General features: G+C 43.2%; 1 protein-coding gene across 1 annotated transcript; it reads right to left on the reverse strand.

The window, feature by feature from the left end:
• Nucleotides 1–3,264: 3,264 nt before the first annotated feature.
• Nucleotides 3,265–112,772, reverse strand: ATP8B1 (ATPase phospholipid transporting 8B1; the record flags this gene model as incomplete). The annotated part of the gene is made up of 28 exons (XM_081096587.1): nucleotides 112,416–112,772; nucleotides 58,093–58,295; nucleotides 49,253–49,350; nucleotides 47,614–47,727; nucleotides 45,237–45,335; nucleotides 45,059–45,120; nucleotides 42,728–42,800; nucleotides 42,554–42,624; nucleotides 41,015–41,097; nucleotides 40,741–40,899; nucleotides 40,482–40,570; nucleotides 38,235–38,425; nucleotides 35,164–35,372; nucleotides 33,719–33,762; nucleotides 32,935–33,091; nucleotides 26,067–26,255; nucleotides 23,855–23,967; nucleotides 21,772–21,936; nucleotides 20,930–21,041; nucleotides 19,859–19,934; nucleotides 16,903–17,035; nucleotides 15,438–15,726; nucleotides 10,655–10,878; nucleotides 9,321–9,404; nucleotides 8,046–8,291; nucleotides 7,593–7,731; nucleotides 4,998–5,128; nucleotides 3,265–3,489 (listed from the first exon to the last, which is right to left on the reverse strand). Exons 2-28 carry the CDS (start codon nucleotides 58,271–58,273, stop codon nucleotides 3,265–3,267), a joined length of 3,756 nt encoding a protein of 1,251 aa, XP_080952713.1. The 5' UTR covers nucleotides 58,274–58,295; nucleotides 112,416–112,772.
• Between the last annotated feature and the right edge of the window lie 9,124 nt (nucleotides 112,773–121,896).

Below are 121,896 nucleotides of genomic sequence, written 5' to 3' on the forward strand. Positions count from 1 at the left end.
CAGCTGCAGCGGCGGGAGCCTCTCCTGACTCTGGCAGCACTACCGAGCAGTGGTGGCAGCAGGTGCAGCGGGCTGGGATGAGCGCTAGCAGCATGGCGCCCAGCCAGGGCTTTGCTCCTCTCTGGCTGCCTGCCACTTGGCGCACTCTGCATCCCCCGAGAGGTCCCAGATTGCGAGAGGGCACAGACCAGGCTGAGGGACCCCCTCTCTCCCGCACGAATCTGTGCACTGGGCCTCTAGTATATATATGTATATATATATATGCCCAGCTGGGGTGGCTCAGAAGGTCACGGTTCGATTCCTGGTCTGGGCATATGCTGGGGTTGTGGGGCTCCATCCCCAGTAGGGGGCCTGCATGAGGCAGGCAATCAGATTCTCCCTCATCATTGATGTTTCTATCTCTCCCTCTCCCTCTCTGAAATCAATAAAAATATATTTTAAAAAAATGTTACCCAGGCTTTTCTGAAGGCAAAGGAAACTTGATTGCATATAAATGGCCTAACAAGCCCACTGCTCAGTCTATAACCATGAACAGGATGCTACCCAGGTCACCCAAAGGGGCAAAGTAGAGAGCTATGGGTTGCTGCTCTAGAAATTTGTGGGCTAGGGAGATTCTAAGTTTGAGAGGATTTGTAATATTAAGTGGGAAAAATACCAACTCAAACTACCATATTTTTTTTTGGCTTAACCATTTTTTTAAATGTTTTATTGATTTTCTACAGAGAGGAAGGGAGAGGGGATAGAAAGAAACATCGAAGAGAGAGAAACACCAATCAGCCGCCTCCTGCACCTCCCTCACTGGGGATGTGCCCACAACCAAGGTACATGCCCTTAACCGGAATTGAACCCAGGACCTTTGAGTCCGCAGGCCGATGCTCTATCCACTGAGCCAAACCGGTTCTGGCTTAATAACCATTTTTATTGTTATTTAATTTTTGGAGTTGATAATATATTCATATGGTTCAAAACTAAAGAAGTATAAAAAGAAAATTCAATTTTTTAAAAGTCTCACTACCCACCTCTCTCTCTCTCTCTCTCTCTCTCTCTCTCTCTCTCTCTCTCTCTCTTTCAGCTTCCTTTGAAGTATAAATGATACACAGGCCTCCCTTGTTGATAGTGCAGGCTTGGTTCCAGAGCACTGTCATAAGAGAATGTTACAATAAAGCAAGTCACACTAATTTATTGGTTTCCCAGTATGCATAACATAAAAGTTATGTTTACACTATAATGTAGTCCATTAAGTGTGCAGTAGCATTATATCTAAAATAAAACAAAATAATATACATACCTAAACTTAAAAATGTTGCTAAAAGAAGGCTTACCATCACCTGAGCCTTTAACCGGCTGCTTGTGGTGGAGCTCTTGCCTCCAGGATGAGGGCTGCTGAGTGATCAGGGTGGTTGCTGAAGGTTGGGTACCACATCTATTGACGCTTCCTTTCATGAGCGATTTCTCCTTATCAAGTGATGCTCATAGCATGAGACCCACAGTAAAATTTTTTTTTAAATTGGAGTTAATTCTCTCAACTCTGCCATTGTTTTATCAACTACGTTTATGAACCCATACCCTGAGACTTCAAAGTCTGATCACCGTTTCTCAGTCACTTCTCCCCTAACACCTAGTACTCTGCCCCTACCTTTATTTCTCACCACCTGAGGACCCCTTAGTTCCTGTAGAAATTTTGCAGGCTTAGATTCTTATGTCATCTATACAACTGTAAAATAAATAACCCAACTTAAAAGATATTTTAAAAGATTATATTTTCCAAAGATTTTACTAAATCATTTATTTTTTAAACAAAAATATACATTAAATCTCAGATTTACAGAATGTAGAAATAATTTATCCAAAGCAATTTTAAAATTGTTAATATTGCACCCCGCAACATAAGTCTTTGACACATTTGCATTCTCAACCTTTCCCACAATTCACAAAATGGGAGAGAAATCTGAAACAATTACACAAGCTAACTTTTCTTTACAAACACACACACAAAAAAAACCACTTACAATTTTTAAAAAATTTACAAGATAAAGAGAAGTTGTAAACTTTCAGAAATTTGCTTCCATAAAGAGCCATACATTCTTTTATCATACCTAGAAAGTGAACGATGTACATGCTGAGATTTCCTCATAGGAATTCAATGGGACAGGTACTGTGAATGTTCACAGCCTAACAAACAGAATCATTGAAAACACTTTTGCATCTTCACGAAAATATGGACACTGAAAAACAGAATGAGAAAAGCTTCTGGAAAAATAACTTTTGCCTCGCAGTATTAGAAATGTAGCTACCAACAGCCCTTTTCTCTCAAGATCTAACAAGTATAAAAGAATGAGGTCTCTGTTAAATACTTTACATATAGTAAAGTCTCTTATAAAATACTTTACATATAGGTAGGCACAAAGTTTGCTTTTCAAAAGAAAGCTTTGCAAAATATTTTTCAATTTATCACTGATATCCTCAGTTTTTTTTAACTTTTTTTTTTAAAAGCCCATACATATTTAAATCCTTTTTTTTTTTTTTTTTAAGAAAGTAGGGGACAAACTCACCCAGAACTACAGGAAGTGGCTAAAGTAATATGGAATAGTAAGAGTAAAGGTATGCAATGTGCTTTTTTAACCTCGTAGTAAACTAAAACAGACTAAAACCTTGTACTTATGAAATCTGAAGTCATTTTCTTTGATTGAATTATTAAACCAATTTGAGAACATGAACCATTAGCCCCTTGACAATTCTGAAAAAGCCATGGACCACTGAGCTCCAGGTGATGAACATTCATGAATCTTTTCTCACTACCATCATAAATGAAAGATCTTGGTTAAAAGGTGGCATATATATATATATCTATATCTATATATCTATATATATATAGATATATAGATATATATATATCCCTCAGGGAAATTCTCGTTGAAGATCCCAGACTGAAATATCGAATTCAAATTTTATGATGCAATACCATTTGAATTGAAATACAAGACCGTTTTCTAATTCTGTTCTAGATTGAGACTGGCTTACAAATTTCCCTTTGAATCCTAATGAACATAAACAGTTGAACACTAGGACTTTTAAAAAGGTATTCTTGGCTTTGCTATTGCTTAATAGTCCAACCCAAGTAGTTTGTCAACAAGATTATGTCTTCAAAATCCTTGTGACAAGTTCAGTTTTTTAAAACTAGTCCTGAGAGTTTCATACAAAAACAAAAAGCAAGACGTTTCCTCTGGGTGATTGTTTTGCTCCAGGCAGTTTGAGGCCGGTGCATCAACTCTCCACGGTTCGCCTGTACTCTGCCGTCCCATCAGCGATGATTGCGTCCAGGGGCGAGCGCTTCTTGCGGATGCTGCGCCCGGTGGAGATGAGGTCCGCGTAACCCCGCTGGTGGGAGAAGGCGTAGGCCGAGCGCCTGGAGGACATGCCACGACGGAACACGTATGGCCGCCGCTTCCACTGCTCTTCTGCTTTTAATCGTTTGCGATGCTTCTGAATCTACAGAGGGAGAGAGATGGGTCAAGGCTAAACGGAACGGGCTGATGGAATGGAGATGAAGGCAGATGTCTGGCTAACAGGACAGGGACAGGATCAAATGTTAATGGAGGACCTATAACAGGCTTTCCCACAACATGCTGAGGCGGGCATCACCACCCTCACTTTATAGATGAGAAAATGGGGAGGAAGGGAGGGAAAGAGGGAAGAAGGGAGGGGGGAGGGGCTAGAGATAGAGAGAGAGATAGATTAGAAGTGTTACGTGAGGATGTGAGGTTTAGATCTTGGAGCTAGAAGATGGGTAACCTAAGCTCCTGGGCTCATGCTCTTTCCAATTCCTAAATCAGACTGATTCGGGTTCAGGAGGAAATTCTTTCCCTCGTTGCTACTGCACACACTTGTCAGTGGAAAAGGGAGATCCAGGGGTTATGCAGGTTGCCTACCTAGCACCTACTCTCTGATGGAAACTGAATTCATTCAGGTACCCTGTGCTCCATACAGCCGCATTCCTCCTGCGACCTGTGCCACTCCCAGGGCTGGGACTGACTGATCTCCCTTGCTTGGTACAGGCCAGGAATGAGCATGTGGCTTAATTCTGGCCAATGAGACTGGAGGAAAGTGGGCCGGCCCTTCCAGGAAAAATCTCCAGGCTCCTAAAGGGAAAATGATAGAGTAATTCCCTGGATATAGACATGTCAGGATGCAGCGATGCTGGAACTGCTGTAGATCCATCCTTTCACTTCAAGATGAAAACAGCAGAGGGGAGAGATTAAAAGAACCCCGGTACTTTTTGATGGCATTAAATTGCTCATCCACAGAGCCCAAAGCCTGCTAATTATTATGCGAGTAGTTCAGCCACATTATTGTTCAGCCACAGCTTTCGTGTATCTCAAAGGATCTAGCTACAAGGTGACATTTTTCTTTAAATGAAGAAAGAAACCCGAACCTATTTGCATGGCAGAATGTTAGTAGTGCAATTGTTACACTGAGAGATAGATATATGGGGGTTCTATGCCATTTTTCCTTGCAGGTTTGATAATTTTTGTAACAAAAAGCGAGCAAACAAAAATGCCTACCCCAAAGGACTTATTTGCGAGATTGTGTTAAAGAAATAGTAGTCATAAAAAAATGTTCATACCAAACTTCCGAAAAGCTTAGACTTGTGTAGGAAAGCTGTTTTTAAGTAATGCTTTTTTCTTTTAATCCTTACCCAATAATATTTTTCCCATTGATTTTTTTTTAGAGGGAGTGGAAGAGAGGGAGCAGAGGAGAGAGAGAAACATCGATGTGAGAGAGACACATCTCTTGGTTGCCTCCTGCTCGTGCACCGACTAGGGCCTGAGATCTAACCTGCAACTGATGTATGTGCCCTTGACCTGGAATTGAACCCAAGACCCTTCTGTCTGCAGGCTGATGCTCTAACCACTCAGCAAACCAGCCAGGGTAGGAAATGCTGTTTTGATTTTTGTGAGGGGCACTCAGAGCTAGGACAAAGAGTATTTTTTCTATACCTTATCACTTTCTGATGGCCAAATGGTCATGGACAGGAAGCGGATGGCAACGACAGGCAGTAAGCACACTGCCACGGTCAAAATGATGGTCAACCAAATGTATGGCTGTCTCAGAGCATTTGAAGCTGTGCCTGTAAGAAACATGGAGAAAGAGTCACAGGGGTCCTCCCATCCTAAGGACACAGGTCCTGTTCCATAGTCCATAAATGGATCCCCTGTTGAAGTTTTTTTTTTTTTTTTTTTTAATATATTTTATTGATTTTTTACAGAGAGGAAGGGAGAGAGATAGAGAGTCAGAAACATCGATCAGCCGCCTCCTGCACATCTCCCACTGGGGATGTGCCTGCAACCCAGGTACATGCCCTTGACCGGAATCGAACCTGGGACCCTTCAGTCCGCAGGCCGACGCTCTATCCACTGAGCCAAACCGGCCCCGGCCCCTGTTGAAGTTTTACAAGAAGCAGATTACCCTTCCAAAATGTCCCATCACTGCTTACGAAATCAACATTTTAAAATCAGATTACCTACAAAATTTTGCTTTGCTTAAAGTCTCTGGAACAAGACAAATGTGCATAAGTGAACAAATAAGGGGGAAAAAAGTACATTTGTTGACAGGGTGCATTGATTAAAAATACAGAATTAGGCAATCTACACTTCTGAATATTTTTAGGAACTTAAAACAGCACTTTCCTATTTACAGTTTTGGTTTGAAACTCCAAATACTAACTAATATTGCCACTTGTGTGCTAGGCTTTATCTTAGGTGTATGACATGATCATGGCATATAATCAGTTCTGAGAGATGAATATTCCCTTTTTGCGATGGAAGGGAATTGAGTCATGAAGAAGTACCTTGCCCAAGATAAGAGAACTAGCTATGGCAATTCCCGAATTAAGACCCACATTCGACTGGCGAGATCCAGGCATTTTCCACTGCAATTCGGCTTCTGGTTGATGTCAGAGGAAGTAACAATTCATTTCAATAATACAACCAGATCATCACAGATACTACTCAATTTTAAAACTAGAGCCAAATTTTTCACACAACATTGTACTTACACTGTAAGTTTCTAAAAATAATGGTCTTTTTTTAAAATTTATTTTTTATTGAATATACATATTGGGGTGACATTAGTTAATAAAATTATATAGGTTTCAGGTATAGTTTTTTAAATGTGGTTTCTACACTGAAAAATGTGTCTGGGTTTAAAAACTAATCCCCATGGGAATAGTCTAAGTCACTAGATACTAAAATTTTAAAACCAAGTCACTGAAGAAAAATGTAATCTTAAAAATGATCTCAATCCCAAGAAGAAAAGGGTTACCACAGCAACCGCCTTTTACAAGCCAAAACTGGTTGTAAAAAAAAAAACAACTAATCTTTTACAGGAAACCGAGTTTATGGGGATTTTTTTGCCATTGTAAATCCAAGCTACTCTATTCAAAATAAGAAGTTCATAATTTCCAATTCATGATATTTATTTATAATATTTATATTTATAAATTCAAATTCATTCCAGCATTTGTCAATTTGTCCTATATTTTATACAGTTGTAAACTATTGTATTTTCTGTAACTATTTATTGCTCCGAATACATATCTCCAATGTAGCCCACTTAAAACAAATTTTTTTTTAGTCTTAGCTGGTTTGGCTCAGTGGATAGAGCGTTGGCCTGTGGACAGAAAGGTCCCAGGTTCGATTCTGGTCAAGGGCACATGCCTGGGTTGTGGGCTTGATTCCCAGTGGGGGACATTCAGGAGGAAGCCATTCAATGATTCTCTCTCATCATTGATGTTTCTATCTCTCTCTCCCTCTCCATTCCTCTCTGAAATAAATAAAAATATATTAAAAAATAATTAAAAAATTTTTTTTCAGCAAGGAAAGGAGAGGGAGAGATAGAAACATCAATTATGAAAGAGAATCAGCAATTGGCTGCCTCCTGCACGCCCCTCACTAGGGACTGAGCCTGAAACCTGGGCATGTGCCCTGAATGGGAGTTGGACTGTGACCTCCTGGTTCATAGGTCGACACTCAACCACTGAGCCATACCAGCCGGGCAATGTAGCCCACTTTTGAGTTCTGGAATTCTATCATATGGGATTTGTACTTGGATTAGCTGATTTTATATTCTTAGGTCTTTGGGTTATTTCCATTTTCAAAACATAATTAGAAATGTTGTGATACAATGTTTGTACAGATTACCTTTCCAAAATTTGATGTGTTTTACCTTAGAGTATTTTCCCCAAGTGGAAATACTTGTCAAAGTGTACAAAAAATTGAATAGTTCATTTTTTCCCCAGATAGTGTTTTGGAATAATTAAACTGTATTATTGTGCTACCAGCAATACATGTATTCTGTTCCCCAATAAGCTACCAATATTAGGTTTTACTGGGGGCAGGGAGCTTTTATCTAACTTAGCAGATACACAATTATATCTTAAGTTTATTTTAATTTGCTTTCCTCACATCACATTACCACCCTTCCAAATATCACCATTCAATTTCTTCTCAGGACATTAATTTTCCCTAGTAATAACTTACAATTTGATATTTTTCTGTACATTTATTTTTGGAATTTATAAAGAAAATACCAACCTGTAAATTTAAATGCAGCCGGAAAGAGCACATGTATTCCAGCACTATGTAAGTCAAACATGATGCCAAAATAAAGTGCAATGCTTCCAAAAATTGAAAAAGCATTCACAAAAGTCCAGTAAGAAGTATCCAAGCCAATCTGTTGGGAAACCAGAGAAAAACAGAGCATTCACTTTGCGGAGTTAACAAGAAATAAAGGATCTAAGGATTCTGAAAAACAGAATTCAGCAACTTAGGCATGATTTGACTGGAATACTGACCAATTAAACTATCCTTGGCTCAAGCAAGAAGTAGGAAACGTGTTTGGTTATCAGGAGTGAAAACAGCATTCATATTATGTAAAATGGCAGAGGCTCAGTTGGAGGGAGAGTGGGAGCTAGCTGGACGTGCACACTGGTCTGTAGAAACACAGGTGCCAACAGATACTGAAAACAGGTGACTAAAACCACATACCTGGAAATTGACTGTTATCACGAGAGCAGAGGCAATTGTGACAGCAAAAGATTGGTAATCGGAAGGCGCCTCTCCATCCTGTCCCACGGTTTGTAGATAAGCTCCCAGAGGTATGAAGAAGAGGATCATTGATGTTAAAACCCCATGCAATAAGCTTACGAAGAATCTCTTATAGTTGAATAATAAATCTCTTTGTCCCACTACATATAATCCAGGGAATCGGAGACTCAGTTTGTCACTCACATCCTTAAGGGGGAAATACAAGAAGAGTTGTGTACTGTCCATCAAGAATCAAAGAGCTCAGAGAAAACTTACATGCTTACATGTCACAAGGTATTTATTTATTTATTTATTTATTTATTTATTTATTTATTTATTTAATTGAATTAGAGAGAGGAAGGGGGGGAGAGAGAAAGAAACATGGATTTGTTTCACTAATCTATGCATTCATTGGTTGCTTCTTGTATGTGCCCTGTGACTGGAGATCCACCCATAACCTTGGCATATGGGGACAATACTCTAACCAACTTAGGTTTTATGAAGGCAAAAACTAAACAAGATAAGTCATGAATAGTTTCACTGTACAGAGATCAACATCATTACATTAGTCTAAGGAAGTATATTAATTTGCTATTTATGGAAAGAAAACAAATAAATAATGTCAAAAAATGTAGGGAGGCTATTTTTACCTCCTCAGAGAATATATTGTTTCTAATTATTTGGGAAAGTATTTTCAAATAAAAGTTGATGAGCTCATTCCCAATTATTCTTTTTACTAATTAAAGTACTTTCTCTAAGAATTACTACTAGATAAAATGTACAATGTAGTAATCTGGGAATTAAACGCATAAGATTTAGAAAGTTTTAAAATAATTTATTTTAAAATGAATAGGTTAGTATAGAGATATACTACTAGTATACTGTCAAGTGTCTTATCAAGAAAGTCTTAGTGTCCAAAGGAAGATTATCAACTCCAGTCAGTGATTCAACCCAGGCACAAAACTTCTCTTTTCTGACCACTCAGCAAGAAGCACAGCAGTTACTCTTGTTGCTGGACACCAGAACTATAATAGGGTTTACTCAGAACCAAGTGAAAACCAAAAGAATGCACCAAAATATTTGCTTTGATTCTCTCTCATCATTGATGTTTCTATCTCTCTCTCTCTCCCCACCACCCTTCCTCTCTGAAATCAATAAAAATATATTTAAAAAAATATTCGCATTGACCTTCTTTAAGAGGCGTACAGAGTGTCCCTGTCACCATGAGGCCCCTACCTGGTCGAGCAGCCCCATGAGGAGCACGGGCAGGCTGGAGTACAGCACGTTGTAGAGGGTGATGAACCAGTCTTCATATGCAGTCTGGGAGGAGATTACAGAGTGTGTTACCAACCAGGAAACACTGGCAGCCTAGTCAACATGCATTCATCTGCTCTGTCAAAGCAGGGATATTCCCAGGTTGAGTGGGACTTCTGCCCTACATCTACACCTGCAGATGGCATAAGTCTGTTTCTATGTAATGGGCAGAATAAAAAACCATTCCACAGAAACTACCCCCTAAATAAGTGGGGGGATGTACCCCAACAAATTTTGGGAAAGGAGTCTATTCTAATAAAGTTGGAAACCAAGTCAGTGTTTGAATTCTTTTTATGCCCCTTAATGAATGAGAATACATAAAACCCGTTCAAAAGCACATAAATACCATACAAATCTTCTTTACTCTTATCTTGCAAGTCCAGTATTGCCATTCAAACACTTTCTAAAACAGAATTCGGCTGAATATAAGAACTATGCTTCTGAAAGGGATAAGTAGGGCTGTGCACACACCCATCCTCAGGGTGGGACAGAGGAAACGGGTTTACTCAGCACCCGCAGTTGAATATACAGTCCTGCATGGAAACAGGAAGAAGGCTCCAGCCCTGTTCAAGGTCGCTCCTGGCCCGGGTTCCTGAGGCTGTTCTGATAACCATTTGTCTGTGACATAGCGTCAAAGAGGTTTGGACAATCAGAGACACTGGCTTAGGTTCATTTTTCACTAATGATATTTAACATGTTAAGCGCCCTGCCTGTTTTGTCTTCCGGACGGAAAGTATAGTGTCAGTCACCAGTGACTGACTGGGCACGTAATGTGTTAACTGCTGTATCACTATTTTGACATATTACATATGCCCACCATTTCTGTTACAGCAAAAACTAAAACTCCAAACAAATGAAGACATAATAGATCTATGGTCATCTAAAATTTGCATAATGCCTTTAGCCTTGGTCATGATATAATTTTATACTTGCAAAGTTGAACAAATTGTTATTACTGTTCTTTAATGGCAAGGTAACCTAGAAAACATTTAGGGTAAAGGCATAGTCTCTGTCCCCTGTATTTAATCACTTCCTGCTTAAAGGACCTCAAAGGGTCTCTTTCCTGTCCTGCACCCTGACTGACAGAAAAAAAGCCAACAGACCAGGAACAAATTCTGCCCCTTTAAAGGCAAAATAAGACATTGTTAAAGTACCAGAAACACTTTAGAAAAGTAATCCATATCTTAATCTGTGCCTCAGCTATTAAGAGACAGAATACCAAAAACTGCCAATCATATAAATAATAATGATATTACCTGTGCAGAGTACCCGTTGAAGAAGGAGTACCAGAAATGAACCAAAGTAAATGCAAAGTTTTTATAAAAGAAGTATCGTAGGAACTTGCACATCCTGATGTAAGACCACCGGCCATGCACCAATAGCAGTCTCTGCAGGTATCTGAACTGAGCAAAGGAATAGTCACTGGACATGACAGCTTGCATGCCTTCTTGTCCACTTATTCCAACACCGATGTGAGCAGCTATGGGGCAGAGGGAGAAGATACTGTTAGTCATAAACCTATTTGAAGGCAAAACTTTGAGGTGATAATGTTTCCATGGCAAAACAAAAAGCTGACATTCATGGAATAATAAATATGAAAATTCTAGCTCTCTAGCCTCTACTCCACCTTCTGAACTAATTTCAAAGTCAGAGGTAGTAGTTATCAAATAGTGCACATGGTTGGGCCTTCATGAACATTTGTGAAAGGATCTCAGGTGAATGCGGAATTCCAGTCAGATTATCTGCCCAGCTCATAAACCATCCTTCTCACCCAAAGGGTGAGCCCTAATGTGTCTCTGACTCCCCAGCCACAGCTGAGTCAGCCATGGGCAGACACATAATCTGAGGTGGATACTATGAATTGATTCTCAACCTTCATTCCATCCTGTTCTAATTGAAGATGGGAATGCCAATAAACACCCTACATTGCCCAGACTCCCTTACCGCTAGGTTCTTTGTGAATTAAGTTCCACTGTTTTGACCCCCTTGATAGATGGAAGAAGTGAATCAAAGCCCAGCATCACTTCCTATTTTGGCATTTCTACAACAGAGTTCGTGTCCATTCTCCGCTGTCAGATGTTGACTGAAAGAGGTTTGGACAATCAGAGACCTCTTAGGTTCATTGAAAGCTGCAGAGGCTTCTTATTTGAAAAGCTCTGCAGAGGATCCTCACAGCAGAATCTCCTCTAATGAGGAATACTAGATGTTAGACACGCAGCCTAAATCCAGCTTTTTCAGTCCATCCAGAGCTTTTTTGAGTACTCCGGCCGCTGTATTAATCACTTTCTGCTTAAAGGACCTCAAGGTGTCTGCTTCCTGTCCTGCACCCTGGCGGACAGAAAACCCAAGCTGGACCCATCAGTCTCTGGGCATTTGGAATGAGGATTAGGATGTGTTTGTGTTTAAAACTTTAACATGTAAATTCTTGAGGTGTGGGATGGATATATTTCTGAGGGGTTCTGAAGGCAGAGAAATGTCATTTAGAGAGAGGGAGAGACAGACAGAGATGGGGTTCCTGGTGAAACCTCGGTTCCTGGCTCCAACATCTTCTGAGGCCTGGCCTTCTTGGGCAGCATGAGACATCTTTGTATCTTTTAAAATAAATTTCTTGCCCTGACTGGTTTGGCTCAGTGGACAGAGTGTCGGCCTGCGGACTCAAGGGTCCCGGGTTTGATTCTGGTCAGGGGCATGTGCCTTGGTTGCGGGCACATCCCCGGTGAGGAGTGTGCAGGAGGCAGCTGATCGATGTTTCTCTCATCGATGTTTCTGGCTCTCTGTCCCTCTCCCTTCCTCTCTGTAGAAAACCAATAAAATATATATTAAAAAATAAAAATAAATTTCTTTTGTCTTAAGCTAGTGTTAGTTATTCCCCAACACAAGTAATCAAAAGAGTTTTGACTAAGTTACTATAAAACTTTCAAAAACTTATTTATAGCCTATCATTACCTTAAGACACTTTTTTTTTTTTTTTTTTTTTTAATGTAGTGGGGAAGGTTTCCGGAATAGATAAAAAACGAGTCACAATTTTATCCATCGTTCCAATAGTCTTTAAATTGTGTATTCAATGTAGAGAATTACACATTTTTTCTAGGTCTCAGAAGTCATGAGAGGAAAGACAGACAGTGAGATCATTCAAGAGAACATGTGTTTGGAGAACACAACCTATTACTCAGACCCTGAGAAGTGACTGCCAACCCAGCAGGGTTTCCAACTAAAAGAAGCTCCAAAAAATCCTTCCCCATTTGCAGAACACAAGGTCTGACAAATTCAAAATGGAGTCATTTGTGCAAACCAAGGTTTTCAACAATATTATGCAATTCTAAAAAATTGAATAAATTGCATCTCATTCAATATATATGACCTCTTTCAACGCATGCAAATAGTTCACTTGACTGATCATGATTACCAACCACTCTTTCCTATCCAACCACGGCTTTCTTTCCTGAACAAGCCACAGAGGGAAATGTTGAGATTATGCTGGAGCTGAGGCCGAGAAATGCCTGCCAAACTTTATCTTCTGAGCAGACCAAGGACAGTGTGTGAAATGATTCACAGGGTGATTCAAGGCAACTGAACAGATGCACTTCATAAGGCCACACTGGCTTTCCCCCTAAAATCTAAATATAGATTTTTCTGAAGTTCCAAATATGGTTTTAAATGCCTCTTCAAAAGACTCCATAATTCCTTAACAAACAGATCTTTTCCTCAAGCTTGTTCATTCTCAGGGTCTTAGACCAAGAAAAACCACCCACCAATCAGTAGACATCTTTAGGCACAAGAGGAGAGGGCAGCATATGAGAGTCCTAGGATCCTTGCTAGGGGAAGAAACATGGTGGGTTGCAATTTCCTCTGCTTCTACTGCACTTACTGCTAAACATGAAACCTGTTAGCCAATGGTCAGATTTTTTCTGACACTTAAATTTCACTCTACTTTTTTTTTTTTTTAAATATATTTTATTGATTTTTTTACAGAGAGGAAGGGAGAGAGATAGATAGTTAGAAACATCGATGAGAGAGAAACATCGATCAGCTGCCTCCTGCACATCCCCCACTGGGGATGTGCCCGCAACCCAGGTACATGCCCTTGACCGGAATCGAACCCGGGACCTTTCGGTCCGCAGGCCGACGCTCTATCCACTGAGCCAAACCAGTTTCGGCCACTCTACTTTTTTTATAAACAGCAAATATCCCCCTCACAACTGTATATTGTTCTCGATGCAGTTGAAAGAAATTAGTTTTCTGCAAAGTACAAAAAGGCACTAAAAATACTTGGATAAAGCTACTGACTTCCAAGGAGACCTCAGAGTTTCCTTGATTTTTGTTGCAAATGGATGCTCCATAGGTTATATTAAAAGCACCTGCCACATAACAGCTTAAAAAAATTGGTAAGACAATTTAAGAAAAACGAGTCTCTATAAGATCTATGTTGACTTCTGTGATCCCTTTGCTATCAGTTGGTGAACTCAGAGGAACAAAACATTTTCAAGTCTAAATCGCAAACCAGAGGGTAAATCTGTAAGGTAACCCTTCCCGCCTCTCCAAACATCTAGGAGTCTGCAGTATAACTGAATACAAATCATGTTTGAGTTTCTTGCTCTTTTTGGCACAGCTAGTTGAGTTACTGATATATAATGGAAGAGAAAGAGCTAGGTGCAGAGGAAATAGATCTAATTCAGAGCAAGAAATGCCATTTGCATGGTAGCACAAGCACATGCAAAACACAGTACAGAGGACTTAAACTGGTAGTGGTGAGAGACACATAATAAAAAAGCAAGAAGACGTACATCATACAGCTGACTCCTGTCGAAGAAGATAAAGTCGGAATACCCTTAGTATATGTCAAGGAGAGAAGAGACTCTAAGAAAAGAAAGACAGATTCATGAGTCACAACACAGGCTGAATATAAAATCTAGTTATACATAATGCATTAAGATACCCAGCACAGCAGGATGTGCATATACACATCTGTAATAATAAAAATGTAATATGCTAATTAGACTGGACGTCTTTCTGCATGAAGCCGGGGCTGCAAGGGAAGCCTGGGTCCCGGGTGCCTGCCAGCGGCTGGAGGAAAGCCCAGGTCCCGGGTGCCAGAGGGAAGCTGGTGCCAGCAGCTGGGGGAAGGAAGGCCTACTCTTGCATGAATTTTGTACATCGGGCCTCTAGTGTAGTCATATAATTGCTCATCCTAATAACATCACAAAGCTGGAGGTGACATCAGAGATAATTTTCTTGTTTTCAGATGAGCATGTTGGCAGTAGGATGAGAAATATTCAAGTCTCCCTAGTTTGGGTATTTTCATTACAAGATCACCCTGAAGTAATATAGGGAGGGGAAAAAGGACCAGGATTCAGACATGTTGATGAGGTTTGGTTCCACATCCTCTAATACGCACACAACTGTGTTTCTCTGTATGAATCCTTTAATTTGTGGGAACCTAGGGTCCTCCAACAGCAGGAGGACCCTTGGCAGTATTTCAGGGAGGTCAAGAAGCCAGTGAGACCATTTTGGAGCTTTGCTTCAATGCCAAATGTGTTACTCTGAGCTCACTGCAGGTCTCCCAATGGTGAAGTTCTAACAGATTTATCAAAGGCAAGAAGAAAGCTTAGGGGAGGGAGAATAATCTCAAAACAAATACCAGAAAGAGTTCAACAATGTATACCAAGCTTAGCAAAATTTTTAACAAAACTGACTAAATAGCAGGACTTTTAATAAGCCCCAAAGAAACATGGGAGAAGTTGAAGGAGAGGAAAAAAAATCCAAACACATAAAAGGAAACAAGGATAAATTCACCCATATGGAACTTGTCTTCTATTTGGCATTCTGCAAGGAGCATTGTCATGCCTGCTCTCTCCTACTCGATGGGCTGTAAACTACCTGAGGGCAGGGTCACAGGTGTAGCCATCCTGGTAGGGCACCTTTATTAAATATCTGCTTTAGGAAAGCCCGAGCAATAAGCTTGGAAAAAACTACCCTCAAATCTGTTCCTGCCATCAATTTAGTAATTTGGGTTGCATTGGCTGTCTGTGTAAGACTCACTTTTGATCATGTTTACATCATTGGCTCCGTCTCCAATCGCCAACGTGATGGCTTTCTTGTACCTCTTCACCAGGTCCACCACCATGGCCTTCTGCTTGGGGGTGACCCGGCAGCAGATGACCGCACTGCACTCGCAGGCCAGGTCAACAAAGTTCTTCTGCCTCTGTTCTTTTTTGGCTTCCAGCCTCCTTTTGCTTTGCGTCCGCATTCGTCTTTCTTCTTCTGTCCTTGGGAACTTCAGCTTCAGAATCTTACTTGTCTTGGTCTTTTTCTCTAGAAGAATTTCATTCTGTGAAATCACAAAGGGAAAGAATTACTACCATTTTAGTTTTTATATCAAGAGTCCCATTTCCTGCCCTGGCCAGGTAGCTCAGTTGGTTGGGCATTATCCCATACACCAAAAGGTTGCCGATTTGATTCTGGTCAGGGTACATGCCTGGATTGCAGGCTTGGTCCCTGTTAAGGGGCATGCAGGAGGTAGCCAATCGATGGTTCTCTCTCACATGGATGTTTCGCTCTCTCCCACTCTCTCTAAAAATCAATAAACTATTCTTACCACAAAAAAAAAAAGAGTCCCATTTCCCAAGGTTTTGATGATGGGAAAGGGTAATTGATTACATTATTCTATTTATTAAAAATCTACTATAAAAAATTAGGAAATAGAGATCAACCAAAGGACTTGTATGCATGCATATAAGCATAACCAATAGACATAAGACACTGGGGGGTAGGAGAGGCCAGGGGATTGTCAAGGGCAGGGGGGGGGGGGATTTCTTGATATGAAAAAAAAAGAAAAGAAAATATTACTAGCAAGCTTATTATAAAGGCTTAAGTAGAAAAATATAATTAACGCTTCCATAATCAATCTTCTGAAATACTTGGGATAAAACATATATGTCTCAGTTATAATTATTTATCACTTTGAATTATACCTATGCTTTCTCAAAATATAAGCTTTTTGTTTCTTCATAGCTTGAAGAGAAAAGACAGTTATTATCCCTCTATCGCCTTCAGATATTTTTGGTCTGGGCATGATATATAATCATCTGTGTGAATTTTAAGTGAACAGAGGGAGAAAATATTTTAAATGGGGGAGTAAGGGAGGCCAGGGGATTGTCAAGGGCGGGGGGGGGGGGGAAAGGACACATATGTAATACCCTTTGTAATACTTTAAGCAATAAAACAATAAAAAAAGGAAAAGCAAAAAAAAAAATGTACAAAGAAGAAAATTTAAAATAACCATAACCATTGATTGATAAATCAGGTATAACCACTATTACCAGTTTGCTGTAATTCCTTTCATGTACCATAGAACATTAAGTTTCAAACTTGGGAAACTGCATTTTCATTTATTGGCTAAAAGATTTATGGGTTGGTAGTTAATATGGCAAACCACCTAAAATTGGTCCATAATGAAGTGCTTTAGTTTGAGCCAAAGGCACAGACACCCTAATGATATACGTACCAACCAAGAGCCAGTGATTATTAAGGCACGGTTTCCGCCGGGTGGAAAAAAAGGTTCCTGCACCTGGGGTACAAATTTTGCATATACTCCACCTTTATTCCTCTGGTTTTCTATTCTTGTGTTAAGAAGAGCACTGGGGGAAAAAAATTTAAGTGTTTAAAGTACAAGGCTATAAAAAGGCCCTTCACTATGAGATAATTTTGGCATACTAATATAATTTCTTTTTAACATTTTGGTAAAAAACATAACATAAAATTTATCATTAACTATTTCTAAGTGTACAGTTCAATAGTGTTAAGTATATTCACATTGTTGTAGAACCAATATCCAGAATTTTTCATCTCTCAAAACTGAAACTCTATACCCATTAAACAACTCCCCAATCCTCCTTCCCCCAACCCCTGCTACTTACCACTCTACTTTCTGTTTCTATAAATTTGACCACTCTAGATAACTCATATAAATGAAATCATACAGTATTTCTCATTTTGTGACTGGCTTATTTCACTTAACATAATGTCCTCAAGGTTCATCTATGTTGTAGCATTTGTCAGAGTTTCCTTTCTTTTTTAAGGGTGAACAACATTTTGTGTATCCATTCATACATTGATGGACATTTGGCTTGCTTCTACTCTTGGCAACTGCAAACAGTGCTGCTATAAATATGGGTGTGCAAATATTCTCTTTGAGTCCCTGCTTTTAGTTCTTTGGGATAATACCCAGATGTGGGATTGCTGGATCATATGGTAACTTCATTTTTAATTTTTTTAAGGAACCATCCTACCATTTCCATAGAGACTGCACCATTTTACATTCCTACCAGCAGTGAACAAAGAGTCCCAATTGCTCCATATCCTTGCCCACACTCAATATATATAATAGCTATCCTAATGGTGTGAAGTGATATCTTATTGTACTTTTAATTTGTATTTCCCTCATGATTAGTGATGTTGAACATATTTCATATGCTTGTTGGCCATTTTTATATCCTCTTTGGAAAAATGTCTATTCAAGTCCTTTGCCCATTTTTTAATGAGTGATATACAACCCAAGTTTTAATTCCTCCACTATGGAGGCACCATGTTCTTGGTGCTTCATTATTTGCCAAAAACAGCACAAGAAAGATACAATTGAAAATATATTCACAAAAACACAGAAGGAAGACAATCTTAATCTGAATTATAATACTGGGGTGAAACCTACTGTGTTATGAATGAGGGCTGTTTGGCAGAAAGGAACTGATTTCCGCATAAAGTCTGGTTTAGAGAAATGCTCAGTGCTCTCTATCAACACATGCTTGAGAAGCCCGCATATAGCACATTCATGTGATGGCCAAATGAGCACAGGGTTTGGGACTGGAAGAGACTGTAGTTATCTTATCCAACCTCTTCATGTTACAAATAAGAAAAGGAAGCCTGGCAGAGAGGATATGATTTGCCTGCAGCAGGTTGATGGGAAAACAGGAATGAAGACTCGGGTCTCCTAACTCTCAGCCCAGGGCTTTCCTCATTACACACACTGAGCCATTACTTTTCACCTTCAAGAACAGCTTTCTCAGCCTCGACACTATTGCAGTCTCAGGCCAGATCATTCTTCGTTGAATGTGGCTATTCATTGGTCTGTAGGATGTTTCGAGCACCCCATTGTGATAACCTGACTCCAGACATTGCCAGATGTTCCATGGAAGGCAAACTTGCCCCCCACTGAGAACCACTGCACTAGGGGATTAGTTATCTACCCATTTTCCACATTAATTTAATTTTTATTTTCAAGTTGAAATAAGGAGTGATCCCTAAAAGGCTGGAAGAGAAAAATATGAAGTTACCCATTCAAACTATTCTATAGGATGGTGCATCTAGATTCTAGAAAGATGATTAATTTCTGTAAAGGTAAATTGAGCTAAGAACATGATCATAAAATCTGCTACTTGCATTCACTTTATCTTCTAATTTAGCTCAGAGCCCAACTTTCAACACTTTTAAAAAAGAGAACAGAAATATATTAAGTCTCCTATCTATAAGAAATAAACAAAACCATATGGTAATTTAGTCAGATTACCTGAAACCAAGAAACTACTTAAGTCAACATATTAGTATTTATTTGTCCATTGCTATTTTTCAAGACCTAACAGCACAAAGAGGCATGATTTATATACCTCTATTCAAACAGAACTGATCTACTTAAGATTATAAGGCTACCGGTTTTGTTTGCCTAATTTAGCAGTGTGCCTAATACACGGGAAGAACTCAGAAACTCTATCATCATCATGAGAAGGAAGACTAATGACAACCATCAACTCCCTCATCATCTTAACAGACTAGGCTGTATGTTAAGAGCTTAGTTAATAGGCCTTGAGGCATCGTAAGGAAACGTCTTGAGGAATAAAAGGAACTAACTCTCAAGCCAGAGGCAAACACATCCTGATAACTGTGTACAGCACATGTGTAGCTTCATAACAAGTCAGGGCTTTTTCCTTATACATTTCCAGGTCCACTGCACTCTTATTTAGGGCCAATGAGATACTTCAACTTTGAACTATCAGGCCTGCCCAACTAGACAAGACTACAGATGTAACCAACCCAAAAATTTCCCTCCAGGCAGGGTTGTGGGGGCTTTCTTCTATTTTCCCTCGGAAAGGTACAATTCCTAGAAAAGACAATACATGAATGTAATTCACATTAATTTGTATCAGCAGACAAGTCCCGAGGACGTCTAAGGAATGGGGAACGATGGCCCCTGGAAGGGCAAATAAAGGCCCCAAGCTTCCCTACAACATAAGGCCCTGTGGTACAACCGTGGTAACGCGGAGCTGCCTGTTGTTCTTTTGCTTCATGTAAATAGAGGAAGCTGCCTGAAGTGACAATCTAGCTCCTATCTCCGTATCTGTGTCGTCTACACCTAGCCTTGTGTTTATAAAAACGAGCCATTATTCGCATCCTGTAGGCTTGTTACTTACTTTATATCTTCCCCATAGCAGATAGTAGTTTCTTCAGTAAGAAGTTCACAGGCAAATCCTATATTTTCAGCAGTTTCTACAGCAGAAAAAATGAAGTCAGATGTCATTCCTACTGATGAACTTAATAATCAACTTTATCTAGTAATAATGATTTTTTTCAATTAATAAAATAGGCAGATTCAATCAACTCTGCTGTTTTTCCATAACAATGTATAGAAATCACAGTTAAAAAAATCCCTCTTTCTGTAATAAAGTAAGTGTAACTCAGTCTGGTTTGAAATCTTTTCAATAATAAAATGTGCTATAGCATCAAATACATTTATTAACTGATTATTTAATAAATCATTGTTCACTGAAATCCTAAACACATTCGGTTCATGTGGTTTAATCATTCTGTTATGGGGGGTGAGGAGATAACCAGTTCCATCAACCTTCATTCACACAGGCTCCTATTGAAGACTTTTTCCCCTTTTGTATTACCATCATTGGTATTTTTTTAAGATTGGGACTGTGCTTCCCGGAGCCTAGCAGAGTGTGGGACCCACTGCTGTTGTAAATCAAAGCAAGAGAAATTATCTGGTTTCCCGTGGAATGCTGGGGATTAAAGTATCAACCCCAACCAACTCTGTTCATTTCTAAATTTAAAATCTTCCCTTGTGTATGAAATTTTAATTATATTTTCAAGGAATAAAACAAGCAAGAAAATAATAGTTGTTCACTGTTTGTTATTTTAACCCATGCCAACAAATGGCAGTGCTGGGACGGACAGAAGGGACACGAAGGACGGCCCCTCAGGACAGCAAGCCATGTCTGGCTGGAGAGATAAGACTGACCACAATCAGCAAGATTCAATCAGGAGCTCAAGTACAAGGAATAAATGAGGGAGTATGGGAAAGGACACAGGGTGGGCTGGGATAACAGAGAAAGGTTTCTTAGGGAAAGTGTTCATGTCCCAAAGAAAGGCCAGTGTTTGTGCAGGATGGAAAGTCTGAGAAGGTCATCTCAGGCACGGAAACAGGAACTCTGAATATTTGCAAGTAACCAGACATGCTTCCCTACACAATGAATTACCCTTTTTGTCTCCAGTAAGCACCCAGATCTTAATGTCTGCTTTTGCAAGTTTTGAAATGGTTTCTGGGACTCCGTCCTGTAGCTTGTCTTCAATAGCTGTAGCTCCCAATAGCTGCAATGAACATTAAAAACAACAACAACAATGAATTAGCAAATAAGCAATATGTTCTGTAATAACAATTTGCCAACCTACATAGAGAAAAAGGGCTAATTATGTACCCTAGTCAGTTCTCTACTGGAGTGGATGGCTGGCATTAATAGGGAGGGTTGCTGTGTTTCACACCCCAAACCAAAATAACCAAAATAGTTTTTCCTAAAGTAACTGACCAAGTCAACAATGCAAGAACAAAATCAAGGACAATAAAAACACACTTTCATTCTGTATATGTTACTTTAAACAGACATAAGTCAATTCTTGCTAAAGGTCATTACTATTTGCTGGACATTTTCCATTAATCTAAACTGTACAGGCAGTGTTTAACTCTGAAAATTTAATTTACAAATGGTATTTTTTTCTCGTTTCAAGAGTTTGCAAAATAGAAATTATTTCAGTAATTCTCACTATGTACTAAGTATAGTCTTGCTTGTTACTGTGTAAAAATCATAATTTTAATAAGTGATATAATAATCAGAATAGAACCTGTTTTAATGCTTTCTGTTTCTCATAATGGCAACTTGTATTTTGCTTGCTGAGGAAAAAACACTCAAATGACCTAATTTCATTGTACCAGTTTCAAATACTGAAGTTAGAATTATCTTTCAAGAATGAAACCAAAACTTAACTAAAATTTCTAATTTTGTTTAGAATATCAAGGAGAAAAATTATTAAGGTTAAAACTCACAACTAAGTCTTTTTCAATCTCCTCATACACTTTATCCAGAGCTTCATCCCGGTTGGTTGAGGCCACACTGGCAGCCATGAACTTTTTATTCCATTCTTCAAATTCGTTTTCTTCAATTTCCTTGTAGCAAAGGCACAGGGTTCTAAGAGTCTCATTTGCAAAGACCTGTTTTATTTAGAAGACAACCATCCACACAAAGAATAGTTAACTTTGTGTAATTCAAGATCAAATTTGAAATCTTACTTAAAATAATACAATAAGAGAATTTAAAAAGAGACCATGAAAAAAATAATGGATTTGGACAAATACACTTTATAGAGGAGATTAAACAAATACTTTGTTTTTCCAAGTATCTGTAGGACCCTAAATTAGTTATTTATTTCTAGTTCCCAAATTATTAAAGGGAAATGTAAACCTTTCTTCTAAATAAAGTCACTAGAGTAAAACACACACACACACACAAAACCTTTTTCTTTTCATGACTAAGAAAATAACAGCCAAAGAAAGATGCCTTGCGGGTGTTAATGATGTTGTAAACACAGGACTGACAACTTTATAATCTGTTCCCACAAGCTGTGTTACAAGCCCAATCAACTATGCGCTCTCAAGTAAGTGTTATTACCTCAAACCAATTCTGAAATACACGAGCCACTGTTAAAGCTGCCATGAAACATTTTAATGAAAAGGAGTGTCTGAAAATGTAATCATAGAGAGCAGATTTAAGCTATTTTAAATGGTTTATATATGAGCAGTAAAAATGTTTCATTATTTCACACTAACATGGGTCTAGCCAAGATGGCAGAACTGGTTCACCCAACTAAGTGTCTGCTTTCTAAGGATCTTTGGAAGGTTCTGCATTTGTTTGATTAAATTTATATCCTCATGAGAAATAATTACCCACTGTAACTGCTTTCATAGCATATCTAATCTCCCCCCCCCTCTTATTTTTATTAATTTCAGAGAGGAAGGGAGAGGGAGAGAGAGATAGAAACATCAATGATGAGAGAGAATCATTGACTAGTTGCCTTCTGCATGTCCCCCACCGGGGATCGAGCCCACAACCCGGGCATGTGACCTGACCGGGAATCGAACCATGACCTCCTGGTTCATAGGTTGACACTCAACTACTGAGCCATGCCAGCCGGGCAACAGCATATTTAATCTTAAAATGTGACCCCAATTAGTAAACAACATATTCATCAGGCTTCTTTCTGAAGGATCTCTGGGTGGCTTTCAAACTGAACCAGACCCTTAAAGTAAAGGGAATAAACTACCCTTTATTAAGCATTTACTAAGTGCTGGGAACTGCGCAAGATACTTTCCCTTGCAACAACCCTCCATGATAGGAATTATCTTCTTCCTCTTTCAGTCAACAATTAATGATTCATCTGAGACATCAACCACCTTCCTTCCCCAAGGACATAAAACAAGTAAAGAGAAAGAATTGGAACACCAGGTCTGATGGAAATCCTCCATACTTCATTGCCATCCTTATATAGAATAAAAAATACATGAGGATTGGTAGGCAATTCCACAAGATAAATTTCCAGAAGCATTCTGAATAATTGCATTATCACTGGACTAAGTTCATAGTCCTCTTAGATAACAAGTTTGAAGGAATGAGAACCAAACCGATTCCCTAACCAAGGTATCAGAACTCAGTTATCCAACACATGGCTCTGTCATGCTTTGTTACACATGAATGCTTTCTTCCCTTCGGTATATACGAGGAGGTTGGTGGAGTTCTTAGGATCCACACAGATATTAAGACTACAGCTCATTGTGGTTGTGCAGCTTGTTTAAGGCCACTGGAAGAGAGCCCAGTCACTCCTGTGGGCCAATCTTGCCATTCCTGCTGACCTGAATATTGGGAAAGGGCATGGTCCATGGTCATTTCCAGGAAGTCAGCAGCAGGGGCAGAACGGGAGCCACCAAATGTTCCTACTTTGGTGTTCTTTCCACTCAACCACACCAAGACTAGGGAAGCATCAACAGTTAACATACAGCTTTCACTTGTGCTTAAGAAACAGTAGCAGAGAGTGAGTTTGGAACCTGCGGCATAAAGAGCGAAGGTGAGACTTACATCCAGGGCATCCTGTGTCTCCTGTTTGGTAGGATTCATTCGATGTAACCGCTCGTAAATCACCGTGTCAGCACCTTTACAGTAAAGCCTGATACTGCCTTCAGGGGTTCTTACTAGCAGCGAGGAAAGGAAAAGCAAAGAATAAAGTTAGGTTTGATTTCTTAATAGAAAACTACATTGATAAAGTTAATTTAACTATCACTCTGCTAATAATGCACTATTAGTTTAAACTCATCAATGTACCTGGAAAAATGTTGCTCTCAACAAAGTGGGTAAACCACTGCCTACACAGAATGTACTAGTGAAGTAAATATGAAAAGATTTCTTTGGCCACTTAGCTTTCCATGTCCTTATTCTTCCAGCAAATACTCACTGACTCCATGCCCTGTGCTAGTTTCTCCCGTAGAAGCTTCTTTGTCCATGCTAACCAATAGGACTCTTTCTTGCCTGTAAATTCTTATTGCCTTTGATACTCAGACCATGACATGACTCCTCATAACCTTTTTTTTGTTGTTAATCCTCACCCAAGGATATTTTTTTCCATTGATTTTTAGGGTGGAAGAGAGAAAAGGAGGGGAAAGAGAGAAAGAAAGAGAGAAACATCGATGTGAGAGAGAAACATTGATTGGTTGCCTCCTGCATACACCCCAAACAGACTGGGGATCAAACCTGTAACTCAAGGTCGTGCCCTTGACTGGGAATCGAACCTGGGACCCTTCAATGTGTGGGTTGATGCTCTAACCACTTAGCATACCAGCTAGGGCTGTGACTATTTAAAAATTTTTTTTAATCTATGCAGTAATTTAACTATAGAATGTGCCTCACAGTTAACTAGATTTTAAGTTCTCCAAGGTAGATGCCAAGCATGTTAATCAGCCCAAATCAGTGCTAGCCACACAGGAAGTACTCAGCAACATATGCCTAGACAGAGTTCAGTAGGCAGTTCTGTGTCTTTTCTTGGTTGCAAATTCAGTCTCACAATGGAGAAATCTTGTGGCACCACCTTACAGAGTGATCGAAAGCTAACATCACCAATAACTATGTGCCTTCTGATATGATATGCCGGGAAGCACACAGCATCATCTATATATTCATCCTGCCAACTATGCGTAAGCTGAATCCAATCATGGGGGAACATCGGACAAACCCAAATTGAGGGGCTTTCTACAAATAACGAGCCTGTACTTTTCAAAACTGGCAGTGTAGGAAAGATAAAAAAAGGGTGAGCAACTGTTCTAGGTGAAAGGAAACCAGAGTAACAATCACCTAACGTAATGCGTGATCTTGGGTTGGATCTTGAATACAAAAGACAGAAAGACAAAAGAAAGGAAGGAAGAAAGGGAGGGAGGAAAAAGGGGATAAGGGTGATGGAATGAGGAACATTTCTGGTAAAATTTGAAAACATTCCATAGATTAGATAATAACATGGTATTACATGAAATTTTCTGATTCTTATCACTACTGTATATATGAGTGACTGTTCTTGTCCTTAGGAGATACCCACGTAAGTATTTAGGGGAAAAGGCATTAGAGCTGCAATTTGCTCTCAAATGGTTCAGAAAACAAGAACCTCTGTAAAATACAAATGACAGGGGAAATGTGGTCCATGCTAGCAGTTGGTGAATATGGAAGAGCATAAAGGAGTTCTTCAACCATTCTTACAATTTTCCTATAAGTTTAAAATTATTTCAAATCATGGCTTAAAAAATGTCACTATTAGAAAGCAAGCTTCATCTCCATTTGACAGCCTATTGTAATGCGCCTGGACTGGAGGTACGATTTTTTTATTCCTAAGCACATCCTTGCTGCACTCAGAACTCCTCTCCCGCTGAGTTCTTCCTCCTCTGACACCAAGTGCAGACCACAGGTGTTTGGAGAGGCTCACACGGTAAAAGCACATGTGGGCCATGCTGCCAGCTGTGCAGCTGCCACCCTGAGCACGCTGCATCTGCCACCCCAGACTTAGCAGCTGCCAGCCCGCATCGTCAGAGTGTCAATCAACACTTGCAAGATTCAGATCTCCTGCATTGTCTCTTGGGCAATGGACATCAGCAGAATGAAGGAAAAACACTGGCTTCAGTAAGTCTGCGGAAATCTTCCAGGAGCCTAGTCGTTCATTCCTTGGCTGCTTTCTCCTGATGTCCTAAAGAAAATGTGTGACAGGCAGCATCTGAATGAGAGACTCACAGACATACCCTTGAGAGAGACCTACCAATTATAGACATCCGCTTCCGGTCACTGTTGAAGTCTAAAATGGCAAGAACCGTGTAGGTCCTCTCGGTGCCCATCTCACTGATGGTGATGGTGTTCTGGGTCCGGGCGAGGAAGGCAAAGCCAAAGTCTCTGGCGGCGCTTACCAGAGCGCCCTCGTCAGGAGAGGCTGCCTGGTAGTTGAGCTGACCTAACAGAGGAGCAGGGAGAAAACCAGACAAGCCGTAAGACCCAACGCAGAGCTTACCGCCAACAGTTCCCCCTGAGGTGTACTATGTGGGGGTGAGGATGAGCTGCAGAGTCCAATATTCCCCAAGAAAGGAGTGTGACAATATTAACTTTCACGGTTTATTTCTAACTATAAACAGTAACTTAAACTAGAAGTTTAAAAAAATTGGCCAAGAATAGGAAAAATATTCCCATCATCCACTTAAATTAGAGGAAAAACAACACCGACATTTTGTTACAATTCTTTCCAGTTCTTTTGAAAAAGCCTATAGCTTTTCTTTCTTTTTGTTTTATTATTACTATTATTATATTTTTTAAAATCTTTATTGTTGAAAATATTACATTTGTCTCCTTTTTTCCATCGACCCCCTCCAACTCACCCCAGCCCCCCACCCCAGGCCCTCACCACCCCACTGTCTGAGTCCATGGGTTATGTATATACGCATACAAGGTGAAAAAGCCGATTTCTGTAATAGCTTCTATCATTCTGAATATACACTTATATCCTGAATATTTTAACATTATATTCGAGTATGTTACCATAGCTTTAAAAATTTGCTCTAAACATGATTTTAGTGAAAGTTAACATGTCACCATATTCTTATTTTCAGGTACTTAGTTTACTTTCAAAATTTTTCCTTCTCAAAAATAACACTGCAATAACCTTTTGTACGTATGTATAAAACCTCTGGCTTTATATTCTAACTGAGCCACACTTAGTATTTCTTAGCAAAATACTGAGCTAGAAAATATTGATAATTTTTAAGCCTATTAGTATATATGACTCATCTGTTTTCCAAAGAGTTGTTCACATGTATCTGCCCCTCTAGAAGAGTGTATTTATATCACTTTAGCTATACTCTCATATTAAAAACACACACAAAACCTCACAATTCACCAATATTTTTAGTATCTTTATGTTTTAAAAGTTACATAATGGAGCCCTGGCCGCTGTGGCTCAGTTGGCTGAAGCATCGTCTAGCACACTGAAAAGTTGTGGGCTCAATCTCCAGTCGCGGCACATATGGAAGGCAGCTGATCTATGTTCTCTCTCACACTGATATTTCTTTCTCTTTCCCTCCCTCAAATCAATAAGCAAATCCTTGGGTGAGAATTTTTTTTAAGTTACATAATGGAAAACTGCCTTATAGTCACAATACATTTCAATAATAGAAGTCAGTCTCCCCATGTGGAGTGACAGAAGCCAGATGTGCAAGTGCGTACTCTCTAGCCCCGTGTACACAGACCACAAAGCTGACCAGGCCAACCTGTGCTATTCAGAGTCAGGACAGCAGTTACCCTTGGAGGGGCAATGACCGGAAGGGAACACAAAAGGAACTTCTAGGGGAGTGATAACGTTCTGTTTTTAAAAATCTTGAGTATTTGTGACAAAAGAGTATTCAGTTTGTGAAATTTCATTGGGCTATACATGCTTATCTCTGTATACATGTTGCACTTAAGTAAAAAGTTAAAAAAAAAAAACTCCACGACTCTGCCTATCCAAGAATTTCTACTCTATTTTTTTTGCTTTTTTTTTTCTTTGAATTTATTGGGGTGACATTGGTTAATAAAATTACACAGGTTTCAAGTGTATAATTCTATAACATATCATCTGTATATTATATTGTGTGTTCACCACCAGAGTCAAGCCTCCTTCCATCGCCATTTCCCACCCTCAATACCCTCTTCACCTGCCTCCACCCCCTATTTTTCTACTTGAGTTCTTCTGCCTCAAAGCAGGAAAAAAGTATTTCTGTGGTCAGATGAATTTTACAGAAAAAGGCATTTGGTCTTCCAACAAGGTTTGCCGAGGATGCAAGCCATGGGTGGATGGGCAGCGTTCCCCACCGTCAGTCCACGTGGAAGGGGAGGAGGCTGGGGCTTGAAAGGCTGGAGGTAGAATTGAACACCTCTTCCCTCCCTCCTTCCTTCACAATGCTGCACAGATGGTTCCCTCTAATTAAGTCAGTATTAATCACTGCCCAATTAGTAATTAAAATGATACTTTAGGTTCTCTCCCTCTCTATTTGTTCACCCAGAAAGTCATACAGCAGGAGTGACGAATGGCACTTACTAAACCCAGCCATTCTACAAACATACACACACGCCAGAGGGCATATTTAACCAGAGCTAAACAAGCAGCAGTGAGAACACAGCACCGCCCCCCGCCTCCTCCACCAAGCGTAGCAGGAACGAGATATGAATATTGCATCATATGGATGGCAAACTTATTTCCAACAGAGGAAAGAAACACAATGATAAAAGGTGGTAAAGTTCCCAAGAGTAAGAATCATATCTGGAGCAAACACTGATATTTTTATCATTAAAGAAAACCCTTCCATTTTGTTCTAGCAATGGAACCACAGAATTACAGACTAAGAGAGGGAAGAACTTCAGAGACCTGGTCCAAATTCCAATTTTATGTTTGCAGGAAGCAACCAGGACTGAAAAATGATCCTCTGAAACCATTTCTGAAAACTATTTACTGGACACTCAGAGTCAACCAGAAAGAACTTTTCTTTCTTTTTTTTAAAAAAAAATGTTTTTATGGATTTCAGAGAGGAAGGGAGAGGGAGAGAGAGAGTTAGAAACATCAATCATGAGAGAGAATCATTGATCGGGTGCCTCCTGCATGCCCCCCACTTGGGATTGAGCCTGCAACCTGGGCATGTACCCTGACCAGGAATCCAATCGTAAGAACTTTTCTTTTAAAGATGCAACTGATGGAAATAAAAAAATGCTCACACTACACAAATCCTATTTCTCATGACACCAATTTCATAGCTTCCTCCGGTTAGTAACAGCACTCCCAGTATTCTGGTCACCAGCCTTGAAACCAGTCACCTTTCAGATGACTCTTTCCCCTCAATCATACCTCTCTCTTCAAATCACTTGTCAAGTGTCCCCCACTGTCATGGCTTTCTCATCTTTCTCAAAGCCCCACACTAATCCAGGCCTTCAACTTGTGTTTTAGGACCTAAAACATAGTTGTCAAATCCTGGTGCACCCCAACTTAAAGACTTTCGGGTAAGGAAAGGCCTCCAATTCTTTCACTCTCTGCTCTTATGTGGCCTCCGAGGGAGGCAGGAATCTAAGATGGTCGCAAGGTTCCACACACCTCTTCCAATGATTTAACCCAGTGGTCGGCAAACTCATTAGTCAACAGAGCCAAATATCAACAGTACTTCAAAATAGACTCGTCCAGGCCGAAAAACGACTTCTGTGCATGGGCCACGAAATTTCAATCACACTGTACGCGCACTCGCGTGTATTTTGTGGAAGAGCCACACTCAAGGAGCCAAAGAGCCGCAGTTTGCTGACCACGGATTTAAGCAAACACTAATGTAGGTACTGCTGGGAAGGGATTTTGCAGTTATAATTAAGATAAAATCAGTTGACCTCAAGATAGGAAGACTATCTGGGTATTCCCAACCCAATGAGGTAAATCATTACAAATGACAGGGCACCTGGCCAATGTGGCTCAGTTGGTTGGAGTGTTGTCACATATACCAAAAGGTTTCAGGTTTGATTCCTGGTCAAGGCACATACCCAGGTTGCAGGTTCCATCCCTGGCTGGGCACGTGTGGAAGGCAACTGATAAATGTCTCTCTCTCTCTCTCTCTCTCTCTCTCTCTCTCTCTCTCTCTCTCTCTCCATTAAAAACAAAAACAAAACTACAGCTTTTCTTAGTGAGAGAGCTTCAAAGCATAAAGGGGTTTGATGGAAGGGAGATACTTCACTGCTGGCTTTGAAGATGGGGGGAGGGAGACCTTTAGGAGCAGAGAGCAGCACTGACAGCCAGCAAGGATATGGAAACCTCAGTCCTACAACCACAGGAACTGAATTCTTCCACAAGCTCACCTCTTCTAACCTCCTACACTTGGAAATCCAACTTGTCTCCATTCTCAGTAACTAGAGCAAATGCCTGTCACATACAGCTTGGAAGAGGACACTGAGCTCCAGATGAGAACATGGCCTGACCTGATTTTATGAGATCCTGAGCAGAACACCCAGTTCTGCCATGCCCAGATTTCTCACCTAAAGAACTGTGAGCTAACGAGTTAAGGCAATTTGCTACATAGCAATAAAAAAACCAGTGCAGCCTCTCCACAATTCAATTCTGTTGTGCCCCACATGTGTTCAACACTAGGGCCACACAAACTCTGCTGAACTAGTCAGATATTGTGGTAACATATATGTAAGGGTTTCCTCCTTCCTCTTGTTGATGTTATGTATAATAAAGGCTAACCAATCTCTATTATTCTTATAAAAGAGATAAAACAGCAGCAAAAGACCAAAGACACACCAGCATAGTGAAATTCAAAAGAGGACTCAACTAGAATAATGAGTAGGTGCTCAGGCAGTTCCCTATACTTTCTGGGTCTGAACTTCCTTCCCTATAAAATTTGGAGGAGTGCCCTCAAGATCCCTTCCAAGGGAACCTTTCGAGGTATCAATGCCAAACTAATTATTCTTTTAATCTTCTGGAAATCCAACTTGTCTCCATGCTCAGTGGCTAGAGCATTTGCCTAGCATCTACTGTGTGAGGAAGGATTCCTCGGGATGCAAAACATCCTGCCTTAGCAGAAAGTGGGACAGAGCTGCACAGTGTTAGGTGGGAAGAAACTCTGAACTCCTGCCTTCTTCCTGCAACACAGAGGAAGCTGGTGCTCAGACAGAGACCCTCTCTGCACTAAGTGTTATGACAGGAACCCAAACTGGGAAGGCCCATCTCCAGCACACAGTCCAGGACTCTTCCCATTATATCCCGGAGGGAGGGGAAGGAGGAGAGGAGAAGAAAATAGAGAAGTAAGATTAATGCACAGTTGCCTCAGTTGGCTGGTTGGCGCTGAAAATGACACCACCACACACGCAAAAAAACAAAAACAAAAAACAACAACAACAATCCTCAGAGAACCAAGCTGCTTAACAATATCATACTTGATCCCCATTATAGGAGTGAAATGTGCTTGGCTAGTCAAACAGACTTTGACCTCCGCTTCGGTCACCGGATGTCATCCCTCTTTATCTACCCCACTTTGCCTGCTAATAGCCCTTTCCATGAATCTACCCCAATATGAATTCTACTGTTATCTCTCTTTATTGCCCTATTAGATTCATCCTTGGAGAATGGGTTCCTTAGAAACTTACTGAAAGATACTACAAATGGCTTCTATACATTTAGTCTTTAATGCATAGTCCTTCTCTGGAGTTTTAATACCTGCTACATATGACACCCCAGGGCCGGAAAACAGAAAGGGACCTTCCTATGCTGTGCTGATGAAAAGTGGAGAGTTGACAGGCAGACATGCCAAAGGGTTCCTTTTGCTCTTTCTATAAGGTACATGTCTTTCCAGATAATTTGTCATACATTCACGTGTGAGAAAACGACTAGTTTTCTTAGACTCTGGACGAATTTGCTGAAACAAAGCTGGCACAAGCTGCATTTCATGCATTTGAGAATTCTGCAAAGGATTTATAATTTATGTTTAATATTACAGGGATCTTTCTGAACTTTTTACTGGAAGTGAAAATCTTGGGTCCTGATTAATTCTAATACCAGTATTACTATCAGCAATAAAATTAACCAGTAAAGTTTTAAGATTTCTTTGCAGTAATTTTTGTTCTTAGAATAGATTCCATTAAGGATATACAGATGGAATATTATAGTCAACATTCACTTGGAATACCTTTTTCTTCTGTATGGATCTTACCCATACGAAGTAGAAACAGGCCTTTTAATTAAAAAATGTAAGCACAAGCAGTGTTAAGAAATTGTGTTTAGACTCTTAGACACTATTTAACTGTTTTTATAACTATATTTGCAACAATTTTGTAGGTAAATATCTTTAAGTATATGTTTGAATTCTTAATGTAGACAAAAAAAAGCTGTTGCTTCTTCAATTTAGTGCATAAAAAACAAAAATTGCTTAAATATTTTGGGGGAGCACAGGATACATTTTTCTTCTGTTACTATACAATAGTAACATATAATCATCATACAAAAATAAAAGACTACAGAAAATAAAAGTAAAAAAAAAAAAAAAAAAAGAAGAAGAAGAAGGACTTCTGCAAAGGAGCTTATAAGTCAGCTTTGCTTGTTCCCGGGCAAATGCACATTCATTTTGCTCCTTCAAATGAGAAACAGGCACCTTAGAGAGGGGCTCTGACTGGTATTATGTTTCAAACCCTAAACATATCCGAATCTAGAAAAGTCTGTCTCTGAAATTATCGTGTAGAAAAGATCGTCCATGTTTAAAGTCCACTTATGATCCAGATAAGATTTGACTCTTCATTCTCAATAAACCATGTAAGTAGTAATACAGCTAGAAGGATTTTGATCCTCCTATTATAATTCAAGAGTCAACCATTTCTTCCAGTGATAAGATTTCATTTACAAAGTGATAAGCACATCTGGAGCTACAGCTGTGGAGAAGATGCCAGTTCTCAGAGGCCGTGACCTTTTTCATGCTTTGCTACCCCATCTACCATCTAGCGGCAGGTGCCCCTGAGTGCTCACTGCTCGAGTGTGAGACAAACTTCTCAAACTGCTTCATACACATTTGAGTCCCAAAAGCACGAGTTACCTGTAAACTAAAAAAACTGGTCTTTAATATCTGAGGTGCAAAGAAAACACCTACCATCAATTCTATCCACCATGACAGTGTGGCAGATTGCAAGCAGGAAGAAGAATTGTCGCACTTCCGGCTCCTTCCCTGACTGGATTTGCTCGATGAGATAATGGTCATAAAAGGCGAGCTTCCCATCTGCATATGTGTTCCAGCTAAAATCAACTTGCTAGAAGAAAGAAGTGGAACAGGAAAAGAAAATGTGATTTAAAAAAAACACACAATTTGGGCTTAGCAAATGATATGAACTTTTATTTGAAGCTAAGTCTTTATGCAAAAATCACTGCAGGATTTCAACACATTCTTAACTGTCAAAGGTTCACACCTGTCTTAAAGCTAAAAGATACCTTGTGGGTTGGAACTATGGCTCCCAAAAGCTATGTTGAAGTCATAGCCCTTGCTACCTGGGAATGACCTTATTTGGAAAGAAGGTCTTCGAGGATGTAATCTAGTTAAAATGAGGTTATATTGAGTTATGGTGGGCCCAATCCAAAGGCGGGACATTGGGACACACACGGGGGAACACCGTTTGATGACAGAGGCAGACATCTGCAACCCAAGGAAGACCAGGGATTGTAGGCAACCATCAGAAGGTGGAAGGGGCAAGGAAGGGCTCTTCCCTAGAGCCTTCTGAGGGAGTGTGGCCATGTGGACACCTTGATTTCAGATTTCTGGCCTCCAGAGCAGTGAGAGAAGACATTGCTGTTGTTGTAAGCTATCCATTTTGTGGTATTTGTTACAGCAGCCCCAGGAATGAATTCACACCACCACCGATTCCTTAAGTTAAAGGACTCACCTCTATTTTGCTATGATTGTGTTGAGAAGCATCCCGATGGTCTCCTGAAAAGCAAACAGAACAAAACCAGCTGAGTCTCCGCCTGTGTCCAGAGTTCCCTCTTCACCTTGTTTTGGGTCTATCTTGGTTGTGGTTCTATGGGTCTCATAGCCTGTTTCTGGACAAACCTTGAGTCAAAATGGTTTTTATTTATATTTTTCAAGAATTGTAAAAAAAAACCCAAAATATAACAAAGAAGATGATATAGTCTGCATGTGGCCTGCAAAGGCTAAGGTATCTCCTATCTGGCTCTTTATAGGAAAAGTTTGATGACTCCTGGAAGTTCAAACAGGGTGCCTGTGTCCTCTACACTGCAATGTCCTCTGGGCCCAGACCATGTCCTTTGAAGTTCTTTACCTCCCCCCCGCTCAGAAGGCACTGTCAGTGGGCACACGAGAATCACTTCCTTGGCCCCCCACCCCGCCCCCATGTCCCACCTTTCTTATGGATGCTCATCAGTAAGAACACATTTCCAGTATAAAATTTGCTATAAGTGGAAAGCATACAGTGTTCTTAAAGCTTTTTTTAAAAAAAAAACTGTATTAAATAAAAGAGCACTCTAATTGAATATAGTATTAGCCTTAATATTTTTATAAGTATACAGCACATTTCAAAATGTTAAAATGGAAATCAACTTAAAAATAATTGTGGTAAAAAAAAATAATTGTGGTGAAATACGGTACACATAACATAAAATTTACCATTTTAACCATTGTTAAATGTACAGTTTGGGAGTATTACGTGGTAAACACACTGTTGTGCAACCATCACCACCGTCCATCTGCATAGCTCTTCATCTGGTAAAACTTAAAGTCAGTTCTCATTGAATAATAACTCCCTCTCCCCGGCAACCACCATTCAACTTTTTGTCTCTAGAAATTTGACTACTCTAGATAAGATACTGCATATAAGTGGAATCATACAGTATTTGTTCTTTTGTGACTGGCTCCTTTCACTGAGTATAATGTCCTCAAGGTTCATCCTTATTGAAGCATGTGTCAAAATTTCTTCCTTTTTAAAACTAAATATTCCATTGTGTATATATAGCACTCTTTATCTTTTCATCCATCAACTGACACTGGGGTTACTTCCATGCTTTAACTATTGAATAATGATCCCATGAATATCGGTGTGCAAATATCTCTCTGCATCAATCCCTGCTTTCGATTCTTTTGGGTATATATCCAGAAGTGGGATTGCTGGATCACATGGCAATTTTGAGTTTAATTTCTTGAGGGATGTGTGCCTATTTCTGACTGCTGACCTCGCCCACCATGTGTTCCCGATGCCACCAATGCTCTGGCTTCAGGATTCAGCCTAGGATGAGCACCGGGCTCTGCATTGGGAGGGCACCAGCAACGCTGGGAAGGCAGGCTCTCAGGGGCTGAGGAACGGCTTCCACTCACCATATATTTTTCCATTGATGCAGCACTTTTTAAAGGTCATGATATTTTGTGTGAGAGTCCCTGTTTTATCAGAGAAAATGTAATGGATCTGCCCAAGCTGCTCATTCAGCGTAGTGGTTCTTGCCTTTGCAGGCGTGTCCTTCTCAAAGTAGTACATCTGCAGGTCCCAGTTTATGAAGTAGCTCTGTCCAAGACGGATCACTTCCACACTAGGAAGACAGAAGATTACTTTCAATAGAATTCTCAGACACGAGTTGGCAGATGGTGGATTTTATCCTCACTTGTACGTACAGGAGTGAGCTGCTTACCTACAGAGACACAAGCCAGGCAATAGCCCATGTGCCCAGCTTCTGGGTTCTCCTGAACAAACATACCTTTCTCTAGGTTTAGGGCCAAAGTGCCCTTCTCATTCCCACTCACTCCTGAGCACATCCAGCCATGGCCTCAGTGCCCCATGTTCCAATACAACTCAGTGGGGCGGGTGACATGGTGGCATGCAGAGGGCACCATGTGGCTATTCTCACTCTCTTTACTCTCATTCTCTACTGTACTTGGGCACAACTGGAATGGCCATGTTTACCATTACCCCAATTCTAGAGCAAGTTCACCAAAGTTACAGACCCAGCACTCTCTCCAGAAGGGAAAAGGGCTCTTGGCAAATAACTCCTAAACTGTGATTCCACACTCTGAAAAAGCACAGTTTCCCCCTAAATTCTTATAGGGCTATTGAATGTCCAAAATAAGATATTCTAAGAGGATCATCTCAATTCTAAAACCCTAAATGATTACATATATCCAGTTATAAGGAAACTGTTTACATATCCAGCAAATGTTAAGTGGGCAAAGATGCCTTATAACAAGTTCAATAGATGGAAGGATAACTCCCTTCCTCCTTCCATATATGCTTCCTGAGTGCCTGCTCTGACCAGACACCATTCTAGGGACAGGGGACACATTAGTAAATAAAGCAGACAAACTCCCCACTCTCAAGGAGGTTACCTTCTACTGGAATCAGATAAATAAAAAGACAAGTAAACACATATCAGGTGGTGAAATTTCTCTGGAGAAAAATCAAAGCAGGGTGAGGGGAGATGGAGACCAACAGGAAACAGAAGTGACATTTAAGATAGAGTGGGTGGAAAGGCCAAGTGATCATATGTGATAAGAGAGCAGAGACCTGAAGGAAATGAAAGAGGAATTATGTAGATACGGACTGAAGGATGTTCCATAAGAACAGGCATGAAGGGGCTAGCACCCCGGAGCATATCAAGGAGGCGAGAGTGGCGGGAGCCCAGGAGGTTTCGGTTGGAGGTGGAGGAGGGCAGAACCTCAGATCAGCTGGGCCTGTGGGTGATGGTGTGGCCTCACTGAGTTTGTTCTGAAGGTAACAGAGCTACTGCAGGTTGAACACAAAGCAGAGATACTATCTGGAATTACCTGATCTGACTCATGCCTTAAAAGGGCCTTTATTTCCCAGAGAAATAAAGAAATCCCAGTAGTCACATGACATGACTTTTTTAAACCAATAACTACACATACAGCTTATTTTATAAATTACATTTATAGTTTTAGACAAAATAATCTGTATATGAGTTCCCTTGACAAAGGTAAAACTCACCTCAGAGTTTCTTTCTTTTTTAAAAAAATATATTTTATTGATTTTTTACAGAGAGGGATAGAGAGTTAGAAACATCAATGAGAGAAAAACATCGATCAGCTGCCTCCTGCACACCCCCTACTGGGGAGGTGCCTGCAACCAAGGTACATGCCCTTGACAGGAATCAAACCTGGGACCCTTCAGTCCACAGGCCAACGCTTTATCCACTGAGTCAAATGGGTTAGGGCTCATCTCAGAGTTTCTTAAAGCCATCTGCAAACAGATGGCTCCCCTGGGCTTTACTTCATGTTAAAAGAACAACAATAACTACATGTAATAAAATTAAAAAACACACAAATGCACATGTAATAAAATTAAAATAAAATAAATGCTTCTAATTACAGGTGCGTATCTGACCCTGTGTGTCTCTGGGCTATTATCTACTGGAACTAAAAGCAGACTCTGGCTGCTGAGTACATTTCAAGACACAATCCTTCTCCCCAAGGTCTAAAATCCAACTGACCAGTGACAATGAACTTGGATATTAAAGAAGGAAAAAGTAGCCCTCGATGGCATTGCTCAGTGGTTAGAGCACCAGCCCACACACCAAAGGGTTGCTGGTTCCATTCCTGGTCAAGGGCATATACCTGGATTGCAGGTTTGATCCCTGACCCCAGTCAGGGCACAATGAAGGAGGCAACCAATCCATGTCTTTCTGACTGTCTCTCTCTCTTCTCTCTCTCTCCCCCCATTCTAGTCCCTCCCTCCCTTCCACTCTCTCCAAGACAACAATGGGAAAAATATCCTCGGGTGAGGATTAACAAACAAAAGAAAGAAAGAAAAAGTAAAAACGGAAGAAATAGCACAAAACCAGGAGGTTACCATTTGTCAGAGGCATGAGTCTGCCCCTTATTGTGGCTGGGATCAAGATTAGTAACAAAACATTTTGAGAGGCTTAGGGGGACAGGGAGAGTGGCATTCCCATGGGAAGATCGTGGACTGGAAGTCCAATGAGTTTTACAAGGAATGGATGTGGCAGCGTCAATAGGGGAGGGGAGGGTAATCAGGGAGAGGCAGATGAGACTTTAGGACGGCTCCTAAAAAGGAGGCAATTAAATTTTCCCATGACATCCTAAATCTTCACTTTCTCCCAGGCTCTTTCTGAAGCTTGGGTTTTGGAGCCCACAGAGAAGGGATCTTACTAAGCGAGTGATTACAGGAGGAGGGTTCGACCTCTGAACTCTAGTAGTCTTATCGGTCAACAGGCTGAGATACAAGCTGAGCCTGGCACAAAGCAGACAATCAACTGTTCACTTCCTTTCCCTGCATTACCACCCATTCTGAAATGAAAGTTACTTTCTTACTTGTTCCTTATGACCTTTGAAACAACTATTGCTAGAAAGAAAGGCTCCAAGTTGCAAAAACGTACTGTGTTCTTCCTTAAAAGCAAAGGCCCAAGTGTAGACAGCCTTACCTGACATAGAGAGAGATGGGCACCATGGTGTTCAGAACAATGATGTAGCCCCAGAAATTGAGGAACCCACGGTAGGAGGGGCTAGAGTCTTCTCCATCATAAAGGTACCAAGAATAATTGGCAACTTGAGCTTCCCAGTAAGCATGGCCAATGGCAAGACCAGCAGAAATCAGGCTCAGAAGAACAAAGATCTACAAGAAATACAAGATTGAAGGGTAGCATTCTGCAGGATTTCCCACTCGCTGCATTTCATGGATACTAACTACTTTACATATTTATGATAATTTAGTAGCCTGTAAAGACAACACAATTAAAATAGAAACAGTGCCATAAGAATGCTTTGAAAGTCTATTTGATTTCTATGAATGATTGATTTATCCTACATTCCATATATGAGGTGAGGTTTTATTCCAAAATTATATTTCTGAAGAGAAGATAGCGTCTTACAGTCAAATCCTTAAACACCCTCATATTGTACCACATTCTCTCAGTTACTTTTATTTTAAATAATAACACACTGGGGAAGATACCTTACCTTAGTATGAAAGATTTTCAAACATTTAATTAGATGCTTATAGCTAATGTTTAATGGAAATGATTTTTTTTTTAAGGCAAGGAAATTTCACCCAGATTTGGGTAATTATTCTTGAAAGTTTAATGATCACTTTATGTTTAAGATCATTTAAGAAACAATATAGTAAGTATTCTGTTGTGGAAATTATGATTATATATCTAAGGGATGAATAAAAAGTCAACTGTTTAGTAGTATTTGGGTACTTGTGGTAGTAATAAAATTTCCAAGGACAGATTAAATTTCTGGACAGATTCCCAAAGTCCTACATCTCAAAACAAATTGCCACAGAGGAGAGATGATGAGCTCATTGTGAGTGCTCCAGCCTTAGTCAAGGCAAGATAGTGAAGATGCACATGAAAAATTCAAATCAAGTTTTCATGAAATGTGAGAGCAGGGAAAAAAAGAATTGTTTCTTAAATTAATATATTATTTTTATGATTTTAAATATGTATATGCAAGTAAAGTATTATAAGTATTATTTCTTCCCTATAAGTATATATATTCAAATTAAACAAAATACTTTAAAAAAATTAGTTCTCTTTGGGAACCTGGAGGAGCACTTAGTATTTGGGGCCACCCTAAGGAGCAGGACTGCTTGCAAGCTTGGTCTTAGCTGGCATCTGGGAACCTGGATATTGGGGAAGTTTTCTGATTCCTTAATTCTTTCTCTTTTTTTAATTAAAAAAAATTGATTTGAGAGAGAGAGAGAAAGGGAGAGGGAGAGAGAGACAGAAACATCCATGAGAGAGCATATCGATCAGCTGCCTCCTGCATGCCCCCTAATGGGGATCAGGCCCACAATCTAGGCATATGCCCTGACTGGGAATCGAACCAGATCTCCTGGGTGCATGGGTTGATGCTCAGCCACTGAGCCACACTGGCTGGGCCTGATTCCTTATTTCTTATGCTCTGATAAGAATGGCTCATCATGCCTCTTTGTGTATGTTTTATGCTGACCATGGCTCTCCTTCGGGGAACCTGGAAGTCTGGTGATCCCAGGCTGACAGTGCCTACGTGACCAGACCCCAGTAAAGCCCCAGGCACGGAGTCTCTAATGAGCATCTCTGGTGGAGGCAACATTTAACATGGGCTGTCACCAATTGTTGCTGGGGGAATTAACTGTGTCGTGCGTGTGACTCAACTGGGAGAGGACTCTGGAAGCTTGTGCCTGGCTTCCTCCAGACTTTGCCCCAGGAGGCTTTTGCCTTTGCTGATCTTAGAGTAATAAGTTATAATAAGTCAGAGCTGGGAGTACAACTATACACTGAATTCTTGGAGTCCTCTTTGTGAGTCATCCAATCTGGGGGTATGTCTTGTGGATTCTCAACACACCTTAGATTTAGGCTTGCTTTATATTTGGATTTATACAGCGTATGTTGGAAAAAAGTTTGCTTTTAACAGAACTACCCTTATGGGAAACTAACCGTGAAATCAACCCTACCTTGACTTCAGGAGCCCAGACCCCCTAACGTATCTAGCCCCCTGGTTTAGAATGTGGCCTTTCTGAGAAGAAGCGAGGGAAGCCTCTCTCCCCACTCCAACCTTGAAGTGACTCGTGCCTTTTCCACCTGGCCTGCAGAGGCCGGCTTTCTTTGTATTAGGAAAACATACAACAAACTTAGAACACAGGACAGCAGTCTGGCCTCTCCTCCGCAGAAAAAGAAAATAAATACCGTATAAACCATGTAGTTCATCAGGTAATCAATCTTAGTTCTTTTAAATCTGGTTTTCCCACTATTCCTCATTATTTTAGTGTCGGCACCTGGAAACGGAAAATTCAATATGATCAATAATTGGAAAAATCAATGCACCGGCCTGTGGATAAAATTACTCTTCCGTTGGTTTCCATGGAGAAAGAACAGAAGAGCAATCCCCTCCTTTAAATCTTGAAAGTACCTATCATATCAATTTCCCAAGAAACTTCGAAAGTACCTGCAAAAATGACCAATCCATGACAGAAATCGGTGTTCCTAATTACACAGCCACGTAACAAAATTTTATCAGCATCCAAAGAAAAACTTGTGTTTCTCCAGAAGAGTGTTCCTGTAAACTTATCTAGTCGGTTATTGGGTTCTTCGCATTCAACAAAACCTTTAAAAGAGATATGATTCACATAAATACTCACACAACATTTCCTAACTTTAATGAATAGGGACCGAATCAAGGAACTAAAATTTAAAACAAAGGAAGATGTGTTTTCACAAACCATCAAACGTTGCCAATGAATTTTCTTTTTGGAGATATTGGTGTGTGGCTTCAAGTGCCATTTTGAACTTTAAATTGGTTTCTCTAGAGAGAGAGGGGGAAAAAAGAATTAAACAGACAAATTTTAAAGTTCAAACGGGAATATAAAGAAAATTGTTCAAAGTAACATTAGGCAATCCTAGAAGCAAAAGCTAAATAATTTAGCTTTTTTCTTTTTTTTCTTCCAAACTTTCTGATCATCTTGGAACTTCAGATTTGGACAGAAAAACTCCTGACCTGGGAAATGTTGCCAACATTCCTACCAGATGGAGGCACCAGAAATGCTCCTTCCTCCTTCTAACTAAACTCTTACACCAGCCTAAACTATCAAACTGCTGTTTAACAACTTAGCTTCTATTATTTAATCACACTAAGGTGATTCTACAAAACATATATTTTACAGAAAGTGTCTAGATTAGTGGTTCTCAACCTTCTGGCCCTTTAAATACAGTTCCTCATGTTGTGACCCCACCATAAAATTATTTTTGTTGCTACTTCATAACTGTAATGTTGCTACTGTTATGAATCGTAATGTAAATATCCGATATGCAGGATGGTCTTAGGCGACCCCTGTGAAAGGGTCGTTCGACCGCCAAAGGGGTCTCGACCCATAGGTTGAGATCCGCTGGTCTAGAACTCTAGACTGTCAACTTACTGTTTTCCAGAGTAAAGAAGTAGATCCCATGTCTTTGAAAAATAATCCTCTCTTTCCATTCCCAAATCTTGGCATGTTCTACCCGCTCACTATTCTCACTCATGGGAATAACAGCTGTTTTATAGTTAAGATGGAACATCCTCTGACTGGCTTATAGAACAGAGGAAGATCTAGGTTTTACTCGGCAATTTCAGCTCTCCTTAAGGAGGCATATGCACAGCTGGGCTGTAAGGAAAGGGGTTTACACCAGCGGCGTCCCAACTCTGCCACTTACTGTGTGACCTCGGACAGGCTACTTCACCTCCTGGCCTCAGTTTCCTCATGGGCAATGCCAAGGTAATAATATTACTTGTCTCAGACAGTTGTTGAGGAGATTAAATGAGCTAAACCATTAATCTAACGTAACCTAGTAGGCCCTCAATAAATGTACTGAAAAATAGGCCTTTACTCTCTTTCAAGTGGAAGCATAATAATCAAGACTAACAAAGGGAGAAGTCAAAACTATCTACTGGCAAAGACTTTAACAATCTGTTCTTTTTTTCTAAAATAGATTGCATTAATTGTCATTCAGAGGTGTCTGAACCCTGCTGAGCAGTTCACAAAGGGCTGGGCGTGCATTTGACCCTTTCACCTTCCCTGAAAGGTGGGGAAAGGCAGGCGTGACAGCACCACTTTATAAATGGAATCAGACAGGGAGGCTGGTCGATTAGGGACACTGCTGACCAGAGAGGATGTGGTAGAGGCCAGGCCAGCTCTCAGGGCTTCCATTCCAGGCATGGCTTTCAACGTAGCGGACTAAGCCTTCCAAGGGGAGCTTTAACACAGGCCCACCTGAGACCCACTTACCCATCCAGTTCGGCCGTTTCGACATAGCAGAGGCTGTTCGGTTCAGAGCTGGACAGCAGTAAGATGTCAGCCTGTTCGAAACCAAACACACCAGTGACACAGAGACCCCAGACCAGACCGAGCGCCAAGTCAGATCTGGGAGAACAGGAATGAGATGCGAGCTTGTTCACTTACTGGAATAAAATCATTTTTCCTCAGGCGAATGACATCTCCAACTTGAATCTCCTTCCACTTGGTAACTTTGAATCTAAACATTAAAAATACAGATAGGTTATGGGTGTTTTAAAAAGAGCTGCTGGCAAGAGACCTGGCATTATTCTTTCAGGAAGCCAAAGGTTCTGGAAGAACAGGAAAATCACAGGAAAAGTTTGGCAAAAAGTTCAGCCATTTCATGACGTAGCCCCATTAAGTGGTCAGGAGAACCATGTAATCATCTGAAGGAAGCAACAATGATGGTGATGATGGTGATGATGGTGATTGTCTTCTTTCCCTCCTCCGTCTTATAATTAAGGCTTACAGGGGGCTACGTAAATGTGTGGCCAGGAGACACATGCCACCCTTTTTTGGTTTTGCTCATGTCCTGTGTTCCCACCACTCCTGTCCTCTCTTTTTTTTTTTTTTTTAAGGGAAACTATTTTTTTTTTGTTGTTGTTGTTAATCCTCACCCGAGGATATTTTTCCATTGGTTTTTAGGGAGAGTGGAAGAGAGAGGGAAAGACAGAGACATCGATGTGAGAGAAACACACTGACCAGGGCCCGGGCTGGGGAGGAACCTGCAACCAAGGTACCTGCCCTTGACCAGAATCGAACCCGGGACTTTTGGTCCACAGGCCAACACTCTATCTACTGAGCCAAACTGGCTAGGGTGAAACTATTTTTTTTATTATTGATATTTGAGAGAGGGAGGGAGAGAGAGAGAGAAAAAAAAAAACATGGATGTGCGAGAGAAACATTGATTGGATGCCTCCTGTATACATCCCTACCGGGGATTGAACCTATAACCTAGGTATGTGTCTTGACCAGGAATCGAACACACCACCTTTTGGTGCATGGGACAACACTCCAACCAACTGAGCCACCCGGCCAGGGCTCTCCTGTCTTCTCCATTATCCATTACCTCCTCAACTGCAGGTCTGAGTGGTCCCAGGACAACAACATATTATGGCTCCCACATGGGGCCACCTGGAATCCTCATGGAACTTTAAAGTTTAAACTACCTTTTTATTTATTTATTTATTTTTTTTAAAATATATTTTATTGATTTTTTTACAGAGAGGAAGGGAGAGAGATAGAGAGTTAGAAACATCGATGGGAGAGAAACATCGATCAGCTGCCTCCTGCACACTCCCCACTGGGGATGTGCCCGCAACCCAGGTACATGCCCTTGACCAGAATCGAACCTGGGACCCCTCAATCCGCAGGCCAACGCTCTATCCACTGAGCCAAACCGGTTTTGGCTAAACTACCTTTTTAATGAGTCTATATCACTTTTACAGTAAGTCTAATAAGGGTATTGATAAAATGTAAAATAAATAAAATGATGACTATTTTCAGCAACAAACTCCATAGGCAATACCCATTTAAATTTCTAACAAATAAAAATTTAAAAAGTTTTAGAATATAGTCTGTTTTAAAGGTTTTTCATATATAGAAAAAGATATTCCCAACAGATATTATGAACCTACACAATGAATAAACTTAACTTTTTGGAGGCAGGAATTCAATTACTATGTTTGTCCTCCATGAATTTATGGATTAAAAAGACCTAGACATTTAAAATACATTTTAGATACATGCTAACATGCTCGTTTCCCCAGTTTTATAAGAATTTATCACACAGTTCGTAAGCCCAGGATTTTTAAAAATTGGCTTTCAATAAATAAAATTGTAATTAGTTTACATTTCAATATCTCTAAAACTGTGAATTAGCAATTTGCACATGGGTCTCAAATGATAACTAAACAAGTTAGCACCTTCTTGCCACAGCTCTTTGCAGGGATAGAGGCAATTCCATTGGACTTTTCCACTAGGATGTTCGGGTCCCCTTAGGAGGCCCTTGTTGCCCTGCCCCATCTCTGCCACTGTTCCCTAACTTTTGCTGTGCAGGGCTTTACTCAGATGCCCGACACCATGCCCAGTTTTCCAGCTAAAGCGACTCCTTCCTTCACTGAACTCTCAGAACATCTTGTTTTCATCTTTCTCATTATGATCTGAATCTCATTTGAATTATTTGTGTGGGCGTCTCATCTTTTGTCCCCAGCAGAGATGGGAGCAGCACATTCCAGAATGATGAAGTTGTGTAAACATAGAGCCACGCAGCCCAATTGGCAACCTCCCATCATGCAATTTGGGTAGAGCCTCCAGGTCACAAAGGGAGTACAAAGTCGTAGAAATTTTAGAGGGTGAATACACCGCTAGATTTTCCTAATGGTTATCTCCAACTATGTTTCTAGACGTATTTACACACTAGAGCCTTGTAACTAGGTTACCACTGACAGACAGTACCTGCCATCCTTAATGACTTCACATGTCCTGTTGTTGACTTCGTTATCCATTTTATGGCGAGCCTTTAGAAGAGAGATGGAGAAAGGTTATATTAATAATCTCAAAATGTAAAGTGTTAATGCCAAACTAAAAAATAAGCTTGCAGCCATGAGGGGAGAGTCTCACGGGAAATCCTTACCACATCATCCACCAGGTCTTTTATCGCCGTGATGCCCAGCACCAGAAGCAAGGGCACCAGGGTGGTGTACCACGCCAGGGTTGTGATCTGAGGGATGGCCTGGAAGAGACAAAAAGGCATACATGTGTGCCCATGAAGGCAAACACACAGGTCACTGCTAATTCTAAGCTTACTAATTTGAAGTCTAATCTTCATCATCACCCACCCAAGCCTGCATCCTGCAGCAAACAGAGAAAAGGCATCTACGCGTCCAGCCAATCTTCCTCTTACCACCTGCCCCCTCTCTGCCCTCTCTCTACCCTCTGGCCTCCCAGAACAGAGCCCAGAGAACAGTGGCTCCTGAAATTGTCCCATTGTGACCTTAACTGAACACCAAGGAGGCTTTGTAACATGACCCTAGAGGAGAAGTGCTCCACTTTTTGTGTGAAAATCCCTATTAACTGGGAGGGTAGCATGGGGTGTGGGTGGAAGGAATCCTTTCACTTTGAGGGAATGCATAAAGCAGGCTCTTCACTGCTAGGGGCTGAGCCTGGGGGCTCGGAAGCAGGCAAAGATGGCAGCGGGTAGTGGCTGGCTCTGAAAGCTAGTGATTGGATGGGGCATCTTTGGGGGCACTAGAAGAAAGCACTTCCTTCAGTGGCATTGCTATTGGCCCAGGCAAAAAAGAGGCTGGCCTTGCAGGAAGCCAGTCATCCATCAAGATGGCATACATTGGAATAACAGATTGGAAACAAAATTTAGTGAAGATCTTTTGTTACCAACTAATTGATCTCTGAGCCATACATACTGGTTAAAATGGCAGGCCTTACAGTCAAGCTCTTGGACCCAAGTCCTGCCCAGTTCTACCACGTATGGGTCACCAGACTTGGAGCGAGTTCCTTTGTCTGCCAGGCCTCACTTCTCTGCAAAATGCACATTACAGTAGTATTCAACTCAGAGCACAAGAATCAAGTGAGGTAACAGTGCAAGGAAAGGGCTGTCTCAGGCTGTTCCTGTCACCTACATTGGATTGCTGTACTTGAAAAAAATTGGAGCCATTGGAGGAGACGAAGATCCTTTTCCACATTATTGTCAATATGTGTAACTTGCCTTTTCCTGCTAGAAGGAAGTAAGAGGAAAGTCATCCACTCATCACAGTGGTACTTTATAATTTGTAGTTTATCTCTCCAAGCCTATCTCAAAGGTCCTTCGTGATAAGGTGACCATCCTGCACTGTAGAATCAGCAGGTCTTACATTCCACTAAATCTGATGAGTATCTATTTCTCTCTCTCTCTCTCTCTCTTTCTCTCTCTCTCTCTCTCTCTCTCGTGCGTGTGTGTGTGTTTCTCTCTCTCAGTTTCTCTCTCCCCTATTCGCTCTCTCTCCTCTCCACTCCATGTATCCTCCATCCCCACCCAGACACACGTGCTACCATTCTCACAAAACCTTCCTGGGTGAATCCCAGCAGGTGAGACTATTTTTGAGATCCCATGGTTGGTATAAAGAATGTGATAAAACCAAGAAGATGTGCCTTCCTCTGTAACCTGTATATGAGATGCTAACGGGTGACACTCCCAGTGGTAGAGTTCCTGTGATTATAACAGCTCCTAAACAGATAAAATTAATGCTCTCCAGATAAGGGTGGGTTGTGTTTTTTTTTGGTCACAATAAAGAAAAATTAAAACTCAGGAAAAAATTGGCCTTTTCCAACGTAAAACAACTGCACAAAAATAATTTATTGAGATTTATGACTAAAATATGAATGGAAATCAATAATATACTTGGGGAAATTAGGCATTTAAGTAAAAAATAAAGGGGAAGCATAAACAATAGATTTAATTTTAAGGTACAAATAATAATTTTACAACGTGAAGATTTTAACTGGATTCATATTAGGGAAGCCAGTTTTAACATTCTCATCAGTATAAAATAGAATGTTTAAAAATACAGAATTAGCCCTAGCTGGTTTGGCTCAGTGGATAGAGCGTCAGCCTGCAGACTGAAGGGTCCCAGATTCGATTCCAGTCAAGGGCATGTACCTGGGTTGCGGGCACATCCCCAGTGGGGGGCGTGCAAGAGGCAGCTGAATCGATGTTTCTCTCTCATTGATGTTTCTAACTCTCTATCCCTCTCCCTCTCCCTTCCTCTCTGTAAAAATTCAATAAAATATATATATAAAAAAATACAGAATTAAAATAACACTTCCATTTGCTCCTTTTCCCTGGTCATTTAGCACCAATGGAGCCAGTTCTGTGCATAAAGCATATTCCTGTACGAGCATCGCCCTGACGTTAATATAAAAACTTTCAAGGTTAGTCGAGATATATCCATTCACAACATAAATGTTACTGAGTCACCATAATTCAAAACAGATTTTAAGATATCAAAGGTCATTACCTGTAAGATAAGAAGGACCAGGAAATAGAAATTGGCTGCTCTCTTAAACTGCTCAAACAAATTCATTGGTAGAAAGGTAAAGGCATTATACTTGTACGTTTTAATTGCATTGGTCTGTTGGAAAAAAGAAGAAAGTCATTCTAAATCTCGCCACACATTTATCACAATGTACACACATCTGCGAAAGCAGTAAGTCCTATAGCCAACAGTGACACAGAGACGTCATTTATCCCTAAGAAAGATACTGCGATTTCCTTTAAGCTTCTAACTCTAATCAGGCCTCAAAATGACTCCTTGGAAGCCTAAATCAGAGATGGTATCAAGACGCAGACATTTCATCCAGAAGTCTCTGGCAAATCCAACTGTGACCGAATGTGCCCCGAGATATCCTTGACCCCTAGAGCCTCTTAGAAAACAGAACAAAGGGAGATGTCAACATGGGCAGCAAAGCAGGAGGGGAAGGAACACTTTCTGTTTAAGGGGAGATGGAGGCTGCTATGTGAGAAAGAGTAACAGATACCATTGTGGGCTGAACTGTGTGCCCCAAAAGTTACATTCAAGTCCTGCCCCTGATACCTGTGCCTGTCACCTCATTTGAAAAGAGGGTCTTTGCAGATATAATCAAGTTACAATGAGTCATACTTGATTAAGGTGGGCCCTAATCCAATACTGAAGGCCTTAGAACAGCGGTTCTCAACCTGTGGGTCTCGACCCCTTTGGGGGTCGAACGACCCTTTCACAGGGGTCGCCTAAGACCATCGGAAAACACATATATAATTACATATTGTTTTTGTGATTAATCACTATGCTTTAATTATGTTCAATTTGTAACAATGAAATTGGGGTCACCACAACATGAGGAACTGTATTAAAGGGCCGCGCATTAGGAAGGTTGAGAACCACTGCCTTAGAAGGAGAACTGGGACACAGAGAAACAAGGGAGAAGTCCATGTGAAGACAGACACAGACGAGAGGGATGCTCCTACAAGCCAAGGAATGGGGAGAACAGTCAGCTGCTGCCAGAAGCTGGCCAGGTGTTTGCAACAGACCATTCTTCAGATCCTCCCAAAGGAACCAACCCTGCCAACACCCTCCTTTGGGACTCTGGTCTCTGAAACTATAAGACAATGCCTTTCTGTTGTTTTCAACCACCAGTTTACTATCCTTTCTTACAGCAGATCTAGAGAGCTAACAGACAACATTTCAGCCCACACTTCACAGGTGTCCTTTAGCATATTTCAAAGGTAATAAGCATTTTTGAGGTGAAACTATCTCCCAAATCTCTAAATCTATCATAGGCAGGAAAGGGAGAGATTCCTTTCAATTTTTCTTACTTTCAAACATAAGGCTTTTGTGATATGATTGTATATTCTGTCATAAGACATGTTAAAGAGAATTTTGCAAATACATAGGGAAATTTTCAATCTACATAATTTTGTTTTGTTTCAAGCCACCCCTAGACAGCCTCAGGGCAGCCAAACTTACTGCAATGACATTCTATAGAGCTAACAATGACTGTAATGGCCCCAGGCCAGGGGTTATCTAGAAGGCAGGTGTCACATGAAGCTGGCAAGCAGGTTGGCCATTGGAGAAAACTGGCTTTTAGTGAAGACAATTTAGGCAGTTAAAATCAACTTACCGCATATTTGCTCTCCTTGATACAAAAGAACTTGGTGTTCATAAAATGAGGCTGTTCGTGGAAGCTTCGGTCATTTGCTTTGACTTGCCATGAACAATCTTTAAAAAAGAAAGAAGAAAAAAATCCATGAAGTAGTCAATTAGCATGTTGTTATGGGTTGATTTGTGTACTTCTCAGATTCACTTGCCAAAATCTTACCCTCCACCCCTACCTCCGAATATGACCTTATTTGGAAATAGGATCATAGCAGATGGAATCAATTTAAAGTGAGGTCATTAGGATGGCCTTTGACCCAACATGACTAATATCCTTTAAAAAAAAAAAGTAAATTTGGACACAGAGATACACATAGAGGGAAGATTATGTGAAGTCACAGGGGAAAGACCAAGAAACCAAGGAAAAAGGCCTGGAACAGATTCTTCCCTGAAGGAATGAACATTGTCAACACTTTGGACTTGAACTTCTTGTGAGACAAGAAACTTCTGCTGTTGAAGTTCCCCAGTTTATGGCACACTAATGAACATATTGTAACTTGTCCATAGAACATCAGGATTCTATAAAAGAGCAAACTTTGTTTAAATACCCAAACAAAAATCCCAGAGCCCCAGAAGGTCACAGCTAAATTATTTTTTTGAACTCATTTACTTATCTTTAAACCACCCAGTTTGTGGTACTCTGTTATAACAGGCCTAGAAAACTACTTTATAACATTTATAACCCATTATTTAGTGAATGAATAAATCAAAGAAAAAAGGCATAACCAATGAACTCAAACTTTTGAGTTCTGATCATAGGTTAATGTTATGCACTGCTTTATCCCTATCTGAATTATCTGTCAACTTTATAAGTTCATTTTATGTACTTAATGTCACATCTACCATTCAATCACCACATCTAAATTCCAGGGCACTTCAAAAAGTCCAGTCCTAGCCGGTTTGGCTCAGTGGATAGAGCATCAGCCTGTGGACTGAAGGGTTACAGGTTCAATTCCGGCCAAGGGCACATGGCCCGAGTTGCGGTCTCAATCCCCCAGTAAGGGGCGGGCAGGAGGCAGCCAATCAATGGTTCTCTCTCATCATTGATGTTTCTGTCTCTCTAGCCCTTTCCCTTCCTCTCTGAAATCAATAAAAATATTTTTTTAAAAAGGGAGTCCACAGCTTCTCTGTTACTGGGGGAAACATTTCTCACCCAACTGGTTATCTCTTAAAACACTTCTCCCTAACCCTGCCCTACACTAACTCTTTCTAACCTGATTCTCCTTGGGGGTAGTTTTTGCCCCAGTTATCAGAAGATGTTTCCTGGTTTAACAGAACATTTCCCAACTCTGTGGAAGTCTCTTGTGTGTTCCTCCCCCACATTTTCCTCCTTTCTACCCTTCAGCCACCACATTCCCAACATGTGTGCTCTTCATTCTCTTGTTTTTCCATTCACGTTTACCAAACAAGAGCCCCAAACAATATATTATTCAGGCCAGTTTTTGAGCTATATCACATGCATTCTGTGAATTGCTTTTTCTCCCTCAACATTATGTGAGTTTCATTCATGTGAAGAACTGCTATTCATTTCCACTGTTCCCTACTATCCCATCATATGCACATACCACAGTTTATCAAATCTCTGTTAATGGGATTGGGTGTTTGGCTATTACAGATTATTTCACTATAAATATTCCTGTGGTTGTCTCCTGGAACTCATAAGATTTTTTCCCAGGTATCTACTTAGGAGTGGAATTGCTAAGTCTAGATGATGACTTTCATCTTTTGGTTGCCCATGAATCTTGATGTGCCCTTTCTCCCTCTCTTGAATGTCCCCTGAAGGGATATGAGTTCAGTCATCATTGGGGGGAGGGGAGGGGTGAGAAAGAAGAGGAGAGAAAAGTGGTGATGGTGGTGGTAGTGGTGTTGGTGTGACTTTCAGCTACAGCCTTGGGGAACCAAAGCCAGGAAGGACTGAGGCAGGGCAGTGCTCTGACGAGCATGAGTGTGAGGTGGGGTTGCCTGACTGAAGACTGGGGACTCAGCTTGCAGTAGTGACATCACACAGTTCCCTGGCCACCCTCTGTCCTCTCTATGGTGTCCTCCACTGACTTTAGACATAATACCCACCTCTCTATCTCATGGCGACCACTGTTTTGTGGTAGGGTTGGCTTTTTGGAAAGGGATAACCCACAGTGGGTCTCTTACTTCCAGAACCTGATGTAGCAGGGGAGGGCCCCTCCCTGATTTGTGGTATGTCCTAGGATCCTTGGTGGTGGGGCTGTGGCTACATCCCTTGGGCTGCTCCAAACTTGTTTCTTTTTGTCATGTCCAAGGGGCCTGCAGCTGATAACTTTCTTCTGGATAAAGAATCTAAGGGGAGAGTTCATTAAGTGTTTTTAGGATGGGGAGACTGAAGGAGCCAGGAGGGTGATGGTTAGAAGATAGGAAGACAAGGGGATGGCTGATGGAGGGGAGTGTAGAGAAGGCAAGAGGGAGGGCTTCTCCCCTGGGGTGAGGGGTAGAGAAGGATGAGTGAGGGAGGGTATGTAGGGCCTTGAGTTTCTCGAGTGATAAAGCATGAGGTGGCTCAAAGTGGGCACCTACAGGAGAGTGTGAAGATCTGATCAGCTTTTGAGAAAATGGGAAAGGAGGTAAGAGGTTGGAGTCAAGAATTTATCATGTCTACATGCTTGATTGTGTGGTTTTGGAGCATTCAGCTCTGTTGCCTAAAAACGTCACTCCTTGTTCCTGGCCCTTTCTATACAAAGTGTGGACAAGCTGCATCGCCTGAGATCTCGTTAGAAACACAGACTCTCAGGCACACCCAGATCTCGGGCACCAGAATCGGCATTTTCACAAGATCTCAGATGGATTCCTATGCACCATGACTGTGGGATTAGCTGCTCTTGATCCTAATGGAATTCCCAAGGTTTTTTAAAATCACTTCCCAAAGCCCTGTCCACCCCTTCTGCTTTAGTCTGGGTGAGCCCAGCAAAGGTCCCAGGTGACCCTAATTGCAGGTGACGTTGTGATCCACTGCTCAAGAGCAGCATTCCTTAGCCTTTCTCCTGCCTCCAGCACACCTGACAGTGACAGCCCCTCCCAGCAATATACTTTGTCACTAAGCAACACACTGCGGGGTTTGAGCAAAGCAGGACTTTGGGGATTCAACTGCCTTTTGAAATAAAGGGCCCTCACCCTCACTGGGGGTCTTGTTAACAGATCCTGATTGGCTGGTCTGGGAGGAGCTGGAGGTTCTGCATTTAACAAGCACCCAGGGATGCTAGTTGGTGGCCACTAGGCTTTGAGGAGCAGGGTGCTAAGTAGGGCATGAGATGCATTATTCTACTGATTTGAGGTAGAAACTGGTGAATTCCTTTTAAAATATGGATTCTCCCCTTGTCTCACTCCAGACCTACTCTATCGGCATCTCCAGGGACTGGGCCCAAGTACCCATAGGGTTCTAAAAGCTCTACAGCGTGATTCTGATACACCAGTAAGATTGAGCACCCCCAGTTAGAGAGAGGGGGAGAGAGAAGAAGAAACGAGGTGGGAGAGAGACTCAGGATCCAAGCAGGCAGTAAGAAAAGCACAAGCCATGTTAGGTCTCCATGAGCAAAAGCTCCTCTCCTAAGCTTCAGTCATGAATGACATTACTCAGAAGCAAGTTCCAGAGAAGGAGGTGGCACAGTCTCACAGGCCCTCCCTCTCGCCTCCTCTACACAGTCTCCCCTCCCCCTTACAAATCATTGGCACAGGAAGATCCCCACCCCCTCGCTCACACACCCTTTATTTTACAAGCTGCCAGTTACTGTGGTGTCTTAAGGCTCAAGAATAGGCAGGCAGTTTACAGCCAATTAGAGAAAGAAATTAAGTAATCAGAGTGGAATTTCCACATGTTAGGTAAGTGTCAAAAACCGATTGAGTAGAAAATATCGATCCTCAGCATGCTCCAAGGATTTCCTAGGATTCACATATTTCAATGGGCTAGCTTAGTCTGTTTTCTGATCCCAGATAGAAGAGAATTCATAGATGCTCTAGAGAGCCACACCCTTCATTCCTATTCTTCTCTGAAGACAGCATTTCCGCAGGGTTTGCAGCTGTTCTTGTTCTGTTGATGTCGCACCCAGTCTGAAGTCACAAGCAGCACACTTCCTCCCTATGTCCTGATGCTCTCTCTTTTTTTAAAAAAATATATTTTTTTATTGATTTCAGAGAGGAAGGGAGAGGGAAATAGAGATAGAAACATCAATGATGAGAGAATCATTGATCGGCTGCCTCCTGCATGCTCCCCACTGGGGATCGAGCCCGCAACCCAAACATGTGCCCTTGACTGGAATCGAACCCGGGACCCTCCAGTCCACAGGCCAATGCTCTACCCACTGAGCCAAACCAGCTAGGGCCTGATGCTCTCTTGGTGATACCTTTAAACCCTCATGATTGAACATTCCGTCCTAAATAGTCAAGCAACACAACACAAAATTCACCCCTACACAAAATTCTGAGTTGGAAAAGGCTTTAAAAGAAGTGCAGTTTTATATTTTCAAGTACAGAGAGCAACCCAATGCAGTCAAGAAGAAAGGACTTGGGGGACTCCCTGTACAGTATTATTTAGGTTAAAATGAATGAATGAATGAATGAATGAATGAATGAATGATGTTGAAGCTTTTGTGTGAATCATCTCCAGTTCCAAGTTGTATAGTCAGAATCAGTCAGTTCTAATACGCAGTAGTCACACCTCTTAGAATGTATGCAAATGTGAAGAATGTGTGGATGGGGAGTAGGGGGTGGGTACACTTATGGAAGGAATGGGGGCAGGAACTCACGGAAAAGGCTCCTGTCCTAACGCCCTTACCTGGACTTTCCTCTCCCTAAGAATATGTGACTTACATGGGCACAGCAAAACCCAAAAGTCAGCCAAGTCCTCTAAGGACTGCATTCTGGAAACTAAAGCTCACTGCTGTTTATTACATTGTGGTTAAGCGTTTAAAATTCTGTCACTCTCCAGGTACAAGGCCGCACCATTCTTGTTCGTTTCTTACTAGTTCATCCTATACTTCTAATTGCCAGCTAGCAACACAAGTAGTCAGGTCCAAGTCAACCCTCTCCTTGCCTGTCCTCCCCCCCCACCCCCCATTACTCATCCCCACAGATGTCTCTGTTATCCACGGAGGCAGAAGGCACTTTCCAAAGGCGGCCACAGCAGTATCTCCCATCCTGCAATGTGACCTTGTGACTCCCTCATCAAGAAGTAGCATCTAATGTCCCTCCCCTTGAATCAGGGCTGGCCTCAGTGGCTCTCTTACACCCAAGAGAACGTAGCACTCATGATGCCGCCTGAATTCTACAGCCGGCTTCTGCTTTGATCTCTTGGCACGATGATCCCGCTTAGGACACCCCCATGGCAGCCTGTCGCCATGCCAGGAGAAGCCCAAGATGCTGGGGGTGCTTCCTCTAAAGGCCCAGTTGAGCATTTGAGTTATCCAGCTCAAGGGCCAGACATAGGAATGAAGAAGCTTCCAGATGATTCCAGACCCCAATGGTTCAAGTCTTCACAGCTGAAGTCCCAGATACCCGAGAGCAGACACAAGCCACCCCTACTGTGCCCTGTCCGAACTCCTGACTCAGAATCTGTGAACATCATGAAATCGTCATTTTATGCCACAATCTCCATCCAGGGTCCTCCCTGCTCAAAATCACACAAGTTTTGTCTTTGAAGCACGCATAGAGGTGTGGTGCCTGAAGCAGATGAAAGTGATTAGCTCGCCAAAGGAAGGCCTGTAGAGGGAGAACAGTGGGTGAGCGGAAATGTGAACATTTTAAAGGTGCGGGGAGAGGAGAAACAGGAGCGTTGGGACAGGAGGGTATCACCGGCCAAGGAGAGCTGTGTTTCCTGAAGGAGAGGCTGTTGAAAAGCACGCCAGAGAAAGCAGAGGCTGGGAATAGGTGATTGATAGAAAGCTCACCGGACTTGGCACTGGGGTTCTGGGTGACCTTTCAGAAAGTGTCATCCACAGGCAGCCCACAGAGGGGAAGAACCTGGGAGAAGAGGAGGATGTGGAGGTAGAGAAACGGGTTTCCAGAAGCGTGGCCAGGAGAACAGGAGACAGGACACCGGCCCGAGGCAGAAAGCAAGATTCAGGTAAGAATCTGCTGTAGACGGGAAGCTGGGGGTGTATCTGTGAGCCAGCCAGAGCGAGGCGACGGGAGAGTTCAATAATAAAGCAACGCTGCCAACGAGGCAGGAGACAGCCTTTCCATTCCATGCCCGGCTCAGAAGAAAGGGCCGATTTGTACTCATCCAGGGACCCCCTCCAGACCACTGCCTCTTCCCAAGGACTTCCTCTCTAAGCTGGTTCCCACCTGGCATAGGGTCACCCACAGAGCTAACCTAGTGACACCAGGATGGTAAAGAACAAACAAACAAAAAGACCCAGCATTCTAGCGTCAAGGAATTTAAGGAAGCTGTGGCTGAATAGAATTAAACTGGTTTCTTTAAAGCCCAGTCTTCCAGGATCCCTTTATGCCAATGGACAACCTTAAACTCCAAGACAAAGAGAAAGAAGTCTGAGTTTTGGGTCACGGGACCACAGAATCTTGGTGCCCTGGAGCATTCGGTGGGACTGGTGTTTCCCGGAACACATTCTAGCCGATACTGTTCTGTGCTAGTATGTTTGTTCATCATGAACAGGGAGTGTTCCAAGTGAGTATAGGGAGGGAAGCAAAGTTAAGAAAGGGGGAGAGAGGGGTACAGAGGAAGAAGGGAGGGAGAGAAGGGGAGAAGAGGAAGCAGACTGGTTGGGGGCAAATGCCAGGCAGAAGGAGAAAGGAACAGGGAAGAGATCTAGCACTTACTGAATGTCCTCTGTGTGTTTGGAAGGGCAGACAGAGGTGTCAGAATAATAATATTTTAAAAAGTCACAAGCAAAGTTATTCAACAGAGGTTTTGAGAAATGAGAACCACCAAATTCTTCTAGAAATATAAGCCCCCATTGGAAAAAAACTATGAAGAGACAAGATCAAGCCTGAACCCCCTCAATGCCTATATTCTGAGGGTTGAAATTGACAAGAAATAAGATCGGCCAACTCAACCATCAGGAAAGAGCCCGGAGCACCAGAATGTGAAGGCAGAGTTGGAAAAAACCAGGGGTGAGAGTTGCTACCCACTACGTGCTTGTCTGACATTTCTGCAGGCACCCAACCCCAGGCCCTTTGCTGTGTCCTCAGCCACAAATCTGATAGCGTGACACCAAGCGCCAGCAGCCGAGTTCACCCTTCACCTGCGGAGCCAGCTCACCAGATATCTCTATACGGTAGAGATTCCGAGGCTGTGATATGAAACTTAGAAGTGCAGTAGGAAAGGAATGAGGAAGAAACAGGTTGTGCACTATTTGGGCAACCAGCTAGAACTCCTCGCTAACTTTCCTCATCTGAACTCTACCAAGCCTGGACCTGTTATGACAGAAGCCACATTCCTGTTCAGCTTGGCAGTGATTCCATTTTCATTCAGCTCAATTATCATGACTTCTACTTAGAGGCAGAAAGCACTTAAGCTTAATACTCAATATCAACCTGAAGTCCAAAAGAAAGTCTAAAAACTATACTTAAAAAAATACATATATATTTTTTATTGATTTCAGAGAGGAAAGGAGAGGGAGAGATAGAAACATCAATGATGAGAGAGAATCATTCATTGGCTGGCTCCTGCCCACCCCATACTGGGGATGGAGCCCTGACCAGGAATCTAACCGTGGCCTCCTGGTACATAGGTCAGCATTCAACCACCACTGGGCAACACTGGCCGAGCTACAAGTTTGATGTGGAAAGCTGAGAAACAGGCAAGCGATATATACATATTGATGGCCTCCCCAGGTTTCAGAGCTGCGGTGGGAGGGCCCTGGCGGACATATGCCCTCCCTCACACCGAGAGCCTCCCCACACAGAAGAGCAGAGGCACGGTCTGACCAGGAGGAATCACTGCAGCAGTGTGAGGGATTTCATGCCGTGCCACTTTTTCCTCTGGGTGAAAACTTTGAAAAAATACAGTTTAACAGGCAGCAGAATGCGGGAAGGAGAGACGAGGGGGCAGGGGGTGACATGAGGGGCGCAGGCTTCTGGGAGACCTTGGGAAGGCAGACTGATGGTGATGGAGACTTTGGAGAAACCAGATAAAACCAGAAGTCATTCTGATGGAGGCTGTGGAGAGGTGTGTCTGGAGAGTCAGAAACAGATCAATTTCATGGAGATTTCTGTGACTAGGAAACCACAGTCATTTAGCTGGAATTTCAGGAACCTGGAGGAAACGGGTTCAACCTGGAGCAAATCTGGGGTCCAAAGAGAAAAGGATCAGCTTTGGAAGGGAGAACCAGCAGGAAATGAAATAGAAAAGCCACGACCAGAAGACATTTGCCAACGCTGGACCCTACCTCGAAGCTGCTGTATAACAGGCCCCACGTGGCAGTCAGAGACCCATAAAAATTTTCCTGGAGAAATAGAGAGCCAAAACCATTTTATAGTCACTACTGACTGAACAGAAGGTATGGTAACTCGAAGGTCCCTGGGCTCAGTAACAAGAAAATTCTTCCACACACAACCCCCTTCTAACAATACAGACACGAAGGAATACTGAAGACCTCCTGTTCCTGGGCAGTATATGTCAGATAAGGTAGACTAGCTCTATATACTGAGGAGGTTGTGCACTTGTCCAAGCCCATCAACCACTCTCCCAGTTGCATCCTGAGATAAGAGGAGGAAGGTGACTCCTGGACCATCTAACACGGGCCATCCGTGCTTTGCAGCCAGTGCCACTGCTCATGTGAGGATGACAAGGACGGCACCTGGTCTCCAGTCCAGAGCGGTTACCTTTTCTTAATGTCTCCCGTCTTTCCTCCACTTCTCTGTTGACTCGATTCTGTGTCGGTTCAACCTCAGGCCCCTGGTCCTCAAGTTCATCTTCGGTTTCATCGTCACTGTACGGAACCACTTCATCATTGGGCTGAGAATCCTCCTCAAATGTCGTTTCTGAGTCTCGTTCTGTACTCATTCTGCTGGCAAACTGGAACTACCTGGTTTAAGAGAAAGGGAAACCAGAGTGAATTATGACCTGTGCCCAGTTTTTGGTAGAATTCTGTCTACCTCTGGTTACAATGCCTTTTAACAGACTAGTATCTTACTAACATATAAATATGTCTGAATAATGACCCCAAAGTTCAAATTCTTATGCAAATAAGAACCAAACCATTCATTATTGGTGAAATGCTTGGGTGAGAATTAACAAAAAAAGGAACTGCAATTTATTTTTATTTTTATTTTTTTTAAGAGGAAGGATAGACAAACTTTAAGGTTGTATTTCAAGCCCTAACTGGTTTGGCTCAGTGGATAGAGCATCGGCCTGCGGACTGAAGGGTCCCAGGTTAAATTTGGGTCTAGGGCAGGAGTGGGCAAACTTTTTGACTCGAGGGCCACAATGGGTTCTTAAACTGGACCGGAGGGCCGGAACAAAGCATGGATGGAGTGTTTGTGTGAACTAATATAAATTCAAAGTAAACATCATTACATAAAAGGGTACGGTCTTTTTTTTTTTTTAGTTTTATTCATTTCAAACGGGCCGGATCCAGCCCGCGGGCCGTAGTTTGCCCACGGCTGGTCTAGGGCATGTACCTTGGTTGTGGGCACATCCCCAGTAGGAGGTGTGCAGGAGGCAGCTGATCGATGTTTCTCTTTCATCGATGTTTCTACCTCTATCCCTCTCCCTTCCTCTCTGTAAAAAATCAACAAAGTATATTTAAAAAAGAAAAAAAAAAAAGGTTGTATTTCAAATTGTGGGTCTCTACCCAGCAAAATCAACTTAACTGGTTCACAACCAACATTAAAAGAAAGTGAAACCGATTCTAAAATCTCAGAGTACAGCACACACAGTAAGAATTAGTACTGCTGGCAAGACAGTTTTACAAAACAATGCATATACACATTTATTTGCATCATGAGTCTTCATGGAATTGAATTTTGTACTGTGTATTGCTCACAAAATTTCAAACCCATTGCCCTAAGATATCTGGTTTCTGCTAGCACTAATATTTTGAGTTTTTACTCCGATACATTAAATACAAGCTTAAGTCCTCAAATTCTGCTAACGACTTCCTGGGAGCACTCCCTAGCCAATTTTCCTAACTGCCACCACCCACTGCCTGTATCTCGATTCTGTATTTGTGTATATGCCACTGTATAAAATGACCGTCCACAAGTAACAAAAACAACCTTAGTTACATTTATATTAGGAAAATATTGACACAAATACTTCAGGACAGACATACAGCCGGGCAATATTTACATAAGCATTACACTGCTATGTACTCAGTATTGTCAATAGCACCTCACATTTATATAGTGTTACCAGCACACCAGGCCCTGCCTACATGCATTATAGACACTGACCTTTGAAACTTCCCATACACCTTGGTGAAGGTATTATTGCTAGTCCTACTCAACAGAGGAGAAAGCCTAAATTCTGCAAGGTTGAATAACTTGCATAATTATTAAAAATTTGCAGCAAAATCACCTGCTTCCCAAAGAGAGATTTTCTATATTCTATGTTTACGTTGCAATTTGTTATATATTTTAATGGGGTGTTAGTTGCCTCGTGTGGAACTATTCAGCTGACTGCATGGCTTTATACCAAACCTAGCCTCTTGGACATGTACATTTTTATGGTCCCAAATGTACATCCAGGAACTGTTCAAATATTTATGAGGCTTTTGTCCAGTGTTATTTAAAATGGTACATAAATTGTGGCCTCTTCATACTATGGGGACAGATCTAAACTAGTTATTTAGATAGTGATCACAAGAGTTTTTAATGACATTGCAAACGCCCAAACCCATGAAGTTGAAAAGTGAGTTACAATCCCTATGTACAGCACAGTCCCAGTCATTCACACACACATTTACTCATTTTCTGAATTTCCAACAACTGGCATGCGTGATTTTAAGTGAGATGATGCATGAAGTGCTTGATTCAGGGTTTAGCCTACTCTAAGTACTCAAATGTTAGCCATTGTTATTGTTAACAATTATTCCCATAATTATCAAAAAAGTTATTTACAATAATAAATGGGACCATATGGGGATCTATCCCTTTAGGCTTTTCCATCTCTGAAGATCACTAAAATGCACCTGCCCATCACTGGGGGTTAAAATATTAGGCTATCTATCTATATAAAAGCCTAAGTGACTGACCGGTGGACCGGTCACTATGACGCACACTGACCACCAGGGGGTAGACACTCAATGCAGGAGCTGTCCTCTGGTGGTCAGTGTGCTCCCACAGTGGGAGCACCGATCAGCTGACCAACCTGTCCCAGCAGCCCACCAGCCCACGGCAGCCACTCCCTCCCTCAGTAGTCCTGCAGGTCCAATCTCTGGAGAATGGGCCAGGCACCGCCAGACCGGTGCCACTGGCACAATCCCGACAGCGCCGCCAGCCTCCTGGAAGTCGGCCTCGCGGACCACGGTTGCTTCCCTCCCTAGACATAAGCAAGGAAGAAACAATATAAAAGTGGCCACCAGGTGGCTCCTGACAACCAGCACGAACGTCAGTGGGTTGGATCTGGATCCCAGGCTGGCATAGGATGGGCACCAGGCGCAGGGCTCATGGGCGAGTGCTGCTGCTGCAGTGCGAGCCTCTCCCAATTGGGACTGACTCGGTCTGAGCCTGCGGCAAGTGCAGTGGGGCCGGGATGAGCAGGAGCAGCAGGCAGGAGTGGCAGGTGGTGTTGGATTGCAGGTTTCAGCCAGATCCCTGCAGCCACCCTGAGGGACCCCACCCGTGCATGAATTCGTGCACTGGACCTCTAGTTATAAAATATGAGTCTATTTAAGCACAGACATATTCAGCTATAAAACCTCTTAATTGCCGAGTGAAACATTTTCCCTCTTTCCCAACTGTCTGTGGGTTTGTAAATGGATATTTCTTGGGACTTCACAAGCGTTTAATTGGCCTTTTGGTGGTTTTGTAATACAGTGGCATCAATGCTTTAGCTAATATTTAAATTTAATACAGTCTCTTCTTAAAATTTCCAAACTCTGAGAGGCAAATCTTATACCAGAAGTCTTTTAGAACACAAATAATAAAGTGGTTACCACTTACTAAGCACTTACTATGTCACGCAGGACTAACCTGGGAGGTAGATATTATCATCCCATCTTACAGATAAGTAGACTGAGGCTCAGCTGGTAAATAGCAGGGTCAGGATCTAACCTCTCCATTATAGGGGCATATAAAATATCGTAAAGTCTGAAAGCACCTTATACAAACATTTTTTATTGTAGTAAAACATACACAACATAAAATTTACCACTTAAACCATTGTTAAGTGCACAGGTCAGTGGCATTACGCACATTCTATAGAAGCATTTTGTAAGCGAACATATCATCACTTCTAAGCATCTCCATGCTTATTTTGCATATTAAGACTGAGTCCAGTCCTTGACGTAGGGAGAGGAGACAAACACACAGAAAGAATGGATTGGACAACCACAAGTATGTAATCCAAAGTAAGCAAAGCCTTGCATAACCAAAGAGCTCCCCACCCGAGCACACACACACGCACGCAGGCCAGATCTGTGCAGGCGACCTGGTAAGCACGGCAGGGAGCTCAAAGCTGCGTGGGAAGTTCTCTGATGTCTGCATGTGTGTGCAGTCCAGACACAGCCACACTACACGTGGGGCTACTGTAGCTGTGTCACTTTAGGGCAATGAAAGAAAAATAAGGAAGAAATAACTTCTTTGAAACCCTAGCCAAAGCTTTCCAGGTCCAAACCATGATCCCTACAATGCAGGCACTGTGTATACCATGGCTTTGGAAACGGTAACAGTCTCACCACCACTGCAGCACACTGCAGATACCTGTGTGTTTACTCAGCCTCCTTTAAGCACCTGCTTGGCACAGGCTACTACACTAGGCCCTGGGAACAGACCCCTTAGCAGTGGTTCTCAACCTTCTGGCCCTTTAAATACAGTTCCTCATGTTGTGACCCAACCATAAAATCATTTTCGTTGCTACCTCATAACTGTAATGTTGCTACTGTTATGAATCGTAATGTAAATATCTGATATGCAGGATGGTCTTAGGAGACCCCTGTAAAAAGGGTCATTTGACTGCCACAGGGGTCGCGACCCACAGGTTGAGAACTGCTGCCTTAGAGCAAGCAGGCCAAATCAAAGAGGCATAAGGCCCATGGGCTGCGAGTTTGACATGCTTGCCCTAGAGACTTCTAGGCTATGGAGGAGTACAGATAAATGAACAATGCCTGACAGCTATGAGACATAGTCACTTCTCCCCAAACACACACCTCAGATCCGTGCCCTTCTATTTCCACAGCCACCACCCTAATGCAGACAAACATCCTCTCTCTCCTAAACCACTACAAGTGGACTCTTAACTGGACTTCCTGCGATGACCTTCCACGCCACCAGAGCCCTGCCATTCTCTGCAGGCTGGTTCCCACCCCTCCTTCTCAGTGCTCATGAAAGACATAAATTTTCAAGACAAAGACTCAAACTCTATCCCCCAAGGCAGACAAAACTTTTCAGCCCCTCCCGTCCACCCCTTACCCGCTCCTCCCTAAGGGAGGACCCTGAGCTTGCAGCACTAAGGGGGGTCATGTTACTCTATCCCCTGTTCAGGCTGCTGTGTGGGCTATTTCTACCTGATATCTCCACGTGGGCAACAGCCCAGGAGGGCGTCTGCCTTCTAGTAGTAACTCCAGTGTCCGTCTCTTCTCTGTTCTCTCCCTAACCACGCAGCTGTCTGGTTAGTGGACTCTAGACCTTTCTATAGGCTTTCTAAAACCAGTCTGGGGTGGGGGAAGAGAGAGGGATGAATAGGAACCACAAGGCCTTATTTACACCAGAGCTCGATTAGGGGTTTTTCCAGCATTTAATACAGCAGTGCCTTGTTTCCCATCCTGCCTCTTATAGTATTCAGCCCTCTTGGTCATGAACCCCAGATGACAGGAGGGGTAAACAGCAGGATTTCCAGACTTGAAGCCCTAACATCCATCATTTGTCATCTTCAAATACGTGGCTATGAAATCCTCTGTCCCCTTTTTTGGGGGAGAAGGTGCTGAAGGAGAGAGAAAAAGGGAATCCAGGCAAAAGGAATAAACTTTACTCTGAAGTTAGAAGGAATGAAAGCTCAAACTTTCATTGATAACACAGGTTTCCAGATTCCAATAAAGGGAAAATGGGGACAAAAATAGTTGAGTTTTTTGGATATGATCTGTGTGCATACACAGCAACAACAAGAACTTGGGCTGGGAGAGGCCAGGAGTCCCCGATCAATGATGTCTTTGTTGTGTAACTTGATTTGTGTCCAGGGAGACCCAAGTAAGATTCACAGTATTCATTTTTGTTCGTTCTTTGTCATCTTTTTTTTTTTTTAACAGCTTTTAAAGTCCTCAATAAGAAAGGATATTTCTGAAATGTGTTTTTCTTTTTTAAAAAAGATATATTTTTATTGATTGCAGAGAGGAAGGAAGAGGGAGAGACAGAAACATCAGTGATGAGAGAGAATAATTGATTGGCTGCCTCTTGCACGCGCCCCCCTACTGGGTAGCGAGCCCATAACCCAGGCATGTGCCCTTGATTGGAATTGAACCCGGGACCCTTCAGTCCACAGGCCTATGCTCTATCCACTGAGCCAAACTAGCTAGGGCTGGAATGTGTTTTTCTTCCTTTCATTTGCTTATTATTATTAAAGATAATACAAATATATAACACACATGATATAATAAATTTTTATATTTTTATATTTTCTAGACTCTGTATGCTTTTTATTATATGCTCTATACTAAATATAATGTTACAACTCTAGTAGGCAGAATTTAAGACACCTCCCCTGATCCCACCTCTTTCTGTGTAACCCCTCCTCACGAGAGGGGGCTGGACATAATGCCTGGCTTCCATCCAACAGAAGAGGGGATGTCTCCTTCATGATTAGGTTACGGGAGGCTGTAACTCCCTTCTTGGCAGCCAGCTCTCTCCCCTTCTTGACTCTGAGAAAGCAGCTGCTCTATGGAGAGACTTATATGGCAAGAAACGGAGTGAGCATCCAGCCAACATGCAGCAAGGAACTGATTTTCTTCAGCCCAACAACCCACAAGGAAATGAACTTTGTAAACATACAGCATGGTGACCATAGCTGGCAGTGCTGTATTGTACATTTGAAAGTTGCTAAGAGAGTCGATCTTAAAAGTTCTCACAAGAAAAAAATGTGTAACTATGTGAGGTGATGAATGTTAACTAAACTTATAGTGATCATTTTGCACTTTATACAGATGTCAAATCATTATGTTGTACACCTTAAACTAATACACATTTATATATTGACTAGAGCAGCGGTTCTCAACCTGTGGGTCGCAACCCCTTTGGCAGTCGAATGACCCTTTCACAGGGGTCGCCTAAGACCATCCTGCATATCAGATATTTACATTACGATTCATAACAGTAGCAACATTACAGTTATGAAGTAGCAACGAAAATAATTTTATGGTTGGGTCACAACATGAGGAACTGTATTTAAAGGGCCAGAAGGTTGAGAACCACTGGACGAGAGGCTCAGTGCATGAAATTCATGCATGGGTAGGGTCCCTAGTGGCTGTCGGCCACTGGCCGGAGCCTTCCTTCATTACGTGCCACCCCTGGTGGTCATTCCATGTCATAGCAAGCAATCGAACTCCCGGTTGGTCGAAATCCTGAGGGGACACTTCGCATAGTAGGGTTTTACATATAGACTAGAGGCCCGGTGCATGAAATTTGTGCAAGGGGAGGGGGTCCCTCAGCCTGGCCTGCACAATCTCGCAATCCAGGACCCCCTGGAGGATGTCTGACTGACAGTTTAGGGATCGGGCCTAAACCAGCAGTCGGACATCCCTCTCGCAATCTGGGACCACTGGTTCCTAACTGCTTGCCTGCCTGCCTGATCACCCCTAACCACTCTGCCTGCCTGCCTGATTGTCCCTAACTGCTCGCCTGCCTGCCTGATCACCCCTAACCACTCGCCTGCCTGCCTGATCACCCCTAACCACTCGCCTGCCTGCCTGATCACCCCTAACCACTTGCCTGCCTGCCTGATCTCCACTAATCATTGGCCTGCCTGCCTGATTGCCCCTAACCCCTCTGCCTGCCTGCCTGATCGCCCCCAACTGCCTCTGCCTTGGCCCCAGCCACCATGGCTTCATCCGGAAGGATGTCCAGAATGACTTCCGAAAGGTCGTTTGACTGTCTGGTCTAATTAGCATATTATGCTTTTATAATTATATATTATATCTCAATAAAACTGGGAAAAAGTAAATATTTTTTAAAGAAAAAAAAGAAATGAATTTTGCCACCAACCACATGGGCCCTTCCTCACTCCAGCCTTCAGATGAGACCCCAGCCTGGGCTGACACCTTAATTGTAATCTTGGGAGAGACCCTGAAGCAGAGAACCCAATTAAGCAGTGCTCAGATTCCTGATCCACAGAAACTATGAGATAACAAATGTGGGTCGTTTTCAGCTGCCATGTTTTGAATTAACTCATTATGTAGCAACAGATAACTAATACACATATCATTAATCATAAATAATAATAACTCCATGGTAATAATAATTCTATGGCCACTATTGTTTCTAAGATATTCTAAAGAACAGCCCCATCTAAGAAGCAGCGGGAACCTGTTACCCAGACACATGCCACACCCTGTTTGGAATCTGCCCAATACTCTTGAGAGCATAATCTGACAAGCTTGGTGACAGTTGTAATTAGACAAAGAATCTCATGAAGCAATAGTAATAAAACATATCTAGGATCTAGATTAAATTTAAACTTTATACTGTTATAGAAACAACGTGATTACTGTTCCCAGGACAAAGAGGGTTATATATTTTATTTCCTCCCAAACTGAAGCCTAGGAAACTTAGAAGCCTGGGACACTAACGTGAACTAAGCCCAGACCTTTACTCATGATAGAAAAGGCTCCTCTGGGTCCACAGCTCCATCCTCTGTTCCTCCGAAAGTCCACCCCGGAACCCTCAGCCACAGAGAAGACTGACCACCATTTCACTTCTCACAGCCTCCATGGTTACCATTGGAAGGCGCAGGGGAGTCTCAAACTTGGACCTTTCTGTTAAACTGAAAGGATTTCTGGGTAATGTGGTCCATTTCTGCTGTGGGCTCCCCATCACATCCTACTAATGCTGATGATATTTCTCAACAATGTCAGGCAGCCCTTAACAGTTCCCTAAGTATTTTTCACACGCATCATCTCACACAATTATCATGGAATTATTCTGAGATGTGTGGCCAAGCACTATGATGGCCATGTTACCAATGGGAACAGGGAAGGGGTAAGTCCCAAGATTGTTTGAGATTGGATGCGGGCACCTCACGCAGAGCTGAGTCTGTCCAGATGTGGCACAGTGAACGCATCTGGATTCAGCCTAGAACTCAAGCTCTGTCCAGGGGGTATCAGGGCCTGCTCCACAACTGCTAGTGTCAACTGCTGTCCCCTCTCCATACCAACTTAAAGCCTCATTAGTCACAAGAAAAACTTAAGCAAAGGAAATGGAGAAACTGACAAGCAAAATAAAGTTACCTTTGTAATCTACAGACAGGTCCCTCCTATGAGTTCCCAAATCGTAAATGCTTCCCAATTTCTATCACGATAGAGTGTACATAAGTCAGTAATCATTTCCTAGGTGTTTTGAGCTGGTTAATACAGCAGTCACAGGTGTGAGCAAGAATTCAGAGGGGATGAGAGAGAGCTTTTCAGACAAGACACAGGAGCAGGAGGGTACGAGTCACCCGCCCAGCTGAGATTTATGGGTACATGAGCTGGTGGAGGCTGACAGGAGTCACTTTCCCTGGTCCATGAGGCCTTGGCAAGGCTTTGTTCCAGCAGCCGGAGGAACCACTGAAGGCGTCTGCAAGGAAAGAAACATGATCCGAAAGGTGCTTCAGGAAGATGAACCTGATAGAGGAGGGAGTGCGGGAGGCCAGGAAGGTGAGAGTCAGGCAGGGAGACTGCCCAGAGGTCACAGTGGCCACTGAGAGTCCCAGTCACCATTGTGTCATCTATAGAACGCAGCAGCTCTGCAGCGGGGCCAGCAACAACACTCCGTGGGCACAGCTGCACCAAGAAGGAGCACAGGCCTGAGCCGGGGTGGTGGCAACCAGGAAAATGTGTTTAAAATGAAGACCGGGTGGAGCTCCCATTCTTTTGTCTGGAAAACTAAGAAAAGAAGTAAACAAAAGACTGGAACTGGTTCCCATAGGATAATAATGCCAGAATTCCCCAGATGTTTATTTTGGAGACTCAGCCTCAATCCACAATTATTTTTTTTTTTTATAAGAAACACTGAAAGTTACCAGGAGAAAAGCATTGTTATTTTCACATTCAAGCTTCATGTTTACTTGTTAGGGACTATGGCTCCATTTTTACTTCATCACTCCTGCCTCCCTGATTAGGCTTATAAATTTTATTCATGCTTAAATAATATAAAATCATAAGGGTTTTACAAGGGACAGCTGCCTAGAAGCAGAACCTCCAAGGTAAAACAATTCAAATTGAATTAATTTTAATGTTTGAAGAGTAACCAAGGCATTGCTAGATGCATTTAACGCAGACGACACTACAGGAAAACACAGGAATCAGCATAGTTCTCCAGACCTGAACATGAACCTGGAAATCCTCAACCTACAGAGTGACCACGTATATGCCCCATTCAGATTCAATAGCAGCGGCGGGTTGGAATAAATGGGTAGTAGGAGGGGCAGGTGTGATGCGTAAATGGAAACCATGAACACATATGGGAAAGATTACTTTCCCTAGCAATCAAAGAAAGGCAGACTGATGAAAACATCCGATCTCCTTTTATACCTATTAGGTTAACAATATTCAGTGACGGCATCGAATGCTGGTGGTGGCCAAGTGAATGAGTGTTCACACACACTCTGCTGCTGACATGGAAGCTGCTCTTTCCTTTAAAAAGCAATAGAGCAACACTTTATGTACCAAGAACACTACAGATATTTATAACATCTGACCCAACAATCTCACCTTCAGAAATCCTTCCAACAGAAATAAACAGTGAAATAACTATTCATGCAAAATGTCTGATTGTCATTGTTAGCTTAAAAAGCAGGAGTAAAAGTCACCCAAAAGTCCAACAGGATAATGGTTTTATAAATTATGATGTTAATATAGCAACAGCCATAGAAACAATATTAATATGAAAAGGGGGAAAGACAGAAATCAGAATTGGGTCCTATTACTGCAGCTTTGTAGATAATATGTATGCATACTTTTAGAACTGAATGTTTGCTCTGAAAGAAGAGATCCAATGTGTATTTCTCATTCCAAAATAATCAACAGTTAGTAATAATTCCCTACCCCTTGTTGAAGACGACTGAACAGTCACTTATATGCTGGGCTTACTTTACAGAGAATGGGCAGGGCAGAAAGTAACTTGTTCAAGTGCAAATAAAAAGTAATGGAATCCTTACAGCATTCCCAAAAGGAAGGATTACTCTCATTTGGTGGGCCCTATAGAGGTCAGGTGACTTCTCCAGGGTCATTTAGTGAAGTTTCAACCAATTCTGTTTGCCCCCAACTCCCTTAAAACTTGTCACAGAGCTGTTTGAAGGGGAAGAAGAGCTGTATTGGGGTATTTATGTCTTTACTGCCACGCTCACCCACACTTAACTTGCTATTACCCTATCTCTTTGCAAGTGACTGCAAAACCAAAAACAGTAGCATGAAAGCTGGTCCGTTTCACCCAGAGGCCATCTCTGAGCACAGAGATGGGATGGTCTGCATGTCAGGCAGAGCAGAAGAGATGAAACATACCAATTTTTGTCCTTTGATCATCGCTCTTTCCCAGTCCATTAGTACACCTCAGATTCCAATTCTCTCCTCAAGATCATGAGGTACTTGGAATCCAGTCTGCGTCCGTCTTGTCCTCTAAGAGCCGCTCTGACCTGTACTATGTGCCCGTACAGACACCAAACACCGACTTTCACTAAACCTCTGTGCGTCAGGCACTAAGCACAGCGTTTTCCAATTATTCACGGGTAAATACCTTTCAAGGTCTACATGGCACAATGTCTGATTGGCATATCGAGTATACTTAGGACAACTTCTAGATCTTTTCTAGACACTGCCATGGTCTCATAAACGCCTCTGATTGGTCACAGAGCCTTATTTCTCATTCCATTTGGAAGTTAACACCTTCACAAATTCTGGGTCCCAGAAGTTTAAGAACAAAGGCCACATCTGAGGCTTAACACTCTTCTCTCTGCTGTATTTAGTCAGCTTAGAGGACTCAACTTAGATTACAAACTCTTCCCAGACAGGTGAATTCACACCTGAAGTTTTGGACCAAGACCATAGAGCAAACATGTGATTAATATTGTATATGTCCCTTGGAAGCCCTGGCATTTGGCTCAGATAGTCTCCAGGGTTTCCTACAGACAGTCACAATGCTAACTGTTCTGGCTGTCAGATTTTGAACAAGTCAATTAACAGGAGTGTCTAAGTTTCCTCAGCCAGACCTGCCCCAGCAAGGGGGTCCCTGGGCTCATCACTGGCTGCAACCCCAACCCATGCTCAGAGGCTTCAGCTCTCTCCTCCTCCTTCACCCAGGAGATCTGACTATGGCGAATTTGCAGCTTAGCTTTCCAAAGTCCAAACCCATGCACAGAAAACAACGTTGTCCTAAGGATGTTTGCAGATATCACAGGATTTACATATTATTCAAGCTTGTCAGGTTCTAAATACGTAGGCTATCAATAAGAGAGGAATTATTTGAATGGGATGTATGTTTTGCTCTCTAGAACAGGTAAAATACAATTAGTGTTCAATATATTTGGAAATGAATCAATGACACTCAAGTGGGGTTGTAGGTCAGGTGGAGAATCTGTGAGATTACTCGGTTGTCTTCAAAAGCTGGTGACAGATGATTTTGGACGTGCTTCATTATGGAAATTATTGGAGTTTTGCATCTATATTAGAAATTAGAGGCTCAGGGTATCTTCTCTGGCCCCACCCACCCCAGGCTCCTCCCCCTCCATCCACCTCCCGCCTCCACACAGGGGCACACAAAGGCCACAGGCACTCTCATTCTTTTCCAAATCCCCAATTCCCTAGTAATGGTTTTTTATTTGCACTTGAACAAGTTACTTTCTGCCCTGCCCATTCTCTGTATTCTGCCTTGTATTGTGTTTTTTTAATTTTTTGTCTTCAATAGAGTGTAAATTTCAAAGGCTCAGGACCAACCCCTGTTTCTCTTATTTCCCAAGTGAGGCAGAACCAGGAAATGGTTAAGGACTCCCTGTTTGAAGACAGACAACAAGATAGACAGGGCTAAAATCCAAGCTCTACCACTTACAGCCTACAGGACATTGGGACAAATATCCTAAGACCCTTCCCTTATTAAATGAGGATAATGCCTACTTTGTAGGGTCCTGTGAAGCTCAGTTTTGATATTATGTCAAACCAGAGTGATCAGTACTGGGATTCAAAATACGTATCCATCCACCATGTGAGCAACTTCGTGATCTATTTCATCAGAAATGCAGCAAGACAGCATAGATATGATAGAATGAGTGATATCTTTCTCTTCAATGAAACTTAAGTAGTTTATTATAAACTAGAGGCCTGGTGCACAGATTCGTGCACCGGTGAGGTCCCTCAGCCTGGCCTACGGGGATCAGGCCGAAACCGGCAGTCTGACATCCCCCAAGGGACCCCGGATTGTGAGAGGGCGCAGGCCAGGCCAAGGGACCCCACTGGTGCATGAATCCATGCACCGGGCCTCTAGTATGCATATAAGATCTTTGGTTAATCTCTTCCCCTTCCCCTTCCCACCTTCCCTCTGAGATTCAACAGTCTGTTCCATGTTTCCATGCCTGTGTGTTGAGCATCTGTCCCCTGGTGGTCAATGCACATCATAGCTACCGGTCGAATGGTTGAATGGTCACTTAGGCTTTTATAGATAGAGATTGTTATAAGCCTAGAATACTTGGGAACTGAAGTTTTCAAGTGAAAAGCAGAGTAAGAAAATAAGTGCAATGGTAACCTTGATATTTTATTTCAGAATTTGCAAAACATTTTCACATATAGATCAATGTACTTGATCTATACAATGGCACTGAAAAGTAGAATCTTTTTGTTTTGTTCTCTGTGATATCTTCAAGGCTCAGAACAGTGGCTGACACACAGCAGACCTTTCATAAAGAATTACTAAGTGAATGAACGTTATAAATGAAGCATCAAGCTTTAAGGTCAATGTTGTATCCAGGTTCTCAGAGTTCAACAGGGAGAGGACCAGAACAGATCTTACCGTCTGAGTCCAAGTACTGCATCCTTTCCCCTCCACTGCCCTGGCTCTTGCCACTGGGGTCAGGTTCCAGAGAACCATATATTTTCTAGATGATAATAGCTCCAAGACCACATCAAAGTGGACCCCAATGAAAACAAACCAACAAAACTATCGCTGTGTGTCATCTGGGGGAGTTATAGCTAGTGATCTAATTACTCAAACTGCAATGCAGATTTTTTCTTTCCTCCAAGTCCGCATAGCAAACAATCTTTGTCCTGGTATGACGAAGTGAAACAAACTCAAATTGAAGAACCAGTTTGAATGAAAAGATGCAATGGCTGTGTTTGCTTTGAAATAATATGGGGGAGGGAGACAGAGGTATAGTAGAGGAGTAGCGACATTGGCCATGGCCATAAACAAAAGGGGTTCATTACACAATTGTTTGTTTTTATATGCTTTTTAAATATATATATTTTTTATTGATTTTAAAGAGAGGAAGGGAGGGAGAGCAGGGGAGAAAGAGAGAGAGAGAGAAACATCATCTATCAGCTGCCTCCTGTATGTCCCCTACTAGGCATTGAGCCTGTAACAGTGACTGGGAAATGTGCCCTGACCAGAATTGAACCATGACCTCTTGATTTCTGGGTCTACACTCAACTGCTGAGCCACACTGGCCAGGCTTGTTTTTATATTTGTTTAAAATCTTCCTCAATTTAAAAAAAAAAAAAAAAAAAAGGAAACAAGCCCAACCGGTAAGGCTCAGTGGTTAAGTGTCTACCTATGAACCAAGAGGTCATGATTTGATTCTTGGTCAGGGCACATGCCTGGGTTGCCAGCTCGATCCCCAGTAGGTACCACACAGAAGGCAGCTGATCAATGATTTTCTCTCATCATTGATGTTTCTATTTCTTGCTCCCTCTCCCTTCTTCTCCGAAATCAATAAAAAAAATTTGAAAACTAAGAAACAAAAAACTAGACTTAAAATAAACCAATGTATTAACACTAAGTCACCCCCTTATGCAGCACATGTACCCTAATTCACAATATAGGCTCAGAAGGTACCATGTGCTTTGTGTGGCCATTGGCCCATCTTAAGACCTCAGATATTAAATAACAAGTCTTTTCGTAGCTAGAAGGAGAATCTTTTTAAATAAAATTGAATATTTAATATTTAATAAAGTAAAAAGGGAATTTCACTAAATAGTTCATGAAGTAAAAATGTCACAGAGTTACAACATTGTCTAAATTAGGGCAGCCCCACCTGGATGGTACCTGAGGAGGCATATTTGCTCTTTGGATCACTAAGAACTTGTTTTCATGCATTTTAACTCTTTTCTTTGAATCCTTTTTAGCTCAAATACTGTTCCCATCCTTTATCACATTTTTTTCCTCCCCCAATATGTGAGTAAAATATTGTCATTATCCCCATTTCAAGGATGAGCAAACTGAGGCTGAGAAAGGTTGTAGTGAGTGCCCAAGGTCACACAGTGGGTTGCCATAGGGCTGAAACTGGAGCCAAGTCCCAATTCTCCAATTGTCAAGGTCATTTCACTGTGCAGTGACCCAGCATCCTCAGCCTGCCTGCAGTTCATTCTAGTGGCAAAGAGGGTGGGCTCTGGAGTCACACTTCCTGCCAGTTGGGAGACCTCAAGAAAGCTCATTAAGTAACATTGCTGTGCCTTGGTTTGCTCATCTGTAAAATGGGTAAAATAATAGCACCTGCCTCTTAGGGCTGCTGTGAGGATGAAACGAGCCGATATATAGAAAGCTCCTGAAACAGAACCAGACCCAAAGGAAGAGCACAGTAAATACTGGTCATTGTTATTCTCCCGGGAGAGGACTAAACACCAGGAGAAGAAATGTGTGAGCAGACCTTCACTTGGGGAACAGCTGAGAAGTACTCCAGCCCATGCCGAGGCTCAAATGTACCTTCCTTTGTTGAATCATTGATAGCCAGGGGAATACCCAGCTCGTAACCTGTTATGCTCGGGCCGCAGGAAAATGTCACCCTAGTAGTGAGAGAGACATTAAATATTTTACTCTCCCAGCTGCTCACAACAAAGCAGCTTGGGTGTATCCATTACCTCCTCGTCAGATCTCCCGAGTAAGGGGGAAAAGCCTTACAAAACCCACACTCTAGTGTAAAATATTTGTATACACCAAATGCCTCGCAGACCCTAGCTTTGCAGAACGAATAAAAGTGGGATTTTCCAGAAAGAGAAAGTGTTATTTTCAGAAACAGAAACTGTCTACATCCGACACCTCTGCCACAATATACGGTGTACGTCTCGCCAACGAGAGACATGCTACACCAGACAGCCCAAAATAGTCTCAGGCTGTTTATCAACAATGTGCAATTGTACATTGGAGAACCCGAGCCGAATGTATTCTTACAGTCACACGTTACACTCCTATCGAAATTGCTTTATTAAATGGTTCCTATGATCGCATCGGAATGTAAATTAAAATTCTGTGCATTATAAAAACCACATCAACATTTGGGACAATGAAGATGATAACAGAGACGAAATCTTCTCTTTTTTTTTTCCTACTGAGACAAACATCCTTGATAAAAATTTCCTATGGTTTTTGGCAACTTCACATGGACTGCTTCATCAAGTTAATCCTGCATGTTTAACGATTGATTGCTTCACTATCTGTGGGTCCCAGGCTGGGCTCCCTTCCTGATCACCTGATGGCCTCACCTGTTTACACAGGCACGCTCCCACAGGGAGCTTTTCACTGTTAACTGTTGAAAGAATGGGCCGAAGTGGTCACTACCCCAATCATTTCCAGGCCTTATCTCCCCCGTCCTCTACAGCCTCAGCGGTGCTCTTCCAATGCCACCAACCCCCGACCATCACACGGGAGTCCGACTTCCCGGGACACACGTGGCGCTCGCCCCATGCGCACTGGAGTTGGAGCAGAAACCATACGTGGCGGCTGAAGGCAGCCTGCACTGTGTGCTGTTTGGCTCACTGAGGGTTTCTTGTTTACTTAAACTGTAGTTCGGTGCACTTAAAAATCTGTTGATTCCGCATGAAATCCAGATTTCTGAAGTTTTCTTAAATTGGTTAATCTGGCAACACTTGAGCAAGACGACTATCTATGGGGGCTGGGTAGTAACTGCCCCTTTTGAGTGCCACACTCCCCACCCAGCCAGCCTGGACCCCTCCCCCCACCCTATCCCTTTCGGGAATGGAATTGGGACCCCTCAAATACTCTTTCTATTCCTGCTTTACAGAAAAGGAAACTGAGGCTTAGAGAAGGCTAAGTGTTTTCCTCAGTATCACACAACTAGCAAGCGGCAAGCTGGAATTGCATTCAAAGTCTGTTTTGCTCCCATTTGATGTTTTTAACTCTCACATTCTTGCTCACTTGTCCCCTTTTACTAGTAGCAAGGTACCAAGAATGTCAACCGGCAGGATAGACAGATCTGGGTAATTTTCAAATTCTTTATTTGCCAAAGGCACCCTCTCAGTTAATCAGTGTAGGGTGATCTGAATTAGAATAAGATAGCCACAAATTTGTCATAAACTTCTTTAAAAAGTCAAAGAAAAATACCATCTGTGGAACCATGGACCATTTCTACAATAGGAATCTTTTATTGGTTGACTCAGATTAACCTGTTAACATTTTACACCATTTGCTTTATTCCTAGGTCACTTTTGTGCATGTGTGCAAATTTCCCTCCAAAGCATTTGAGGATACATTACAGCACATTCCTTACCCTTAAAAATTCTTCAGGGGTAGTCTCTTACATTTCCTTACATAGCCATAACCATTAGTGACCTAAGACAATTTATCATGAATAGGCTATCTAATACTCTTATCATTGACCCAACAATGTCTTTTATAGTATTACTAGAGGTCTGGTGCATGAAATTTGTGCACTCAAGGGGGAGAAGGGGTCCCCTCAGCCCGGCCTGCACCCTCTTGTAGTCCAGGAGCCCCTGGGGGATGTCTGACTGACCGCTCGGGCCCACTCCACAGGGAGCGGGCCTAAGCTGGCAGTCAGACATCCTTAGCGCTGCCGCTACACTCGCCAGCCGTGTGCCCGGCTTCTGGCTGAGTGGCCCCCCTCCTGTGGGAGCACACTGACCACCAGGGGGCAGCTCCTGCATTGAGCATCTGTCCCCTGGTGGTCAGTGCATGTCATAGTGACTGGTTGTTCCAACATTCGGTTTATTTGCATATTAGCCTTTTATTATATAGGATTTTGCCTCCCAGACAGAATCCAGTCTAGAATCAGGAATTACTTTAAATGGCCAGTTCCTTTTATCTGGAACATTCCCATAACCTATTTTTTTTTGTCATCCATGACACTGATATTTTTAAAGAGTACAGTCCCCACCCACCCCACCCTTTTTAAAAAGAAACAGACAAAACAGAATGTTCCTCATTTGAGCTTTGATGCTTCCTCATGATTGAATCCAGGAGATGCATCCTTGCTGGAAACTGCACAGGTGATGCTGTATCCTTCCCAGGACATCACATCTAGAGACACAGATGTCCTCCACTCCTCACTGGTGTTTTAATTTTCATCACTTGGTCTATGTCGTCTGATTTCTTCACTGCATTTTTTTTTAACTTACAATCTGTGGGAGACACTTGAAGACAATTCCAATGTCCTGCTCCTTATCAAAACTGGCATCCACTGAGGATATTGCCTGATCCCATCTTTATGATGTCTACACCAGGCTGACACCCCAGCTCCAGCATTCCCTCCACATGTATCAGTCACTTGAGCATTTCACTGTAAGGAGTGTCTCCCTTATTCCCTTTGTCTATTTATCCATTGGTTCTCAGTATGAATGCATACACCCTATTTTTTCCAATGGTTTTTTAGTACCTTGTTGTCCATAATTACTTTCCTGTTCAACTTGTCCCAGGTTGGGCCAGTGGGAGTCCCTTCAAGCTGGCACATATGTGCTTGTGACAGGTCCACAGCATTCTTTGAGCATTTCTATATACTTTGCAGCAGGAACAATGTGCTCCAGGCTCATTGCATCTCTTCTGCCCAGTCTTGTTACTTCTAGTGGGGAATGATTTTAGAGACCAAGATCTGGGCACCAGAGTGCTCATTGCTATTGAAGTGGCTTGAATTTTTGGCCCTTTGATGGACATGTATATGCAGATATCTTACACATACAAACACATGTACATGCATATATGTTACATAAGAATACTTCTGCATGCACATATTTCAGAAATGTGTTCATACTAATACTTCCAATTCTAATTGATCCCCACACTTTCTCCCATTCCATATTACCTGTAGGTCCCTTCTTCCTTAGTGAGAAGCCTGGCTCCCCATATCAATACATTTATTCATTTGCTTAATGCTAACATACACCTAGAATTTTTTCAGAATTGCTTTGCCAATATCACTATGAAAAACATACTAAAATATTTTAGGATTTTTTTTTGCCTTTCTCCCAACTTTGTCTAAGACTGAGCATTTGTAGTAAAATAATTCCATTGTTCCTTGGATTTTGTTTCTCCTTCTTCATCTCTTTATTGTGGTTGTGGTACTCATTTGAAATGCAATTGGGTTCATTCCTTTTATTTTGCTTTCAGTTTTAGGGTTTTCCCCACCTTCACGTTTTATTGATTCTAATTTATTTTTTGAACGTGTAGAACATTAACATGCTCCTCAGTCAAAACATTGCTAAAAGGTACTTAGCCAAGTGGCTATTCCTCACACATAGCCCCTTCTTGTCCCCACCCACCTCTGGTTGGTAATCAGCTTCACTGTGTTCTGTTTATTCTTTCTATGTTTCTTTTTATAAAGATAAACAGATATATGTATTTCTTATTTTTATCTTTCTTATATAGAAGTTGAATATATGTGCTCCTTTGTACTTTGTTTTTCTAACCTAGAATCTCCTGGAAATCATTAAAATTCACTTTTTAGACATTGATTGCAAACTAAGTACTGAAACATTATAATATGTATCTAAATCATTGTTATGGATAACTTTGTAAAGAAATGTATAGATTCCACTGTGCTTTGCTCCCTTTCTGCTCTCTGTTCTCCAAGACAGGAGTCATCATCCACCACTCCACGTCCTAAGGTTTGGCTTGTCTTTAGGGACCCAACTTCAGCAGGGCTAGGGTGATTTTTTTTTTTTTATATAGAGAGAGGGAGGAAGGAAGAGAGAAACATCAATGTGAGAGAGATACATTGATCAGTTGTCTCCTGCACATGCCCCAACTGGGGTTCGAACCTACAACCCAGGTATGTGGCCTGACAGGGAAATCAAACTGGCGACCTTGCGGTGCACAGAGCACACCGGTCAGGGCTATAGTGAATTTCTTAATCTCCAGGTAAGATACTCATGACTTTCTAGGGACTTAGGACTGGCAACATTTTTATCTAAAATGGTGGCCCCAATAGTAGAACTAAGTAAATATTCACATATAGGAAATAAAAAGGAAAGATCACTTTGCGAACCTTTAAACCCTGACAGATATCTGGCAGTTGTGTCCAATGGCCATAAAAGGAACCAGGAAAGAAGAGAAGGCATTAGGATGACTCAAAACAAACCCAGCACCACTGCTGGAAAACTCACTCCCAGCCCTGCCCTTGGCAAGCCAACTGCAGTTCAAGGCTAACGTTCTGTGACTCCTCCCAGCCTTCCCACCAAGAAGAGCTGCTAGGAGTTCACCCACTCTGTCACCACACCCAAACTCAAAGGCCTGGAGAGGGCTTGCACTCCAAACTCTCTATTCACCAACAAGAAGGTGGTTAGTATTGTGGTACTTGGCTTTTCCAACTTGGCCAATCTCTCCAATATACAAAGTCAAGGAGAAAAAAAGAATGACTAAACATGATTCCCACCATAGTGATTTTAATGAGCATACAGAAATATAAAGGGAAGAAAGCCACAAATAAGGTTGGTATATTAATATCATAATTAAAAGTCTCAGGGGATTAACATGACAAACACAATCACTGTCAGATAAGGCCTTGGATGGATGGAATATCTGAGGGGCTCGGGCTCAGTCCCTGTCCTATCTGGTTGAGTGAGAGTCCTGTCCACAAAACCCAATGGCTGGGAACATGTCGCTGGGCAGAGCCAGCTGTAGTGGTGCCTGAGGCCTCCCCCATGGATAGCCCACCTCCACCTTCACCTCTTCTCTCTCACTTTCCCTGAACTGAACCCTGGAGGGAAAGAGAAGCCAGTGGCTTTCACAAGACACAGCCCATGAGGAAACTACATGCTGGAGTTTAATCCTAGGCCTGCAGCAAAATCTTTTCCCCTTCATGAAATTTCTGACCAGGAAGGATGGTCATATGCTAGCTATCCTCTTTGTTCACCAAGATGTTTGTAAATACAGACCTTTAAAAAATTAATTTTATTGGGGTGATATTGGTCAACATGAACATATGGGTTTCAGGTATGGGATTCTATGTTACAAGATCTGTATATTGCACCATGTGCCCTCCACCCAAAGTAAAATCTCCTGTAACCATAAGTTAGGACCCTCAAATACAAATGTTAAAAGGCCCAAAGTTCTCCCTAAAAAAGAAAGAAAAGAAACATACCTCATAGAAATAGACCTAATTCACACACACAAAGTTGTATTTAATGGATTCTAACTTAATTTTTCCTCTCCAATTGAAAAACTGCTTCTGTTCTACAGAAATTATTTAAAAGGGTCAGTATGTCTGACTGATATAACATGCTCGAGAATCAGTCATCACGGAGCACCTCTATTACTAAAAGGGGATGATGTCATAAAAACATCTTCACTTTCCCAGATAGGCAGCTTGCAGAAAAGGACTTTCTTGAAACAAGGGAAATTAGAGGACTAATCCAGCCAAAAAGGCAGGCTGAATGGTCTCCAGTTGTGTTTGTTGTTGTTACTGCTTTTAAAGAGACTAGGGAAACTGTGCCATCGATGAACCCCATGTTCAAAGCAGCATTATCCACAGTAGCCAAAGGTGGAAACAACCCACGTGTCCATTGAGGGATGAAGAGATAAACAAGATATATATATATATATATATATATATATATATATATATATATATATATATTCACATATATACACAGTGGAATATTTTTGCCTTAAAAGGAAATCCTGACACATGCTACAATGCTGTGAACCTCAAGGACATTATGCTTAGTGAAAAACCAAGTCATGCCCGGGCCGGTGTGGCTCAGTTGGTTGGGCATCATCCTGTGCACACTACAGGTCGCTGGTTTAATTCCCGGTCAGGGCACATGCCTGAGTTGCAGGTTTGACTTCCAGTAGGGGCCTGCAGGAGGCAGCTGATCTATGTTTTACCTCCAATCGGTGTTTCTCTTGCTCCCTCATCCTTCCTCTCTCTCTAAAAATCAATCTTTAAAAAAAAAGAAAGAAAGAAGCCAGTCACAAAAGGACAAATACTCTATGATTCTAATCAAGTGTGGTGGGTGCTACGATGGGGATCCACCTAGACAGTTGTCGGCAAACTCATTAGTCAACAGAGCCAAATATCAACAGTACAACGATTGAAATTTATTTTGAGAGCCAAATTTTTTAAAGGTAAACTATATAGGTAGGTACATTGTTATTAACTTATTAGGGTACTCCTAAGGCTTAGGAAGAGCCACACTCAAGGGGCCAAAGAGCCGCGTGTGGCTCAGGAGCCGCAGTTTGCCAACCACGGACCTAGGGTATATATCCGTAGGGGCGCCTGTCTGTCTTAGGAGTTGTCAAGAAAGCTTTTCCCAGAGGAGATACCATAAAAATTGACATCTAAACTGAGACCAGTAAGCCATGTAGGAGTGAGCTAGGCGAGGGGAAGGGAAAGGTCGTTCCTGATAGAGAGCACAGTATCTGCAAAGGACTCGAGGTAAGAAGGCACACAGCCTGTCCATGCGACCGAATGCGACTCTGTCCATGTGACGGAAAGTCAGAGGGTGACAGTGAAAGTAATGAGCAAGGAAGTGAGAGGTGAGCAGGTAACCAAGAGCATTAAGGAGCCTAGAGTTTATCCTCAAAGCAACAGGAAGCTTCCAAGGGCTTTCAGCATTAAAGGATTTACACTCTAAGAACTAAGGCTAGATCATCCTGCCCCAGGGACTGCTTCCATCCAGCAGAGACACTGCCTGGAGAGTTGGGGAGGGGGCAGTGGCCTGTGTCCCATGTCCCTCTGATTCTAGTCTCCCTAGCTGACCCCTATAGAAGCTGTAGCTCTTCAGAAAGCTAACTGATGCCCGAGTTACAGGGTGTTTCAGGTAAGAATAGTCCAGTCCCCTGTGAGGTCCCGTGCAGGTAGACACTAGTCATGTGAGGCTATTTCAATTTAATTAGCTAAAATGAAATTAAAAGCCAGTTCCTCCATCGCATTAGCCACATTCAAGTGCTCGATAGCTACATGTGGCTGGTGGCTAGGTACAGAGCACCTTTATCTCATCACTGAAAGTTCTATTGGACAGCAGTGGTCCAGGATATACAAGCAGGATTGGATCTAAGACTTGTCAGGCATCTTGGCTTTACTGCATTAAACCAGCATGCAACTGGGTTGGGCATCATTTATGAACACACACACACACACACACACACACACACAACTCTAAATAAATTTTTTAAATTACAGAGTAAAAACCTAGATAACTGGCAGTCCCTCACAATATATATACAAGCTACAAATATTCTAAGATATCACTTACATAAGGAGATACAAGGCATATTTTTTTTCAGGCCACTAAGAAGAATTCTAGAATCACACTCATTCTCCAAAGCCATTTCTAAATCCTCCAAATAATTGGCCAAAGTAATTGAGGAAGGATAATACACCCTGGATTAAAATTATAAAAGGCCATTTTGACTGCTTATGAGCCAAAAAAGCTAAGCTTTCAAGGCTTTTCCTCTCTTGAAACTCAATTGGTAGGATTCATATTATCACAGTGCCAATTCTTACTCTAAGTTCTAAAAATAAAAGGCAAGACATATTGCATTCCAAGTGGGTAACAAATCTGAAGCCAAGGACAGAAATGGAAATTGATGCAGGGAGGAAATGAGTTATGCTGTGAAATGAGACCCACGCCCAGGAGAAAGGTTTAACCCTTCATTTTTACCTAGCTAACAAACCAAGAAGCCAGAGGTGTTTTTATTTTCCCAGCTGCTCAGGGAGTAACTGACCAGCCAGGAGTAGAGAGGTGACGCCCAAGAGCCCAGTCCCAAGCCTCCATGAAGAATCTGGTAGGTGAGTTCCCAATGATTAGATGGTCCTCCCAGGTTGGCCAAGGCACAGGTGGCTTTGGGGAGTACCCACACAGACCACTTGTGGTCTTTGTTCAGCATTCTCAAAGTCCAGGCATGTTAAAGGGAGGGGCATCTAAGAAAGGAACAAGAGCTGGGTGTCTGCATTGCTCAAAACCACAGACAGGCCCAGGAGAGCCTAGGCACCCTGCTTCCTCCCCGGCGCCCCCCTTATCCCACTCCCCCCAGCTGTTTTCTGCCCTTGCTCTTGTGCTCCATCTCTGCCTGGACCTGCCCTTTGAGGAGATGAAAATCAAGATCTATTTGGCCTCCTCTTCTGTGCCCTATGGATACAGTCCTTCCTCAGGTTAAAACTATTGCTCTAGAGAGCCTTTCCAAGAACGCCCATCGATCGGCTTTTATACTCCAAACCACCAAGAATGGAAGATCATGTATTTACCAATTGCTGGCTTGGTTAAAATCAGGAATGGTAAGACTCACTGGGCGTGCCAGGGTAAAGCAAGAAGCAGGTAGTATATGCTTTATCTCCAGTGTCAGGAAAACAGCCAAGGAGGGCCTGGAGTAGACGGTCGAGATGGGATCTGGAGGAGAAAGTGAACTCGGGAGGAACGGGCATCTGCGCATTCCCCATGCACAGTCCTCCAAGGACATGGCATGGGTCCTCCAAGAATTGTTTGCTTGTAATTCAGATTTAATAATGGACTGATGGTAACACTAGCCAGCATTTATGGAGCTAATCCTTTGTGCCAGTTACTGTTTCAAACACTTAATACATATACATGCATTTCACACTCACAAAGACCCAGTGAGGTAGGTTCTGTTATTCCCATTTTACAGATGAAGAAATGAAGGCCAAGAAACTTGCTCAGGATCTCACAACCAGTACACAGTGGAGCCCAGATTTCTAGTCAATCTGGTCCCAGCATCCTGCTCACAAAACCGTCACGCCTGGAACTCCTTCAGCTTGCTCTCAGCCTCAGAAAGACCTCAGCCCAGAGGACTCCCCAGGGGCCCCGCTCACCCAAGCTGCCGATAGAAACTGCAACCCCAGATTTTAGGGTTGGACGGGATATTTCCAGAGTAACCCACAGAATGTTCCTTTGCCTTGAGAGGCCTGTGTTCTACACCAAATGGCACCATCAAACTTAGTCACCAGGTGCAATAATGTTCAGTTTGCAATGCCAGAGCCTCCTCTCCACTCTTCATCTTCCTCACCCCATGACCCTCATGAGACATGAGGCTCCTTCCACTGGTTCCGGCCAGACCACTCTGAGAACAGGGTGCCCCAGAGCCAAACCACGGAGACAAGAGCTTCAAGGGGTGAGAGGGGCTAGAGAAAGAGGCTGAGATGCAGACTTCCACTTAACCTCTCAGACAGTGGGGCAGCTTGCTCATAAGGGCAAACCAGGAGTAAGAAACAGGTACATCGAGCCTGCCAGGTGCAGCGGATTTCAAGTTCATGGCATTATACCTATAGGTGAAGACATCCCGACATGCCCTGCTGCTAAAGAGAGGTAGAAGGACAGAAAGAGGACGGTCAGAGATGGGTTATTTAGTGTCTCTGTTCTACTAGGGATATGGACTTTCATTTTTATCAGGAGGAAATTTCGACTCAGCGCTAGTACAACTGATGGGGGAGTTAGATGGTCAATCTTTTAGCACATCCACCTCGTAAAATCAAAATAGAGCTATTTATAAGCTACTTTAGAGAATAGGTTAGCAGTCCTTCGCCCACTCGCACCTTTTACTGAGCATGATCTAGTCCACTCCTCAGCACTGGGTTGGGCACATCTCATATTTCAGACAATTCTGTTCTCTGCCTTACTTCATTTTCTTCTTCTTTAAAAAAACAACTCAGAAAGTTTATTTTGTGTCTAAGGAACACATAGGTAAAGTTAGTCTCAGGGGTGTGGAATGTCTGGCCCGCAGGCCACATAAGACCCTGGAAATCATTTGTTCTGGCCCTGCCAAGGCATCAGGGATGAGTTAATTAAAGTTTGACCAAACATAACAGGCTAATTAAGTTGATAATTTTGTCTGGCCCATGAATGATGTTATAAATATCCAAATGGCCCTTAACAGAAAGAAGGTTCCCCACCCCTGCGTACAAAGTGATAGAACAGTTCATTGAGTTCCAAAGGAAGAAGGCCCTACATTCCCCTTGGGAAACTAGCATTTTACTCTTCTCTGCTCAGGCTCATTCAACTCTACATGGACAGACAGAACCAATTTAAACACGGAGCATGTTCAAAAAGACTTCTGGTGAAAGTTTTTTTATTTCTACAGGAAAATGTGCTTCAGGTTCTAATTCTGCTTTACTTCTGACCCGTCAATTCGTCTTTGTAATTCCTGAATGACCTGAGATAATCAGCTTTCCCTTACTGAAGCTTCCGAAAATCAGCGAGGAGTCATTTTTAGGCATCAGCACTTTAAGTTGATTGTGGAGTTTCCTTTGTGATAAGTGACAATGTGCTGTCAAGGGCTCCTGATTCACTCAGGCCACCCTTAAAGGCAGTCTGCTCTCAGGCTCCCAGGTCTAATTTTACCGGAATCCCTGCTGACGAAAACCAGTGAGCTGATCATAACACAGTCTCTAAAGATTTGAATGTCCTAACCAGTTTGGCTCAGTGGATAGAGTGTTGGCTCTTGGACTGGAGGGTCCTGAGTTGCAGGCTCAATCCCTGGCCCTGGTTGGGGTACATGTGGGAGGCAACTAATTGATGTGTCTCTCTCACATCGATATTTCTCTCTTTGTCTATTCCCCTCCCTTCCAATCTCTCTAAAATATCAATGGAAAAATACCCTCAGTGAGGATTAACAAAAAAGTAATAATGATGAAGATTTGAATGGTATCAAAGAGACAAGTTAGTTTTCTAGTCACATCAAGGGCCATTCTCAGCACTTTTCTTGAAACAACCAGAAAAAACACAGGAGCAACACAGCCTGAGGCTGGAAACTGACGATAAAATACCTGGCAGGGAATAGGCAGACTGTACCTTTAGTTTTGAGACAAATAAACCAGATGGAGAGTCCCAGGTCCCCACTGCAAAATCCTTCCTGTGCTCTCTGAGGTCTGACCTGTGATTCTGTTGCTTACACCCATGCTTTACAAAAGAGTTAAGATTCCTCATAAGGAACATGCCTCCTAAAGTGTGAAATTCCACTGTTTTTTTCTATTAACTCATAAACCAATGTAATAAACAAATTATTAGTTAGATATAACATATATAAAGACAACAGCATACAGTGTAGAGATACATAAAGACACATAGTATATACATCTAGGATAAATATAGAGAGATATGAAATACGGCCTGGTCCTCCTATGCTTATGGATGGCAAATGCCCACCATAATTTGGTGTGACAGATGCTAGGAGGAGAATCCACAGGAGACAGCTGTCAATTACACTTGATGAGCTGGGACTGTAGAGAAGGCAGAGGGAAGAGGGAAGTTCTCCAGTTGGGAGACTGGAAGAGAGAAGAGAAGGGCATCTCAGGAGAGGAAACCGTGAAAGTGAAAGGTCTAAAGCACAACAGGACAGGGGATTCACTGAGTTATTAAAGTGGAGGCGGGTGCAGGAGGAGATGGTTGGCAGAGGGGGCTGCAGATGTGGACTAAAGCCTCGCAGGTTAGAGGCATTTGGAACTTGCGTGCTAAGTGAGCACAGGCCATGAGAGGCTTAAGCTTTGAAAACAATTGTCTCCAGACCACAGGACAGGTACTCAGGTAGCTGCTGGTGGGCAAGGCTCCTGTCCTTCCACAGCTTAAAGGGAAGACACAGGCAGGAAGTGCCCCACAGAAGTAAGGACACGGAGGTCACCCTGGAATTTGAAGCATGTGCAGGGTGACAGAGGAGAGGGAGCACAGTGTAGGAACTGTGCAAGGGCCCGGAGCCTCTTCGACAGGAGCTGGCCTAATCAGACCTGCATTTTGGAAATGACCCTGACCACGCACTCCACAGAGAGACAATGCTAATCTGCGGCCAAGACAGGCTGCAGGAAGTTCCTCAGTCCTCTGACCTCTGGATGATAGAGACAGGGGCGAAGGCAGTGCAGGCGGAGAGGAGGCCACGGAACCTCTCGGAGGGAGAGACAGCAGCGGTTCACAGCTCACCTGGTTGGGGCAAGGGCTCAGGCAGGACACATATCAAGGAAGATTCGGGGCTTCTAGCTCAGGTAGCTACTACTGTAACCCGAGGCAGAGCAAGCAGCTCAAATGGGAAATAGCCTTAGTTTTACCCTCTCATTGGGAGACCCTTCAGCAACAGCATTTTAACGGGCCTCGCATTTTGCTCAAGAGGAAGGTGGTTTCCACATTACCAAAGGAAGCTAAATTTAGAACCTAAACCAAACCTAACCAAAGCAGAACCCCTCACTTTCTCTAAGAAACCCACTCTTGCCCAGTTTTCCTCATTTCAGTAAAAAGCGACTCCATCCTTCCAGGTGCTCAGGACAAACACCTGGAGTCGTGCTCGACTTTGCTCTTTCCCCACACCCTGTCCCTAAGCCATCAGCAAACCCTACTGGCGCTGCCTTCCAGATGTTTCCAGAATCTAAAACCTCACCACCTCCATGCTGGCCATCTGGCTGAGCCACCATCACCCTGTCCTGCTTCTTCTGTCCTTGCTCCGTGTCAGCCTAATTTCAGCACAGAAGGCAGACTGATTCTATCAAAAGGTAATTCAGATCGTGTGACTTCTCTGCTCAAAAGCCTGCTATGGATTCTCATTTCTCTCAGAGCAAAACCCAACATCCATGTACCATTTAACCTCTCAGCCTCACCTCCACCACCCTCACCCACTCTGCTCCAGCCACACTGCCCCTCCTGGCCCTGGGCCTCTGGGGGACAGGCAGTGTCTGTTCCCTGTGCCTGGAACACTCTCCTGTAGTCACAGCAAAGCTCAGCCCCTCATCTCGTCCTTGCCATAGCTCAAATGTCACCGTTTTAGGGGACTTGCCCAACGACCTCTGTACTTGAACTGTGCAGTCCCATCTTCCTGATGTCCCTCACCCTCCTTTACACTGTCCCACACCCCTCACCTCCTAACAGATTCCAAAATGTGTTCATGTACCAGTTGTCTCTTCCCGCCAGCACGCATGCTTCCTGGGGTTTTTGTTCAGATATACTCCCAGCTCCGAGAGCAAAGCCCTGCATACAGTAGGTATGTCAGAGATACTGAGATTGGATGACAGGTCACCTTGTTAGTGAGGCCTCCCTGTGTACCGGCTGATTTTTTCACTGTGTTTATCTCCAACCGACACACCACTGGTTAGAGGCCTCTTTCTCTGTCTCTCCACTTGAGCGTGTAAGCTCCAGGAGGGCAGGGAGTTTGTCATGTGGGGTTCAGAATGAGCTACCCCACGATGTGCCTCTGTGGTATGTGGATTATTTTAAGCTAAAAGCAATTTTGGCTTCAGGCTCAAGAGAAACCCTGAGCCTCCCTTTCACTACCTGGGAGAACTGGGGCCCTTGCCCATAATAAGAGATTGTCAGTGATAACCCTTCTGACTGACCTATGGGGCTGGGCAAACTTTCATTTACTAAACAACTGCCCTCATCATCCTCAGTGACCCTGTAAAGCCCCCAAGGAACATGGCCTCATCCCTAGCTCAGGGAGTCAGATGTATCTGGACCCCCGTTCTGTCTCTGAACCTCTGACTCTCTCATGCATGCGGGGTTCCTATACATATGCATTAAATTTGGTTTTCTCTTGCTCATCAGCCTCATGTGTATTTGGTTATTAGAGCAGCCAGAAGGGCCTTGAGTAGAGGAAACTTTGTTCCTCCCCCACACTCAGTTTTTCTCCTGGCTGTATCCAGAGCACCTAGAAAGAACAGTGCCTGGCACTATAGTAGGTAGTTGGTAGGTAGTGAGATGTTTTAGATTCTGGAAACAGAATCTACATGTTTGGTAAGTGAGTGGAAGGAAGGAAGGAAGGAAGGAAGGAAGGAAGGAAGGAAGAGGGAGGAGGGGGAAAGTTGGGGCGGGGGAGAGGCAGGAGGGAAGAATGGAGGGGAGAGAAATTCTCACTACATACCATCAGGGTCACAGATAAGTGGCTTCAAAGAAAGAAACAATTGGTTCTTCTGGTACGAAAGACATTCTGTCAGGAAGCAGTGAAATAAGCAGGCATTCATTTAAAATCGATCCATTCACAAGTTCCTTTAGTAAAAAAAAGGGGGGGGGATATCTAATCATGATGGCAGGGCAAAGAATAAATAATACCCTGGATTCCAATCAAAAGAATCATAAGTCACTGAATAATAATTATTATCATTATTTCTGGCTGCTTTCTTCTGTGGTTCTCTGAATAATAAATTCAAAGGGCTGGCTAATCTCGTGATTTGCCATAACAAGTCAGGTGAACGCACTCTATGACTCAGTTCAATCTGAAGTCGATACTACACATTAAGGAAACAAAACTAACATCTGTGTTCAGTTGAATTCTGGCCAATTACTCTTTTACCTCCATTGCGACTTGTTTGGCATGCGGCCTACAATTTTTAAAGGTAATGACTGTAATAATAATATCACCTCATATTCATACAGAGCCTTTCTTCTAGAGCATTAATTAGTCTTGGTATACCATGTTAATTAGACCTCTGCCATTGTTGAAAGTATTTCGCCACCTGGTTCCAGCGCCTTCACCTTGCAGAAGGGAAACGGAGACATGAACAGGTTAAGATGTGTGGCCAAGGTGTCAGGGCCAGCGGGGAAGGAGGCAGGTCCTGTTCCGCAAGCCTGGGACGCCACCCACACAGTTACCAATGGTTACCCAGTCTCCACCACTGGGGCGATAGAAAGAATTAGAAAAGCAGTAAGATTATGTCCTCCCTTCCCTCTTCATACCTGTCCTCAGGGCTCATTCCACTTCTAACCAAGTCAGCTTAGTTCCCTAAAGTGATCAGAAGCAAATCACAGACACCCCTAACTTTCCACAGTATGAAGTTAGGGAGAAGTTGATCAGCTGGAACAATCGTCTAGTGGTAGGCAAACTCATTAGTCAACAGAGCCAAATATCAACAGTATAACGATTGAAATTTCTTTTGAGAGCCAAATTTTTTAAACTTAAACTATATAGGTAAGTACATTGTTATTAACTTTAATTAGGATACTCCTAAGGCTTAGGAAGAGCCACACTCAAGGGGCCAAAGAGCCGCATTTGGCTCGCGAGCCACAGTTTGCCGACCACGGGTCTAGGACATTTTCTGATTGGGAGTGTATGTTCATCTCTCCCTACCTCCTTCCCCAAAGATCAACAAGGCACTTCACTGAGGAGCCTCTCAAAAGCAGCTCTCCTTGATGTTGTAAATACTGTCCTGCCCCAAGGCATGGAGGCAAACCAGATGGCTTCTCTAGATCCCACTCCAGCCCTACCGCTATGTGACATGTTATCTTCCTTTCTCTCAAAGGTTTTCAATGGTTTCTTCAAGGTAATTATCTATTAAGTTGAGAGTAGAATCCATTGGCAGAAATTATGTAAGATTTCAACCTGCTGTGTATCAACCATTCTCCTGATTTCAAGTCGAACTTGAAAGTGAAATTCCACTGCCATTTGTTCTGTTCTGTTTTGTTTTGGCAGTGGGAGGGGTCGTATGTATGTATGTACACATTTGTAAATGAAAAATTGAAGGCTAGAAGGTTAACCAATAAACTGGTAATGGCTGCTGCCTTTGGAAAGGGAAATGGTACTGGGGTGAAAGGGGGCAGTTAGATTTACTGTACACTTACATCCTTTTGTAGCTTTTGAAGGTTGTATCATTTGCATGTATTACTTATTCATAAAATTAAATTGGAAAACAAAGAAAAAATATGTGAAACAAAACTGAAGCTTGGAAGCTATTTTTGTTGGAGCCCTTCATACAAAAATAAGCATTGATGATTCCACATCATGGTTTACCCGTGACGCTAGGCAACTATGGAGCTTACAAGGTAGACGGTGACCGCCCCAAAGCAGGGAACACTTGCCTTAAGTCTCTGTCCTTGTATAATTATATACTGCTGCATAACAAATTACCCCAAATTTAGCAGCAGCTTAATACATAAGTGTGATCTCAGTTTCAGTGGCTCAGGGTCTCTCTCAGGGCTACAGTCCGGTGCCAGCCAAGGCTTCAGCATCTGGCCCTAGCCCAGGGGTGGGCAAACTTTTTGACTCGAGGGCCACAATGGGTTCTTAAACTGGACCGGAGGGCCAGAACAAAAGCATGGATGGAGTGTTTGTGTGAACTAATATAAATTCAAAGTAAACATCATTACATAAAAGGGTACGGTCTTTTTTTTTTTTTTTTTTTTAGTTTTATTCATTTCAAACGGGCCAGATCCAGCCCGCGGGCCGTAGTTTGCCCATGGCTGCCCTAGCCGGTTTAGCTCAGTTGATAGAGCGTCGGCCTGTGGACTGAAGGGTCCCGGGTTTGATTCCTGGTCAAGGGCACATGCCCGGGTTTCGGGCTCGATCCCCAGCAGGGGGTGTGCAGGAGGCAGCCGATCCATGATTATCTCTCATCATGGATGTTTCTCTCTCTCTCCCTCTCCCTTCCTCTGTCTGAAATTAATAAAAAAATTTTTTAAAAGAAAACAAAAAGGCTGCAGCATCTGAAGAAAGGTTCACTCAGGAAGGCTCTGCTTCCAAGCTCACTCACCTATGGGCAGGATTCGGTTCGCATGGGCTGTTGGGTTCTTGGCCATGCATGTTTCTCCATGGGGCAGTTCATAATATGGCAGCTGGCTTCCCTTAGAGCACGCTTGCCTTCGAAGTGACTTCCCCTATTTGCCACATTCTATTCATTAGAAGCGCATCTCCAGGTCCAGCCATACTCAAGAAGAAAGGATACCCAGAAAAAGCAGCAGCCAAAAATTACACTTAACAAGAATCCTGACATTTAACAGGATCCCAAATATGGTAAAAGTCATTTGAGAAAGTTCCATTTGAAAAGTCACATGGAACAAGCATGAGAGGTCTAGTGATAAATGAAAACCAGAGAGACATGACTTCAGGCAAAACAACATCGACCCAGTGTGGCTCAGTGGTTGAGCGTCAACCTGTGAACCAGGAGGTCACAGTTCTATTCCCGGTCAGGGCACATGCCCGAGTTGTGGGCTGGATCCCCAAGGTGAGCATGTAGGAGGCAGCCGATGGATGATTCTCTCTCATCATTGATGTTTCTATATCTTTCTCCCACTCCTTTCCTCTCTGAAATCAATAAAAATATATTTATATATTTAAAACACACACACACACAGCATCAGCAGATGCCAGACATCATGAGCACTCAGGGACAGAGCTGGAGGCATCCAGGGAAGGCAAAAAGACAATGCAAAATTAACTTTTAAAATCAGAGTTGATCTGTTATGCCCACTTTTTAAATTTTAGCAACACTAGACATGATGTTTCTCTCTTACTTTTTTAATGATTAAATATCAATTCTTGTATTATGTAATAAGAGAGAAATGAAATAGTCAGGAATAATGTTAAGCATTCTCTTTTTGCTAAGCTCATGTAGATCACTGTGGCATATAAATGTTAGAGTTCGAAAGCTGAATAAATCAATTGACCTTGAAGGCCACATTGCTGATCCTTCTATTTGATCCGTATGAATTTCAAATTCACAAGTGTATAAAAAACTGTAGGTAAAACTGTCTTGGAGACGTCAATAAACATAGAGAAAAATTTTTAAAATCTGAAGTTGGAAAAGGGAAAGCAAACAAGATCTTTTCTCATTTTTTACTCACGTAAGTAAATCCTTAAAAGGATTAAGAAATATTCAACTGGTCCGTTTCTTTAAAAAGTCCTTTGAAAACAAAAATGCAGGAGTTCACATTTATTCTGAACATGACGAAGGTTTGAGAGGATTCGCCCTGTGCATGGCTCCCTCTGGCCTGGCTCCCAAGTCATCACTGCAGCTGTAAGGACATCCTGCTGTATGTTTGCATATAGTAACAGCTTCGGGAACTTAACAATTAAAAGTGTCAGATCTTATCATCTGCTGAACTATGGTAGGCTGGCTTCCAATTCAGGGCTGGGTTGGTGGGAGACCAAGAAAAAGAAAACTCCTCAGAAAATGTGTGTGTGTGTGTGTGTGTGTGTGTGTGTGTGTGTGTGATGGTCACAATTGCATCTGAATATGGATTTTCAATAGTTTGGCAATCCTACTCCAGGCCAGAGAAATTCTTTCTTTTTTTTTTTTTAATTTTTTTTTTAATTGCTTAAAGTATTACAAAGGGTATTACATATGTGTCCATTTTATCACCCCGCCCTAGACAGTCCCCCAGCCTCCCCTATGCCCCAGTGTCTTATGTCCATTGGTTATGTTTATATGCATGCATACAAGTCCTTTAGTTGATCTCTTACCCCCCTACCTCCTGCCCCCCAACCCTCCCCGGCCTTCCCGCTGCAGTTTGACAATCTGTTTGAGGCAGCTCTGCCTCTGTATCTATTATTGTTCAAAAGTTTATAATGGTCTCTATTATCCATGAATGAGTGAGATCATATGGTATGTTTCCTTCATTGACTGGCTTAAGAAATTCCTTAATTTAAATTCTCAGAAACACTGGGCCTGATGGGCAGCTCAGTAGTTCAGAGCATTGTCCTGATATGCCAAGGTCAGGGTACATACAAGAATCAACCAATGAATGCATAAATAAGTAGAACAACACATTGATGTCTCTCTCTCAAAAAAAAAAAAAAATTAAAAAAAATAATTATCAGATATACTTGCCTAATCCTTACATTTTTCAGCCCTAAAAAATTTCTTTTTAAACAAATAGTTTTTATTCATTTTAGAGAGGGGAGGGGAGAGGGAGAGATAGAAATATTGGTGAGAGTAAAACATTGATCGGCTGCCTCCTGCTTGCCCCCCCACTGGGGATCAAAGCAACAACCCAGGCATATGCCCGCACCAAGAATTGACCCATGATCTCCTGGTTCATAGGTCAAGGCTCAACCACTAAGCCACACCAGCCGGGCCCTAATAATGTCTTAATTGGCTTTGGCTGAGGGGCTGCCTGATGGAAATAATAAAGTCCACAATCTGTGAAAAACATATTTCTTTTGTGAACAGTTTTACCCTGAGAAAGATGATGAGGTTTCACACTTCCTTTTTCCTTCTGTATTCCAGAACACCCATGCCTGTTCCTCACCCTCCGATTAGGAAATGGTTTCTAAGTGGTCAGGAATCCAGGCTCAGCAGCAAGGTCCCTGATTCCATCTTTATTTGGACAGAAGACAACATCCTCATCTCAATGCGTGTATATGTCTGGCTGGCCAACGCTAGCTGTCAAACAGGGCTGTGTTTGCATCAGCCAGCTGTTTAAAATTCATAAAAATAGAATCACTATTAGTCAGATGTGAGCAATCTCCAGAACGCCAGAAAGTAGGCCTTAACTGCTGGTGGGTCTACATCAAAATCTCTTGGGGAACTAAAGAGAAAACAAAGGGACTAACACAGGAGTCTCTACTTTCTCATTCTCTTGAGGTGAATGAGAAGCATAGCAGTAATTGGCTTACTGGCCTAGGCTGAAGTGGAAATATGAATTTCTGTTCTTGCCAATAAATAGGATCATATTCTTTTTGAGACTGTCCCACACCAGTCTGGAGAGTTTTTTAAAAATATATATATTTTATTGATATTTTACAGAGAGAAGGGGAGAGGGATAGAGAGTTAGAAACATCGATGAGAGAGAAACATTGATCAGCTGCCTCCTGCATACTCCCCACTGAGGATGTGCCTGCAACCAAGGTACATGCCCTTGACCGGAATCAAACCTGAGACCCTTCAGTCCGCAGGCCAATGCTCCATCCACTGAGCCAAACTGGTTAGGGCGAGCTTTGTGAGTTTTGATAATACTATCACATAGAATAGAACAGCCCCTATTTGAGAGCTCTGAGGATTGTTAAAGAAAATTTCCAAATTCTTCATTTTCACAAGAAGAATCTGGGGGAGGCGAATGTGAGGCCTGTGCCTCAGCATCCCCATCTGTAAAGTAGTGATTATTGTAGTAATTCAATCATCAAACAGTTATTGAATGCCCACTAGGTAACAGAGGCTTGGGATGAATAAAATATGACGGCCCTCTTCTCACGGGGAGAGAACCCATAACACAGGATTATTACAGTTCAATATGGTAAATGCCAGGAAAGGGTGATGTGTTCCCGCTTTGGTGGAAATTTGGAGAAGCTGTACGGGAAGAGCTGGGGAGGCGCTCCAGGCCAGAAGGATGTTGCAGCTAAATCCAAACAATGAAGAACTGTGTTCCCTGGAGAAAGGGCAGAAGGGGCAAAGGTGCCTGCCCTCTCTCTTTGGAATTCTTGTGACAATAAGATATTTCGTGTGATGGTGCTTTGTAATCAGCAAATCCCTGCACAGATGTGAGCTATGAGGTTAAGTGACTTGATCAAGGCCACCTATAGCCAATGCATTACAGACTCCAGTCCGATGTCTGAGTTACACCACTCATCATTTAAATCACTTCTCCCATATGTTCAGATCCAGACATTTTCCAAAACCCAAGTGAATTTCTGATACACTAAAGGCATCCCAAAGAGGTCCAATTCCTGCCTTCCAAACAGCAGTTCTCTGCCTTGACTCACCCCAGGTGTACCCCTGTTGGGTACAGAATCTCCAGGTGGGGGCTCAGGCATGAGTATATTTGATGCTGCTCAAGTATTTCTCATGTGAAGCCCAGCTTGAGAGACGCATTTATTGCAAAGCCAAGAAGGGGCTACACACTCCCACATACAGAAAATTCCTCTGTCCCCTCTGATTTATACATCTTAAAAAAGGCTCCAGGCAACATGAGATCCATGTGTCTTGAGTCTGGACTGTCATATGGTTCTTTTAGGAAAACAGATTTACCCCCTGAATGATGACTGGCTTGGATGAATATTATGCTGTCTTTTCTGAAGAAATTCAGGCTGATAGTGAGTGAGGGTTGCCCAGAAGTATGACGAGAACAGACTGTCCAGACTAAAAAATGCTCTGCAGAGAGGCCATAAAATAGATAATGTGCAGATTCTAGGAGAGAGGATGCAGCTGAAGGAAGCAGGCATGATGGCTAAGATGATACTGAGATGGATCTCCGTTTAATGAAAATACTAACAGCTTTTTGTGGTCCTTTGAAACTGATGACAGGCACGCAACAGGGAGGACTCAAAAACAACATTGTTGTTTTTTTATCCTCACCCAAAAATATTTTTTCCATTGATTTTTTTTTTTGAGAGACAGTGGAGGGAAGAGGGAGAGGGAGAGAGAAACATTGATGTGAGAGAGACACATCGATTGGTTGCCTCCCATGCCCACCTGCCCAGGACCAGGGATGGAGTCTGCAACTAAAGCACATGCCCTTGACTGAGAACCAAACCCTCCACTGGTCTGTGGGCCAACACTCTCACCAATGTGCCAAACCTGCCAGGGCAACAACTCTATTTTTTATGCTTCCATTTCCTTTAATAATATAAGAGGGCCCATCTATAATAATAAAAGCATAATATGCTAATTAGACCAGACAGCAGAACGACCTTCTGGATGTCATTCTTTATCCAGATGTCCTTCTGGATAAAACCACAGCGGTGGGGGCTGAGGAAGAGGCGGTTAGGGGCGATCAGGCAAGCAAGTGGTTAGGGGTGATCAGGCAGGCAGGCAAGCAAGTGGTTAAGAGTGATCAGGCAGGCAAGCGAGTGGTTAAGGGCGATCAGGCAGGCAGACGAGTGGTTAGGGGCGATCAGGCAGGCAGACAGGCCAGCAGTTAGCCAGCAGTCGCAGATTGAGAGAGGGATGTCTGACTGACGGTTTAGGCCCAATCCTGTAGGGATCCCCGAAAGATCGGGCCTAAACTGGCAGTCAGACATCCCCCGAGGGGTCCGGGATTGTGAGAGGGTGCAGGCAGGGCTGGGGGACACTCCCCCATGCATGAATTTTTGTGCACTGGGCCTCTAGTGTAAAATAAGAACTTTAAAGATAACAAATAGCCTGGCTGGTGTGGCTCAGTGGTTGAGCATTGGCCCATGAACCAGGAGGTCAAGGTTTGATTCCCAGTCAGGGCACATGCCCGGGTTGAGGGTTTGATCTCCAGCAGGCAGCCAATCAATGATTCTCTCTCATCTATGTTTCTGTTTCTCTATCCTTCTCCCTTCCTCTCTCTAAAATAAAAAAAAAAAAATCTATTTTAAAAAATAAAGATATCAAATATGCCTGGTAGGTGCTGCCTAAAATGAAGTCATAAAATTCTTGTTTACATGATACACAAAAGAAAGTGCAAAAGAAAATTAAATATTGGGGAAAAGACAGAAGCCGTCTCTTTGACCACATATCAAAGGGCAAGTGATGACAGAGCTGATGCCCTTTCAACAACACGGCTGGCCTTCCATGTCCTGTGTCCTTGCTATGCAAAGTGAGGTCTGCAGTCCAGCAGCATGTACAACATCGAGAGCTTGTGAGAATTACATAACATCACTACCTGCCAAACCCGGGAGTGGCCTAGACACTGGTTTTCCTGGACACTGCTTTTCCTACGTTTTCATAGGGTCCCCCAGGAGATTCCCATGCAATTTTGTTTGAGAAGAGACTGGGGTACACGGTGGAAGGAGCCACTTTCTGGAAGGTCCCTGGCATCCATATGGGGCATGATCAGAGGCCAGATTTTCTTTAATTTCAAGTACTTCCCCCACTCCAGTTGGAACATCTTATTATTTCCCAAGTCTGAAGAACCTCAAATCATTCTTCAAGCTTATACTCCAATGGAATGCCTTCTTGGAAAGCTTCCTGAACACCCCTAACTGAGTTAGTAACTTCCTTCTCTGTGCTCCCAGAGCCTCATGTCTTCAAGCTAGTCCCCATTCATTCACTCACCCACTTTTACTAAGTAACGAAGTCCAAGAACTTGCTTATTCTCCTTTGGAATCTTACTGAAGGAACGAAAGTCCTAGAGTTTATGTGATCAGGCCAAGGTGGGCTCTTTTTATCAAATATAGCCGACTTCGAAGCCTTCTCTCGTAGATTATTCTATATAATAAAAGCCCGGTGACGGAAAGGCAGAACAACAAGAACAACGGATTGACCAGTTGCTATGTCACGCAGTGACCAGCAGGGGGCAGACGCTCAATGTAGGAGCTGCCCCCTGGTGGTCAGTGCATTACCACAGTGGAAGTGCCACTTGGCTGACCAGGATGAGTGGCTGCTCCTGCTGTGAACCCCGGGCCAATGGGCAGGAACCGGGCTGCGATCATGGCCTCCTCACCCCAGGCTCCTCCTCCTCCTCCTCCTCCTCCTCCTCGCTCCCTGCCGCCTCCTCCAGACGCCCACAGGCCATGCAGTGCCACTGAGCTCGCAGAGCTGATCCTGGAGGCTGGGAGGCGGGTTCGTGGCTGCTGCGGGACTGAGGTCTACTCCTCCGCCTCTCAGTGCTATTGTCCCTGGGCCCGCCCCTACCAGGTCTCCTGGACAGGCGAGTGCTCTGGCTCCAAGGAAGATGCCAGACCAGGAAGCAGCTGCTCAGAGGGCAGGTCTACAGCCGTTTGGCTGACCGGGATGAGCAGTACTCCCACAGCGGGCCATCCTCGCATGCCACACCCCCCACCAGTGCACGAATCCCGTGCACCCGGCCTCTAGTCTTTTAATAATGGCAGCTAAAACCAGTGCCTGGAAGTGTGGGGAAGGCATGCTTCTGGCTCCCTGGCTTACTCTGTAGAACAGCTACTACAATGTAAGCACTGCCTGGGGCCCGGGCTGTTTTAGCAAACCTTAAAAAGCTGCTCTTCTCACCAAGGTCACAGCCTAGTCTAGTCCAAACAGACAGACAGACCAGCAATGACAATGCAGTTTAGGAATGGCACCCCCTGACCCACATCTGTCCTGCTTCTCACCTTCTTAGGGTGAGGTCACTAAGGAATTCTAACACGCCTTTCTCTGCAGTGGCTGGACACTACCTTGGAATCTTTCTCATCAAAAAACCTCTAGTGCAGTGTCTCAACCTGGGGCCAGCATCAGAGGCCCGTGGAAGGTGCATTCAGACCCAGATTGCTGGGTCCTACCCACAGTTTCTGATTTGGTGAGTCTCGGTGGGGCCCCAGTTATGCCCACGCTGCTGGTCCAGGAAAACCAGTGTCTAGGCCACTACTAATACTCAGGCTGAGGTGGCACATGAAATAAAAGCTAGCTACCATCTCTGGAATGGCACCATCCTAGCCGGGGCAGGGATGGGACGGACAGGCACCAGAACAAGGGAGGGGCCCCTCACTTTGACCTGGGAGGGAGGGGAGAAGGGAGGGAGGGAGGGACTGAGGGAGGGAGGATGAGTAAAGCTGAAAAGATCAGGACATCTTCTAGGAGGAGGCAGCACCTGGTCAGCAGATAGAGGGGGGTGGGGAAGGAGAGCCAATGCTCTGAGACAGAGGGAACAAGCCCTGTCCCAATAGAATTCTAAGATGAGAAATTGCATTCGATATCAGGCAAGGTTAGCAAAAGCAACTGCACCCTCAGGAATAAAAACATTCCTTCTATTGAAAGCATTTTAATGATCAAAGATAGTCGACCTTCCATATCCATGGGTTTTGTATCCTTGGATTCAACCAACCATTGATTGAAAATATTTGGGGGAAAAAAATTCCAGAAAGTTCCAAAAAGCAAACCTTGAATTTGCCATGTGTCAAGCAGTAACACTGAAGCCACTCAAATGAAGTGAATGAAGTGATGTGCAGACACACCCTGCTGTAACCTATACAAACACACCACATCACTGTATACAAGGGGCTTGGCCTTCTACAAGTTTTGGGGTCCTGGAACCAATTCTCTGCAGACGCCAAGGAGGATTGCATTTCATTGTCACCCTTCTTCCTTTTGTACCGAATGCTTGCCTCCTTATACCATAGCCTGAGCTTTAGAAGAGTGAATCCCAAAGCCAGGATTATGAGATAATAATAACCCTGACATTTGAATATCACTACTAAGAATATGCGCAAATGTGGGATGCTCAGTTAGCCTAAAGATGGTGCCTGCAACAGTCCAGAAAATGAACAAAGAAATAAAAAAAAAATCTCAGGATCACCTTTTAAATAGAAACTGATTGGGACAGAGGGAAGGATCCAGCAAAAGGAACATAAAGAGAGATGTTAGAGCTGGGAATTTTGCTGATTATCTTCTACACTCAGCCCCTTCCTTTCAATAATGACATGTGGTCTTCTAAAGGTTCATGAGAAATAGGAACCCCCCACATGTTAAAGGAAGTTTTAAAAAATCAAGAGTTGCTTGAGTACAAAGGAGAGATACTGTCATCTCTGTCTAGTAAGAAAGGTTAAAATACAGCCAGATATGGGCGATAACATTGCCTTTGAACACACTGGAACAGAAAAATGATATGTAACAACTTAGAGCTTAGTCAGACAAATCCTAAAGAATACAAAGCCTGCCAACAGGAAGTTAGAGGAGAAATATTATTTAAAAGATGTGAAACGTTCAAATATAAAACCTTGACGACAATAAATGTTATGACATTCATATTAAATTCAAAGGGTACTCTGGACTGGAGATCATTGCACAATGCCTAAGACAACGTAGCAAACAAAATTTTACTAGCAAGCAAAATGTACTTCAGTTCTTGTAACCTTTATATTGCCTTGTTCTGTGCCAAGTGCAATTAGAGCCATATTATACTTACTGGTTTCCTTACGTCACATGCAAAGGAACTTACATGGAAGAAGACATAACTTCATCAAGTGAGTATTAAGAGCTAGTCCAGAGCACTAAGGCAGGACAGCCCAGGACACACTGTGGATTTCCTCTTCTTATTCTCCCTTGGTCTTTGCCATGAGTTTCTTTTCCAAAACTGGCCTTATTGATTGCATAGCTTTACAAATTTTCAACTTAAAAAAAAAAAGAGTCTTGTCACTTAAAAATGCCCTAAATTTTGTCAAACCTTCATGATCAGAAACATGAATGTTGGTTTTTATTTTTCTAAAGATGTAGAATCTCTCAAAATGGAGGGGGGAAAACCTTTATAGTAAAAAGGTCTCATTTGAAATTTTATAAACCTCCAAAAGGAACCTGTAGTATTTATTGTGTCAACATAAAAATATTTTCTAAATGTGAGTATATGGAATGATCAAAACAGAACCTATTGTATTTATCTGCCATCAGAAAAGCACATGTTTCATTGCCTTCTTAACCTGCAATGCTTGAAATTTACATCACGTACATTTAAAACTGGAATCTTATGGCCAACGAGACCACAAAAAGTCATGGAATTACATCAGAAGAGTAACCTGTAAAACATCAGGCCTTGATTTGAAGCATGAAGAAATGGGAGCTTAGAAAATGAACTGAAGGTGATCACTGAAGTGAAATTTGGGAGTGTTCGAGCTCAATCCAGGCCACTGACCACCCACCCACACCCTGCTTTCCCTTGGGTTCCTCATCTGTTCCATGGGGATAATATCTGTCCTAATAGCTCCCAAATGAGAAAATGTTAAAGTGGCATATCAACAATAAGCATTATTATTACCAGCCAAGGCCAGAGAACTGGAGAATGAGTTGACCAAATTTGACATCTCTGAACCCAAGCCCTGTTCCCGAATACCAGGCTGCTTTTTATTACAAATCCTAAATATTAATCCAAGAGCAGGAGAATAACACCACACAGTCATTTTGAGAGACTAGGAAAATGAATCCTCCTTCCACCCCATTCCCAAATTTCAAAAATTTGCATGAATGATCCAGGAGTGGTCAAGTGGAGCTTAAACATACAGCTCTATGTTCCAGAAGTTCATTCTTGAGTAGTGTTGCCAAATGAAATATAAGACACACAAGTAAATTTGAATTTTCAATAAATAATACATAATTTCAGTGTAAGTATGTCCCAAGTATGGCATGGGACATACTTATGTCAAAACAGTATTTGTTTATTTGAGATTCGAATTTAACTGCCCTATATTTTTATTTGCTAATCTATTTCTGTATCATCTGTACTGTTTTTCCAATCATCGGCTATGAGGTCCTGGAAAGAACCCTCACCTTGAGTGTAGAAACCTGAGTTCAATTTCTGGTTTTATTAATTACTAGTTCTGAGACCTCATGCAAGTTCTAGTTCCTTCACTTACAAGAAGAGGCCACAGGACTGAGTGGGTAAATGCTACATGTGGAAAGTACAGTATTACGCTAACAAAGGCAACACCATTTTGTCATATCACCCTATACACACTATTAGAAAGAACACTGGTTTTCAGGTGAGGCCACACAAGCCAATTCAAATACCCTATTTCCCACGAGGAATTCCCTAACTTTAAAGAGTTCTCATTGAATACAAACCGGCCGTCTCCTGAATCTGATAAGCGTTTTGCTCGGTGTATGGTGGGCCTGTCTACAGAACACCCCCAAACTAGCTCTCCATTATCCTCTTCACCCAGAAAGTAGGGCTTGTGCATTTGCACAAGTGCTTTTATGGTTCAAATGTAAGTGCTTTATTGCTCAAAAATAGTTGAATGTGTGATTTCACAACAACAGTCAAAATTTAAAGGCTGTCCCTATAGAGTTCCTCAAACCCGATTCCATCCTCTGTGAGGTTTCATGTCTCCAGCCAAGACTTCTGAATCTGTCCAAGCTTGACCTCTGGCCACTTCTAGGTGTCCAGCAACTGGAACTGAATGTGACCAAAGCTAAATTCTTAATCCTCCAGTCTGGGCCTCTGTCTCTGACACCATTATCTTTTGCTGCTTGTGTTAGAAATTTGGAAATCACTTGACACTTCCCTTCTCAGAGGTTCTCAATCTGATGTATCTCCAAGACCAAGATTCCCATTCTAATTCTAGAATGCAGCTCCTACCCTCTATTTCTTACTCCACTCCTGTCACCCTGGCCCAACCCTCACCATCTCTCATGGGCACAGCAGTTACCTAATGGTCTTGGCCCTGCCCCCAGTCCATTCCACATCATTGCTGAGTTACCCACTGAAACCAGAAATCACATCTGGTCCCACTGCTTAAAAAATATATCAATGCCTCCCTATCGGCTTGGTCCCTGCCTACACCCCAGGCTTCTTGGCCCCATGATCACTCCTTATCACAGTTCCAAGGTCACACACAGCACCTAGCTCTCACCACAGGGTCTCTGCACATGCTGTTCTCATTGGCTGCACCGGGGAAGCCCTGACTGGCACCTTCTCATCCTTCAGGTCTCAACTTAAGTATAATTTCCTCCAAGAGACCCTCCTGAGCTTTGTGTGTGTGTGGTTATATACAACATGAAATTTACCATTTTAAAACAATTTTAAGTATACAGTCAGTGGTAATAAGAAATTCACATTGTCATGCAACCATCACCACCATCCATCTCCAGAACTTTTTCATCATCCTAAACTGAAACTCTATACCCATAAAACATTAATTCTCCATACCTTCTCCTCTCGGCCCCTGGTAACCCCTATTCTACTTTTTGTCTCTGTAAATTTTTAAAATATATATATTTTTATTGATTTCAGAGAGGAAGGGTGAGGGAGAGATAGAAACACCAATGATGAGAGAGAATCATTGATCGGTTGCCTCTTGTACACCCCTCACTGGGGATCGAGCCTGCAATCAGGGCATGTGCCCTTGACCGGAATCAAACCTGGGACCCTTCAGTCTACAGGCTGATACTCTATCCACTGAGCCAAACTGGCTAGGGCTGTCTCTGTAAATTTGACTATTCTAAGTACCTCACATAAGTGGAATCATATAATATCTGTCTTTCTGTATCTGGCTTATTTCACTCAGCATTGTTTTCAAGGTTCATCCATGCTGGGTCAGAAGTTCCTTCTTTTTAAAGACTAAATGATATTCCATTGTATAGATACCCGACAATTTGTTTATCTATTCACCCCTCAAAGGCCATCTCATTTCTCTCAGAGCATTTTAAAGTAAGCTCTCGTTATTATCTTAGTCATGTCTTATTTTCTTTTCAATGCTTCTCACAGATCATAATTCTAATATCAGCTTGTTTCACATCTCTTTTGTTCAACATTTTGTTTACCATTTACTCCTATCACCCCACACCCAACAACCTTGTAAGTTCCACAATGGGGAAGAGCATGTCTGTTTTGTTCATCCCTGTATTAATCACCAGTTCCCGACACGGCCTGGAGTGTAATAGGTGATTAATAAATAATTGTTCAATCATTGAATGAAAGAAAATCATTAGGCCACCAGAAAGCCACTAGTCTATGTTCCCTGGCAAATTCCATGGACTTTGTATTCAACTGTGAAAGAGAACAAATTAATGCATGCACACACATGCACGGACACCTTTACTTCTCTGGCACCACCAATTCCCTTTGTAACGTGGAAGTCAGTCTATTTGTGACGGGCACACAGCTCCACTGCCTGTGTTCTTTTCCAGAATGCATCATGTGCAAAAGTAACTTGCATATTCGGCAATATAAAGCAATCAAGTAGGTATTGATTAATGCTACAACATGAATGAACCTTGAGAACATTATGCTAAGCTGGGCAAACACAAAAGACCACATGTTGTATGATGCCATTTACATAAAATGTCCAAAACAGGCAGATCCACAGAGTCAGAGAGCAGAGGAGAGGCTGCCAGGAGCTGAGGGCAGAACAGAACATGGGTGATGGCTCAAGGGCTCAGGCTACCTTTTGGGGGGTGATGAAAATTTCCTAAAATAGATTCTGGGGATGGCTGTACAACTCTGTAAATATACTAAAAACCATGGAATTGTACTCATTTTTTTAAAAAAAGATGAATTGTAGGGACTAGGAACTATATCTCCATAAATATGGGGGCTACCTGCTTGATAGTTGGGAAGTTTGCCTTCTCAATGCATGCACAGCAGGTGAGGGAGAGAGCAGGGCCCGGCCAGCACCTGCTAGACCAGTGGTTCTCAACCTTGGCTGCACATTAGAATCACCTGGGAATCTTTTCAAAATCCTGATTTATGGGCCTCATCCTCCGGAAACTCTGTTTCTTTGTTATGGGCTGGGACCACAACATTAGTAACAAGAAAACAATTTCCGGAGGATGAGGCCCAGAAATCAGGATTTTAAAAAGATTCCCAGATGATTCTAATGTGCAACCAAGGTTGAGAACCACTGTGCTAGACCATCCTCCAAAACATCTTCCCTCCAATACAAGTAGAGGCCGCTGCTTCATGTATACCATCATCCCCACCAAAGTAGGAAGACATGCTCAGATGATAAACACAGTTAAAGTTCTCTGAACCAACCAAAACCTTGTATAAATATACACATTTCTGAAGAGCCTCTTTGTAACCTACTTATGAGTGATCTGAATGCTGCCCATTGAATTTACAAAATCAGATTTCCGTGTACAGCCCAGGCTCTGCCAAGAAAGTTACCTTTGGTTTTTCTTTCTCTCACACCCCATATCCAAGCTGTCTGGAAATTTTGTTGGCTCTACCTTTAAATATATACACCCACAACCTTCCCTCTCAGACACCTCACCCAGGTGAGTCCAAGCCTCCCGAATGGCCGCCTACCTGGGAGCCCTCCCCGGCCTGATCTCCACCTAGCAACCAGGAGGACCCTTTGAAAATGCAAGTCAGATCACAGATCACGCTGCTCCAATGGGCAATGTCCTACACTGATTCTCCCACCTCCTTTTGCATAAAATCAAAGCCAAAGTCCTTCCTCACTGGGCAGCCCTGCTGAGGGGGCTCCCTACCTCTCTGTTCTGGTCTTTTCTTCTCCCTCCTCTCCCAGCTCAGAGGCACCAGAAACAGCATCAGACTTCATCAGAGGGGCCAGGCACTCCCATGTTGGGGCCTCTGCACCAAGATCTGTCCCCTCTGCCAGGGACACCTTCCTGGAAACCTTTATGATTCACCCTCTTCTTGGTACAGTCTTCGCTCACATACCACCGCCTCCACTCTACAACTATATCCCTCCCTGGGCCTCCTCCCAATGCCCTTTACCCTCTTCTTTTTATCCCTGAAGCACTGAACTTCAAGCACCATATAATCTACCTATTATCTTTATTCTCCCCTCTCTAGAATGCGAGCTCCCCGAGGGCAGGCTCTTCAAGCTTGACTCACTAAGAGGCGCTAAGTGCCTGACACACAGGATGTGCTAAGTATCTGCTGGCTGTCTAGCTGGCTGGGGAAGTGAGGCCTGCTTGTTTCAGAATTTATAAGGCTAAGGGAGGAGGGTCTCTGATGTGGAATGACTGGGGAGACATGAAGTTCCCTAGGAGAAGCCATGAGTTTATTTCTTTAGCCATTCAAGACAGAACTCAGGAAATAAGACCAATAGTTAACTAAGAGTTAGGGCCTGGGCAAACTTTCTTCAGCTTTCAAAAGAGTGTTGGTTCGAGTAATCTCAAAGACCCATTGGAATTATCGCCATGGTTTTTCTAGGAGCCTAAGACTGCTAAAAAAAATCTCAGTGTTCTTAATCAGGTTGAGCTAGACAAAGTATCAAAGCCGAGAGATGAGCCATGTCAGCCCCAACATCCTTTTTTGTGGCTGCTACTGGCATAGGATAGGAAGGTGGAATAATAGCCAAGGATGGTGGTGTTTGCTAATATTAAACAGGTAAACCCTTACATTGGCTAATTTTCAGGGCACAGTCTGAGCATAAACTCAGACGAGAGTCTATTGCTCTCTAGAAAGTTAAAGATGTCTTTAACGCAGACTGACATCCCATTACAGAAAGGCCTCTGGTTTCATCCTGCTATGCATACAAGCGCATTCTCACACAGATGCAACCTTCGATCATCCAGCCATCCTACAGTCTGCGACTGACCTTTCACCTTAAAGCTGATTTTGAAAACCACGGGTTCTGCCCTAAGGTAGAAAAAACTGACTTTTGATTATTCAATTTTTCTAACATTTAAATATCAGTTTTCCTCACATTCTAAACCATCCCCCCAACCACCAAAATAATGTTTTTTAAAATCCAAGTTATTTCTGGAGGAAAGTGAAGGATTGTTTCCCCTCCACTACAGAATGTCCTTCCTAGAAGACAGCTGTGGTCTGCAGAGGTCTCCCGAGCTTCATGCCCACACTGGCACCGAGCACAGTGGCAGCCACACCTCGGGCAGGTGGGTGATGGAATGCCCAAAGGACTACTGGCTTCGTAAGAGCAGCTGCCAGGGAAAAGGAGAAGCGAGTGGCTGCCTTACACGTGTCTTCACACCACCATCCTCCCCGAAGCTTCCTGAGTTCTTATCTACAGGATGTTTTGAAATGGGATGTTATGAACAATAATAGATACAGAGGCAGAGCTGCCTCAAACAGATTGTCAAACTGCAGCGGGAAGGCCGGGGAGGGTTGGGGGGCAGGAGGTAGGGGGGTAAGAGATCAACTAAAGGACTTGTATGCATGCATATAAGCATAACCAATGGACATAAGACACTGGGGGATAGGGGAGGCTAGGGGACTGTTTAGGGCGGGGGGATAAAATGGACACATATGTAATACCCTTTGTAATACTTTAAGCAATAAATTTTTAAAAAAAAGAAAAAAAAAGAAAAAAAAAGAAATGGGATGTAATACTAGTATACCACATGTCTCTGCCCATCTTAACCATTTTCTATGAAAGATAATTCTCACAAAACCAGGTAAGATCTCAACTACCACCGTGAGCAGAGACTCCTATGCCCATGTTCATAGCAGCACTATTCACAATAGCCAAAAGGTAGACAACACCCCAAGTGTTCGTTGACAGATGAACAGGTAAACAAAAAGTACCATGTATATACAGTGGAATGTTAGCCTGGAAAAGTGGCAGGAAATTCTGACATAGGCTATAAGATGGGTGAATCTTGAGGACATGACACTGAGTGAAATAAGCCAGTCACAAAAGACAAATATCTGCATTGCATGATGCCACTTCTATGTGGTACCTTAGAATAGCCAAATTCACAGAGACAAGCAGAATAGATGCTGTCAGGGGTGGTGAGGAAGGAGAGAGGGAGTTACTGTTGAATGGTTACAGAGTTTCAGGTGGGGATGATGAAAAAGTTCTGGAGATGGATAGTGGCAATAATTGCATGATACTGTGAGTGGGCTTAATGCCACTGAATTCACACTTTAACATGGCAAATTTCATAAACATTTTACCACAATTAACACAACTCCCAGAAAATAAATTTCTGCCCTAAGGGGAGATCATAAGGAACCTCCTCTCCTCCCAGAGTTGTTCTAGTTCCAAAAACAGAGGATAGATTTTCACTTAATTCTCACAATTTCTGCACTCTGATATAACCCACACACGATTCTCCTTGTTCATCAGAAATTCTAGAGGCTTAGAGGCCCACAAAAGTTCTTAGTGCCTGGCTTAAAGGCCCCCACGTTTGTGTCCATATGAAACCTGACCCATCCATACCCTCATTTTAAACCCCCCACCTCAAATGGTGATCTGTTTTCTTATAGAGAACACTGAACATTTTTTTTCTGGGTCCACCAATCATATACAGATCTCAGAGAATAGTGTGAGTTCACTGTGTCCCAAGAAGACAGAGGAAGGGTTTGTGTACAAGTCACATTGCACTTTATAAAATCAATAGCCACCCAACCCATGGAAGCTTCCGGAGACTGGGTGAGGGGAATACTGGGTGCCTGAGAAGTTCCAATGAGGATATTCCAGCTCAACTCAATATGAGTAAAGGTTAGAAAACTGATTTCAAACACGGCCTGCGCTAAATCAAACAAACCTCAACTCGGGTGAACAAAAGCCACTCAGTAAAGAGACAAAGCCATAAATGACAGCCCTGTAAATAACGACCTGAGCTACCAACCAAAGGTCAGGCGACACAAGCACTCATTGCAGAAGTGCCAGGCTTCTCAGTCCCGCTGGGCAGGTGGCTGTCGCCACTGAAGGACTGCCCCAGAACAAGGGGGACTTCTGTCCCATCCCCCCCCCACCCCCCCGCCAAAGTCAGTGGGCTTCCCACCTTGACCCTCCACAGCTTCCAGGCCCAGCTCTCTCTTAGTCGATGCAAATTCATTAGATTTGGAGACTGATCGTGAAAAAGAGCTCAGAGCTGGAAGTGGCTTGGGCCATCCTCCAGGGTTTAAGGCAACCCTCTCTCCATGCAAGAAGAACAAAGTCCAGGGCAGGGAGAGAGAGAACATCTGATCCACTTTCCTGCTGAAGAAGAACAAGAACACACAACTCAGACCTTCTGAAAACCTCACAGGCTTCCATGAAGCAGGGAGGTAATCCATAGTGTAGTGCCTGGAAAAGATGCTCAAGCCATTTTAAAAACTAATGACTGAATGAATGGGTCTCTGTCATTAGCAACACCTACCATCACTAAGAAACCACATAGGGAGCACAGATCCTATAAAAAACACTCAAGGTTTAGAAAGGGAAGAATAGGTATATGTTTTTAAACAAGTACAGAGGCTGAGGGAGAGGAAAGACAGATAGGAAGTGGGGGGTAAAGGAGACACAGCAGTACTCAGGAGCCCCAAGGGCCTCCACTGTGGAGGAGGAGCACCCAGGTGAGAGCAACCCGGGACCACGTGCTTGTGACTGAGGGGGCATGTCCCTAGGTCACTGAGCACCTGGTCCTTTGTGTCTCCCTGGGACACCCGTGCTCCAGAACCTCACCCCGACGCTAGGGTGAGAGCAATGTCTGGTGTGAACAGGCACCTATGTTTGCTAAATAAAGACTAATAGAGTGATTCCTGGTTCCTCATAGTGTAGGAGAAAGGGAATTGATAAGTGAGCAATAAATATTTACTGAGTGATATTAACAACCCAACAGAAATGCCTATGCTTTATTGAGCTGTGTGATAACCTTTTTGATTAATTCTTTCATTTGGAACTCATCATACAACCGTGAGAGGCAGTAACTGCTGCTGTTCCATGTTACAGGTAAGGAAACTGAAGCCAGAGGGAGGGATTAAGTGACCTACTCTAGGTTTTGATGAGACCTGTATTCCAAGCTAGGTCAAAGGAATCCAGAGTGCGTGAACTATCTGTATTTACCACTGCCTCTGGGCTCAGTACACGCTGTGGCCAGTTATCAAACATACTAGCCCCCACTGGGCATGGTTTTGGCAACAATTTATTTAAAAGTGCAATGCATTGCCCGGATGGAGTGGCTCAGTTGCTTGAGCATCATCCTGTGCACCAAAAGGTTGCTGGTTCCATTCCAGGTCAGGGCACATACCTGGGTTGTGGGTTCAATCCCCAGTTGGGATATGCATGGAAGGCAACTGGTTGAGATATCTCTCCTCTCCTCTCCTCTCCTCTCCTCTCCTCTCCTCTCCTCTCCTCTCCTCTCCTCTCCTCTCCTCTCCTCTCTCTAAGTTATGTCCTTAGGTGAGGATTAATAATAACAATAAATTAAAAAGTAAAAATAAAAGTGGAAGTACTAGGAACAGTACTTACGTGTTCCTAAATGACAAGAGAAAACTTTCTTTGTCTTCTAAGAATAAAAATGAGAAACAAGACATGAGTGTGCGTGCGTGCGTGCATGGGTGTGTGTACTCCTCCATAATGCCAGGTCTTCAAGGACACAGGACCTCAAAGATCTTAGACTGGGCATTATTTTTAGCTAGGACAGGGGTGGGAATTCAGGAATAACACAGTTAACAGAATAAAAAAGGACAAGCTATCTTTTTTTGTGTTATTAAAACTCCTCTGACAGCAAATTAATTTTTAGTTATCTTAATAAGTAACATAACACCTACAGGCATGAATACAATTAATCTAATTGAATGTTGCCAACAAACAGTCCTTAAAACTCACAAGATACCTAAAGATACCATAAATTAAAACTTCCCAGGAGATTAATCTAGAAGCAAATCTAGAAGCAAATTCTAAAATTAAGTGTTTAAGAAACTTTAACGGCACATCTCTTTAGAGATACAGGTTATGAATGAACCCCATAAAACTTGTTCTGGTGCCTAAAAAGCAAGTTCCTCTGCATTCATAAGAGCATAGGCTTCTTTTATAATGATTGAAACTAGAGAGCAAAGGTAACTAGTAGATTAAAATATCTCTGGGGCAGATCATAAGGATCATCTGGATTCCGTGAGTGATGTTCATGAAAAACAAAATGGAATTCATATTAATAAGGCAATAAACCATTAAAAATACCCCAAATGCCTGGGAATCATACTACTTAAAAAAACATGTTTATTAAGAAAATAAGAAAACAACAGTTGAACCTCTACCATGTACAAGAGACTTTCACCTGTTCTCTCATTTAATTTTCTCAATTACCCAAGTATGTTGCTATCTTTTTTACCTCTGCAAATGAGTAAACTGAGGTACAGAAAATTTAGGAATTCACCTGAGGCTGTACAATTTTAAAAGTAAATAAATATATTAAAAATAAATTGTAAAAATTAAATACAATTTAAAGTAAGGAAAAGAATCAAAGTCTGTGGGAATTTAAATCCACGTGTTTTCCACTATTCTTTGCTTGAGAAGGAAGGAAGGAAAAAGGAAAGAAAGGGTTGCAGACAAGGTAATGGTCAGTGTCATTAGCGCTAAGATCCCAGAGCCTGAAATCCAGGTAAAATATGGAACTAATCCTAAACTTGACTTACACCTGCAGGCTTCTTTTGGTTAAGCCTTTTGCTTTACCAAATCATTATTTTAAAGCCGCGGTTTAAAAACAAAACAAGCCTGGCAGGCCGGTGTTGCTCAGTGGTTGAGTGTCCACCTATGAACCAGGTGGTCACAGTTTCTATCCCCAGTATGGGGTGTGCAGGAAGCAACCGGTGAATGATTCTCTTATCATTGATGTTTCTATTTCTCTCTCCCTCTCCCTTCCTCTTTGAAATCAATAAAAATATATTTAAAAACAAAACAGCAACAAAACCCCCCTTCTAATTCTATCAGTAACTAACAGGTAATAAGTACACACCTGTATGCATTTTCCTGAAAATAAAACCAGATGGAAAGCTTGAACGTTGAAGGTAGCCACCCCTGCTCTCACACAGATGGCACTTGTGTTCACTGTGGTATTGAGCCACATGAATCTTGTTTGACCCTTAATCACAGACACAACGAATCACTAAAACTCACCAAAGCACCAACCACTGGGACACCTAAATGAAGAAAGCCGCCCCTATGCAGTGAAAACCATTAGGAGAATTCAAAGGGGTTATTGCAGGCAGGGTGGCTTCTCCCCAGACAGTAACCAGCAAGTAACGATTCATCATCCTTTGCACAGTATACACAGTTATAATGGGTTTTAATAAGGCCTGCAACAATAGGCCCAGAGTTAATGAATGGCATTTTAGGGCTAACACAAAAGTACTCTTGAGACCGCGAAAATGAGAACTTCTACTTCACGTTTTGTGTTGTTTCCTCTTTTTATATGCGCTTGTATTTACTACCACTGCAGACTTGATCATACGTCATTTTTTAGTTTTTGCTCCTAAAAACAGCTACCCTTGGCCCATAACCTACTGCGTGGCGGGCGGTATTCAAGCACTTCGCCTGTGCTGTGTGCTTTCATTCTCAAGGAGTGAGACAGACCTTGGAAGGCAATGGAGTCAGGAAGATGGGAGACAGTCTCTTCTCCAGCCAACGCGCCGGGCGGTTTCGGGGAAGGGCACTCGGCGGCGTCCGGAGCTACCCAAGTGCTTGTAGCCCTCCAGGGAGGCGCGGGCAGGCGGAGAGAGGCGGGTCGGGTCGAGGGGGGCTCACTGGGTGGAAATGTGGCCAGTTTCCCCTTACTTGCGCTGGTCAACCCCGCTCCCCCGACCCCTTCTATACCCTAGTCTACAGCTGTCACGAATCTGCATTCCGAGCCCCCCCCCTCCCCCCGCGGGGACCATGCGCGCACACCCCCTGGGATAAGTTGTCCGGACCATTCAAGCTTTTCTTTCACTTGGGGAGGAGTGGAGACCGGAGAAGAGGAAACACTCGCCATTCTCTGCAACCCCCCCACCCCCAACAGGGTGTCCCTCCGCACACCTAAAACGAGGTGGCGCGGCTGGGCACCAAACTGGGAAAAGTAGATGGGCTGTAGTGGGGTCATGGGAGCCGGCGGATACCACCCAACAACCGCCGGGAAAATGTGACTTCTTCCCCGCCACCTCCCAGGCTGCGTAAAGGCGCGCGGAACGTGTCGGGTGGGCGCCTGGTCCAGCAGCAGGCGCGGTGCAGGTGCCCTCACCATCCTTCTCCGCAGGTGCGGCCAGGTACATAGGGCCCTAAGGAGTGTTTGGACGCGTTGACATCGGTTCCCAAGGGGGCCTCCAGCAGAACCCGGCCATGGGAACTTCCAGAGGGGCGGCAGACACTGCAGGCAAGCCAGCGTGCGTCCCAGGGACCCGCAAGCCCCACCAAGCTTGACCCTCCGAGCTTAACCCGGGGCATGCGTGTTACCGGTGAGCGAAGGACCCAAACACTTCCCGCGAGTTCCCACTCTTCCCAACAGGCGAACACCCCATGGACCTCTCCACAGTGCGGTCCGCCGTCCAGCTGTGCCTCCCCATCTCCGAGGCCGCGAAGGCTCCCGTGCTCTCACCCAAGTCCCACCCGTGAGGACTCCGGAGCCCGAGGCTCGCGGACAGCTGCTGCCACCGCATCCCGGATCCCCAGAGAACGCCGGCCCCGGGACAGACAGAAGACCTATGGGGGCGACGGGGTGGGGAGAGGTCGGAGGCCCCAGACGCCGCGCCCCTACTTACCTGGCGCTCGCTGGGCCCCGGTTGGGGCATCCGCAGGGTGCGCGCCTCTCCGCGCGATCGCTGCGCACCTGGCCGCCGCTGCCGCCCGCCCGGCCCCAGCTCTGGCCGCCGAGTTAGCGCTTCATGGCGCACGGGGCTGGCCCGGGGCCCCGGGAAGCTCGTCCAGTTGGCGGCGGCTCCTCCGGCTCTCGCGGCTCACCAATGGCTCCTCGCCTATCCCCGCCCCGCGTCGCGCGCCCTCCCTCCGCAGCCGCCCTTTTCTCTCCGCTCCCAGCGACCGGCCAAACTGGTTTCTCCGCTCCGGGTTGGTGCCTCCCGTCTCCCTCCGGCTGCCACGGCCGCCGCGCAGGGCAGGGGCTGGGGGCGGGCCCAGCCGTCGGCCCTCCCTATGTCCCTCCTGGAGGCTGAGAGGAGCTAGACGGCGAAACCCAGGGCTGGCAGACGCGGCCCGGGTCGAGCCCCGCGCCCTCCGTGTGCCCCGGCGGCAGGCGGGCGCCCTGGCGGTGGCCTGCGCCTCGCCAGTTCCGCGACCCGGTAGCTGCGGCAGCTCTTGGCTCCCAGATGCTTCCGCCTCCCTGGGGGCCACGCTCGCCACCCCGCCCACCAGCCCCGCGTCCCTTTTCCGCTGCCCTCGGCTGCCCTGGCCGCCGCTCGGGGTCGGTGACCGCGCCAGCCCGAAAAGCTGTCTTGGTCACGGCTCGCCCGGGACCTGAGCTCCCTTGGTAAGGGGAGCTGCACTCTCTCGATGCCAAGTCACGTTCCGCGACAGGTCGCTGAATGCGCGTCGCGCGGAGGGTGGGGAAAGAGACGGTGCCAAAAGATTTCGAGAAACATATTCTGTAATTGCAGCAAGTAGGCTCTTGCTGAGACCAAACTTCCTCACCTTGACATGTTTGGGGTCAATAGGAATAAGGTGCTGCATGTGAATGGCGCGGTGTAGTTGGAAGTGTTGGGCTCGCTGGCGTGTTTGACAGCTGGTGACCCGGCATGTGAACCGCACCTCCCTGGCAGGACATAGCACACTAAGCTCCTCCACACGCCAGAAGCTCCCCTTCAGCAGAATTTTACTGCTCAGCTGCAATGGACAAGTCTCTGGGATAAGAATGAAGGAAAGTCAAAGATGAATCAGAGGTTGCTTAAACTGTAGTAAGGACTCTAGTCCTGCAGGTCACAGGCTTAGGTTATTGGCCTGAGGGTTCAGACTCACATCTGGGGCTTAAGGAAGACTTCATTGAGAAGGCTATGCTTGAGGCGGGACTCAGAGATGAACACTTTCAGGGATCAGAGTTGCATGGAGAGGGAATTCCACCTGTGATGTTAAGGTATATGAAAGATTCAACTGATACAGTTAGACCCTAGACTGCCCTGGTTTTCTTGTTCATTAGTCACACTTGATCTTTGTCTGGGTAGTGCTCATCATTTAATTTCTCTAGGACTCAGTTTCCTCATTTGTAAGATGACACTGGACCAGGTGATCTGAAATGGTTCCCTCCAGTGCTTATTTTCTAACTCACAACAGAGCAAAGGTACAGAGGCCTGGAAACAGGGCCTGTTTAATGACAGTGGGGTAGATCAGTTGGCTGGCAATGCAATGGCACTGCATAAGGTTAATGAGGAAGTTGGAGTTTGGAAGCCCTTGACTGCAGGCAGCACCTGCAAACCATTGAAAGTTTATGGCCACGACAGTGACATGATCAAGGTTGTGTTTAGGGAAAGTAGTGGGGATAGTCTGGAAGAGGATAAGACTGAAGATAGGAGTACCACGCAGGGGGCTAATACCTTAACAAAAGGTGGGCCTGAAGGAGTTGGGTATTGTTTCAAAATTAACAAGTATTTATTAAGTGCCTACTATGTGCTAGGCACTGTTCTACTTGCTTGGATGCATCAGTGAACCAATCAGGTAAATTGTATCTGAAAAGGTGACAAATGCTTTGAGAAAAATAGACAGTGGAAGTGAAAAGACAGATGTGCTTCCAGGGACAGACAGCCTGGGAGCAATGGCAAAGACACAGAGTGGCCACAACTTGCAACTGACTGGCAGACAGAAGCATGGATGGTGAGCCAAGTTCAGCAGGCTGGGTGATGGCATTAGTAGGAACAGCAGAGTCAAGAGGAGGGAGGCCATTGAGGAGGACTCTGTAAACCTAGGAATCAAGCAATGACTCGACTAAAGGAAGGATCCCTTCTTCATGTAGATCAACCAGCAAGTGCTCAATCTGTCCAGGAAAACACTGCCTAGATGAGAGACTACACTAAGACACATCCAATCCACACCTACCCTCACATTTTTTAAATTTTATTTTTAAACTAGAGGCCTCAGTGCATGAATTTATGCACGGATAGGGTTCCTTGGGGTGGCCTGCAGGGATGGGGCCCCAGCATATGCCCCCAGCCTTGCAGCCCCACAGCCACACCTGGCACCAACCCCTCACCTGCTCCACCATCACGCTGCAGTCTCACTCTCATGGGGCCCATCAGGGCCATCAATGCCTCTATTGCCACCGCCACATCACCAACGCCCACCATGTTGCACACCGCCCCCTGGTGGTCAGTGCACATCATAGTGAGCAGTCGATCTCCGGGTCAAACAATTTGCATATTAGGCCTTTATTATATAGGAGGATAAATTTTTATTGATTTTAGAGAGAGAGAGAGAGAGAGAGAGAGAGAGAGAGAGAGAGAGAGAGGAAGGGAGAGATAGAAGCAGTGATGAGAGTATTAGTTGCCTCCTGCATGGCACTGGGGATTGAACTCACAATCTGAGCATGTGCCCTGACTGGGAATTGAACTGGCCACCTTTCAGTGCATGGGACAAACACTCAACCAACTGAGCCACACTGGCCAGGGCCCCTCGCCCAACCATTTAACACTCCTGTGTAGACATTGAGACTTCAAGCTAGTTTGCTTCTCTTACAGACCACTGGAGGGGGGAAGTGTGGACAAAGGGAAACTGTGGGTATTGTTTCAATATTAACAAGTATGTATTAGGTGCCTACTATGTGCTAGGCACTGTTCTACTTGCTTAGATACATCAGTGAACTGATCAGGCAAATTATATCCTAAAAGGTGACAAATGCTTTGAGAAAAATAAAGCGGGACTGACTTGGAGGAAGCCCCTGAGGGAGCCTTCGAGGTGCTGTGGGAGCTCTCTGTCTTGACTTGGGTGGTGCTTCTGTGAGGCTATACACATATAAGAGGATTCATCATCTGTTCCCTTGAGATTTCTAGACTATAAAATAAGAAAAATAGAACAGGGTTAAAAAAAGGGGTGGGAGAATGAGTTGCCGTTTTTTTAAAAAATGTTTTTATTGATTTTGGAGAGAGAGGAGTGGAGAGAGAGAGAGAGAGAGAGAGAGAGAGAGAGAGAGAGAGGCATTGATCACTTGCCTCCCATAGGCACCCATTCTGGGGACTGAACCCACAACCTGGGCATGTGTCCTGACCAGGAATCGAACTGGTGACCTTTCAGTGTATAGGACAATGCTCAACCAACTGAGCCACACAGTCCAGAGCTTGAGTTGCAATTTTAAATTATGTGGTCAGAGAAGTCTTCATGAAAATTTTCATTTGAAAAAGACTTGCAAGAAAGTTAAGGGGTTTCACCCTCGGTGAGAGAAATTCTTTGCAACCCCATCTCACCAGAAAAGAGCATGTTCAAACCTTGTCCTGGCAAGTTTCCCTCACCTAAGCCTCTGTACCTTCTTGGTCGTTGAAAAGAGACTCTCAGAGCATGTCAGGTGATGCTGCTGATAGAAGAAGTAGTTTACCTGGAAGTTCTGACCCTTGTCCTTTCTGAAAGACCTGTGCCAAATTTCAGGGTGACTTGTCAGGTCAATCACTGAACGTGTTTCATGCATGCAGCAAAGATTGATATTGAAATGCATCTGACATGAGTCACTGGAGAGATGGCTGCTTTGCCCAGGCAGCAGCCCTGATCCCACCAGCCCCGGATACTCTGTCTGTATTCCCAGATGGGATTGCTTTGGTTTTGTTTAGAAGACACTGCTGGAGGAAATAATTAAACTTAACAGAAACAGTCATTTCTAAAAGGGTGACAGTGTGCCCTGGCCAGTGTGGCTGAGTTGTTGGGTGTCATCCTGTGCACTGAAAAGTTGCTGGTTTGATTCCTGGTCAGGGAACATGCCCCAGTTGTAGCCTTGATCCCTAGTGGGTGCATGCAGGAGGATCGATGTTTTTCCCTCCCCCTTCCTCTACTTCTAAACACACACACACACACACACACACACACACACACACACACACACACGGTGATAATGCTTGCTTTTCAGCTTTTGTAGTTTGTCATTTCCTGTTTTTGTTTTGTTTGTTTGTTTTTGTTTTTCCTTTTTTGGCAACACTCCTGTGCATTTCCATGATATGGGTAGAAAAGCTGGGGAGTTTGCCAAGAGAACTAGCTCAATTTTACTGAAAATTCATTTTCTAGAATTGTCCGCAAGATAAGAGCTAAGGGATAAAAGATATGTTTAAAGGGAGGTGATACTGCCTGTATTCAGATCTTTGCTAAAGTCACTGGTCATTTAAGCTAAAGCATTTAATGCCAATGGAAAGGTAGTCGCGCCTCACCAGGTGTTATTGTAACCCCTGTTTGGCAGTCAAGATTAACTCAGTTGGAAGGTGAATTCTGCACAGCCATTGTCTAGACTAGCTCCAGACCTGTAAACATGATAAGGTGGCACCTCTTACATGAGCCTGTTTTTGCATAAGTAAAATTAGAAGTCTGCCCCACTTTCTTTTAAGTGGTATTTAAAATAGATACAGATGATATATTGTCTCTGCACAAATAATTTTCCAAATTCCTTCAGACTTATATATGTTTGTATAAGTAAAACATATTTGTGTGATGTTTATAGGATGTCTCTATTTGTATAACATATAAATATGTGTGTATGTTAAAATATTTATATATTATAGATACATAGTGAGATAGCTAACATGAATGGTCATCTCTCCCAATTAAAGAAAAGCAAATCCTATATAATAAAAGCCTAATATGCAAATTGTCTCCTCTACCTGGAGTTTGACCTGGAGTTTGACCAGGGGGCGGGGCCAGCCAGCCAACCGCAGGAAAGGAGACCCCGGCCAGCGGCAGGCATCCAGGGGAAGGGAGGCCCTGGCCAGCAGCCGGCAGCTGCTAGGGACACTACCTGTGCATGAATTTCATGCACTGGGCCTCTAGCTAAATGCATTAAAAAATGAGAAACAACTTTTCACTTATCACATTATTAAAGAGAAAAAGTCTGGTATTACACTGCATGGGCAATGTTCATATGTGTTATATGTGTTACAGGCACTCATCTGTTGTCAGCAGCTGTGCAAATTGTGCAACTTCTTTGGAAGAAAATTCAGAAACACATAAAAAAATTTTAAACACACAAGCCTTGTACCCACACTCAAGGGGCCAAAGAGCTGTATGTGGCTCGCGAGCCGCAGTTTGCCGACCACGGGTTTAGGTTAATTGAGACTGCTAATTTTGTTTGGCTCTGCCACACCTTCCCCTGGGGCCACTGACATCCCAGCCTCCTGATGGACTTACTTTATGTGAAAAAATAAAGTTTTGTGTGTGTAAGCCACTACTGTTGAGTTTTCTCACTCATGGCTGAACACAGTTTCTCACTGTGGCTGAGGTAACACTAAATGATAAGACTTCACCTTTTAAAGAGTCAAGTCAGAAAGTAAAAATATAATGTAATCTATGAGAGCTAAAATGAACCTTAAAACTCTCAACCAATCACCTATTTTACAGAAGAAACTGAGGCCAGAGGGCAGGGTGTAGCAGAGCAAACAAAATGGACAGATTCAATGGGCCCTGCACAGCCCACTTCCCCCTTTTACAGTACAGGTAGGTGTGACTTGTTCCAATTCAATTAATAGCTTTTTAGCTATTAATAATGCCAAATGACACTTTGTCATTGGTAGTGGGTATTTCAAACACTTGTAGCTTTAAAGAAGCCAAAAGTAGGTTAGTATATGTCCATTTTTCTAGATAATGTTTTATTGGGATCTACTCAAGATCTTCATTTAAACCCCAAATCCCAGAAACTCAGACTGTGTATCTAAAGGAAAAAGGTAAAAAATGGACACACCTTCCCCTCAGCATTGGTGGATTATTGCTTCTCCTGCACAGGGCAGAAGACAAGGTGGTCAGTCACATGTCACCCGTGTTACAACCTGGAGTTGTTTTGGAAGGAAGGGAGATTCTCAAAGCATGAGCAGCGAGAACACCATCCCTGCTCTGGGGAAGCATGAGGTCATCTGTATGTGATGATGCATGTTCTCTCTGCTCTTGGAGGACCAGGCTCCCGAGTTCCTCCCTCAGACCAATTTCTGTTTCTGCTACTGTGCCTGCAAAATCTTCCCTGGTCTAAGACTTCATGAGCCATCGTTGGAAAGCTGGGATTTCATCTTCTCTGTGAAGGCATTCAGGGCTGTGTTTGTCTCATTTATGCACTAAGGACTCACTGAGCACGTCCAATGTGCCAGCCCCCAGAGGAGAGCTGGGGTACAACAGCAATCAGCACCCAGGAAGTGAGCGCCCCCAAGGGGAAAGGCACATGGGAAGACAGGAGGGGCCCCTGACTCATTCTTAGAAGTCACATGAGGCTTCTTGGAGAAGGTGACATCGAAATAGAGATGTGGAGGATGAGTAGGAGTTTCTGTCCTCCCCTTAGTCACTGCTGTTACCTGATATTTCTTTACTCCAGTTTCATCGAGTGAGGTAGGTAGCCATGAGGTGGTTAGAAAAATAAAATGCCTTTTTTTCTTCCTTTCCTTGAAGTTTGCAGACAATACCATCTCATTTCCCCTGGAAGAAATCAGAAACCAGGGTCAAGAGAGGGGCTAAGGGTGAGGGTTGTTTTCCTCCCCTGAGGATGCTGGGTCAGGTAATGCCAACCTTGGCACCTTAGAGTCATGCCCATTGGATTGCTCTGGCAACAGTGTTTATGACTGGGATATGCAGGATGTCCCAAAACATGGATACACACTTTGAATAATTATTAATTCCAATAGCTTAAAACTGAAAAGGAAAAAGCATCAATTGAGCTATCAGCTGTTAAGTGTGTGTGTGTGTGTATGTGTGTATGTGTATCTTTATTGAGATATAATTTAAAAACCTATAATTCACCCATTTAAGTGTACAACTTAATAGGTTTTAGTGTATTCAGAGAGTTGTTCAACCATCTCCACATTCAATTTTAGGACATTTTCATCACCTCAGAAAGAAGTCCCATACCCTTTAGCTATCACCTTCAATTCCCCAGCTCCCCTCAGCCCCTGGCAGCCACTAACCTACTTTGTCTCCACAGCTTTTCCCTATTCTTAACATTTCAGAAATATGGAATCATAGCACTGGCCGGGTGGCTCATTTGGTTGGAGCATTGTCCTGATGTGCCAGGTTGCAGGTTCAATCCCCTGTCAGGGCACGTGCAGGAATCAACCCGTCAGTTCTCTCTCTCTAAAAAATCAATCAATCAATCAATCAAATTTTAATGGAATCATATAATATGAGTTTTTATGACTGGTTTCTCCAGTTTGCATAATGTTTTCAAGGTTTATCTGTGTTGTAGTGCATGTGTTTGTTCCTTTTTATAGCCAAGTTATACACATCTATCATTTTTCATGTGCTTCAGGTTGGCATCTGGGCTAACCATCAGTCTTATACATAAAAATATGCCACTGATTATCAACTTGTGCTACAAACATGAATAGAGCAAATGCCATGTGATGCCTATGCCTATGTCGCCAAAAGCTTTCTAACTCATCTCCATGTCTACATCTCCATCACCACCCTCATCTGCCTCCTGGGCCAGGGAACATTTCCAAATTTAAATGTTAGCCAACAGTGACCTGCCTCCCTCAATGTCTTCCCTTGGTCTCCGAATAAAGACAGAACTCCTGGGTGTGGCCAACAGCACTCCTCCAGTCTGGTCTCCCCAACACCCATCACAGCTTCTCCCGTTTGGCTCCAGCTGTCCCCATCTTCACTCAAGCTCTCTTACTTGTTGTGGTTTCTCTTCCCACCCACCCTCCCCCCTATCTCATCTGGAGTCCTCTGCCTGGAATAGTCTTCCATCTCTTCCCCTGACTAATGCCTGATTATCCTTCAGTTCTCAGGCCAGTTCCAAGGTGGTCATGTTCACACTCCTCATAACTCATATAGCATTCTGTCTTTCCTTTGTCACCAAGCTTAAGCCAAGTTCAACGGTGAGTGTTTGATTAAGATCTGCCTTCCCTCTAGACTGAAACTCTTTGAGGGTGGGCCATTGTCTGGTTTTGCTCACAATAGATCCTCTCTACCTAATAGTATCTATATTATATATATATTTTTAAATATATTTTATTGATTTTTTACAGAGAGGAAGGGAGAGAGATAGAGAGTTAGAAACATCGATGAGAGAGAAACATCGATCAGCTGCCTCCAGCACATCTCCTACTGGGGATGTGCCCGCAACCCAGGTACATGCCCTTGACCGGAATCGAACCTGGGACCTTTCAGTCCGCAGGCCGACACTCTATCCACTGGGCCAAACCGGTTTTGGCGTAATAGTATCTATATTATAAATACAGAAAGCATGTAGGTACCAACATTTATGGAGTGCCCCCATAACCAGGCACTTTCTAACACTGGCTCATGAAATCCCTATAATAATCCTGTGTGGAAGGTACTGTCAGCTTCATTTTCCCAATGAGATCAGTGAAGCTGGGAAAGTATAAACACATAACTTGCCCAAAGCTGACAAGAGGAGCCCGGACTGGCATTTCGGCAAGTGGAGGATTTTATCCTGGGCCTATTAAATTCTCAGTTCTAAGATCTTTGCACTAATACCAGACTGTTTCTGGAATCAATAGCACAAATGCCTTCCATTCAACAGTGATCAGATAAGCCCCTGTTTACAAATGCCTATTAAACACAGAAAAAGAGCAATGGGGCAAAAGTCTGTGCTCAAGGAAAGCATAAACCAAGGGTTGCAGAGATCACCAGATGTATCAGGATGTATCAGGATGGGGCCTTCAGGGAAGCTTCCTGATACTTGAGACTCTTAAGAAGGACCTCCCCACTGTTGGTCAGTTTCATTCTAATTGGCTTGCTCAAAGTCCCTTCCTACGCCTCTAAATGGTGATGGAGTATTTCCTTCGGAATTTTCTTACATTGTTTTAATCTTGGGTGTTACCCTTTTCATTTCATTCCAGCAAAGAACTCAACTGTTCATTTCCTTTGGGGGGATTTCTTTTCTTTTTTTAGGAGGCAGTACCTCTACCAGGAAACACTGGCTACCAGAGCAGTCCCCAGAGATTCGCTGCTTTTGCATAATTGTCACTGAAGCATTTCCACCGAAAGTTTCTCCGTCACTTTGAGGTGGCCTCAGAGCATGTGAGCCAGGCTCATGGGTGATCTCATCCTCTGGCCCTGGTCCAGCAGCTGTGAGCTCTGTCATCACAGTGAGGGTGGCTGACTTCTTGC

The sequence above is a fragment of the Myotis nattereri genome (assembly GCF_964212035.1).
Source record: "Myotis nattereri genome assembly, chromosome: 8".
Classification (NCBI taxonomy): domain Eukaryota; kingdom Metazoa; phylum Chordata; class Mammalia; order Chiroptera; family Vespertilionidae; genus Myotis; species Myotis nattereri.